Here is a 144,179-nt window from a genome sequence, read left to right as displayed (position 1 = left end):
ACTCCAGCCCGGGCAACAAGATAAATTCTATACAAGTAGATGAGGCAGTTCCGCCTCTTTCCCTAAAGATTGTGGGAAGTGTGCAACTGCGATGATAAAAAGGACACTCTATGTGACAGCGAGATAAAATTGGCTCTCAGTCAACTGTGAAAGGCAGTGCATGGGTGACAGACGAGTGTTATTAACAGAACAGATTATTTGCTTCTTTCTATTTCTGCAAATTATTCTTGTTAACTACAACCTAAACTCGTCTGTTTCCATGTTGTTGAGGAAGTTCTCTGTGTAGCCAAAATAGACACAAAACACGTTGAAAATTGCACAATTGCTCAAATTCCTTGAGTAAAACATTTGGTACTCTTGAAATCTTCAAACTAGAGTCAAACCCTATATTGCCTTGCCCAAGGTAACTGGTGTATGCGTGCGTGTGTGTGTGTGTGTGCGTGTGTGCGTGTGTGTGTGTGTGCGCGTGTGTGTGCGTGTGTGGGCGTGTGTGTGCGTGTGTGGCGTGTGTGTGCGTGTGTGTGCGTGTGCGTGTGTGCGTGGTGTGTGTGCGTGTGTGCGTGTGTGTGCGTGTGTGTGTGTGCGTGTGTGTGCGTGTGTGTGCGTGGCGTGGTGCGTGTGTGTGTGCGTGTGTGTGTGCGTGTGCGGTGGCGTGTGCGTGTGTGCGTGTGTGTGTGTGTGCGTGGTGTGTGTGCGTGTGTGCGTGTGTGTGTGTGTGTGTGCGTGTGTGTGTGCGTGTGTGTGTGTGTGCGCGCACACACGCGCAAGTGCCTGCATACAGCAAACAAGTTACATTTATTTCTGTAAAAAAAGTAAATAATACTGAAGTGTAGAGTTGATATGACAGCTTTGCTACCCCAGCCTTACCCAAGTCCCTTCTTTCATCAGAAATAAACGCTGTTATTAATGAGACATGTTTTCTACTGGGCCATTTTCTATGTGTTTATAGGCATATGCACATATATTACCTTTAGTATTAAGGCTTTAATATCATGTTTGCTGTTCTACAACTTGCTTTTCTCTAATATGCAAAAGTTTGTATTTATTGATAAATTACTGTGAGGCACACACAGTTCAAAATGTTGTGTATGGCCGGGCAGAGTGGCTCACACCTGTAATCTCAGCACTTTGGGATGCTGAGGCTGGTGGATCACTTGAGCCCAGGAGTTCAAGACCACCCTGCGCCACATAGCAAGTTCCCATCTGTACAAAAAAAGAAAAATTAGCCAAGCACAGTGGTGCACTCCTGTAGTCCCAGCTACAGTCCCAGGAGGCTGAGGTAGGAGGATCGCTTGAGCCCGGGAGGTCAAGGCTGCAATGAGCCATGATAATGCCACTGCACTCTACTCTAGATGATAGAGCAAGTCCCTGTCTCAAAAAAAAAAAAAAAAAAATGCTGTGCATGTATTGGCCCATTTAATTCTCATTAACAGCCCTAGGAGGCACATAATACTATCTTTCCCATTTTACAAATGGGGAAGTGGAAACCTAGAGCACTTTAGGCAGCTTCTCCAAGTTCTGACAGACAGGAAATTTCAGAAACATGATTTGAATCCAGACGGGCCCTCAGTGGTTATCCCTGAGCTATGGTGCTCTATCTTGTCATGTCACCACATATAACTCTTTCTAATTGTTTTAGGTGCTGTGTGGTTTTTCAATAGAACAGATGAATCATAGTTTACATAACCATTCTTCCATGTTAGACATTTGTGTTGTTTCCAGTGCTCTATGACTCATGCCTCTTCTTGTACACACCTCTTCATGCACATGGGCAAATATTTCTCTGAACTAGATACCTGAAATTGGAACCACTGTGTCACAGGGCATGCATACCTAAAGTATTGACATATACCATTAAGTTCTTTTCAGAAAGGGCTCTGCCAATTTTCAGTTCCACCAACAGTAGGTATACACATAGATGCTTGGTATTATTAGCGAGAATAACCATCCTCACAAACTCTGATTGCTACTGATTTTTAAGGTATTTTGTAAAGTGATAAGCAAAAAGAAATTTTGGCAAAAAATATTTTATTAATGGTTGCGACCTCTATTTAATGAGATTAAAATCTGTTCATGTATTTACCGGACTTTTTTCTTCAACTTCTGTAAATTGCTGTTATCTTTTGTTCAATTTTCTATTGATTGTTTTTATTTTTCTTATTGACTTGTTTTATATATATATGTACACACACACACACACACACACGTATATGTATATAATGATTAAAATTCTTTTCCTGGCCAAGCATGGTGGCTCATGCCTGTAATCCCAGCACCTCGGGAGGTCAAGGTGGGCAGATTGCTATAGCCCAGAAATTTGAGCCTGGGCAACATAGCGAAAATCCGTCTCTACAAAAAATACAAATAATTAGTTGGTTGTGGTGGTGCATGCACCTATAGTCACTCATACTCGGGGGGCTGAGGTTATAGGATCACTTGAGCCCAGGAGGTCGAGGCTGCAGTGAGCTGAGGTCGTACCACTGCACTGCAGCCTGGGTGACAAAGTGAGACCCTGTATCAAAATAAATAAATAAGTAAACTTTTTTCAGAAAAATAAAACTCTTTTTCCGCTCTGCACATTGTAAATACTTTTTCTCAGTTCATCTCCTGCTGTTAAGTTCATTTTTGGTGTCTTTGACTCAAGAAATGTTTAATTCTCATGAAAACAAATTCAATGGTCTTTCTGGGGGGAGTTCTGGGGTTGAGTCTCACTCCCCATGTTTAGAAAAACCTTTGTTTCTTACAAAAAAAGTAAATATATAATACATGTTTATTGTAGACAATATAGGCACTACAGATAAATAAAAAGTAAAAGTAAAAATCAAGTATAAACCTATCCCTCAGTTACAAAGATTATTAATATTTTGGGTATTTCCTACTAGTACTTTAAACATAAGAACAGATATAATTCAATATTATATATATTTAAAAACAGATCTGGCCGGGTGCGGTGGCTCACGCCTATAATTCCAGCACTTTGGAAGGCCAAGGCAGGCGGATCACGAGGTCAGGAGATCGAGACCATCCTGGCTAACACGGTGAAATCCCGTCACTACTAAAAATATAAAAAATTAGCCGGGTGTAGTGGCGGGCGCCTGTAGTCCCCACTACTCGGGAGGCTGAGGCAGGAGAATGGCGTGAACCCGGGAGGTGGAGCTTACAGTGAGTGGAGGTGGCGGCACTGCACTCCAGCCTGGGTGACAGAGTGAGACTCTGTCTCAAAAAATAAATAAATAAATAAATAAAATAAAATAAAAACAGATCTGATATGATTAGGCTCTGTGTTCTCACCCAAATCTCATCTTGAATTGTAATCCCCAGGTGTTAACAGAGAGACATGGTAGGAGGTGATTGGATTATGGGGGGCAGTTCCCCCATGCTGTTTTCGTGATAGTGAGTTCTCACGGGATCTGAGGGTTTTAGAGTAGTTTTTCCTGTGCTTACATGTGCTCTCTCCCTCTCCCCACACCCCCGGCCTCACCTGCTGCCATGTAAGATGGCTTGCTTCCCCAGTCATGCGGAACTGTGGGTCAGTTAAACCTCTTTCCCTTATAAATTACCCAGTCTAGGGAAGTTCTTTATAGCAGCATGAGAACAGACTAATACAAGATCACTTTTTTATTTTTATTTATTTGTTTATTTATTTGAGACAGAGTTTTGCTCTTGTTGCCCAGGCTGGAGTGCAATGGTGCAATCTTGGCTCACTGCAACCTCCACTTCCTGGGTTCAAGCGATTCTTCTGCCTCAGCCTCCCGAGTAGCTGGGATTACAGGTGTCCACCACCATGTCCGGCTAATTTTGTGTTTTTAGTAGAGACAGAGTTTCACCATGTTGGTCAGGCTGGTCTCAAACTCCTGACCTCAGATAATCCACCTGCCTCGGCCTCCCAAAGTACTGGGATTACAGGAGTAAGCCACCACGCCTGGTCCAAGGTCACTTTTTTTTAAAAGAAGGATTCTGATGCAGGCCAGGCACGGTGGCTCGTGCCTATAATTCCAGCACTTTGGGAGGCCAAGGCGGGCAGGTCACGAGGTCAGGAGATCAAGACCATCCTGGCTAACATGGTGAAACCCCATCTCTACTAAAAATACAAAAAATTAGCCGGGCGTGGTGGCAGGCGCCTGTAGTCCCAGCTACTTGGGAGGCCGAGGCAGGAGAATAGTGTGAATCCGGGAGGCAGAGCTTCCAGTGAGCTGAGATCATGCCACTGAACTCCAGCCTGGGCGACATAGCAAGACTCCGTCTCAAAAAAAAAAAAAAGGATTCTGATGCAACTTTTAACATCTGCTGACTATTTTAAGACACTCAAGAGTGTGGGGTAATTGTTATACACCAAGGAAAGCACTGGGTTACCAATCTGGAGCAGGGCATGGTGGCTCACGCCTGTAATCCCAGCACTTTGAGAGGCCAAGGCAGGCAGATCACCTGAGGTCAGGAGTTTGAGACCAGCCTGGCCCACATGGCGAAACCCATCTCTACTAAAAATACAAAAATCATCCAGGCATGGTGGTATACACTTGTAATCCCAGCCACTCAGGAGGCTGATGGGGGAGAATCTCTTGGACCCAGGAGGTGGAGGTTGCAGTGAGCTGAGATCACACCACTGCACTCCAGCCTGGGTGACAGAGCAAGACTTTTGCTCAAAACACCACCACCACCACCACCATCTGGGCTGGAGAAATGTAAAGGGGACATATCCAAGCAGTTGGTGGAATCTCCCTCTTCTGTTTCATGGTGAGGCAGGGATTCCCAGAAGAGCATGAGCCCTGTTTGTCTGGGATGCCTCTGCTCCCATCAGGGCCCTCTGCAGACAGACAGCTCTGGTCACCCTTGTGTTGTAAACAGATCGCCAAGGCCCCTGGTCTCCAGCCCTCCCTCCCTCCTTCACAGGCCCCACCTCAGCATTTAAATGTCATCTGGAACTTTTGCCTGAGCCCCAGATTCTCATGGGTCTCATTTGCTGTCTTGCTGCAGACACTGAAGGAGCTGAGCACAAACTTTCCATTATTTTCTTTTTTACTTTTTTTTTTTTTTTTTTTTTGAGACTGAGTCTCACTCAGTCGCCCAGGCTGGAGTGCAGTGGCGGGATCTCGGCTCACTGCAAGCTCCGCCTCCCGGGTTCATGCCATTCTCCTGCCTCAGCCTTCCGAGTAGCTGGGACTACAGGCGCCCGCCACCACGCCCAGCTAATTTTTTTGTATTTTTAGTAGAGACAGGGTTTCACCGTGTTAGCCAGGATGGTCTCGATCTCCTGACCTCGTGATCCACCTGCCTTGGCCTCCCAAAATGCTGGGATTACAGGCAGGAGCCACCGCGCCCGGCAACTTTCCATTATTTTCAAAGGGGACATCATACTGAGTTTCTGAGGTTATTAGAAAAATACATGATTTGTGCCACTAAAGTTAAAGATGGGGGCATTTTTTTTTAGTGGACAAAAAAGTAATACATTTTAGGAGCACTGTTTCACTCTCAAACATCATTATAGTCATGCAGAAGGAAAGAAAACGAATCACTTATGGTTCCTTTACCACCTGTTTTCACATTTTTAATGACAGTCAGCAAAAGTGGTAGGTTTAAAAGAACAATTATCAATTTCTTCTCACCTCGATTTTCTGCTAGTGAATTTCACTGTTGCGTCTTGAGCGCTTCTGTTGCAACACATGTGTGTTCATTTCTGTCTATACATGTGGCCTCTCTCCAGCTATTAAGCCACCCACAGTTTAATTCATGTATATCATCAGGTCATTAGGGAGTACAAGGCAGAGGGGTTTTGAAAATTATTTTCATTCAATCTAGTGCATGTGGGAAAAAAGAAAATTCTATCTTCTCGAATTGCATTTTCTACCGTGCTCTTTGAATCCCCCTTCCCATCCCTCAGTGATATCTACAGTAGATGCTACTGGTGCCGTAACAAAACAGCTCTCAAAGTCACACCAACTTCTTCTTGGTTTTTTGTTTTTTGAGACCGTGTCTCACTCTATCACTCAGGCTAGAGTGCAGTGGTGCGATCTTGGCTAACTGCAACCCCTGCACTCCAGCCTGGGTGACAGGGCGAGACCCTGTCTCAAAAAAAAAAAGTTAGACTCTTCCTCTCCGACAGCTGGAAATCTATGTTCCGGGATTCTCCCTGCTCCCCACCTCGCCCAGGTGCCCCTTCCAGCCTAGTTCTCCACTGTTGGCATTCATGAGGAGAAGAGGCTGTGACCTCCTCCTTGACTGCCCTCCTGGGAGGATTCTCTCAGGCTGGGCTCTGCAGCTGGAGGCCCCCATAGAGGCGGTGGGCTCCACTGAGATGGTGAGTGCCATTCTTTCGGAATGCCACATGACTTCATGTGGGCCCTTTCTACTCCTGAGGTCACCCTCAGGCAAAGGCAGTCAGGTCTCCCCTCAGCCTCTTCCAGCCTCTGTACTCTAGCCTTTCTCCGGGGGAAGCTTCTCTTTGCTGGACACCACCTGGGCAGCCCTAGGTATCCACCCGCCACTCCACTTTGTGCTCCTTCATAAGGAGGCGTGGGACCCTTGATGCACTCTTCCTGCCCTCAGGCCAAGGGAAAGCCCTCATCCGCTCCTTGTGGGGCGTGCTTATCCACAACAGGCTGCTTCATCAGGCCTCCCCTTTTCACAGTTGTTTATTCAAGAAGCGCTGCCAGCCTCTGGCTTTATGAGCACTCCCAAAGTCCAGGGATATGTGTTAACTCTCCCCAAATCCCTGAATGTGTGAATATCCAAAACTGAGTCCCTAATAGCCTCCCCAAACCTGCTCCTCCGGCCACAGCTAGCGGCAATTCCATCCTTCCAGATGCTCAAAACCCATGAAGTGATCCTCAACTGGTCTCTCTTCCCCATACCCTATTTCCAATGTGAGAGCAAATCCATCAGCACCACCTTCAAGATACATCCAGAATCCAACCACTTGTCATCACCTTCACAGCTATCGTCTCTCACCTGAATTATTGTACTATATCCTCCTAACACATCTCTCTGCTTCCAGTCTGCTCGCTGTATCTGTTATCCAATGCCATATTATTCTTACTGAATATCCTTATTGGATATTATGGAGTACATTTCATAAGAAACAGCCACAAAACCTCAGTGGCCTGCAATACTAATGCCTCTGGGGTTAACTGGGGACCAGCTGATGGCTCACGCCCATGTCTGGGGATCAGCTGGTTGAGTTGACTGAGGCTATTCAGCTCTGCTCTGTGTGTTTCCCATCCTCCAGCGGGCTCGCCTGGGCAGGTTCTTGGGATGATGGCAGAGGCACAAGACAGCAAGTGGAAACCTGCAAGGCTCCTTGAAGCCTTGGCTTGGAACTTCTGTGCCATCACTTCTGTCTCATTTTATGGGCCAAAGCAAGTCATATGGTGAAGCCCAGAGTCAGAGTAGAAGGTCTTTACCAAGTATATGGCTGAAATAAAATCAAGTGGTAGGAAACTGCATGTTGCCTCTTGTTGGGTGGAGCTGCAATGTGACAGCAAAGCGTGTAGATGAGGGGAGGCATGAAGACTGGGGCTTTCAACACAATCAGCCTCCCACATCCCTGCCCTGTCCAGCCTCCTATATAGCATTTCACTGCTTAAAACTCTCCCAACTATAAAACTCTTGGAAGAAAATTGAGGGAGAAAGCTTTATGACATCGGATTTGGCAATAATTTCTTAGATATCATGCCAAAAGCACAGGCAACAAAAGTAAAAATAGATAAATTGGGTTACACCAAAATTTGAAACTTCTGTGCATCAGAAGACACTATCAAAAGACTGAAGAGGTAGCCTACAGAATGGGAGAAAATATTTGAAATTATATATATAATAAAGGGTTGATATGCGAGCCATATGAGGGATTCCTACAACAACAAAACAAACAACCCAAATAAACATGGGCAAATAAACATTTCTGCAAAGAAGACATACGAATGGCCAACAAGCACATGAAAAGATGCTCGACATCACTAATCACCAGGGAAATGCAAATTGAAAACACAGTGAGATACCAGCGCTCCTTTCTGGAGGCTCTATGAGGAGAAGCTGTTTCTTTACTCATTCAGGCTATCGGCAGAATTCAGTCCCTTTTGGCTGTAGAACTGAGGTCCCCTTGCTGGCTGTGAGTGAGGGCTGTTCCCTGCTTCTAGAGGCTGTCCCTTGGCTTATGGCCCCCTTCCTCTAATTGAAAGCCAACAATGGTAGGCAAGTCCCTTTCATGCTTTGAATCTCCCCTAGAGCCAGGATTTTGCCATGGTGCCCAGGCTGGTCTTGAACTCCTGGGCTCAAGCGATCTGCCCATCTCAGCCTCCCAGAGTTTCTTTTCTACTTTTAAGGGCCCAGGTGACTACGTTAGACCTATCCAGACAGTCCAGGATAATTTCCTTACCCAAAGGTCCATAAATTTAATGCATTTGCAAAGTCTCCTTTACTATGTAATGTAGCTTGCACAGGTCTGAAACCAAGGATTAGGGAATCGACATCTTCAGGAGGATTGTTACTCTCCCTACCACTATGACCCCAGGTGAGAGCATCAGAAGAACTGCCCAGCTGAGTCCAACCCAAAGACTGACCCACAGAGACACCAGCAAATCAGAAGAGTGGTTTGCTATTGCAGCAGTAATGTACAGGTACCTCATGACCACAATAATCTCTGATCACAAACAGCCAAAGGAAAATGCCCTTGGAATATGTACTCAAAATGCAAAGGAGTCACTCAAACCTCGAAAGCTCTCAAAGTTCTTGGAGTTCACTCAGAACCCTGATCCAATCTTCTTGCTGTTAAATGTTCCTCAAAATGAGAAACGGGTAATAAATCTTGGGAGGACAATGGATTATCCAAATTAATTATCAGTAAAATGTAGAGGTTGGACTCAAAAGACCATTAAATGTCTACCTATGCTCCATGCTTTTCTGATTATCTCACACCCAGCAGCATGTTGAAAATTGGTTGTGGTGGGCGGGCGCGGTGGCTCAAGCCTGTAATCCCAGCACTTTGGGAGGCCGAGAAGGGCGGATCACAAGGTCAGGAGATCAAGACCATCTCAGCTAATACAGTGAAACCCTGTCTCTACTAAAAATACAAAAAAAAAAATTAGCTGGGCGTGGTGGCAGGCACCTGTAGTCCCAGCTACTCAGGAGGCTGAGGCAGGAGAATGGCGTGAACCCGGGAGGCGGAGCTTGCAGTGAGCTGAGATCGCGCCACTGCACTCCAGCCTGGGTGACAGAGCGAGACTCCGTCTCAAAAAAAATAAGAATATTGGCTGTGGTGCCAGATGGGTCTCTTCAGGTCTGCTATTTGTCCTGCAAGAGGGTGGACACATTTCACATTATACAACATCGGTTGAGAAAAAGTCTTCATTGTGGAAAGATGAGTTCTACAAGACCAGGATAGCAAGACAAAGTCACACGTGGTCTTCAGCCTCTCATCAAATCAAGGACCAATCTGCCATAGCCAAGACAGCTGCTGGACACACAGTAGGCCCATTCCAGTGAAAGGACAGCCCCCAAGCTCCAGTGCCTATTGGCCTGGGATACTTGGCCAGTGGGGAAATGCAACAGCCCAGGGACTAGAAGGTCCCCAACTGCCCCAGCCGTAAGGCCCCTGATATTCCTAGACAACTCCATTTTACAGCTGACTTCCCAGATCCAAACCACTTGGTACCAGTCCGTGCAATCCTTCATTGACGAGGCCACTTTCTCATTCTTGCTTTTTATTGGGGAGGGGGTGGGGGGAATGGAGTCTCGCTCTGTTGCCAGGCTAGAATGCAGTGGCGTGATCTCGGCTCACTGCAACCTCCACCTCCCGGGTTCAAGCGATTCTCCTGCCTCAGCTTCCTGAGTAGCTGGGACTATAGGTGCCCACCACCATGCCCAGCTAATTTTTGTATTTTTAGTAGAGATGGGGTTTCACCATGTTGGCCAGGATGGTCTTGATCGTCTTGACCTTGTGATCCGCCCACCTCGGCCTCCCAAAGTGCTGGGATTACAGGCCTGAGTCACTAAACCCAGCCCTCATTCTTGCTGTATAAGAAGAAAGACCACAGTAAGGAAGGGAGTTACTGCACTGGAATAGCACTCACACCATATCCATAGATGCCCTGGCCCTGACATATCTTCTTTGGGATTATGAGAGAAGGTGGGCCTGCGTGGGATTACGAGAGGACGTGGTGACAGTCAAACTCTTTGTTGAAGGGCAGAGCTACACTGCACAAGGATGAGGGGTGGAGTGAGGATGGAGGGTGTTAGCTGCCCTGCACACTGGTAGGAAGGGTTTACAGCTCTGTAGAGATAGAGCCTCTGAATGGGATGGCTGCATGTATACAAATGGTTTGGGGCCCTAGGTATTATGCAGAGGCCTTGACAAACAGGCTCCACCTAAACTTGAGGGGAGAAGACACTGGAGCTGGGTAGTAAAACTCTACCTCTTCCAGTGGATCAGATGGCAAGACATCTGGACTGAGTAAGCCCTGGGTGCTGGCATATCTAAAGAACTGCGGAGGAACCTCTTCACCAGAAAAATGGGATTGAATTTATCTACCACTGAAGTCAATAGAGGTTGAACCAGATTTAATTTTATTTAGGAATATACAGAAAAGTGACAGGGGCGAGCATGGCAGCTCACACCTATAATCTCAGCTCTTTGAGAGGCAGAGACAGGAGGATTGCTTGAGCCCAGCAGTTCAAGACCAGCCTAGGCAACATAGTGAGACCTTGTCTCTACAAAAAAACGAAAAAGTTAGTCCAGTGTGGTGGTGCACACCTGTAATCTCAGCTACGCAGGAGGCTGAGATGGGAGGATCACATGACCCTGGGAAATCGAGGCTGTAGTGAGCTGTGGTCACATCACACCGCTGCACTCCAGCCTGGGTAACAGAGCAAGACCCCATCTCAAAACAAAAAGAAAGGAAAAGGGCCCGGGCACGGTGGCTCAAGCTTGTAATCCCAGCACTTTGGGAGGGCGAGGCAGGCAAATTACCTGAGGTCAAGAGTTCAAGACCAGCCTGGTCAACATGGTGAAACCCCATCTCTACTAAAAATATATTTTTAAAAATCAGCCAGGTGTGGTGGCCGGTGCCTGAAATCCCAGCTACCTGGGAGGCTGAGGCAGAAGAATCGCTTGAACCCGGTAGGCGGAGGTTGTAGTTAGCTGAGATCCCACCACTGCACTCCAGCTTGGGTGATATAGTGAGATTTTGTCTCCAAAAAAAAGAAAACAAAGAAAAAAGTGACAGTTCTTGAGTATGATTCTCACAGAAAAAATTCATACAGATTCATATATATGAGCATAAAATCATATTAATAAAGGGCTATTATATACAAGATGTAATATCCAAAAGAAAGGACAAGTAAAGGTGGTTTAGGTACTGAAATAGTGAGAGAAATCATGGACAATGGTAGGGTTCCTATATCCCCTCAGATCTTACCAGAAAGGCTGATGCTTCTTACTCTGCTTTGTTTTTGGTTTTTGTGGGTTTGTTTTTGAGACAGGGTCTTGCTCTGTCACCCAGGCTAGAGTAATCATGATTAGACAGCATAATCATAACTCACTGCGGCCTCAACTTCCTGGACTCAAGTAATCCTCCCACCTCAGCCTCCCAAAATCCTGGAATTACAGGTGTGGGCCACTATACCCAGCCAGCTTTATTTTTTTATTTTTTATTCTTGAGATGAATTTTGTTCTTTTTGCCCAGGCTGGAATGCAGCGGCGTGATCTCGGCTTACTGCAACCTCTGCCTCCTGGGTTCAAGCAATTCTCCTCCTGCTTCATTTTTATTATATTTTTTATTTAAAAAATTATTAACTTGCAAAAGAAAGAGAGAGAGAGAGAGACGAGGTCTCATTATATTGCCCAGGCTGATCTCAAACTCCTGGCCTCAAGCCATCCTCCTGCCCTGGCCTCCGGAAGTGCTGGGATTATAGGTGTGAGCCACTGTGCCCAGCCTAGGCTGCTTTCTCAAAAGCCTCACTTAGTAGATCGAGAGACTTTGCAAAGAAACATGCTTCAGCATGTCGGAAACTGAAAGTCAACTTACGCATCATGTCCAAAATTGCAAAAACCATCATTTGTCAAGCAATTTGTTTTTGTTTTTGTTTTTCTGAGACAGAGCTTCAGTCTTGTTGCTCAGGCTGGAGTGCAGTGGCACAATCTCGGCTCACTACAACCTCCACCTCCCAGGTGCAAGTGATTCTCGTGCCTCAGCCTCTGGAGTAGCTGGGATTACAGGATGCCAAGCAATTTGTTTTGAGCCCTTGCCTTGCCTATGAGAGGCAGCCAGTAGAAGGTAACATTGTATTGTAGCAATGCAAACACAGACTATCTTCTTATAAACACATGCCCTAAAGACCATGAGCCGCTCATTCAACCTTGGGAGTCAGCAATTGCACGTGGATGTAATGATTGGAAGTTTTCAGATAGGAAAAAAACACAAGGTGTGTCTTTTCAGGGTGAACTAGGGAGATTAATGGTTACATTAATATCCAACTAAGACATATTTACTGCTACAGGAGAACCATCTCCTTACACCATAGCTTGGCCTCATGATAGTGGAGAAAATCACCTGCATCTATAAATATGAAGTGTGACTGACTATAACGGGGCTATAATGTTGAAGATTTTTAATGATCAGTCAAGGTCAATGGATTACAAGCTTTTGAAGTGTCTAAAGTCTGTCCCAGCCGACGATTATCTGGATAGAGAGGGACTTAGAGGAGTGCCTTAGTCTGCTTTGGCTGTCATAGTAAAATATCACAGACTGGGTGGCTGAAGCAACAGAAATGTATTTTCTCACAGTTCTGGAGGCTGAAAACCTAAGATCAGGATAACAGCAAGGTCAGGGGGTGGTGGGGGCTCTCTTCCTGGCTGGCAGATGGCTGCCTTCTAGCTGTGTGCCCACATGGCCTTTCCTCAGTGCACGCATGTGGAGAGACAGCAATCTCTCTCTCTTTTCTTCTTTCTATAAGGCCACCAGTCCTACGCCTCCACCCTTTTGGCCTCACTTAACCTTAGCATGAAACAATAGCAACCTACAGTAAGAGAGATGTGGAATCTGCAGCTCAGAGCAAGGAGGGCTGGAATATTCAAAGCAGGCTTGATTATTTATTTATTTATTTACTTACTTTAGAGGCAGAATCTCATTCTGTCACCCAGACTGGAGTCCAGTGGCATGATCATAGCTCACTGCAGCCTCAAACTCCTGGGCTCAAGCCATTCTCCCGCCTTAGCCTCCTGAGTGGCTGGGACCACAGGCACACGTGACCATGCCAGGCTAATTTTTTTTTTTTTTAGACACAGTCTCGCTCTGTCCCCCAGGCTGGAGTGCAGTGGCGTGACTTCAGCTCACTGCAACCTCTGCCTCCAGGGTTCAAACAATTCTCCTGCCTCAGCCTCCCGAGTACCTGGGATTACACGTGCCTGCCACCACGCCCAGCTAATTTTTGTATTTTTAGTAGAGACAGGGTTTCACCATGTTGGCCAGGCTGGTCTCGAACTCCTGACCTTGTGATCCAACCTCCTCAGCCTCCCAAAGTGCTGGGATTACAGGCATGAGCCACTGTACACAGCCATTTTTTTTTATTTGTATGGATTTAGGAGGCACAAGTGCAGATTTCTTGCATGCACATACTGCGTTGTGGTAAACCTGAGCTTTTAGTGTACCCATCACCCAAATAGTGAACATTGTACCTACTAGAAATTTTTTTTTTGTTGCAGGTGTGAGCCACCACGCCTGGCCAGTAATCTTTTTTTTTTTTTTTTTTTTTTTTTTATGAGACAGAGCTGGGCACGGTTGCTCACACCTGTAATCCCAGCACTTTGGGAGGCCGAGGTAGGCAGATCCCGAGGTCAGGAGATCGAGACCATCCTGACTAACATGGTGAAACCCCGTCTCTACTAAAAAAATTTGCCAGGCGTGGTGGCAGGCGCCTGTAGTCCCAGCTACTTGGGAGGCTGAGGCAGGAGAATGGCGTGAACCCAGGAGGCGGAGCTTGCAGTGAGCTGAGATCGTGCACTGCACTCTAGCCTGGGTGACAGAGCAAGACTCCACCTCAAAAAAAAAAAAAAAAAAAAAGAGACAGAGTCTTGCTCTGTCTCCCAGGCTGAAGTGCAGTGGTGCAATCATAGCTCACTGCAGCCTGGAACTCTGCCTTAGCCTCTCGTGGAATACCTGGTGCAATTCTAGTAGTAATTCATTTTGGGCTCTTGGCTCATATCCCCAGGCCTCTCAAGTGCTGGAATACAGGTGTGAGCCACTGCACTCAGCCTACAATAAGAATTTTCAAACCTCATTCCCCTCCCACCTTTTAGTCTCCAATGTCTATTATTTCATTCTGAATGTCCATGTGTACTCATTGTTTAGTTCCCACTTATAAGTGAGAACAGGCAGTATTTGACTTTCTGAGTTATTTTCCATGGGTAGTAGTCCCATTCTGTCCATTTTGCTGCAGATGATATGATTTTATTCTTTTTTATGGCTGAGTCATATTTCATGGTGTGTGTGTGTGTATGTGTATACACTACATTTACTTTATTCAATCATCCATTGATGGACACTTAGGTTGATTCTGTATCTTTGCTATTGTGAATAAATAGTGCTGCAATAAACATATGGGTGCAAGTATCTTTAGTATATAATGATGTCTTTCCCTTTGGGTATATATGCAGTAGTGGGATTGCCAAGTCGAATGGTAGTTCTTTCAGAAATCTTCAAATCTTCAAAGAAGACTTTTTTTTGAGATGGAGTCTTGCTTGTTGCCCAGGCTGGAGTGCAGTGGCACAATCTCGGCTCACTGCAACCTCTGCCTCTGGACTTAAGCAATTCTCATGTGTCAGCCTCCTGAGTTGCTGGATTACAGGCATGCACCACCACGCTGGGCTAATTTTTGTATTTTTAGTAGAGATGGGGTTTCACCATGTTGGCCAGGCTGGTCTTGAACTCCTGGCCTCAAGTGATCCGCCCACCTCCACCTCCCAAAGTGCTGGGATTACAGGTGTGAGCCACCACGCCCGGCCACGGGTACTTTTTATGCTCACTATCCACCATGGTAGTGAGAATAGTATTATAACCGCCCGCACACCCATCCCCTGGCTTCATTTGGTGATGGAAATCATCAAATATTCCATCAGTGAGCTGAGATGGCGCCACTGCACTCCAGCGTGGGGTCCACACTCATCTACAAGTGAATCTCTAACCACAAACTCACTACGGCTGACATCGTTTCCCTCGAAGCGACCTCACCCAAATGCATTGACAGACAGCCCAGATGTACCACTGATCTGGTCTGACCTCATTGTAGGGCTCTTCAAGAGCTGGAGAACTGACAGTGTGCTGTTCTTAAAGGGAAAGAAGGGCAAGGATCTATGGCACCTCCAGGGGGAAGCTCTGGGCCCCACCCCAGAGCAGGCTTTGAGGGCATCTCAGGAAGTTTATAACAGGCTGCAAGAGATGTCTCTGCACGTGCAGTCTGTCCCTGTGAGGCACACTGCACCAAAAGCTGGATCTAAGTTTAGGTCGCTTCTGAGATCTTCCCCCCTTTCAAGATCCTCTAAAAATAGCTTCTCTCTTACTTAGGAAATCTGTCTTGCTGTGGAACACAAATATGCTGATTTGAGTCCAACAGAAAGAAGCGTTACTGCCTGAGAGAAAAACCAGGGCTCTTAGTGAGGGACATAGGTGGGTAAGGAACGCTCTGAGATTATTTTCCTTGTCCTTTAGAATGTATGCAATGGCCCCCACCTCCCCCACCCCCAACCCTGGCAGGGTTCTACACTAAAAATGCAGTGGAGGGGGGCTTCACCGTTGAAATTTGGTGAATCTAGGAGGGAGATACGGGCAGCGTTCCAAGGCCTGCTTTGCAACACAGAATGTGTCAGTGAGAGAAATGCTGAAAAACAGAGAAGAGGAAGAGTTGATGTTTCCATGTTGGCAGTTGATCACATTCAGTCTTGTTCAGCGAAGCCGCTTCAGGGCTGTTGCCATGGGAACCAGACGTGATTCAGTAGTTTGTTGAATGCAGCTTCCATGGGCTGAAGTTCTGAAGCTGTATCAAGGTTTCCCCCTCTTGTCAGGTGTTTTGAAGCTGCCAGAGTATTTTCTTCCAATACATGTGTTTTTTTTTTTTTAATTTTAATTTTTTTTTTCTTTAACAATACAGATGGAGTTTCTCTATGTAGCCTAGGCTGGTCTTGAACTCCTGGGTCCAAACAATCCTCCCGCCTCAGCCTCCTGATTTTTAATGTTCATTTTGTGTAGAGATGGGATCTCACTATGGTGCCCAGGCTGGCCCCAAACTCCTCTGCTCAAGGGATGCTCTCACTTTGTATGCCCAAATTGCTGAGATTACAGGCATGAGTCCCTGTGCTTGACCCCAGTACATGTGTTTTTATTTGTATTTTGTAATGTTGTCCTGTTTTAAAATATTTATTTGTACATTTTTGAGACAGGATCTTGCTTTGTCTCCCAGGCTGGAGTGCAGTAGCATGAACATAGCTCACTGCAGCCTCCACCTCCTGGGCTCAAGTGATCCTCCCGCCTCAGCCTCTCAAGTAACTGGGACCACAGGTGTGCACCACTACCCCTGGATAATTTTTTAATAATTTTTTTTGAGACAGAATCTTGCTTTGTTGCCCAGGCTGGAGTGCAGTGGCGCATCTCTGCTCACTGCAACCTCCACCTCCCAGGTTCAAATTATTCTTGTGCCTCAGCCTCCCGAGTAGCTGGGACTACAGGTGTGCACCTGTATTTTTTTTGTATCTTTAGTAGAGATGGGATTTCGCCACGCTGGCCAGGCTGGTCTCCTGGCCTCAAGTGATCCACCCACCTTGGCTTCCCAAAGTGCTGGGATTATAGTTGTGAGCTTAAATAATATTTGCAGAGACAAGGTCTCACTATGTTGCCTAGGCTGGTCTCAAACTCCTGGGCTCAAGCAGACCTCCTGCCTCAGCCTCCCTAAGTGCTGGCTTTATAGGTGTGACCCATCATGCCAGGCCACAAGTGTTTTTAATTTCACTATCTATGAACACACAAAACAGCTGACATAACATGGCTAAATGCATGAGCCTAATATTTGTAGGATGTTAATTATTTTGTCAGGAATGAAATAATTTGGCACATTTCCCAGAAGGAGCCTGTGCTTATAAATTGCAGGTGGGTGCACGCTGAATTCTGCATCCCAGCGTAAAAGACGGAGATCACCAAGGTCAGCCCTGACTTGCAGGCTTTGCTCTTTCCTGTCCGTGCTGGTTCAGGAAAACATTCATCATCGCGGTGACTTCCTTGTAACCTTTCCAAGTTCTTCACGTTCCTCATTTGTTCAGACTGGACAGTTCTCTGGTGAGAGTCTGGCCAGACATCTTGTCTCTTTAACCACCCAGTGAGGTGTATCACCACCGGTTTCCTCCTTGCCTTCAGCCCTCTTAGTTGCCCGCAAGGCACATGTGGATAGGCAGCTGATACTTAGAAACTCTGATCTGGGATTCTTTCCAGAAATGCCTACAGCGATCAGTGTGTAGAAATCAACACCCATTGAACAGGAAGCGATGAGGTGCGGGCTGTAGCAGTGGCCTCTGAAAGGACTGAGTTGAGATCCAGGATTGGCCTCTCAGTGACTTGTTTCCTTTTCCATGACTGCTTCCAGATTCCTGGGATGTGCTGCCCAGATTCCTCCTTGGGCTGGAAGGATTTCTTCTCTCAGCTGCTGGAAGTGTTGTCAGCTGATGGCTGATAGCCTCTCCAGGAACTGCCCTCTTCTAAAAAAAAGAGCCACCCACCCCGCTCCAGGCTTTGCTTCCTCCCCGGGCATCCCACAGACCATACCTGGTTTGTGGAGGGGAGGGGAGAAAGGCCTGGCCCCCTCACTCCCGCCCACCTTGCTCCAATGCAGGCGCGTCTGAAGGGTCACCTGGCTGGCTGCAGCCCTTACTCTGCCTCACAGCCCAGCTTCTCCCTGCGCCCCCTCTTGCTATCGGGCCTTCCCTTCCACAGGTGCAGGTCTTAAGGACACCCCCTAATAAACCTGCACATGAATGCTCTTCTCACAATCAGCTCCCAGGACACAAATCTGCAACAACTCGGAACTTTCCCAAGAAAGTTCCCCCCTATTTATGCAGTGCAATTTTGGGGTGAGTTAGTCCATTCTCAGCCTCAGGTTTAAGGCATTAGGAAAAGCCAGCCGCTCCTCCTTCCCTGGGCCACAATTATTTCTGAGTCAGGGCAGTGAGACAATGAGAAGCTGGCTGAAGCCTTTCAAAAAAGTAGCTTTCCGGCCGGGCGCGGTGGCTCACGCCTGTAATCCCAGCACTTTGGGAGGCAGAGGCGGGCGGATCACGAGGTCAGGAGATCGAGACCATCCTGGCTAACACGGTGAAACCCCGTCTCTACTAAAAATACAAAAAATCAGCCGGGCGTGGTGGCGGGCGCCTGTAGTCCCAGCTACTGGGAGAGGCTGAGGCAGGAGAATGGCGTGAACCCGGGAGGCAGAGCTTGCAGTGAGCCGAGATTGCGCCACTGCACTCCAGCCCGGGTGAAAGAGCCAGACTCCATCTCAAAAAACAAACAAACAAAAAAGTAGCTTTCCTAATTTTCCAAAAGATCCACCAGAAGAGAAGTTTCTACATCATTGGATGTGAGTGAGGAACGTGCATGGAGCCTTTGAGTTCCTGACAGGCGTCTCGAGATGATGAGGAAAGACGCTTGCTGAGATCACAGCTGACCTGGGAAAGAGAAGGCGAGAAATAATCACAAGATTTGACCTACTGGCTCACACTACACCTGCCCAGCCGCATCGGAAGACAGGCTTCCCCTGGATTTCCCAATCGGTGAGCCAATATGTTTACTCCTAGGCTAGTTGACTTCAAGTTCCCCATCTGTAAAATGGCATTAATGATACTGCAGCCTACCTTATGGGGATATTTTTGAGAATAAACCATCAATGCGTTCAGCACATAGAAAGTGCTCCACAAATGTTACTGATTTTTTTTTTAAGACAGGGTCTTGCTGTGTTGTCCAGAATGAAGTGCAGAGTGTTGTCCAGGCCGGAGTGCAGTGGCGAGATCACAGCTCACTGCAGCCTCAACCTCCCAGGCTCAAGTGATCCTCCTGGATGAGTAGCTAGGACTGTAGGTGTGTGCCACTAAGCCTGGCTAATTTTTTGTAGAAATGAGGTTTCACTATTTTGCCCAGGCTGGTCTTGAACTCCTAGGCTCAAGCAAACCTCTGGCCTCAGCCTCCCAAAGTGTTAGGATTACAGGCATGAGCCACTGCACCTGGCCTGTTATTGATTCTTATGGTTTTCAAAACCCATGGCTGATTTACATGATGAGAGACAGTTTGTTTTCTTTAAGCATGGGTTCCTTGAAGGTACAAAGGTCTTTCTTTGACAATTGATACTTTCCTTCAGCCTGTACTTTGAAGTTTGATCAGGAGCTGAGATTTTCCAACAATTTTAAAGCAATGACATTTTATTATTTATTACTATTGTTATTATTATTTTGAGATAGGTCTTGCTCTGTCACCCAGGCTGGAGTTCAGTGGTGCAATTACGTCTCACTGCAGCCTCAGACTCCTGGCCTCAAGTAATTCTCCCCCCTCGCCTCCTGAGTAGCTGGGACTCCCGGCACGTGCCCCCATGCCCATGCCTGGCTAATTTTTAAAATTTTTGTAGAGACAGCATCTTGCTATGTTGCCCAGTCTGATCTCAAACTCCTAACCTTAAGCAATCCTCCTGCCTCGGCCTCCCAAAGTGAGCAGTGCCATTTTTAAAAATTGAAATCCTGGCTGGGCACAGTGGCTCATGCCTCTAATCCCAGCACTTTGGGAGGCCGAGGTGGGTGGATCACAAGGTCAAGAGATCAAGACCATCCTGGCCAACATGGTGAAACCCCATCTCTACTAAAAATACAAAAATTAGCCAGGTGTGGTGGTGGGTGCCTGTAATCCCAGCTACTTGGGAGGCTGAGGCAGGAGAATTGCTTGAACCTGGGAGGCGGAGGTTGCCATGAGCCAAGATTGCACCACCGCATTCCAGCCGGGCAACAGAGTGAGATTCTGTCTCAAAAAAAAAAAAAAAAAAAAAAAAATTGAAATCCCGTGTAGAAACCATAGCTATGATATACATAATAATAATTTTTAAAAACGTATAAAGCACTTACCAGGTACCATGCTTAGCATTGTACTTAGAGATTCTGTGTGTACACTTGCGTTATCTATGAGTCACTGAAACCTCCCAACAACCCCGTGAGGTAAGCACTATTATGATCTCCATTGTAGTTCTTAGGGAGCCTCTCCCTCTGTGCTCACAAGAGTGCAGAGGAGCTCATGTGGAATTTGATGAGTGTGACTCCCTATTTACTCTGAATAATGGATATTTTGAATCAGCTTTGGGTCACAAGACTTCTGTTAAAAAGCAGGAAATAGAATATATGTAGGACAAATAGCCCAAAGTAATAACTACACACACACACACACACACACACACACACACACACACACTATTCATTTCAGAGCTTTAGCTGGGTCTTTGTGTAGCTGAGAGCAGTTGTTGAGAGGCGCAGCAGCTCAGTCACAGCCCTCTTTCATATTCCAAACAGGCTTGAGAAGACACAACTGGAAAGGGGAAAGGGGAAGGCAAATTAAGAAAAGGAATTAATATTGCCTTATATAGAAATGTGAAATTGTAGCGGCCGGGCGCGGTGGCTCACACGTGTAATCCCAGCACTTTGGGAGGCCGAGGCGGGCAGATCACGAGGTCAGGAGATCGAGACCATCCTGGCTAACACGGTGAAACCCCATCTCTACTAAAACTACAAAAAATTAGCCGGGCGTGGTGGCGGATGCCTGTAATCCCAGCTACTTGGGAGGTTGAGGCAGGAGAATCGCTTGATCCTGAGAGGTTGCAGTAAGCCAAGATGGTGCCACTGCACTCCAGCCTGGTGACGGAGCGAGACTCCGTCTCAAAAAAAAAAAAAAAAATAGTTGTATCTGCAACTACACTGGTAGGAAGATTTGGAGTTAGGGCATCCATGTCCACACTGGACTCTTTGGTGAGATTTGGAATGCCAAGACTTCGAGAACTGTCCTGACCCCCTTGCCCCAAGGCGTTGCTCCAGACCTAACAAATCAGTTTCAGGACCATGTACTGCTCAGGGAGGGACATAGACAAGGACCCAGAACTAAGTCCTGTGGGCAGGGGCTGGGATTTTGAATGGGCTATAGAGCCATGCGTGGCAGTCAAAGAGGATGCTCGACAGGAAGTAGGAAGTGAGTGGGTGGGGCAAGGTTTAGAAACTGAAGTGTGCCAACAAGAAAACCCAGTGAAGATTTGAACTTTTCAGATTTTCCTTTTTTTTTTTTTTGAGACAAAGTCTCCATCTGTCACTCAAGCTGGAGTGCAGTGGTGCCATCTCGGCTCACTGCAACCTCCGCTCCCAGGGTCAAGCGATTCTCCAGGCTCAGCCTCCCAAGTAGCTGGAATTACAGGCATTCACCACCATGCCCGGCTAAGTTTTATATTTTTAGTAGAGATGGGGTTTCACCATGTTGGCCAGGCTGGTCTCGAACTCCTGAACTCAAGTGATCTGCCCACCTTGGCCTCTCAAAGTGTTGGGATTATGGGTGTGAGCCAACATGCCCAGCCAGATATTCCCTTTAACAAGAAGGAACTTCTTACATAGCCCAATTTTTCTATGCTTTACTCATATATTTCATACATAGTTTGAGATTACCGCAGCCATTTAATGAAATCTGATACACTCACATACCTTGTGAATCATGGAGATTTGGGGGCATGGGACATGGGGGACAGGCTGGAAAATGGTGTGGTGGTCCAAGGCAAAGAAGTGAGAGACAGGCCTCTCAGGCCTAGGGAACTGGTGCGATCCAGGATACGGATGTCAAACAATCCTTGAGTGCCCTACATATAACTCAGAGTGCTGTGCTTCAGGAATCCAGAAAACTGACTATTGAGTTATAAGCATAATTGTGCCAGACATGGTGGCTCTCACCTGTAATCCCAGCACTTTGGGAGGCCAAGGCAGGGGGATCACCCGAGGTCAGGGGTTTGAGACCAAACTGGCCAACATGGTGAAACCCCGTCTCTACTAAAAATACAAAAGTTAGCTGGGCGTGGTGGTGCGTGCCTGTAGTCCCAAGTTCTTGGGAGGCTGAGGCAGGAGAATTGCTTGAACCTGGGAGGCAGAGGTTATAGTGAACTGGGATTGTGCCACTGCACTCCAGCCTGGGTGACAAAGTGAGTCTCTGTCTCAAAAAAAAAAAAAAAAAATTGGAAAGTTTATTTTGCTAAGGTTAAGGACCTGCCAGTAACACAGCCTCAGGAGGTCCTGATGACATATGTCCAAGGGGGTCAGGGTACAGCTTGGTTTTATATATTTTAGGGATACATGAGACAACAATCAATACATGTAAGATGTACATTTGTTTGGTCTGGAAAGGTAGAACCACTCAAAGCAGGGGCTTCCAGGTCTTAGATAAGATGCAAGCGGTTGCATTATTTTGAGTCCCTGATCAGCCTTTCGCTGAATACACAATTTACATATGAGAGCGGGATAGAGGAGTAGTCACTTATGGCTTAGTCTGGCTCAGTGAATCTGCATTTTTCCATAAACAGTAGGGCAGAAGAAGCAATTAGATACACATTTGTCTCAGGTGAGCAGAGGGATGACTGATTTCTGGCCTTTGTCCCACACCTGTGAAGATAGCTTTCAATTTACATTGCCAGGGTGAAATCCAACAGAACTATTTTAGAGTAAAGATCTTGAGGCTCAGAGGGAATTTCTTTGTGGGTAAACTGCAAGGGAGGTATGTAGCTTTTTTTTTTTTTTTTTTTTAATCTTTGTAGCTATCTTATTTAGGAATAAAATGGGAGGCAGGTTTGCCTGACGCAGTTCCCAGGTTGACTTTTCCCTTTGGCTTAGTTACTTTGGCGTCACGAGATTTAGTTTCCTTTCACATACCCAGGTCCACGACGTCCAAGTGTATTTTTTGGTAGGTGTTGCTGCATGGCAGGATGCCAAGGTGGCAAGAGAGAAGCATGGTGGGGGACAGGAAAGAAGAGGCTCCAGCTCAAGATGCCAGCAGCCAGTGGTGTCACTTCAGCCTCTTGGTGCCTCAGATTTATCTTTTTTACCATGAGAGGGTTGCAAATGTCACCATTAGAGATTCATTTTTGTATCCTAATGTCTTTCCTCTGGCTAAAATACACATGCTGGCCAGGTGTGGTGACTCATGCCTGTAATCCCAACACTTTGGGAGGCCAAAGCGGGTGGATCACTTGAAGTCAGGAGTTTGAGACCAGCCTGGCCAACGTGGTGAAGCCCCTCTCTACTAAATATACAAAAATTAGCTGGGCATGGTGGGCGCCTGTAATCCCAGCTACTTGGGAGGCTGAGGCAGGAGAGTTGCTTGAACCTGGGAGGCAGAGGTTGCAGTGAGCCGAGCTTGTGCCATTGCACTCCAGCCTGGGTGACAGAGCGAGATTCCATCTCAAAGAAAAAAAAAAAAATTGAATCCACCTATGACTTTTAAGCCTTTCCTCCCCTGGTTCAAGATATTTTGCCTCTTTAGGCTGAGCCAATGTACATCTTCCATATATTGATTTATGATTTTACCTACAATTCCTATCTCCCTAAAATGTTCAAAACTAAACTGTAACCTGACTGCCTGGGGCACACTTTCTCAGGCCCCCTTGAGACTGTTCCCCAGGCCATGGTTACTTATACTGGCTCAGAATAAAGCTTTTTAAAATATTTTATAGAGTTTTGTTTTTCCATTAACAACATATATCAAAACATCACACTGTATGCCATAAATATTTGCCATTAGTATGTGTCAATTAAAAATAATATTAGGCCGGGTGCAGTGGCTCACGCCTGTAATCCCAGCACTTTGGGAGACTGAAGCAGGCAGATCACGAGGTCAGGAGATCAAGACCATCCACACTAACACGGTGAAACCCTGTCTGTACTAAAAATACAAAAATTAGCTGGGCATGGTGGCATGCACCAGAAATCCTAGCTACTCGGGAGGCTGAGGCAGGAGGGTTGCTTGAACCTGGGAGGCAGAGGTTGCAGTGAACCGAGATTGTGCCACTGCACTCCCTCCTGGGCAACAGAGTGAGACTCCGTCTCAAAAATAATAATAACAATAATAATAATAATAATATTAAAGCAAAGCCAGGTGTGATGGCTCAGGCCTGTAATCCCAGCACTTTGGGAGGCCGAGACGGGGTTCAAAACCAGCCTGGCCAACATGGGGAAACCCCATCTCCACTAAAAATACAAAAATTAGCCGGGCGTGGTGGTGTGCACCTGTAATCCCAGCTACTTGGAGGCTGAAGCACGAGAATCGCTTAAACCCAGGAGGCAGAGGTTGCAGTGAGCTGAGATTGCACCGCTGAACTCCAGTCTAGGTGACAGAGGGAGACTCCATCTCAATAATAATAATAATAATCGTAAGGCAAAAAGAAAGGTCTAATCATTAGGTATTTATGCTAAAGTGAACTTATTCAAGAACAGGCTTGGATGGAGGAGAAAAGATATTTGGAAGGGATGTGGTGTAGACCTCTAAGGCAGAGGATGAGCACAGAAAGGGGAGGTCGCACAGACCAACATAAATGTTTGATGAGAACTAATCAGTTGAGTGAAGGAAAAATAAAGAGATTTGACAGTGTCACCTTTTCAAGAGAATAAGGAAGTAGAATCTATATACATGTCACAGCAGTAAGAGTTGAGATTTACTAAATGTTTGTTCTATTGATAAACAGTTGCTACGAAAGCACCCTTGGGTTTCTTCCTGGGTTGTGGTGTGAGTCAAATATACTTCAGGGTGGAAAAACTAATTTCTTTATTCCTTTTTTCCTTTTCTTTCTATTTCTTTTTCTTTTGTTTTTTTTTTTTTTTGAGACAGGGTCTCACTCTATTGCCCAGGCTGGAGTGCAGTGGCGTGCTCTCAGTTTACTGCAACCTCAACCTCCCAGGCTCAAGCAATCCTCCCACCTCTGCCTCCTAAGTAGCCACCATGCCAGGCTAATTTTATCTTATATTTTTCTTGCAGAGACAAGGTCTCACTATGTTGCACAGGCTGGTCTCCAACCCCTGGACTTAAGCAATCTTCCTGCCTTAGCCTCCCAAAGTGCCAGGATTACAGACGTGAGCCTCCATGCCTGGCCTAATTTCTTTCTTTCAGTTTTTCTCCCTAAAATATATAGTTGATGTTCCTTTTCTTTTCTTTTCTTTCCTTTTCTTTTTGAGACAGAGTCTCGCTCTGTTGCTCAGGCTGGAATCCAGTGGCATGATCTCAGCTCACAGCAACCTCTGCCTCCCGGGTTCAAGCGATTCTCCTGCCTTAGCCTCCTGAGTAGCTGGAATTACAGGCACATGCCACCATGCCAGGCTCATTTTTGTATTTTTAGTAGAGATGGGGGTTTCACCATGTTGGTCAGGCTGGTCTTGAACTCCTGACCTTGTGATCCACCTGCCTTGGCCTCCCAAAGTGCTGGGATTACAGGCGTGAGCCACCACACCTGGCCTCATTTTCTAATATAGTCATTCATTAAGAATGTAGGAGCCAGGTGCGGTGGCTCACGCCTGTAATCCCAGCACACTGGGAGACCGAGGAGGGTGGATCACCTGAGGTCAGAAGTTCAAGACCAGCCTAGTCAACATGGTAAAACCCCGTCTCTACTAAATATACAAAAATTAGCCAGATGTGGTGGCGGGCACCTGAAATCCCAGCTACTTGGGAGGCTGAGGCAGGAGATTCGCTTGAACCCAGGAGGCAGAGGTTGCAGTGAGCCAAGATTGCACCATTGCACTCCAGCCTGAGCAACAACAGTGAAACTTCGTCTAAAAAAAAAAGAATGTAGGAAAGTTCTACTGTGTTTTATCGAAACTCCAAAACAAAAAATTGGTCAATGATTTTTTAAAACAAAATTTTCAGGCCAGGTACAGCGGCCCAGACCAGCCTGAGAAACATGGTGAAACCCCGTCTCTGCAAAAAATGAAAAAAAAAAAATAGCCAGACATGGTGTTGCAGGCCTATAATCCCAGCTACTTGGGAGCTTGAGGCAGGAGAATTACTTGGACCCGGGCTGTCGCGCCTTCAGTGAACCTAGATGGCAGCACTGCATTCCAGCCTGGGCAACAGAGCAAGACCCTGTCTCAGAAACAACAACAACAAAAAATTGAATTAGAAGTCATAGGGTTTTGGCTGGGTGCAGTGGCTCATGCCTGTAATCCCAGCATTTTGGGAGGCTGAGGTGGGTGGATCACAAGGTCAGGAGTTCCAGACCAGCCTGGCCAATATGGTGAAACCCTATCTCTACTAAAAATACAAAAATTAGCTGGGCATGATGGTGCGTGCCTGTAGTCCCAGCTGCTTGGGAGGCTGAGGTAGGAAAATTGCTCGAACCCGGGAGGCGGAGGTTACAGTGAGCCGAAATAGCACCACTGCACTCCAGCTTGGGCGACAGAACAAGACTCCATCTCAAAGAAAATAATAATAATAATAATAATAGTAATAATAGAAGTCATAGGTTTTTGTTTGTTTGTTTTTGTTTTTAGACAAGAACTTACTTTGTCGCCCAGGTTGAAGTGCAGAGGTGCCATCTCAGCTCGTTGCAACTTCTGCCTCCTGGGTTCAAGCAATTCTCGTGCCTCAGCCTCCCAAGTACCTGGCATTACAGGCGCACGCCACTACACCCGGCTACTTTTTATATTTTTGGTTGAGATGGGGTTTCACCATGTTGGCCAGGCTGGCCTCAAACTCCTGGCCTCAAGTCATCTGCCCACCTTGGCCTCCCAAAGTGCTAGGATTACAGACATGAGCCACTGCATCCAGGCTAGATTTTTTTCTTTTTTAAGTGAGAATGTTGGAGGAGGTGATCCCTCAGGTCTCTTCCAGCTCTGAGATATTTTGTTTTGTTTTGTGTCTTGCTTTACTTTCTGAAAGTGACAGTGTTTGAAGGAGGCCCATGCCTGTGGGACCGAATTAAACAGAGCTCAGAGCTGGCCAGTCTGTCTGACTCATTGAGAACAGAAGCACACACCCTGTTAGCATTTGTTGAGCAATGAAGACAGTTGCGTCTTGTGTCTCCTGTTCCATAGCATTTCTTAAGTTCTTTCAGAATTTCACCAGACACTGAATTCGAGATAGAGCTGATGTTGTTTTCTTTTCTTTTTTTTTTTTTGAGATGGAGTTTCGCTCTTGTTGCCCAGGCTGGAGTGCAGTGGCGCCATGTCGGCTCACTGCAACCTCCTCCTCCCAGCCGGGTTCAAGCAATTCTCCTGTCTCAGCCTCCCAAGTAGCTGGGATTACAGGCACCCGCCACCATGTCCGGCTAATTTTTTGTATTTTTAGTAGAGACGGGGTTTCACGATATTGGCCAGGATGGTCTCAAACTCTTGACCTCAGGTGATCCACCCGCCTTGGTCTTCCAAAGTGCTGGGATTACAGCATGAGCCACTGCACCTGGCCAGAGCTGGTGTAATTTTCTACATAGAAGTTAAACTGAGTAATTCAGTTCAGAGCCCAGTACAAACAACCCCTTTAGAAGCAGCCAATCTGGAGGCAATATAGGTCATAAAAAAAAGAAAAATAGAAGCAGCCAAGAAAATGGCCTTAGCACCTACAGCATGCTTGGACAATTTAGGGAAATCTCTTAGCCCAATCATATGATTCTTATGGTTAAAACAACAACAGCAACAAAAATGTTTCTCTTGATATTCTTTTAAAAGTTTTCATTGAGTCCTGAATACAGACTGTATTAAAGTGGCATGAGAAAATGCAAAAAGCATTTCAGCTCTACCTCAAGCTTTCTTCCTTATAGAAACAAATATAAACAAACAACTAACTACATTTCCTCCTCAACATTTCCTTAGGAAGAGATGAGCTGGGAATTTTGCCCTTTGTGGTATCTAGTGACTCACTTTTCCTTTTTTTTGAGATGGAGTCTCACTCTGTCGCCCAGGCTGGAGTGCAGTGGCGTGATCTCTGCTCACTACAAGCTCTACCTCCCAGGTTCACGCCATTCTCCTGCCTCAGCCTCCCGAGTGGCTGGGACTACAGGTGCCCGCCACCACGCCCAGTTAATTTTTGTATTTTTAGTAGACATGGGGTTTCACCATCTTGGCCAGGCTGCTCTTGAACTCCTGACCTTGTGATCTACCCACCTCAGCCTCTGAACATGCTGGGATTACAGGTGTGAGCCATCGCACCCGGCTGCATTTAATTTTTAATTTAACTTTATTATTTTTTTGAGACAGGGTCTCAGTCTGTCACCCAGTCTGGAGTGCAGTTGCATAATCACAGTTCACTCGACTTCCTGGGCTTAGGTGATTCTCCAACCTCTGCCTCTTGAGTAGCTGGGACTACAGGTGCATGCCACCACACCTGGCTAATTTTTCTACTTTTGTAGAGATGGGGTTTCATCATGTTGCCCAGGCTGGTCTCAAGCTTCTGGGCTCAAGCAATCTGCCCACCTTGCCTTCCCAAAGTGCTAGGATTACGAGAGTCAGGCACTGTGCCCAGCCTCCAACATTTATAAAAGTCATAAATCACTTTGGCGAGTTATAGATCCAGAAATTTTAGCTCACAAAGGAGCCTATATTCTTTGTGGTATCTAGTGACTCACTTTCTTTTTTTTTGAGATGGAGTTTTGCTCTTGTTGCCCAGGCTGGAGTGCAGTGGCGCCGTGTCGGCTCACTGCAACCTCCTCATCCCAGGTTCAAGCGATTCTCCTGCCTCAGCCTCCCAGGTACTCGGGTACCTGGAGAGGGTAAGGAGATGGGGTGGTAATGGAGGGGGCAAGGAGATGGAGTGGTAATGGAGGTGGACAAGTATGAAATGGCTTTGGATACAGAATGAACAAGACTTGAGATGAATTGGATGTAGAGGGTGAGGAGAAAAAATGAATCCAGATATAATGAAATTTCCTACTAGTGTGGTTAAATAGGAGGTGGTGCTACCTACAAGACAAGTAAGGCCTACTGTGGGAAAACAGGTTTGGGAAGGGAAGAACCAAGAGCACCACGCGATATATTGTGCTGTCTATGAATTTCCTGGTTGGAATATTAAGAAGGCAGGTGAGTGATAACAGTCTGAAGTTCCAGGAAGAGATCAGGGCTGGAGATAAAAATGTTGATGATGCTGGTATCGAGATGGCATTAGAGCCATGGGATTGGATAAAATCATTCAGAAAGAGAACAGAGGAGCTCCAGTAGTGCAATCGCTTAATGTGCAGTGCTTATATGACAGAAAACACAGAAAGAGCAGAGATGTGGCTGGGTGCATTGGCTCATGCCTGTAATCCCAGTATTTTGGGAGACCAAGGCCGGTGGATCGCCTGAAGTCAGGATTCCGAGACCAGCCTGGCCAATGTGGTGAAACCCCATCTCTACTAAAAATACAAAAACTAGCTGGGAGTGGTGGCGCACGCCTGTAATGCCAGCTAGCTGGGAGGCAGGATAGTGCGGAGGTTGCAGTGAGCCAAGACCCTGCCGTTGCACTCCAGCCTGACTCTACCTCAAAAAAAAAAAAAAAAAAAAAGGAAAGAAAAAGGGAAGAGATGCAATGATTAAGATTCTCAGCTTTGTTATTATTATTCTCTTTTTATTAAAAAGTAGAGATGGGGGCCAGGCGCGGTGGCTTACACCTGTAATCCCAGCACTTTGGGAGGCTAAGGCAGATGGATCACTTGAGGTCAGGGGTTTGAGACCAGCCTAGTCAACATGGTGAAACCTCATCTTTATTAAAATACAAAAGTTAGCCAGCCATGATGGCAGGCACCTGTAATCCCAGCTGCTCGGGAGGCTGAGGCAGGAGAATCTCTTGAACCCGAGAGGCGGAGGTTGCAGTGAGCTGAGATCATGCCACTGCACTCTAGCCTGGGTGACAGAGCGAAACTCCCTCTCAAAAAAAAAAAAAAAGTTGAGATGGGGGGGGTCTCACTATACTGCCCAGTCTGGTCTTGAACTCCTGGCTTCAAGTGATTTTCCCACCTCGACCTCCCAAAGTTCTGAAGTTACATGCATGAGCCACTGTGCCTGACCAGGATCCTTAACATTTAGAGGTTGGATAATGGAGGAGGACCTTATATAGATGGCCAGGGAGATGACAAACAAGGAGAAAATGGCATCCCTGAAACCAGAAGGAAAGTATTTTCAGAAACAGTGAGTGGTCAATTGAGTCAATGTTGCTTAGAGATCAGAAAACACAAAACAGAAAAATGTCCAGTGGATTGGGCAACATGGAGTCCTTGTTGGCCACAATGAAAGCAGGTTCAGTGAAGTGGTGGTGGGGGCAAAAGCCAAGCCAGAGGGAAGTGGATAGCACACAGAGGGCGTTCTTCCAAGAAATTTGGCCCAGATGAAAGTAGTTTAAAAAACCCTTTGCTTCTTCTCTGTGTGTTGTGAAAGAACAAAGCTCTAAGGTTATTGTCTTATTGCAGTCTGGTTTTCCCTTCCTGTTTTGATTGCAAAGTTCACTTTGCTTCAATTTTCAATTAATAGTAACTGGAAAATCATCTCCTTTCATCACAGCGTGAAACCTGCACAGCATTGTCCTGTAAAGCAACTACTAATTACATTGGCACAAGTAAACTTCCTGAAAGACTGTGTCCTTGCTGAATAAAGATATCATTCAAGTGACCCTGATTTCTTCTTAGAAGCTAAAAATATCTTTCCATCTTCTTAAAACCAATTAATTATTCAGGAGAAATATTCTCCTTCTAGTTTAGCCAAGAGATTGAAAATGACCTTTTAAGGGCAAGGGCAGCTTGCTCCTTCTGTCAGTGCAAAAATAACATTGAAAGAGGAAAAATGGGTCTGTCATTCTCACTTCTGTTTTCCCTCCTCTTATCTTTTGCAAGACGTGTCAAGGACAGCCAGGTCTCAAGACCCTCAGCTCCATTCCCAGCTCTGGGACTCAAATTAGTGCTTGAATTTTCCTTAAAGTGATCCTGGCTCCAATATTACATACCTCCTTTGTCTCCTCTTTTTTGTTTTTTTTTTTTTTCCTTTTTTGAGATGGAGTCTTGCTCAGTTGCCCAGGCTGGAGTGCAGTCAGCTCACTGCAACCTCTGCCTCCCAGGTTCAAGCAATTCTTCTGCCTCAGCCTCCTGAGTAGCTGGGATTACGGGCGCACACTACCACTCCTGGCTAATTTTTATATTTTTAGTAGAGACTGGGTTTCACCATGTTGGCCAGGCTGGTCTTGAATTCCTGAGCTCAGGTGATCTGCCTGCCTTGGCCTCCCAAAGTGCTGGGATTACAGGCATGAGCCACCACACCCTGCCTCTTCACCTTTTTAAAATTTATTTTTAAAATTTTTTGCAGAGATGGGTTGTTACCATGTTGCCCAGGCTGGTCTCGAACTCCTAGACTGAAGTGATTCTTTTGCCTCAGCCTCCCAAAGTGCTGGGATTACAGGCATGAGCCACCACGCTTAGCCTGTCTCTTCTTTTCTCCCTTCAATATTAGCTTTTCCTTGGCCCAGTCTCCCACCACCTCCTGGTGTTCATACCCTTTCTTATTGAATAGAACTGACCTATGTGACCAATAGGATATTACAGAAATGACAGAGGATGGCTTCTGAGGCTAGCTCACACAAAAGCATTGCAGCCTGTTCCTTGTTCTCTCTTGGATTGCTTACTCTGAGGAAGGCTGCCATCATATCATGAGAACAGTAAAGCAGTCCCTCATAGGGAGGCTCTGAAGCTTCCGGCTAATAATCAGCACTATGTGAGCAAGCCCTCTTGGAAGTAAATCTGCCAGCCCCAGGCAAGCCTTCAGATAACTACAGCCCCCGCTGACATCTTGTCTGTAGCCTCCCAAGAAACCCCAAGCCAGAACCACTCAGCTAAACTGCTTCTAGTCTTCTGGCCCACAGAAACTGCAATATATAAAATGTTTATTGTTTCAAGCCACTAAGTTTGGGGTGAATTGTTATATGGCAATAGATAACTAATACATCGCTGGGATTAAATGACTGGAAACAGCTTCATGACCTCCGGGAAGGAAAGGTTCACATATATTAAAGAGGATTGTTTTAAATTCAGGTATGTAATTGAGGAATTTTAGAAAACAGAAAACATGATGTGAAGGATCCAAGAAAGGGGGTAAGGAGAGGAGACAGTTTTTCTGTGCATATGCATGTTTTGAGATGTAGGAAAGAGCAGAAGGGGCTGGGTGCAGTGGTTCATGCCTGTAATACCAGCACTTTGGGAGGCTGAGGCAGGTGGATCACCTGATGTCAGGAGTTCAAGACCAGCCTGGCCAACATGGCAAAACCCCGTCTCTACTAAAAATATGAAAATTAGCAGGGTGTGGTGGCGGGCACCTGTAGTCCCAGCTACTCAGGAGGCCGAGGCAGGAGAATTGCTTGAACCTGGAGGTGGAGGTTGCAGTGAGCCAAATTGCACCACTGCACTCCAGCCTGGGCAACAGAGTGAGACTCTGTCTGAAGAAAAAAAAAAAAACAAAAAACGGCCGGCCACAGTGGCTCATGCCTATAATCTCAGCACTTTGGGAGTCTGAGGCAGATGGATCACTTGAGGTCAGGGGTTCAAGACCAGCCTGGCCAACAAGGTGAAACCCCGTGTCTACTAAAAATACAAAAATTAGCCAGGCTTGGTTGGTGGGCACGTGTAACCCTAGCTACTCGGGAGGCTGAGGCAGGAGAATCACTTGAACCCAGCAGGCAGAGGTTGCAGTGAGTCGAAATCGCACTACTGCTCTCCAGCCTGGATGACAGATCAAGACTAAGTCTCAAAAAGAAGCAAAAGGAGCTAACATGTAGTTGAGTAGGTCCTGAGAACTTGCCTTCAGATCAAACACCGCCCAGCCTGGATTTGTCAGGGCTTCTGGTAAAAAAATCTTTTATTGATTACATTATCATGGCAGATTAAAAATAACCCCCTAGGGAAGCCAGTCACCATGTGAGATGTCTGATTCTCTTTAACCCACCATGCTGTAAGGAAGCCCAATTTAGCCATGTGGAAAAGTACTTGAAAAGAGAAAACCAGCCTCGGCTGTTTCAGCCACTCCAATTAGCTACCAGGCGTGTAAGTAAAGAGGCCATCTTTGGATGGACATGGTGGCTCACACCTGTAAACCCAGCACTTTGGGAGGCCAAGGCAGGATTGAGTGAGGCCAGGAGTTCAAGACCAGCCTGCAACATAGTGAGAATCCGCCCCTCCCCCCCAACACACACACACACAACACACACCACACACACACACACATCTCTATGAAAAATTTAAAAATTAGCTGGCTATGGTAGCACATGACTATAGTCCCAACTACTCAGGAGGCTGAGGTGGGAGGAACATTTGAGCCCAGGAGTTTGATGCGACAATGAGCTACGATTGAGCCACTGCACTCCAGCCTTGGTGACAGTGAGACCCTGTCTCAATAATAATAGTAATAGAGGAGGAAGAAGGAGGAGGAGGAGGAGGAGGAGAAGCCATTCTGGAAATCTGGTTCAGCTTTTAGGCCCACTCCAGCCCCAGCTGCCATCTTACTCCAACTGCATAGAAATCCTGAACAAGAACCTTCCTGCTGAGCCCAGTCAGCCTATAGAACCGAAAAAGATAATAAAATGGTGGTTTTAAGCTGCTAAGTTTTGGAGTGATTTGTTCTGTAGCAAAAATAATCAGAACAATGAAAGAAGGAATTAATCAGGGAAACACTAGGAATCCTTGTTTTGTAACGGAACCATTTGTCTGGCTGTGTGACCTCCTCCAGCTCAGCTTCTCAGGTTCAGGAGGAGAGGTAATAAACAGTAGTGCTTATGCAAGATTTTCATTTACCGTGGCACATGAAGAGACATCAAACACCCTATGCATGATAAATGGGCATTTAATAAAACTGGGGCCAAGTGTGGTGGCTCAAGCCTGTAATCCCACTTTGGGAGGCTGAGGTGGGAGGATTGCTTGAAGCCAGGAGTTTGAGACCAAATTGGGCAACATAGTGAAACACCATCTCTGCAAAAAAATTTTTAAAGTTGGCCAGGCACAGTGGCTCAAGCCTGTAATCCGAGCACTTTTGGAGGCCAAGGCAAGCAGATCACTTGAGGTCAGGAGTTCAAGACTAGCCTGGCCAACATGGTGAAACTCTGTCTTCCTAAAAATATAAAAATTAGCCAGGCATGGTGATGCGCACCTGTAGTCCTAGCTACTCAGGAGGCTGAAGCAAGAAAATTGCTTGAACCCAGAAGATGGAAGTTGCAGTGAACAATTTAAAAAGTTACCAGACATGCTGGCTGGGCACGGTGGCTCACGCCCGTAATCCCAGCAATTTGGAAGGCCGAGGCGGGCGGATCACGAGGTCAGGAGATCAAGACCATCCTGGCCAACAAGATGAAACCCCATCTCTACTAAAAATACAAAAATTAGCTGGGCGTGGTGATGGGCACCTGTAATCCTAGCTACTCGGGAGGCTGAGGCAAGAGAATGGCTTGAACCTGGGAGGCGGAGGTTGCAGTGAGCCAAGATCGTGCCACTGCACTCCAGCCTGGTGACAGAGCAAGACTCTGTCTCAAAAGAAAAAAAAAAAAAAAAAGCTACCAGACACGGCAGAGAGATAGAGCTCTTATCTCAAAAAAAAAAAAAAAAAAAAAAAAGAAAAAAGAAAAAAAGAAAAGAAAAAGAAAAAGAAAAGAAAAAATTCTAATTATCTGGCCTACCTTGTTTGACTGTAGGCCATAAAACCCCTATTCCAGAGAGGGTCTTGCCCCACACCCAGAAGGAAGTAGTGCTACTCAGAGAGGCCAGGAATCTAGACAGACAGGCCTTGCTGGGCCCCTCATTCAGTCTATTAACATTAGATCTTGCCCTTTTTGTCCAGTTACCTGGCTGTTCATACTTTGTTGAACCCAAGCATAAAAATCGACATTTTTTCCTGTATCTTTGAGTTTTCGTTCTGAAGCCTCCCGTGTATACATGTTAAATAAATTTGTATGCCTTTCTCCAATTAATCTGCCTGTCAGTGGTTTTCAAACCTCCAGGGGGCCAAGGGCCTTGGCCCCTACAGGAGCATCCACATCTTTTTCGTTTGTTTGTTTGTTTGAGACAGAGTCTTGCTCTGTTACCCAGGCTGGAGCACAGTGGCACCATCACGGCTCAGTGCAGTCTCGATCTCCCAGGCTCCAGCAATTCTCCTGCTTCAACCCCCCGTGTAGCTGGGACCACAGGCATGTGCCATCAGGCCTGGCTAATTTTTTGATTTTTTATTGTTGTTGTTGACATAGGGTTTCATTTTGTTTCCCAGCTGGTCTGGAATTCCTGATTTCAAGCAATCCTCTCAACTCAGCCTCCCAAAGTAAAGCCCCACATTATCTTTATTGTTAACATTTTTCTTAAGCATGAAGCAGAGTGCTGGAGGTTTGCTTTTTTCTTGAGACAAGTCTTGCTCTGTGGCCCAGGCTGGAATGCAGAGTGGCGTGCTCTCCACTCACTGCAACCTCCGCCTCCTGGGTTCAGCCATTCTCGTGCCTCCGCCTCTGGAGTAGCTGAGACTGCCGGTGCTCGCCACTGTGCCCAGCCTAGAGTGCTGGAAGCTTTTAAGACCCATGGAGGCCGGGTGCAGTGGGCCTTAGGACCCTTCCCGGGGACAGTCCTGCCCTATACACTCGAGTGTTACTGGTAAAGGGTCCGGATCCAGACCCCAAGAGGGAGTTGAACTCGGGCAAGAAAGAATTTGAAGCAAGTCCGTAAAGTGAAAGCAGGAACAAAAGAATGGCTACTCCATAGGCAGAGCAGCCCCAGCTCTGCTGGTCTGCTGGTTGCCTTTTTTGAGACAGAGTTTTGTTCTTGTTGCCCAGGCTGGAATGCAATGGCACAATCTCGGCTCACCGCAACCTCCACCTCGCGGTTTCAAGCAATTCTCCTGCCTCGGCCTCCCTAGTAGCTGGGATTACAGGCATGCGCCACCACGCCCAGCTAATTTTGTATTTTTAGTAGAGACGGGGTTTCTCCATGTTGATCAGGCTGGTCTCAAACTCCCGACCTCAGGTGGTCCACTAGCCTCGGCCTCCCAAAGTGCTGGGATTACAGGCGTGAGCCACTATGCCTGGCTGGTTGCCTTTTTTTTTTTCTTTTTTTTTTAGAGACAGAGTCTTGCTCTGTTGCCCAGGCTGGAGTGCAGTGCTGCCATCTCGGCTCACTGCAAGCTCCACCTCCCGGGTTCATGCCATTCTTCTGCCTCAGCCTCCCGAGTAGCTGGGACTCTAGGCGCCCACCACCACGACCGGCTAATTTTTTGTATTTTTAGCAGAGACGAAGTTTCACCCTTAGCCAGGATGGTCTCGATCTGCTGACCTCGTGATCCGCCCGCCTCGGCCTCCCAAAGTGCTGGGATCACAGACGTGAGCCACCGCGCCCAGCCCTGGTTGCCCATTTTTATGGTTATTCCTTGAAAATATGCTAAACAAAAGCATATATGCTAAACATGTATATGAATATATGCTAAACAAAAACATGATTGTGGTTATTCATTCCTCCCCTTCTTAGACCATATAGGGTTACTTCCTGATGTTGCCATGGGATTTGTAAACTGTCATGGCACTGATGGGAGTGTAGCAGTGAGGACGACCAGAGGTCACTCTCATTGCCATCTTGGTTTTGGTGAGTTTAAGCTGGCTTCTTTACTACAAACAGTTTTATCAGAAAGGTCTTTGTGACCTGTATCTTGTGCTGATCTCCCATCTCATCCTGTGACTTAGAATGCCTAACGATCTGGGAATGCAGCCCAGTAGGTGTCAGCCTTTTTTACCCAGCTCATATTCAAGATGGAGTTGCTGTGGTTCAAATGCCTCTGACAGAAGGAAGGCTGAGGCCATGAAGCTTTCATAAAAACACAGAGGATTGGTTTGGAGAGCTTCTGGATGGCTGAACGTGTGGAGATTTCTAGAGGGTGGTGAACACAGGGAGGGCATGGAAGCTCCGCACCCCTTTCTTCATATCTATGCATCCCTTCATCTGTATCCTTTATAATAATAAACTGGTAAACATCACTGTTTCCCTGGGTCCTGTGAGCCTCTCTAGCAAATTAAAGGAACCCAAATTGGGGGTCGTGGAGACTTCAACTTGTCGTTGGTAGGTCCGAAGTTCCAGTGGCACAGACTTGCAACTGATGTCTTCTGCAAGGGAGGCGGTGCTGGGGACTGAGACCTCAACCCGTGGGATCTGATGCTATCTCCAAGTAGATAAAGTCAGAATGAAATTGTAGGGCCCTCACCTGGCGTCAGCTGCTTGGTGTATGGGGAAAAACTCCCACATATTTGGTCACAGAAGCCTTCTTCTGTGTTGACGATCATTGTGGTGGTGTGAGAACAGTGGAAAAGCACAGTTTGGGAGAGTTTTTCCTGAAACACACCCTTACAGAGTAGTCATTTCCAAGCAACAAAAAAATTGCTGTGAGCTCCATAGTCGATGCAAGGGAAGCCTTTAGGAACACTCAGCCTGGTAAAAAACATACATGAAAGGAGACATCTGGGGGAAAAGAAGCAGAAGTGGGATCCAGGAGAGATCTCCTACTCAGCAAAGCTTGCGGGTCTTCTGCAGGCAGAACACTGGTTTCAGCCTGCTTTTTAGATCATTTTTGATCCAAGAAAGTAAATTTTTAAAAATTCTAGGTCTAGACATAGGATTTCCAGTTTTAATTTTGCCACAGGGAACACTGTAAAACGAAACACACTCCTGTCACTTCCAGGTTTTTTTGTTTTTGTTTTTGAGATGGAGTTTCACTCTTGTTGCCCAGGCTGGAGTGCGATGGCACGATCTTGGCTCACGGCAACCTCTGCCTCCCGGGTTCAAGCAATTCTCCTACCTCAGCCTCCCGAGTAGCTGGGATTACATGCATGCGCCACCATGCCTGGCTAATTTTTGTATTATTGCAACTGATGTAGAGATGGGGTTTCTCCATATTGGTCAGGCTGGTCTCAAACTCCCGACCTCAGGCAATCCGCCCACCTCGGCCTCCCAAAGTGCTAAGATTACATGTGTGAGCCACCGCACCCTGCCGTCACTTCCATTTTAATGGATATTTTGATCCATAAAAAGTAGAAACTGTCTGGGCGCAGTGGCTCACACCTGTAATCCCTGCATTTTAGGAGGCCAAGTTGGGAGGATTGCTTGAGTCTAGGAGTTTGAGACCAGCCTGGGCAACATGGCGAAACCCCATCTCTACTAAAAATACAACAACAACAAAACCTAGCTGGGTATGGTAGCTTTCACTTGTAGTCCCAACTACTCAGGAGGCTGAAGTGGGAGGATCACACCATTGCACTCCAGCCTGGGCAATGAGAGTGAGACCCTGTCTCAAAAAAAAAAAAAAAAAGTAGAAACAAAAGACATTTATGGAAGGATATCTTTTTATGGGATAAAGTTTGCTTTTTTTTTTTTTTTTTTTTTTGAGATGGAATCTTGCTCTGTCGCCCAGGTTGGAGGGCGGTGGCGTGATCTTGGTTCACTGCAACCTCCGCCTTCCGGGTTTAAGGAATTCTCTGCTTCAGCCTTCCTAATAGCTGGGATTACAGGTGCATGCCATCAAGCCCAGCTAATTTTTTTTGTATTTTTAGTAGAGACGAAGTTTCACCATCTTGGCCAGGCTGGTCTTGAACTCCTGACCTTGTGATCCATCCACCTCATCCTCCCAAAGTTTGGGAGGCGTGAGCCACCACACCCAGCCAAATTTTGCTTTAGGAAAGAACCTATCACATTTCCTTTGTATTTATCAGTTTTCTTCTGGCTAGTGAGCTTGTTTTCAGAAATCATGACCCATTCCACACTGACTTTGGGAAAATTACTCTTCTGCTCAGGGTTCTAATGATTTTAGAGTATAGAAAGAGAAAGCCAGGCTGGGCTCATGCCTGTAATCCCAGCACACTGGGAGGCAGAGGTGGGAGGATTGCTTGAGCTCAGGAATTCCAGACCAGCCTGAGTAACGTGGCAAAACTCCATCTCTGACAAAAGCCTGTAGTTTCTGCTACTTGAGGGGCTGAGACCAGAAGATTGCTTGAGCCCAGAAGGTCAAGGCTGCAGTGAGCCATGATCACACCACTGCACTCCAGCCTGGGTGATAAAACAAGACCCTCTGTCAAAAAAAAAAAAAAAAAAAAAAGAAGAAGAAAGAGAAAGTTACTTAGGTGAATAAAAATAAAGAATGGAATGGTGAGTTGACACAAGGGATGTCGTGGAGACCACAGTCTTCAACTTTCCGGGATGTTCTCTCTCTGCTTCCCTCTATACATCTGTTCCGCCCGTCTGTTCCTTGATTGATCCTCTTGAACTTGGCCTGATTAGTTACAACCTCCTGTGCCAAATATCTAGCATTTTCTGAGAACAACCTTCTCAGTATCTATTATGGGTTGACTCATGTTCCTCAAAAACACATGTTCAAGTCCCAACCCCCATACCTGTGAATGTAACCTTTTGGGAAAGAGGGTCTTTGCAGATGTAATCAAATTAAGGTAATGTCATTAGGCCAGGTGTGGTGGCTCATGCCTGTAATTCCAGCACTTTGGGAGGCTGAGGCAGGTAGATCACTTGAGGTCAGGAGTTCGAGACCAGCCTGGCCTAAATGGTGAAACTCTGTCTCTACTGAAAATACAAAAATTAGGCCAGGCGCGGTGGCTCACACCTGTAATCCCAGCACTTTGGGAGGCCGAGGCAGGCAGATCACCTGAGGTGGAGAGTTTGAGACCAGCCTGACCAATATGGAGAAATACAATCTCTACTGAAAATACAAAACTAGCCGGGCATGGTGGTGCATGCCTGTAATCCCAGCTACTCAGGAGGCTAAGGCAGGAGAATTGCTTGAATCTGGGATGCAGAGGTTGTGGTGGGCTGAGATTGCGCCATTGCACTCCAGCCTGGTCAACAAGAGCAAACCTCTGTCCCCCCCACCCCCCAAAAAAATACAAAAATTAGCTGGGCATGGTGGCAGGCACCTGTAACCCCAGCTACTCAGGAGGCTGAGGTGGGAGACTTGCTTGAACCCAGGAGGCAGAGGTTGCAGCGAGCTGAGATGGTGCCACTGCACTCCAGCATGGGTGTCAGAGCAAGACTCTGTCTCAAAAATAAATGAATAAATAAAAAGATAAAGTCATTAGGGTGAGCCCTAATTGGTCTCCTTTTCTAAGAAAAGGAGAAGAAACACAGAGACAGACACACAGGGAAGACAACAGGAAGCGAGATACACAGGAGAAGACTGTGCGACAACACAGGCAGAGATTCAAGTGATGCGTCTACAAGCCAATAAGTGCCAAGCATTGCTGGGAGCACCAGGAGCTCAGAGAAAGGCATGGAATAGGTTCTCCCCTACAGCCTTCTGAGAGATCTTGGTTCTGCTGTCACCTTGATTTTGGACCTCCGACCTTCAGAACTGTGATAGTATAAATTTATTTCACTCTAAATCAGTGGGTTGGCCAGGTGCAGTGGCTAGCTGGGACTACAGGTGTACTCCACCATGCCCAGCTAATTTTTTGTATTTTATAGAGATGGGGTTTCACCATGTTGTTGAAATGTAGAGATGGGGTTTCACCATCTTGTTCATGCTGGTCTCGAACTCCTGACCTCAAGGAATCTGCCCACCTCAGCCTCCCAAAGTGCTGGAATTACAGGTATATGCCACCACACCTGGGCCAAATTATGTTTAAAAACTGATCCCCGAATGCTTGGAGAGACAGATTTGAATAATACAACTGTGGCCAGCTCTGTGTGAATTACTCTTTCTCTGTTGCAATTCTCCTGTCTTGATAAATTGGCTCTGTCTAGGCAGCTGGCAAGGTGAACCTGTTGGGTGGTTATATCCTGGGCTCCAGTGATCCTCCCACCTCAGCCTCCCGAGTAGCTAGGATTACAGCCACGCACCAGCACAGCTGGTTAATTTTTTTGTTTTTAAATTGTTGGTAGAGACAGGGTTTCACCATGTTCCACAGGCTGGTCTCACACTCCTGGGCTCCAATGATCTGCCCTCCTTGGCTACCCAAAGTGCTGGGATTACAGGCATAAGCCACCTCGGCCGAGTGCGGTGGCTCACGCCTGTAATCCCAGCACTTTGGGAGGCCGAGGCGGGCGGATCACGAGGTCAGGAGATCGAGACCATCCTGGCCAACACAGTGAAACCCCGTCTCTACTAAAAATACAAAAAATTAGCCGGGCGTGGTGGCGGGCGCCTGTAGTCCCAGCTACTCGGAGAGGCTGAGGCAGGAGAATGGGGTGAACCCGGGAGGCGGAGCTTGCAGTGAGCCGAGATTGCGCCACTGCACTCCAGCCTGGGCGACAGAGCGAGACTCCGTCTCAAAAAAAAAAAAAAAAAATAATAAGCCACCTCACCTGGCCTTAATAAAATATCATAATTTCTCTATGCCAAGCATTTGTACAAGATATGGTCCCTTAGGAGAAGAAACACTGTCTGGTTAGTAAAGATGCAAGTATGCCAAACAAATTGGGCTATTCATGGCTGAGAGCAGTGGCTTACACCTGTAATCTCAGCACTTTGGGAGGCCAAGGAGGGCAGATCATTTGAGGTCAGGAGTTTGAGACCAGCCTGTCCAACATGGTGAATCCCCATCTCTATTAAAATTAGCCAGGCGTGGCAATCGCCTGTAATCCCAGCTACATGAGAGGCTGAGGCAGGAGAATTGCTTGAACCTGGGAGGCAGAGGTTGCAGTGAGCTCAGATCGTGCCACTGCACTCCAGCCTGGGTGACAGAGTGAGACTCTGCCTCAAAAAAACCCAAATTGGACTATTCATATATCATTAATCGGGGCCTTTTGTGGAAGCAACAGGCAGCATAGAGATCCAAAAAAAGAAAAAAGAAAAAAAAAAGCTCACATCAACACTCAAAGATGTTATGTATAATAGATTGTGTTTCCCTAATCAGATTGAAACAGCTGAAATGGGAAAAATCTTTGGGAGACTTTTTTTTTTTTTTTTTGCCATTCTTGGAATTCCTTCATGTTACAGTTGGGAAGATAGCACTCATGACAGGCAGAGCCCAGTTCTGAAGCATTCTACCTAAATAAATAAATGAAGCCTGAATTTGAGCCAGATTAGTAAGTTCATCAATCATCTTTCAATCTAGGAATTGTACATGCAGGTAAATATCGAACAACTGGCTCTCCAAGGAGAATAGCCCTGATTTATGGTGTTTTCTGCTGGCTTCTGATTCGCATGATGGCCAATTTCAAGTCCCCAGGCTGAGGACAGTGAACTTGAAGTTGAGAGGAGATAGGGTACCAAGCATTTGAGCTATCTTCCGAACTGTATTGCTAAGGAGTCTGTTTTAATAGTAGTACTCAACATCTGCAGAGAACATAAAGGAAGAGTATTGTTTTCTGTAGACCAGGTATCTCACATAAGAACTCCTTCACAGTTGGCATTCTTTTTTAATCCTTACATTTAATGAAGGAGATACTATCTCAGTTTTATAGGCCATAAAACTAAGGGCCTAAGAGAATTAGCGGTTTGTATGAAGCCGAGCAGCCAAGCTGAACTAGGTACGTTATTTAACCTTAATGGCTTTTGTTTCCTTTGCTCTAAAATGTACTAACAATAGTATTTCAAAGATGGGCCAGGCGTGGTGGCTCCCGCCTGTAATCCCAGCACTTTGGGAGGCTGAGGCGAGTGGATCACTTGAGGTCAGGAGTTTGAGACCAGCCTGGCCAACATGGTGAAACCCCATCTCTACTAAAAATACAAACATTAGCCGGGTGTGGTGGCACATACCTGTAATCCCAGCTACTTGGGAGGCTGAGGCAGGAGAATCACTTGAACCCTGGAGGCAGAGGTTGCAGTGAGCTGAGATTGTGACACTGCACTCCAGCCTGGGTGACAGAACAAGACTCCCGTCTCAAAACAACAACAACAACAACAAAAAACAAAGATGGTTGAGAGCAGTTAGTAAGATAATGCATGTAAAATTCTTAGCACATTGCCTGGTATGCAGTTATTCTCTACTTGAAATGGCAACAAGTGTTCATGATAGAAAATTAGAAAATACCAATATACCAAAAGAAGAAAATTTAAAATGCTATTAACTGCTAACAGTCTTGGTAGATAATTCAGTTCTGGCTTAATATGACTTATGAAAGGCAGTCCCAACATATGAAATGCTTTTTTCAATGATGAAGCATTTGAGCAATTGTTTTGTTTTGTTTTTTTAATTTTTTTTTCTTTCTTTTTTAGAGTCGGGGTCTTGCTCTCTCACCCAGGCCGAGGTGCAGTGGCATTATCACAGCTCACTGCAGCTTCAGACTCCTCAGCTCACGCCATCCTTTTGCCTAAGCCTCCTGAGTAGCTAGGACTACAAGCATGTACCATCATGCCTGGCTTTTTTTTTGTTTTTTTTTTTTTGAGACGGAGGGAGCCTTGCTCTGTCACCCAGGCTGGAGTGCAGTGGCGTGATCTTGGCTCCCTGAAACCTCCCCCTCCCGGATTCAAGTGATTCTCCTGCCTCAGCCTCCCCAATAGCTGGGACTACAGGCATGCACCACCATACCCGGCTAATTTTGTAATTTTAGTAGTGACGGGATTTCGCCACGTTGGCCAGGCTGGTCTTGAACTCCTGACCTCAGGTGATCCACCCACCTTGGCCTCCCAAAGTGCTGGGATTATAGGCCTATTGTTTTTTTTTGGGGGGGGACACATGGAGTCTCTCTATTTTGCCCAGGCTAGTCTTGAACTCCTGGCCTCAGGCAATCCTTCCACCTCAGGCTCCCAGAGTGTTGGAACTAAAGCGTGAGCCACCACACCCAGCCTTGAGTAACTGTTGAATGCAATTCTGTTTGGATTATAATGAAAGTTTAGGGGCAGGGCAGGGTAGCTCAGGCCTGTAATCCCAGCATTTTGGGAGGCCAAGCCGGGTAGATCACTTCAGGTCAGGAGTTCGAGACCAGCCTGACCAACATGGCGAAACCACATCTCTACTAGAAAAAATACAAAAATTAGGCAGAAGTTGTGGTGCATATGTGTAGTCCCAGCTACTTGGGTGGCCAAGGCACGAGAATTGCTTGAACCCGGGCAGAGGAGGCTGCAGTGAGCCAGATGGCACCACTGTACTCTAGCCTGGGCGACAGAGCAAGACTGACTCAAAAAAAGAAAAAAGAAAAAGAAAAGAAAAGCAAGCAAGTAAGCAAGATTGGGTTGTATACTGATGCGTGCAAATTATTTTAAAAAATAAATTAGAGCAGGGATAATAATGTCATTGCCACTCATGGATGTTATGATGTTCTGTCTGGGGTGGAAGTACCAAGAAAGGAGATGCAGCCAAGGCCCCAGGGCATTTAATAACTGTTGGACGAGATACCCATGGGTACACAGCAGTGTCTGTAAATGATATTTCTCATGAGTGTTGTAAGAGAGACAGGAAGACAGAACTGAGTTGAACACATTCACAGCTAGACAGGGAGAGCAAATGTGTTTCTTTCCGACCTACTGTGCTGGTGGGTTCTCCTTGGAGCCTTGTGTTGAAAATGACTGCGGGGCCTCTTCTGTGGAGGTGCAACAGAGCTTCGTGTTCATCACATCTGCCTCCTCCTCTTCCTCATATTGCATTGAGGCCAAAAGGTAGAGAATTACTTGAAGCAAGCAAAGGGAAGCCTTCTGAAACTATAGATTCATAATATAGTTTATGATATGACTTTGTATATAGAACAGAGAGAACATGCACCAATAGTATTTAAAAAGAGAGATGAAAAGAGACATTATAAAAAAAACAGAGATGAAAAGAAAACTTCATACTATATAAAGAGATGTGGGCATCTTGGTTTGGCTGAACCTGGTGAAACAGGAAATTTTCCTTGATCCCATCATGGGCTTCATGGCAGGGATGCCTCGCTTACTCAGCCCACAGCTCTCAACCCCTCACAGAAGGGGGAGCACGCAGGTGAGCAGGTTCCAGAGTGAGTGCTTTTGGGTGCCAACAGGAGCAAAATTCCATGTGGGCCCCTGGCAGTGACTAGCGGGGAGTACCCACGACCCCCAAGGTCCCAGAGGGTGTGTGTTCTAGTGCTCTTTTAGCTGTGCCATCTACAGATGGCTTAAATGTTAAACAGCTCAGTGGACCCTCTCTTTTTTCGTGAGGTGGTTGCTCTCTGCCAGCGAGGGCAGAAGGTCAGTGTGACAGCCTTTAGCGTCTGCACCTGTGGCACCTGAGCTCTTGATCAGCATCCAGGAAAAATCAGGTCACACAAATGAACTGAAGAGTGGTGAATACAGAGGATTTTATTGCTGATGAAAGTGGCTCTCAGCAGGAAGGGGAGCCAGAAGGGGGATGGAGTGGGACGGTGATCTTCCCCTGAGTCCAGCTGGGGATGGAAGCAAGGTTGTCAAGCCATTCCTCTGAAGTCAAGCTGCTTCTCTGTGACATCAAACTGCAGTCTCTGATGTCCAGCTGCTTCTCGTCTTCTCCCCTTCTCTGTCCTCTGCCAGTCGGGTCAGGGGTTTTTATGGGTACAGGATGAGTGGCAGGGTGGGTCATGGGTGGTTTTGGAAAAGGCAACTTTCAAGTGGGAAAACAGGAATGCATGTTCTCATTTTGGGCCAAGGTTCCAGGCTTGAGGGTAGGGCTTTACCAGGGACCCTGCCCTTTTCTGCCTACAATTTCTCTGACTCCTGTCCCTATCACTGGCATACTACAGATCAGCATTATTTTGAAGACAAAAAGAGATTTCTGGGTAACACAGGAATCTTAGGGCTCTGAGTTCTTTAAAATTTTCAAAATGAGTTTTGATCTTCTAGGGAAAGAATTTGGGCTGTTTGCCTTATATTATGGGTCCTCACTTTGGTTATAATTTTATAATTTGAATCATGAGTTGGTGATTTGAAAATGGCTTCTCTGGAGTTTGATCTGGGACCTAAGGACATAATCACTGATTTTAATGATGTTTTGATACTTTATTAGACAGTGATACCATTTTCTTTTATTTTCCTTTTTTTTTTTTTTTTTTGAGACAGGGTCATACTGTCTCACAGTGTCTTGGAGTATGGTGATGGGATTGTGGCTCACTGTGGCCTTGACTTTTCAGGCCCAAGCAGTCCTCCCACCTCAACCTCCCAAGAAGCTGAGACCACAGGCACAGGCCACTACGCTTGGCTAAATTTTTTAGTTTTTGTAGAGACAGAGTCTCGCCATGTTCCCCGGGCTGGTCTCGAACTGGTTGGGATTACAGGCATCACCACACCCAACCTGAGGCCATTTTTCTTTTCTTTTCTTTTCTTTTTTTTGAGATGAAGTCTCACTCTTGTCCCCCAGGCTGGAGTGCAATGGCACAATCTCGGCTCACTGCAACCTCGGCCTCTCGGGTTCAAGTGATTCTCCTGCCTCAGCCTCCTGAGTAGCTGGGATTACAGGTGCGTGCCACCACGCCCGGCTACTTTTTGTATTTTTAGTAGAGACAGGGTTTCACCATGTTGGCCAGGCTGGTCTCGAACTGCTGACCTTAGGCGACCCACCCGCCTTGGCCTCCTAAAGGGTTGGGATTAGAGGCGTGAGCCACCGTGCCCTGCCACCTGAGGCCATTTTTCTATAGAACCTTTCTGTAGTCAATTCCCTGCCTGGAACTTCTCTCCCCAAACCCAGAAAAATGTTGAAGCCACCGCTGCAAAATTATAACTGAGCTGACCTAACCAACTCCATCTTGCTTCTAACCTCCAAGCTGTCCTTGTTCATTCTTGGGCATAGGCCGAACTAACTTTGGGAGGGACTTAGTTTATAGTTTAAAACAAAGACAATAATAGTCCTTTCCCAAAAAAAACCCTCCTTCTTGCCTGGGGACTAGGCTGCCTTTGTAGGATTAACAAATTAGCCACAAGATTAGAAATTATGGTTTAGGAGTCATGCAGCTGGAGGCTATAAGATGCTGACCCTCCCTAGACTGCTTCTAAGCTTAGTGCTTGAGATATTTTGCAAACTCTGCCCTTGATGGATCAGCTGGCAACACCCAGAAAGATAAACTGGTTCATCTGACCTTGTGGCCCCACTCAGGAACTGACTCAGTGCAAGAAGACAGCTTCAACTCCCTGTAATTCATCTCTGACATGGCCAATCCACATTCCCGGCTCACCAGCTTCCTCCCACCCACTAAGTTGTCCTTAAAAACTCTGATACCCTGGCCAGGCGTAGTGGCTCACACCTGTAATCCCAGCACTTTGGGAAGCCGAGGTGGGCAAATCATCTGAAGTCAGGAGTTCAAGACCAGCCTGGCCAACATGGTGAAATCCCATCTCTACTAAAAATACAAAAAATAGCCAGGTGTGGTGGTGTGTGCCTGTAATCCCTGCTAGTTGGGAGGCTGAGGCAGGAGAATTGCTTGTACCTGGGAGGCGGAGTTTGCAGTGAGCTGAGATTGAGCACTGAGCCACTGGATTCCAGCCTGGGCAACAGAGCAAGAGTCTCTCACAAAAAAAACAAAAAACAACAACAACAAAAAACAAAGAAAAACCTCTGATCCCCATATGCTCGGGAAGACTGATTTGAGTAATAATAAAACTCCAGTCTCCTGTACCAGCTCTGTGTTAATTACTGTCTCTATTGCAATTCCCCTGTCTTGAGAAATCAGCTCTATCTAGATAGCAGGCAAGGTGAACCCACAGGGTGGTTACAAATTATCTAAAATCAACAATACTATTGATTGATTGATTGAGACGGAGTCTCTGTCGCCCAGGCTACAGTGCAATGGCACGATCTTGGCTCACTGCAATTTTAACCTCCCAGGTTCAAGCGATTCTCCTGTCTCAGCCTCTTGAGTAGCTGGGATTACAGGCACTCACAACCACGCCTGGCTAGTTTTTTGTATTTTTAGTAGAGACGGGGTTTCGCCATCTCTACTAAAAGATGAGTATGTTTTACTCATGCCATGAGGTAAAACATACAACTCAATCATATTGGCCAGGCTGGTCTCGAACTCCCGACCTCAAGTGATCCATCTGCCTCGGCCTCCCAAAGTGCTGGGATTACATGTGTAAGCCACCAGCGCTCAGCCTCAACTAATATTAGAATTTATTAATCTTTATTAATTTTTTTTTTCAGAGATGGTATCTCACTATGTTGCCCAGGCTGATCTCAAACTCTTGGCCTCAAGGGATCCTCCCACCTCAGCCTTGCAAACTGCTGAGATTACAGATATGAGCCACCACGCCCACGCAAATGCTATTTTCCATACTTGGCTGAGTAATAAAATAACTTGGGAGATAGTTTTCATTTCTGATGGGCATAGGTTGACTGCACACACTATAATTTAGTCTTTTTTTTTTTTTGAGACAGTGTCTTGCTCTGTCACCCAGGCTGGAGTGCAGTGGTGCAGTCTCTGCTGACTTCAGCCTCTGCCTCCTCGGTTCAAACGATTCTTCTGCCTCAGCCTCCCAAGTGGCTGGGATTACAGGTGTGTGCCACTGTGCCTGGCTAATTTTTGTATTTTTAGTGGGAACTGGGTTTCATCATGTTGCCCAGGCTGATCTTGAACTCCTGACCTCAAGTGATCTGCCCACCTCAGCCTCCCAAAGTCCTGGGATTACAGACATGGACCACTGCACCCGGCCCTAATTCAGTTTTCCAATCATGAGTTATAGGTATAATGTTTGTATTAAATAAGTAAAGAACACTTATTCTGATTTTAAAAAGTACCAGCTAGGGTGGTGGCCCACACCTGTAATCTCAGGACTTTGGGAGGCCAAGGTAGGTGCACTCATTGAGCTCGGGAGTTCAAGATCAGCCTGGGTAATATAGCGAAACCCCATCTCTACAAAAAAATACAAAAATTAGCCAGGCGTGGTGGCATGCACCTGGAGTCCCTGCTACTGGGTGACACAGCAATACCCTGTCTCAAAAAAAAAAAAAAAAAAAAAAAAGCCTTAGAATGCTAATCATTACTTTTATATTCCCTTGGTATTTTTTTCGTTTCTTTTTTATTTATTTTTATTTTATTTACACTTTTTTTTTTTTTTTGAGAAAGAGTCTCCCTCCTGCCACACAGGCTGGAGTGCAGTGGTGCCATCTCGGTTCAATGCAACCTTACCCTCCTGTGCTCAAGTGATCCTTCCACCTCAGCTTCCTGAGTAGCTGGGACTACAGGTGCATGCCACCACACACTGCTAATTTTTGTATTTTTAGTAGAGGTGGGGTTTCGCCATGTTGCCCAGGCTGGTCTCAAGCTCCTGGGCTCAAGTGATTGGCCTGCCTCAGCCTTCCAAAGTGCTGGGATTACAGGCGTGAGCCACCCCACCTAGTCTGTCTTCCTTTTTATTTAGGAAAATATTTTTATTATTTCCTTTTTGATCTCTTAGCCTGTTTATATCTAATCATATTAATTGATTGTATGATAGCATTGGTGAATTCCAAGTGGTTTGGATGATTTCCACCCTCTTTCCACGCACCTTGGGTTTGGATTTAATTTGCTATTTTAGCAGGAAAATACAGCAAGGGACATAGTCAGGATGCCCAACTATTTTCATGAAAGAGGATAAAGTTCCCTTTACCGAACAGGATTGAGATAATCAGGAGTTTGTTCTTTACCCTGAAATCCAAAGCCTGGAATCCTGGGCCAGGCTGGAAATATGAAATGCACGATTAGGAGAGTGAGTGAGCAACAGGGCATGGTGGGGGCCTGTGCTGGGTGGGGGTATGCACTCCAAAGTCAATACATTTTTAAAAAAACCTCTCCAGTGGCTAAGCCCGCACTGTTATATGATTAATAAATAAAATATTGACATCTAGGGTTGACAAACCTAATACTTTTTCCTGAAATTTTCAGTGCTCTCTGTGAGTATATTTGTACTGTTATGTGCCAGCAACTGTGCACATAGCAACTGGTATGATCAATAAGACATAGTCTTCGCCAGGGCCCGGCACAGTAACTCATGCCTGTAATCCCAGCACTTTGGGAGGCCGACGCAGGCAGATCACTTGAGGTCGGGAGTTCGAGACCAGCCTGGCCAACATGGAGAAACCTAGTCTCTACTAAAAATACAAAATTAGCCAGGTGTGGTGGTGCATGCCTGTAATCCCAGCTACTCGGGAGGCTGAGGCAGGAGAATTGCTTGAACCCGGAGGTGGAGGTTGCGGTGAGCTGAGATTGTGCCACTGCACTCCAGCATGGGCAACAAGAGTGAAACTCTATCTCAAAAAATAAATGAATAAATACATAAAATAAAAAAGACCTCCTTGCCTTGAAAGCCTGCTTATAGGAAAGCAAAATAGAGATATAACAGATAAAGGCAAGGAAGTGTTAATCGTCACTCTCGTTTTCATGTTATAAGTAAATAACAAAGTTAGGGTATGAGCCAGCAAGTCAGGAGTAGAACAGAGAGCAAAAGCATGGCCTCTAATCTTCCCCCATCTAAATCATGCACATAATTAATTGGGTGTCATTGCCAAGAACCCCTGTCTTCCTGACTCCAGTTCTAGCTCACTTTGGCTGGCTTCCAGCCTGGAGTTGGCAGCTGGGTTTTTGAGCCTGGTGTGTGGTAACCGTGCTCTTAGAGCTCTTTTGTTCACAGTAAAGATATACCCTGCAAACAGCAGCTCATTCTGTAGACAGTCATCAATATTTTCACTAAAATGATAAAATGATAGCCAGTGAATTGTTGAAACATTTAAGCAGTAGAAAGAATTCTCTTGGGGAATCGATTTTAATGCAGAATGCACAAGACTGAGAGGCATTTGGAAAGATACAAAAAATTAATCATAATAACATTATTATTCATCATCATAATAAATGGACCAGGGAGGAAACAAAATGGCTCAGTTCAATGTTTTCTGAAGTAACTTTGGCTTCTTAGTTTTATAACTTTTTTTTTTTGAGACGGAGTTTCACTCTGTCACCCAGGCTGGAGTGCAGTGGCGCAATATTGGCTCACCACAACCTCCGTCTCCCAAGTTCACGCCATTCTCCTCCCTCAGCCTCCCAAGTAGCAGGGACCACAGGCGCCCGCCACCACGCCCGGCTAATTTTTTGTATTTTTAGTAGAGACGGGGTTTTGCCATGTTGGCCAGGCTGCTCTCGAACTCTCGAGCTCAGGCAATCCACCCGCCTCGGCCTCCCAAAGTGCTGGGATTACACGTGTGAGTCACCACGCCCGGTAGTTTTATAAGGTTTTGATTTCTAAAGAGTCTATATCACACATGCCTTAAAGAGCTGCAATTGAGAGGCTGAGGCAGAAGAATGGCGTGAACCCTGGAGGCAGAGCTTGCAGTGAGCCGAGATCGCACCACTGCACTCCAGCCTGGGCGACAGAGCGAGACTCTGTCTCAAAAAAAAAAAAAAAAAAAAAAAAAGAGCTGCAATTATGTTACATTGTGTTAAAGGTGGTAATTTTTCTTTAGAGCTTCATTGGGCCGGGGGCGGTGGCTCACGCCTGTAATCCCAGCACTCTGGGGGGCCAAGGCAGGTGGATCACCTGAGGTCACAGGTTCGAAATCAGCCTGGCCAACATGGCGAAATCCCGTCTCTACTAAAAATACAAAATTAGCTGGGCATGGTGGCGCATGCCTGTGATCCCAGCTACTTCGGGGGCTAAGGCAGAAGAATCCCTTAGACCTAGGAGGCAGAGGTTGCAGTGAGCCGAGATCACGCCACTTCACTCCAGCCTGGGTGACAGAGTGAAACTCCATCTCAAAAAAGGGGGGTTGGGGGGAAAAAGCATTAATATGTTTCTTAATGAAAAAGAAAAGCCAGCCAGGAGTGGTGGCTCACGCCTGTAACCCCAGCACTTTGGGAGGCAGAGGTAGGCGGATCACCTAAGGTCAGGAGTTTGAGACCAGCCTGACCAACATGGTGAAACCCCACCTCTATTAAAAATAAAAAATTTGCTGGGCATTGTGGCACATGCCTGTAATCCCAGCTACTCGGGAAGCTGAGGCACGAGAATCACTTGAACCTGGGAGGCAAAGGTTGCAGTGAGCCAAGATTGCGCCATTGCACTCTAGCCTGGGCGACAGAGTGAGGCTCCTTCTCAAAAAGAAAAAAAGGAAAAATGAAAAGCCGGGCATGGTGGCTCACGCCTGTAATTCCAACACTTTGGGAGGAAGAGGCGGGCGGATCACCTGAGTTCGAGACCAGCCTGGCCAACATGGTGAAACCCTGTCTCTACTAAAAATGCAGAAATAGCCAGGCATGGTGGCGGGTGCCTGTAATCCAAGCTACTCGGGAGGCTGTGGTAGCAGAATCACTTAAACCTAGGAGGTGGAGGTTGCAGTGAGCTGAGATCGTGCCACTGCACTCCAGCCTGGGCGACAGAGTGAGACTCCATCTCAAAAAAAAAAAAAAAAAAAAAAAAAAAGACAGGGTCTGGCTCCCTCACCCACCCTGAAAAAGAAAAAGATTTAAAAAATTAAAAAATGATAACAGCCTTTCCCAAAACTAAACTGTCTTTGTAAAACTAATGAAAGGCCACAGGTAAGGAGGATGGAAGGGGTTAAAATTTGACTAAGATGCAGATGTATTATAAATCTGTATTCTGGAAATCACAAGGCTTGCGACTTCTCCAGTTACTCCTGTAGTTAACATCACTGTTGTAGAACCTAAGACTAGACTTTTGAGATGGCTTTTGAATTTTTTTTTTCTTTCTTTTGGAGACAAGGTCCCCCCTCTGTTGGCTGGGCTGTAGTGCAGTGGTGTGATCAGAGCTCGCTGTAGCCGCAACCTGATCTCAGGCTCAAGCAATCCTGCCACCTCAGCCTCCCAGGTAGCTTAAACCACTGGGACATGCCATCATGTCTGGCTGATTTTTGTATTTTTGTAGGGACAGAGTTTTGCCACATTGCCCAGGCTGGCCTCAAACTTCTGGGCACAAGCAATCCACCTGCTAAGGCCTCCCAAAGTGCTAGGATTACAGGTGTGAGCCACCATGCCTGGCCCTTATTTATTTATTTATTATTTATATTTGAGACAGAGTCTTGCTCTATCACCCAGGCTGGAGTGCAGCAGTGAAATCTTGGCTCACTGCAACCTCTGCCTCCCAGGTTCATGCAATTTTCCTACCTCAGCCTTCCAAGTAACTAGGATTACAGGCGTCAGCCACCACGGCTGGCTAATTTTTTATTTTTATTTTTTAGAGATGAGGTCTTGCTATGTTGCCCAATTGGTCTCACATTCCTGGTCTCCAGCAATCCTCCCCCGTCAGCCTCCCAAAGCATTAGGATTACAGGCATGAGCTACCACACCAGGACGTCCTGTAGTGTTAAATTCCCATTTCATAAAGGAAGAAATGGGTCAAGGAAGACCTTTTGACCTTATCATGTGAACCTTTCTTGTTCCAGACATTTGGATCTTATGATGGATTCAAGAAGTTGGAAGGCAATATACCCAAAAAACTGCAGCCAATTTAAAATTGGTTTAAAGGCTCACATTTGAGGCACTTAAATTGCTTTGGAAATCAGCAATTCCTTGGTCTTCTCCGTATAGAATTAGTCTTTATCTTTGTTTTTGTTTCTTTCTTTCTTTTTTTTTTTTTTTGATACGGAGTTTCGCTCTTGTTGCCCAGGCTGGAATGCAATGGCGCGATCTCGGCTCACTGCAACCTCCGCCTCCTGGATTCAAGCGATTCTCCTGCCTCAGCCTCCCGAGTATCTGGGATTACAGGCATGTGCCACCACACCCTGCTAATTTTGTATTTTTAGTAGAGGCAGGGTTTCTCCATGTTGGCCAGGCTGGTCTCAAACTGCTGACCTCAGGTGATCTGCCTGCCTCGGCCTCCCAAAGTGCTGGGATTACAGGTGTGAGCCACCACACCCAGCCTTTAGGATTGATCTTTATCTAAAGGAACAATCAATAGCAAACACCCAATTTTATCACCTACATGAAGCCTAGGTAGTGCATACTATAATTTGGGAAATTGCCGCATGGACTCAAGCCAAGGGAGTAAAAGGCATGGAAAGTTCCTTCGAGTAGCAGGGCCACCAATGAGGTGCATAAAACACATAAAATTGACAGTGTTTGAGTCTGGTAAAAGATTCTCACAATAGATCAATTGTGGAATATCTGAGGAGAATAGTCAAAATATTTTCATGAATTGGCCAAGAGATAAGTATATGTGATTACTCTTTTATCCAACTCATAATGAATATTTCTGGGAGAAGAATCAGTGCAAAATGAAGCTGATAATAGCTAAAACTGCCAAGGTAAGCTGTGCTATTACCCAAACATTGCTGGAAGAATCAATACTTTGTAACAAAATATAGACTTGCAAAATTGGACTCATGAAATAATGTGGCCACAAAAGGAAACTCACAATGGTAGAAGCTATAGTTTGTTGTTGGTTTAAAAAAATCACTGTATTGGCTGGGTGCGGTGGCTCACACCTGTAATCCCAGCACTTTGGGAGGCCAAGGCAGGTGGATCACAAGGTCAGGAGTTCGAGACCAGCCTGCCAACATGGTGAAACCCTGTCTCTACTAAAAATACAATAATTAGCTGGGTGTGGTGGCAGGCACCTGTAATCCCAGCTACTTGGGAGGCTGAGGCAGGAGAATCATTTGAACCTGGAAGGCGGAGGTTGCAGTGAGCTGAGATTATGCCATTGCACTCCAGCCTGGCTGACAGGGTGAGACTCCATCTCAAAAAAAAAAAAAAAAAAAAGATTCTCACAGTAGAGCAATTGTGGAATATCTGAGAATAATCAAAATATTTTCATGAATTGGCCAAGAGATAAATATAAGTGATTATTCTTTTATCCAACTCATAATTAGTATTTCTGGGAGAAGAATCAGTGCAAAACGAAGCTGATAATAGCAAAACTGCCAAGGTAAGCTGTGCTATTACCTAAACATTGTTGGAAGAATCAATACTTCGTAACAAAATATAGACTTGCAAAATTGGACTCATGAAATAATGGCCACAAAAGCCAACTCATAATGGTAGAAGCTATAGTTGGTGGTTGGTTTAAAATATCCGTGTATTGGCTGGGCACAGTGGCTCGCGCCTGTAATCCCAGCACTTTGGGAGGTGGATGTGGGTGGATCGCTTGAGCTCAGGAGTTTGAGACCAGCCTGGGCAACAGGGAGAAGCTGCCCTCCACCAAAAATGGTGGCATGCACCTGTGGTCTCAGCTACTTGGGAGGCTGAGGTGGGAGGATTGCTTGAGCCTGGGAGGCGGAGGCTGCAGTGAGCTGAGATTGCACCACTTGCACTTCAGCCTGGGTGACAGAGTGAGATCTTGTCTCAAAAAAAAAAAAATCACTGTATGATCCAGGGCAACATAGTGAGACTACATCTCTACACACACACACACACACACACACACACACACACACACACACCCCAAATTAGCCAGGCATGGTGATGTGCACCCATAGTCTCAGCAACACAACAAGATCTTGTCTTGGCCAGGCCCAGTGGCTCACTCCTGTAATCCCAACACTTTGGGAGGCTGAAGCAGCAGATCACCTCGAGGTCAGGAGCTTGAGACCAGCTGGGCCAACATGACAAAACCCCGTTTCTACTAAAAATACAAAAATTAGCTGGGCATAATAGTGCACACCTGTAATCCTAGCTACTTGGGACGCTGAGGAAGGAGAATCACTTGAACCCAGGAGATGAAGCCTGCAGTGACCCAAGATCACAGCACTGCACTTCAGCATGGGGGACACAGCAAGACTCTATGTCAAAATAAATAAATAAATAAATAAATAAATAAATAAACAAACAAACCAGTAGCAGCAAAATTTTTACCAAAGGTTAATGTTCACAATGTCACAGGCTGGGTGCGGTGGGTCATGCCTGTGATCCCAACACTTTAGGAGGCCTAGGCTGGAGGATAACTTAAGGTCAGGAGTTCAAGACCAGCCTGGCCAACATGGCGAAACCCTGTCTCTACTAAAAATACAAAAATTAGCTGGGCATAGTAGCACACACCTGTAATCCCAGCAATTTGGGTGGCTGAGGCAGGAGAATCGCTTGAACCCGGGAGGTGGAGGCTGCAGTGGGCCAAGATTACACCACTGCACTCCAGCCTGGGTCACAGAGTGAGTCTCTGTGTCCACAAAAAAAAAAAAAAAAAAGCCACTTGTCACTTGTGAAGGGTAGGATTCAAGCCCATGTCTGGCTTCTATGTCTAGAGTTTTTTGCATCGATACTGCTGATTTTTTTTTTTTTTTTTAAAGAGACATAGCCTCCCTTTGTCACCCAGGCTGGAGTGCAGAGGTGCAATCATGGTTCGTTGCAGCCTGGACCTCCCAGACTCGAGAGATCCTCCCCTCTAAGCCTCTGGAGTAGCTAGTGCTACTGGCTGGTGCCACCATATTCTGCCATATATCTGACATGGATATATATATATATATATACTTTTTTTTTGAGCTAGAATCACTTTTTTGTTGCCCAGGCTGGACTGCTACCATTTTTCTTTCTTTCTTTTTTTAAATCAGGCAGCCTCCTGAGCCAGAGTAGGCTCAGACAGACTACTAATATTTTTCAAACAATGATTGCATAAGGTGAGATCCTGTGGTCCCGATTTCAGACAAATGAGGTAACGTATTTCATTATTTAATCAAGTACAATAATGAATTTTAAATATTTTATACAATTCAAAACATATGGAGCCCTTCTGGAACTAATCAGGTAGGACCTAAATTGGTCTCATTAACCATATGTTTGAAAAGTTATGGCCGGGAGCCATGGCTCATGCCTGCAACCCCAACACTCTGGGAGGCTGAGGTGGGAAGGTCTCCTGAGCCTAAGCGTTCAAGTTCAGCCTGGGCAACATGATGAGACCCCATCTATACAAAAAATAAAAAACAATTAGTTAGACATAATGGCATGGTGGCACACACCTGTGATCCTAGCTACCAGGGAGGTGGAGGTGGGAGGAGCCTTTGAGCTCAGGAGGTCAGGGTTGCAGTGAGCTGTGATCCTGCACTCCAGCCTTGGCGACAGAGCAAGACCCTGCCTCAAAAAAAAAAAAAAAAAAAAAAGAAAAGTTAACATTTCACAGAGTGTTGGGAGAAAGGAATGTGAGAATGCATTACCTATATTCTAATTATCTATTTTCTACTTCAGTATCCCAATCAGAACAGTGCAATTATGGAGTAATCTAAAATACATTGCATTATCAAAGGGTTTCTAAGCAAGGCTGTGTAAAATGGCATCTGTAGGAGGAATTCCTTCTTCTCTTGGATGGGTATAGGTTTCTCTGCCAGTCTTCTTATTTATTTATTTTGAGATGGAGTCTGGCTTTGTCACCCAGGCTGGAGTGCAGTGGCATGATCTCGGCTCACTGCAACCTCTGTCTTCTGGGTTCAAGTGATTCTCCTGACTCAGCCTCCCAAGTAGCTGGGACTACAGGCGTGTGCCACCACGCCCGGTTAATGTTTTGTATTTTTAGTAGAGACAGGATTTCACCATGCTAGCCAGGATGGTCTCAATCTCCTGACCTTATGATCCGGCCTCCTCGACCTCCCAAAGTTTTGGGATTACAGGTGTGAGCCACCATGCCCAGCCTCTCTGCCAGTTTTCTAATGCTACTGGCTTGTTCCATATCTTTTAGAGCAAGCTTGTCCAACCCATGGCCCAGGGGCTACATGTGGCCCAGTATGGCTTTGAATGCAGCCCAACACAAATTCGTAAACTTTCTTAAAACTTTATAAAAATTTTTTGCAATTTTTAAAAAGGTCATCAGCTATCTAGTGTTAGTGTATTTTATGTGTGGCCCAAGACAATTCTTCTTCTTCCAATGTGACCCAGGGGAGCCAAAAGAACCCCTGTTCTAGACATTCCTCAGTCTCTGGCCATCGATGGCATCCTTTGAATATGTATAATTCTTCTGTCATTTCGAAAGGATTTACGGAAGGAGCATGGATTAGGTCTATTAACTGGAACTATAAACACTAGGCAAATAGCTTGACTAAATAGTGGTTATAGAAAAATAAAGATCTGGCTGGGTGTGGTGGCTCATGCCTGTACTCCCAGCACTTTGGGAAGCCGAGGTGGGTGGATCACCTGATATCAGGAGTTCGAGACCAGCCTGGCCAACATGCTGAAACCCCATCTCTACCAAAAATAAAAAATTAGCCAGGCATGGTGGCAGGCGCCTGTAATCCCAGCTACTCGGGAGGCTGAGGCAGGAGAGTTGCTTGAACCTGGGAGGTGGAGGTTGTGGTGAGCCAAGATAACGCCACTGCACTCCAGCCTGGGCAACAAGAGCTAAACTCTGTCTCAAAAACAACAACAAAAACTCCATTTCAAAAAAAAAAAAAAGGAAAAAAAAGAAAAATAAAGATCTATAAACATTTTAAGGAAGCAAACTCTTATGAAAAAATTCATCACTGAAGTATGACTAACAGAGGAAATTCACTCCAAACTACGTAGGAAATGTAAGACAGCAGAGTTTAATGGGTAATGGCACATAACCAGAAGGAATTTTAATTCTTTAAGAAATCTGGGATTAAAATGAGTACTATCAAAAAACTATTGCATCCTGAGCCTACCATAAAGCAGGCACTTAATTATTTAACTGAATGGATGACATTTTCAGAAAATTTCTGGGATTGAATCCAAGCTAAATATCAAATGTGGTAGAGTACAATCCGATTTATAAAAACAGAAATTCTGCCTAAAGCTAGAGCTCATCTAATCCCAACACATTTTAGTGCAACTCGAGCTATTTCTCTATGTCTTGTTGTAAGAGAACTTCAACATCTCCCGAAAGGTGGTTCTTTCTAGTCGGTTTTTTGTTTTGTTTTGTTGTTTTTGCGAGAGTCTAGCTGTCACCGAAGTGGGAGAGCAGTGGTGCAATCTCGGCTCACAGCAACCTCCACCTCCCAGGCTTAAGTTATTCTAGTTCCTCCGTCTCCTGAGTAGCTGGAGTTACAGGCGCGTGACCACACCCGGCTAATTTTTGTATTTTTAGTAGAAACGGGGTTTCGCCATGATGCCCAGGCTGGTCTCAAACTCCTGACCTCAGGTGATCTGCCTGCCTCGGGGTCCCAAAGTGCTGGGATTACTGGCGTGAGCCACCGCACCAGGCCTCTTTTTACTTTTCAATATCTCACTTGATTTAAGTAAAAGCTGCTAATATAATTTTATATTGGACACTAACCAGAGGGTAACTTTGTTTTTTTTTTTTTTTTTTTTTTTTTTGAGACGGAGTCTTGCTCTGTCCCCCAGGCTGGAGTGCAGTGGCGCGATCTCGGCTCACTGCAAGCTCCGCCTCCCGGGTTCACGCCATTCTCCTGCCTCAGCCTCCCGAGGAGCTGGGACTACAGGCGCCCGCCACCACGCCCGGCTAATTTTTTGTATTTTTAGTAGAGACGGGGTTTCACCCTGTTAGCCAGGATGGTCTCGATCTCCTGACCTCGTGATCCGCCCGCCTCGGCCTCCCAAAGTGCTGGGATTACAGGCTTGAGCCACCGCGCCCGGCCTAACCAGAGGGTAACTTTGATACTGGTAAAGTAACAGTGTAAGTTAGGTGAGTTGCAAAGTTTTTGTTTGTTTGTTTTTTGTTTTCTTTTGAGATGGAGTCTCGCTCTGTTGCCATGCTGGAGTGCAGTGGCGCTATCTCAGCTCACTGTAACCTCCACCTCCCAGGTTCAAGCAATTCTCCTGCCTCGGCCTCCCAAGTAGCTGGGACTACAGGCGTGCGCCACCATGCCTGGCTAAATGTTGTATTTTTAGTAGAGACGGGGTTTCACCATGTTGGCCAGGATGGTCTTCATCTCTTGACCTCCTGATCCGCCCGCCTCGGCCTCCCAAAGTGTTGGGATTATAGGCGTGAGCCACCGCGCCCGGCAAGTTGCAAAGTTTCCTAAGAGAACTTCAAGTGGCAAATGCTGATTAACTTTCTGGAGACCACCAAAGGAGAGGAAAAAAAAAAAGTTTTTTTGATACGGCTCATTTTTTAGAAAATAAACTACAACTCTGGCAGGGAGAGTCAGCTTTCAAAACAGTTCCTTCAAACTTAATTTGCATACTTGTTAACCTGGGGATGTTGCTAGAGGCAGATTTGATAGGGTAGGTCTGGGATGGTCCTGGGAGTGTGCAATTCCGAGTTCTGGCAGGTGCTACTGGCTTGTCGACCATACTTTGCGTAGCAAGGGTATAAACTCTCATCCAGCTTTGGTGACTTAATAGTTTTCAACTAATGACTTGATCCAAGTGTGATTGTTGTTTTACAACGAAGGAAAGTTTCTAGAAAACATCAGTACTGGTAATTTCCCCCGTTTTCAAATGGGGGAAAAAATACAACTCTGAATTGTAGCTCCAGCCTCCATAGTCGGTTTTGTTTGTTTGTTTGGTTTTTTTTTTTTTTTTTTTTTTTGAGACGGAGTCTTGCTCTGTGCCCCAGGCTGGAGTGCAGTGGCGCGATCTCGGCTCACTGCAAGCTCCGCCTCCCGGGTTCACACCATTCTCCTGCCTCAGCCTCCCAAGTAGCTGGGACTACAGGCGCCCGCCAACACACCCGGCTAATTTTTTGTATTTTTAGTAGAGACGGGGTTTCACTGTGTTAGCCAGGATGGTCTCGATCTCCTGACCTCGTGATCCGCCCGCCTCGGCCTCCCAAAGTGCTGGGATTACAGGCTTGAGCCACCGCGCCCGGCCTGTTTGTTTGTTTTTGAGACGGAGTTTTGCTCTCGTCCGGGCTGGAGTGCAATGGTGCGATCTTGGCTCACTGCAACCTTGCCTCCCGGGTTCAAGCGATTCTCCTTGTCTCAGCCTCCCGAATAGCTGGGATTACAGGCATGCGCCACCACGCCCGGCTAATTTTATATTTTTAGTAGAGACAGGGTGGTCTCGAACTCTGATCTTAGGTGATCCGCCCGCCTCGGCCTCCCAAAGTGCTGGGATTACAGGCGTGAGCCACCGCGCCCGGCCCACGTGGGTTATTTCTAAGGCGGCTTTGATGGACCACAGTACACACCTATGACCCCAGGGCAGTTCTCCAAGGTGCGGGCGCCGGGGTCGGCTGAGAAGGGCAGCGGGGACACGGGGGATGCCCGGCAGCCCTCGGCCGCGGACGTCAGCCCTTTCCAAGAACGCGCGGGCCCGCACCCCCCGCGCGCGGCTGCCGATTGGCTGGGACGGCGCCGGGCGTGACGTCAGGGCCCGCCCCTCCGCCCTCCGGCCCCGCCCCACGGGGTGGCCTGGCAGTTTGGTCTGGAGCAGCTGAAACCGGTTTGAGCGTAGCTGCTTCCTGCCGCTCGACGCCGCGGCAGGCCGCCTGGGGGAGCACTGGCGAGGCACGGACGGCGGGTGCCCCTCTGCCCGCGGTCCTCGCTCTCGGGCGGGGCGGCGGCGACGTGGACCTGCGGACTAGCGAAGCCGGCAGGTGAGGCGGCGAGCCGGGTGCGGGGTCCGGGCGGCCGCTCACGTGGCGGGCTGAGCTGTCAGGGCTCCCCGGGACGCGGCGGGGCGGGGGGCGCTGGGGCCGAGGCGCGGGCGGGGTCCTCGGGCCGGGCCTCGGCCACTGCCCGCAGGGGAACGGCGGCCGGGCGTTCGCCGCGCTAAGTCGGTGGCTGGGACGCGCTCTTCGACTTTCATTGTTCACTGCCGCGCTTCCGCTGGGCTGCCTGGGGCTTAGTACCCTTCTCAAAAATACGTGCAGCGTTTGAGGCGTAGCGGGGTGCTTGGGGCATGGGACCGCCGCAGATATGCAGAGTACTGAGTCGGGGAACAAAGACACCGAAAATGCAGGTGCGGTCCTCTGGGGACATCCCCTGCCCCACGGCGGCCCCCTGGCTCACCGCCGCTCTCTGTCCCTAAGTTACTCATCGTGTTTTGACAACTGCTTATTTTCTGAAATAATTCAGTTATTCCAAGAAACTAAAGTGCCTTTCCTAGGAAAAGATTCCAGGAATAGTCACGAGTGCCGTCGATACAGTTTTTTAGGTCTGCTGCCCCTTCTCTCCAAAGCTCTACTTTTCCCAGAGCTCTTCAGACCGCCTTGCTGAGGTAGGAGAGACGGCCTCAACCACTTAGGTGTCCTCATCAGCCCTCTCCCCAGACCCCACTGGCCGGCTGGAAAAGAAATCGGGCATGAATTGTAGAGGATTCTTCCACCTTAAGGCAGCTGTTAGTGTGATGTAGACCTGCAGAGAGGAACTGATGGAACCGAGCAGGATGTTTGGACCCGATGTTTTTTCTTCATACTCTTCTGTCGCCTCCTCCCATTTCTGCACAGCTCTCACCCACTACTCTACCCCGTCATGCTTCCCCTTGCTACGTTTCTGACGAGTTGTGACTTAACTAAGAAATAAATACAAGGTATCAGTCTTTTTTTTTTTCAAAATTCCTAATGTCGTGGATACAAATAACACCAAGCAAACAAGCAAAACTGCACATGGTGCAATCCATTCCTGATTTACGAACTAGGAAGAACCAAGAGCTAGAGAAAACCATTATTCTAGACAAAATTTAAATCTGCAAAATAACGACGTGGGAAAGCTGGACTCTGAGAAATAATGACCACAAAAAAAAACTCATCGTAGCAAAGTGAGTAATATTTGATACGTACATAAAGTACGTTGATGAATCGAATCTTTATGTACGAGTTAAAACAGGAAAAAAGGTATGAAACATACACAAGTGAATAATATCACGGTAAAGTGAATGGAAAACATTTGGGAAAATGTTACTGCATTGTTTAGAAAGTTGATCAAGGAATTAACTTGGCGTAGTGAAACCTATTCCAGAAACACTTTTTAAATAAAGATCCATTAATGTCTTAACATGTTTGATTAAGATATTGGCTTCAAGTATATGGGAATCAGAATGACAGTCACAACTTGTCAGAAATGTAGCAAGGGTCGTAATGATCCTTCACCAAGATGAGCAAAAATTAACTCAGGGAAAGTTAGGCACTTTATGTATTACTTTATTTAGCTGGTTAGGAGGATCAACGCTGCCAAGGCCTGGGAAAGGGCAAGAAGAACTGGAAACAGCTTTTTTCCTTGAAAAAATTCGAAAGAAAACAGATATGTTCCTTGTAGCCAGAAAAACACTTTAGCTAAAAATATCTGACTTCAATTTAGCTCTAAAGTAAATGTCCCTGTACCTTGGTTTACTTCATATCCCTTTTGTTTCCCAGCCTGGTAAATCAGTAGTGTCACGTGTCGGGAAAGTTTATTTGAGGAAAAGAATAGAGTAAAATTTATTTTGGCAGGTAGCGTGAACTCTGAAATTTTTAAAAATGTGGATTAATTACCATGTTGTATTTTGCCAATTGCTTGAGTCTTTTAAAAATGGTTGTTTAAATACTACCCAGAATCTCAGATGAGAATGCTGTTGAGTGTTTCTCTTCAAAAAGTACAAAATAGATGTTATGTTTTCAAAAACCAAAAAGCAAAAGCCTATCTCAGGAAGTGTAGTCTGTATGTGAGGTAACAGGCGAGTTGGTTAAATTATCTGGTCAGCTCATGTGCATACAATGACTAACATTTTTCATCTTACTCTTGTTTTTATGTATATCCAGAACGGACCTTCCCTTTCCAAGTTGTGATTTTTTTTTTTCTTCCTTGTTTAGAAGAAGGTGTATGGGTGGGTGCATACCTTTTTTGTTTCACAACACAGTCGTTTTTTTACTTGGTCACTGCTGTTTTGGTGGTAACTGGATGCCAAAATTGTATACTTCAACACTGCACCAGACTTTTGGCCTCTGTCCATAATCAAGTAAATTGCATTTAGAACAGCTTCCGAGGCTTCTATTTGGTATGGTATCAAGTTTGGGGAGAGGGGGCGCTCAGGGTGGAAATCAAACCAGATTGCTTGACTTTGGTAAATCAAGTGGAAGATGATGCTTTGTTGACTTCTGGAGAGGCTTTCTGGGAGGTGTTTTTGTGCTTGTGTATATAGCTTTGTATAGTGCATTTACTGCAGCTGTTTACCGCTAAGTTACTGTCGTCACTCTTCTAAACATCTTTGAGAATAAAAGACTCAATTTCTTTCTTTTTTTTTTTTTTTTTTTTTTTGAGACGGAGTCTCGCTCTGTCGCCCAGGCTGGAGTGCAGTGGCGCGATCTCGGCTCACTGCAAGCTCCGCCTCCCGGGTTCACGCCATTCTCCTGCCTCAGCCTCTCCGAGTAGCTGGGACTACAGGCGCCTGCCACCACGCCCGGCTAATTTTTTTGTATTTTTAGTAGAGACGGGGTTTCACCGTGGTCTCGATCTCCTGACCTCGTGATCCACCCGCCTCAGCCTCCCAAAGTGCTGGGATTACAAGCGTGAGCCACCGCGCCCGGCTTATAAAAGACTCAATTTCTATAATCAGTTCATTTCCCTTTTATTATATTTACTGAAGTTTTCCGTTTGCCTTAATGCAGTAGAAATCTAGAGATAATTTTATACTAGCTGTTGATTTTAGTACATAGGAATAATATCTGATTTCCCTTAAGTTGATTAAAATAGTTATTTAAAGTTAGTCAACAAATAGCAAAATACAAACTACTTAATCATGTATATGAGGTTGTCCTTAGTTGAGAACCGCAGCAGTAAACACCAAATGAAAGGGCACCTTATAGGTTAAGACTGAAGTGGTCATTCAGCCCTTTTGATGGGTGATGGAGTATTTGCTCTCTTAAAATTAATTTAGTAACTTAAATGTCAGGCTTTTTTTTTTTTTTATTTGAGACAGAGTCTCACTCTGTCACCCAGGCGGGAGTGCAGTGGCACAATCTCAGCTCACTGCAACCTCTGCCTTCTGGGTTCAAGTGATTCTCATGCCTCCCAAAGTGCTCGGATTATAGGCATGAGCCACCACACCTGGCCGCCATGTTTACTCTTAGATGCAGAAAGTAGAATAATACATTATTTATTTTAGAAATTATTTTGATGAAGGGAAGGCTTTTTTTTTTCTTTTTCTTTTTTGAGATGGAATCTCCCTGTGTTGCTCAGGTTGGAGTGCAGTGGCGTGATCTCGGCTCACCACAACCTCCGCCTCCTGGGTTCAAGTGATTCTCCTGCCTCAGCTTCCCAAGTAGCTGGGACTATAGGCACGTGCCACCATGTCCAGATAATTTTTGTAGTTTTAGTAGAGATGGGGTTTCCCTATGTTGACCAGGGTGGTCTCGAATTCCTGACCTCATGATCTGCCCGCCTCGGCCTCCCAAAGTGCTGGGATTACAGGCATGAGTCACCACATCCGGCCTTTTTTCTGTCTTTTTTTTTTTTTTTTGAGATAGAGTCTCGCTGTGTTGCCCAGGTTGGAGTGCAGTGGCACTGTCTTTGCTCACTGCAACCTCTGCCTCCCAGGTTCAAGCAATTCTCCCGCCTCAGCCTCCTTGGTAGCTGGGATTATGGGTGCCCATCACCATGCCCAGCCAATTTTTGTATTTTCAGTAGAGACAAAGTTTCACCATGTTGGCCAGACTGGTCTTGAACTCCTGACCTCAGGTGATCCACCCGCCTCAGCTTCCTAAAGTGCTGGGATTACAGGCATGAGCCACCGTGCCTGGCCAAAGGGAAGGTTTTCACTAGTGTAGTATTGGATATTCTAACCAAAATGGTAGAGTTGCCAAATAGGGAATTTCATATCTGAATATGACATGACTCCACATTGGTGGTCTTGCGCTCTGTGAGATGAATATTTGACAATGTACATTTATAAATATATGTGTATATATGTATATATATACGTATATACATATATATACATATATATATACATATGTATTCAGTGTTACATTTTATAATTGATGTAAATGTGATGATACATAGTTTATAGCTAACATGGAGCCTGGACTCTTGACCCTCATCTCAACCTGAGCCCTGTTGATGTTTGGAGCTGGACAATTAATTATTTGTGGAGGGCTGTTCTGTGTATTGTATGGTGTTCAGCAGCACTCCTTGGCCTTTACCCGCTAGATGCTAGGAGTGCCACTCCCAGTTGTGACAACCAAAAATGCCTCCTGACATTACCAAATAATCCCCTGGAGGGTAGAATTGCCTTTGGTGAGAACTGGTGGTATAGATCTATCTACCTTGACTGGGAAGTGTGGTTAATTGTGTGTAGCAGTGTTCATTAAATGACTCAGGGGGAGGGGAAGGGTGCAAAGCAGAACTCGAAAAATGACTATGTAAGGTAGCTATGAAAGGTACTTTAGAATTGTTTCATAAGGTAACATATAAATGCAAATGAAATTTAAGCTGGTAGAGTAATGTACATTATGCAGAATAAAGATGTGATTGGAATTCTTATAGGAACATTGGTGGGGTCGGGGGGCAAAGGTTTTTTTGGGGCGTGTTGGAGAAGTTATGTAGAATATGGTGTGTCTTTGGATGGAGTATGTTCTTCATTTAAATTATGTAAGTATCTCAAAGTATATTATATATACATGTGTGTATTAATCTATTTTTTATATTCCTTTAGGTACTTAAGTTAGTGGATGGGAAACAGATTCCTTTGACTGACAGGGAAGAAATGAAAAAATTAGCTAGACAAAATGTGGATAAGTGGAAAAGAACTTCAAAGGCTTGGAGTTTAGACTTCTTTCTTATTCTTTTTTTAATCTCCTTAAATTCCTTTTACTGTGGAGTTCAGATTTCTATAATAAAGTGATTCCAAGCCAGGGATGTGAGGAAGAATCCTAATTGACAAAATGGATATAAGGTCAATTAGATAGAATCATCGGGATTCGGTAATAGGTTGTAGGTAGAGTTGAGGCTGTAAATTTGAGCCTGTAGAACCTGAGTAATGATGGTCCTAGGGTTAATAAAGAGAAAATCTGAAAAGTTATTTGTGAGAAAATTTTTTCTTTTCTTTTTTTTGGGGGGAGGCAGGTGGGGGGGCTCACCTCAACCTCCACCTCCCAGATTCAAGCAATTCTCCTGCCTTGGCCTCCTGAGTAGCTGAGATTACAGGCATGCACCACCACGCCCGGCTAATTTTGTGTTTTCAGTAGAGACGGGGTTTCTCCATGTTGGTCAGGCTGGTCTTGAACTCCTGACCTCAAGTGATCTGCCCACCTGGGCCGCCCAAAGTGCTGGGATTACAGGTGTGAGCCACTTGCCTGGACTCTTTCTTTTCTTTTTCTTTTAATGGTAAGTTACGTTGTGTCTTAGAAGCAGATTCTCAAACTTGTTCCAGAACATAACAAGTAGTTTGTTTTAGTGGGTGATACTTTGGTTGTTTCCTTTTTGTTAAAGTAGAAATTCATTAAGTCAAGCTTTTTTCTCTCTAGTTGTTTTTCTTCTCTACCACAGTATTACCCTGGTCAGGAAAGATAGGTTGAATTCAGAACAGCTGCTTATCAAAAGAGAAAGTATGTAGCAAAATAATCTTGACGAGTTAAAAAATAACAAGTTTGGATACTTTGTTTTACAATGTGTATTTCGGGCATGCATTCTGTCCTGTTTTGTTTTCTTTTTGAACATACATTCTTAAAGAATAGCTTTGTAGCACTAGGCTTCAAACTTGCTAGATACTTCCCAAGTAATTGAGTCACTGTATATATAAGGACTCTGAAATTAATCTTTTTTTGCTCATAATTGAGATTCATTTTCATGTTTTGCTTTTTTAAAAAAAACTTTATTGAGACTTTGTGTTTTGTTTTTTTGAGACAGGGTCTTGATCTATCGCTCAGGCTAGAGTCCAGTGGCACAGTCACAGCTCACTACAGCCTCAACATCCTATGCTAAAGTGATCCAGCTCAATCTCAATCTGTAGCTGGAACTACAGGCATGCTCCCCATGCCCGGCGTGTGTGTGTGTGTAGACATGAAGCCTCACTATATTGCGCAGATTGGTCTCAAATTCCTGGGCTCAAGTCATCCTCCTGCCTCAGCCTCCTTAAGTGTTTGTATTACAGGCATGAGGCACTGTGCCTGGTTTATTTTTTGCTTTTTCACTTGTTTCTCCCCCCACCACCCGCACTAAAGTTACTTTAAAAAACAAAAACAAAACCAATCCCACCATAAAACTGCAAAGACATTAAATATTGCTTTTAAAAATATAAATAGCTCTTGGGTGAAGTTGTTTCTTGATGATGGCTATCTAAGGCATACATTTTTATACTATAAGTTACTTTTCTTTTTTTTTCTAGCACGACATCATAAAATAAATCCATCAGAATGACACCTTCTCAGGTTGCCTTTGAAATAAGAGGAACTCTTTTACCAGGTATTGTAAAAGTTTTACTTTAAAACAATTAAAATTAAATTAGCATGTTTCTTATCTGGATTACCTTAAATATGGAGTTGCTATTAGAGTGGGCCTGGTTTTTTAGATGAAAATATCTATAGGTCTTGCCTGATAGCAGAAATGTGCTTGGAGCATAGTAAACACACCAAAAACCTCCTCAAACACTGTCTTGTTCTCATGTTTTCCCAAGAAAGCTATGAATTTATACCTAATTTTGCACAGGGCAGAGATGGTTGGGCTGTGGTTTCTAGGCAGTATGAAAATGAAGGAAACTTTGCTAGTGCAAGAAGTTGGTAGGCCGGGCACAGTGGCTCATGCCTGTAATCTCAGCACTTTGGGAGGCTGAGGCGGGTAGATCACTTGAGGTCAGGAGTTCAAGACCAGCCTGGCCAACATGGTAAAACCCCATCTCTACTAAAAATACAAAAATTATCCGGATGTGGTGGCATGTGCCTGTAATCCCAGCTACTTGGGAGGCTGAAGCAGGAGAATTGCTTGAACCCAGGAGGCAGAGGTTGCAGTGACCTGAGATCGTGCCATTGCACTCCACCCTGGGTGACAGAGCCAGACTCTGTCTCAAAAAAGAAAAAAAAAGAAAAAAAAGAAAGAATAAGTTGGTGAAACAATTGGCTGGGATAACCTTATTCCTATGTGTGAATATGTTTTTAGCTTCATTGTATTTTTTGCTGTCCGTTAAAGTGCTGTGAGATAATTTTAGTGTAAGATAGCATGTCAAAGCCGTATCACACCTGGGCTCTCATAAAACTGAGGTACCTCTCGGTTTTATGCACTCTGGCTATACTGGCCTTTCAGTTCCTTAAATGTGCTGCATTCCTTCCCTTTCTTCCTCTTTTAGGACTTTCTCAATGCTGTTTCCTCTGCCTAGATCTTTGCCCACTCTCATACTCCCCCTGTTCCTTCTGTTCTCTCCCCTGTCTCCACTGCCAGCTTCCAGATTCCACTAGGTTCTGGCTCTATTTTATAGCACCTCTTGGAGATTTTATAGAATTATTTGAGTGACAGACTGTAAACTCTGTTGAAAACGTTACTTTTTTTTTTTTTTTTTTTGAGACGGAGTCTTGCTCTGTCGCCCAGGCTAGAGTGCAGTGGCGCGATCCTGACTCACTGCAACTTCCGCCTCCTGGGTTTAAGCAATTCTCCTGCCTCAGCCTCCCCAGTAGCTGGGATTACAGGTGTCCGTCACTGTGCCTGGCTAATTTTTGTATTTTTAGGAGAGACAGGGTTTCACTATCTTGTCCAGTTTGGTCTCGAACTTCTGACCTCATGATCCACCTGCCTCTTGGCCTCCCAAAGTGCTGGATTACAGGTAGGAGCCACCGTGCCCAGCCCTTTTTTTTTTTTTTTTTTTTTGAGATGGAGTCTCACTCTGTTGCCCAGGCTGGAGTGCAATGACGTGATCTTGGCTCACTGCAACCTCCGCTCCTCGAGTTCAAGCGATTCTCCTGTTTTGGGCTCCTGAGTAGCTGGGATTACAAACGCCTGACACCACACCTGGCTAATTTTTGTATTTTTTGTAGAGATGGGGTTTTACCGTGTTGGCCAGGCCAGTCTCAAACTCCTGACCTCAGGTCATCAGCCTACCTTGGTCCCCCAAAGTGCTGAGATTACAGGTGTGAGATTACAGACCGTGCCTGGTCAAAATGTGACCTTGTCTTGTTTATGCTGAATTCCTGCACCTAGCAGAGTGCCCGGATCGGAGCAGGGGCATAGTATATCTATATTCAAAGAATGAGTGAATGACTCACACTACATCTAGCTTCTTTATTCTAGCATTCATCACAGCAATTGGCAGAGTGTGTGTGAGTCTAAGTTCAAATTCTTAGCCAAGATGATCTGGTATAGTTCTACCCCTGGGCAGAATTCAGCAGATTGAAGATTGCTAGTCAGCTGATGGGTTAGCTCCCTTGAGCCAAGTGCTCACCTCTGGTTTAGTGTGTGGCCACTTCCGTGGAGAGAAGACGGAATTTTCTCCTTCTGGGGAGTTGTAGGCAGGCAGTTAAAGCTAGAAGGAGCTGGCCATGTCAGGCAAATGGACTGACCGCAGAACTGGCCACAGAAGTGTCAGTCAGCTTGATTGGGGTCAGGGGGATGCTTATTGTCAGGGATTAGAGGGAAGGAGATAATGGTGGATGTGGATATAGATGACTCTGTATGTGCCAAAGAGGAGGCTGAGGGACAGCAAGGGGATATTGGGGAAGACCCCACCTCAATTCCCCCATCACCTTGATTTCCGCACTGCACAGGAGGGAGGATCCTCTGCTAAATGTAGCGAGAATGGTAGTGCAGAGACGGCTGACCTTGGGGGAAGCAATTACAACCAGGAGAGGAAACAGTATGCGGAGGTGCTGTTTGCAGATTCCTTTAGTGAGCATTCAAGTCTTCATAATCTTTTTTGTTTTTTTTATTGAGACGGAGTCTCGCTCTGTTGCCCAGGCTGGAGTGCAGTGGCACGATCTTGGCTTGCTGCAAGCTCCGCCTCCTGGGTTCATGCCCTTTTCCTGCCTCAGCCTCCCAAGTAGCTGGGACTACAGGTGCCCGCCACCACGCCTGGCTAATTTTTTGTATTTTTAGTAGAGACGGGGTTTCACTGTGTTAGCTAGGATGGTCTCGATCTCCTGACCTTGTGATCCACCTGCCTCGGCCTCCCAAAGTGCTGGGATTATAGTTGTGAGCCACCGCGCCCAGCCAAGTCTTCATAATCTTTTATAAATGAGAGGCAATTAAAGAAAGGTCTGTTTGTTTTAGTGAAAAATTTCATCATTTTCAGCAGCCATATTCCCCTGGTATCAGCAGAAAGAGAAAGTAACATTGCAGGGGGAATTGGTAAAATGCAGGAGCACCTATAAGAGGAAAGTGAACCATTGATTCCCCATTTTACTTTTTCCAATTGGAGTTTGTTCTTTTCATAGCAAAAAGTAGCCTGCTGTTTTATGTGGGGGATGAGAAATAACGAGTCCATGAAGAAGTTTTTTTTGTTTTTCTTTTTTTTTGTTAAGAGACAGGGTTGGCCGGGCGTGGTGGCTCATGCCTATAATCCCAGCACTTTGGGAGGCCCAGGTGGGTGGATCATCTGAGGTCAGGAGTTTGAGACCAACCGGACCAACAAGGTGAAACTCCATCTCTACTAAAAATACAAAAATTAGCCAGGCATGATGGCGCATGCCTGTAGTCCCAGCTACTCGGGAGGCTGAGACAGGAGAATTGCTTGAACCCTGGAGGTGGAAGTTGTAGTGAGCTGAGATTGCGTCACTGTACTCCAGCCTGGGCGATGGAGTGAGACTCCATCTCAAAAAAAAAAAAAAAAAGATAACAGGGTCTCCCTCTATTGCCCAGGTTGGAGTGCAGTGGTGGAGTCATAGCTCCTCAAACTCCTGGACTCTGGTGATCCTCCTGACTCAGCCTCATGAGGAGCTGGGACTGTAGGTGCACAACACAATGCCTGGCTAATTTTAAAATTATTCTTAAAAAAATTTGTTTTTGTACAGACAGGGTGAGGGTCTCACTATGTTGCCCAGGCTGGAGCGCAGTGGTGCTATCTTGGCTCACTGCAACCTCTACCTCCCCCAGGTTCAAGTGATTCTCATTCCTCAGCCTCCCGAGTAGCTGGAATTACAGGCTTGCGCCTCCATGCTCAGCTAACTTTGTGTTTTTATCTATTTATTTACAAAAATATTTTTTCGAGACAGAGTCTTGCCCTGTCACCCAGGCTGAAGTGCAGTGGCATGATCTTGGCTCACTGCACCCTCCGCCTGCCAGGTTCAAGCGATTCTCCTGCCTCATCCTCCTGAGTAGCTGCGATTACAGGTGCTTGCCACTGTACCCGGCTAATTTTTTTTTGTTTTCAAGAGTCTCGCTCTGTCGCCCAGGCTGGAGTGCACTGGCGTGATCTCGGCTCACTGCAGCCTCAGCCTCCCGGGTTCAATTGATTCTCCTGCCTCAGCCTCCCGAGTAGCTAGGATTACAGGTGCCTGCTACCATGCCCAGCTAATTTTTGTATTTTTAGTAGAGATGGGGTTTCACTATGTTGGCCAGGCTGGTCTTGCACTCCTGACCTAGTGATCTGCCCGCCTTGGCCTCCCAAAGTGCTGGGATTATAGGCATGAGCCACCGCACCCGGCCTGCACCCAGCTAATTTTTTATTTTCAGTAGAGACGAGGTTTCACCATGTTGGCCAGGCTGGTCTTGAACTCCTGACCTCAAGTGATCCGCCCACCTCAGTCCCCCAAAGTGCTGGGATTACAGGCATGAGCCAATCACACCTGGCCTTTTTGTATTTTTAGTAGAGACAGGGTTTTGCTATGTTGGCCAATCTGTTCTGGAACTCCTGGCCTCAAGTGATCTCCCTGCCTTGGCCTCCCACAGTGCTGGGATTACAGGCATGGGCCGCTGTGCCTGGCTCACATGTATTTAGAGCCCTGAAATCTGAATGACTGTCACACTTGGAATTTTAGTTAATTTTTAGACAGTCCAAGCTAATAAAATGCTCATGCAGGTGGCTAAAGCTGAGTACAATTCTAATCTTACTAGAGCAGTGCCTCAAGCTTGGAATCCCAGCTGTTCTCAGAATGTGGAGGAGTCTGTCTTGAGCCAAATTGGCAGTTGGACTCAGTTCATTATCTTTTCCTTTATGAATTTTAATTGTATTCAGAATGTGTTGATATTTAAGTCAGAGACTTCTATGTACTTTTGTCCAAGTGTGTTCTGCTAAATATATAAAATTTAGCAAGAAGAGGTGGTAGCAAGAAGAGGTGGTAGCTGTATGTTGGCTTTTAAAGTCTATTGATAAGTGTTCAAAAGAAATGATAGTCATTACCTTAGTTAAGAAGTACTCAATTTTGGCTGGGCACGGTGGCTCATGCCTGTAATCCCAGCACTTTGGGAGGCCAAGCAGGCAGATCACCTGAGGTCAGGCGTTCAGGACCAACCTAGCCAACATGGTGACCCCATCTTTATTAAAAATACAAAAATTAGCCGGTCGTGATGGTGCACACTTGTAATCCCAGCTACTAGGGAGGCTGAGGCAGGAGAATTGCTTGAACCCGGGAGGTGGAGTTTGCAGTGAGCCCAGATCATGCCACTGCATTCCAGCCTGGGCAACAGAGCAAAACTCCGTCTCCAAAAACCAAGAAGTACTAGATTTTCCAACTATAGAAGTCTTTGTTTTCATGGGTTTTTAATTACATTTCTGCTGTCTCATTGATAGTTTTGTTTTTGTTGTTTTTGAGATAGAGTCTTGCTCTGTTGCCCAGGCTGGAGTGTAGTGGTGTGATTTCAGCTCACTGCAACCTCTGCCTCCTGGGTTCAAGTGAATTCTCCTGCCTCAGCCTCCTGAGTAGCTGGGATTACAGGCACCTGCCCCCACACGCCCACCTCAGCTTCCCAGAGTGCTGGGATTACAGGTGTGAGCCACCATGCCTGGCCTTAATAATGTTCTTGATGCGAAACTTATTAATAGCTACTGTTTGACTTTCTAGAAAATATTGATTAATTACCCTTTAGAGTACTGATAGGCATTTAGTGTTTGCTTGTTAAAATTGGAAGCTGTCTTGAAAGCAGAGACTGTGGTTTTATCCCATTTGTATTCTTGGGTGCTTGTTACTGGCTCAATGAGTAGTTGAAGAGATGAAGAAAACTTCATCCGTATGCCTTCCCCCTTTTCTCTGGCTTTGGTTCTAGAAAGGTGAGTCGAGTTAATAGGCAGATGTGAGTGAGTGGTAGGTACCTGGGCCCAAACCTATATCTGGTGAGGCTCTTTCATCTCTGCTAAAGGAGGCAGCATATCTGGTTGAACTAATGCAAACTTCCCTACTTATCCCACTGTGACTGATTGTTCTGTTTCTTTAGGAGAAGTTTTTGCAATATGTGGAAGCTGTGATGCTTTGGGAAAATGGAATCCTCAAAATGCTGTGGCTCTTCGTCCAGAGAATGACACAGGTGAAAGGTGAGTATGGAAATGTGAGGTTACAGAATAACTGTGACGTTAACCTTATGATGTTAGGGGCTTTTAAGGTATCTTGGTATTTTTTCTTACAGTTATAATTTTTATCAACGTTATCACGTTGCATAGTTTTATGAGTGAAGTAATTTTAAAAAATTTGTGTGGGAAAAACAGGTTCCTCTGTTACCGTTAATCCCCGCCTCTTAACCACTTTCTTTTTTTTTTCAATGTATTTTTTATTTTTACAGCTCAGGATAATTGAATATACTATTGAATATACTTTTAATTATTGACTGGTTCTTTAGGTACTTACCACCATAATTAGTTAGCCAGGGTCTCACTCTGTTACCCAGGCTGGAGTACAGTGGTGTGATCCTCGCTCAAAGCAGCCTTGAACTCCTGGGCTGAAGCTGTCCGTGCGCCCCAGCCTCCTGAGTAGCTGTGACTATAGGCACTCATCACCATGCCTAGTTAATTGTGGTTGTTTTTTTGTTTTTTGTTTTTGGTGTGGAGATGACATTAATTTTTGTTTGTCTGTTTGTTCGTTTGGGTTTTTTTTTCGGCGCAAAGGTGGTGTCTGGCTATGTTGCCCAGGCTGATCTCAAATTCCTGGACTTGAGATCCTCCCACCTTGCTTTCTTATTTAAAGAAACATTTTAAGGCATTAACGTTTGTCTGGTCAGTATATATTCTTTTCTTCTTTTTCATTTTTTCTGATTCCTTTTTTTAATTGTCAGTACATATTCTTGATAAGAGATCTAATTTTTGTATTTGCCTATAAAAGTATTTCCTTGAAGTGTGTGGTGTTAAAAGGAGCAGAGAGTGGAACACATACTTAGGTATCTTAGCTAATATAAAGAAATGTATTCACTAGTGGCATTGAATCCATCAGTAAACTTAGTATGGGCCCAGTGGATAGAGAAAGGTAAATCTGGATGTCAGCCACTCTTCTGCAGTTAAGTATGAGCTCGGGCGGCTGATGTCTGTAGGCCTCAGTTAACTCATCTACACAATAAAGGGGTTAGCATAGATGAGTGGATGTCAGCAGAGGTGGCACCTACCCCACTGTGGATAGTTGGAAGTGTTACAGGTTTTCCTAAATAGCATACAAGTATATCCAGTGCCAGATTAGGTGATTGCTAAGGCTCTATTTTCCTGTAGAGCAGCATGACTTAAAATGTGGCCTCTGCACCAGTACCAGTCCAAAAGACTTTAAAAAAAATTCCATGATGTGAGAAATACAAAAATTGAGAGCAAGCATTTAGAAATGTGTATAGCAGTTTGACTCCATGCATGTCACTGTGGACACATCTCATTGAACTGGGTATGTAGATCAGAATATTGGTCACCAGACAGGTTGAGTAAAGCAAACAAAAACTGCTGGTCATTCCCAGCAAATAGTTTGAGGAGCACTGGTGGTAAAGCAAAGGAAAGTAAAACAGTAACAGTAATGTAAGCTAGGGGAAAGAAAATTTAAAAACACAGAACTGCCTTTTTGTCACTAGTTTGTCACTAGTATGATACATTTTCTCAGCCAATTCTCAGCTCTCCTTATAAGAGTTCTGTTGGTAAATAGTATTATTTTAATAGTATATATTCTTTACTAGTCTTTCACAGACTAGTATTTCCTTCAAGTGGCTATTTTTTCTTCGATTTTCAGATCAGCCACTCTGGTCTGAAGTAAAACCTCTTATCTTTCTGAACTTGTCTCTAAAACACACCCCTGCCTGTCCTAAGTCAGTTTCAGCCAACTTGCTCAAAAAGAAGTGAACAGGATAAGACACTTAACAATTTTAGGAGGACCAGTTGTTCATATGTTGCGCATGTACGATGAAATAGAACTGATTCACAGGTAGCAGATAAACAGTGTTTCACAGGGAGAAGGGAGTAGATGACACAGGAATCCATGTGCCTTTAGACAATATTCGTGAGTTTTAGAATTCTGTTTCTTTGGAATTCTAATGTGCTCTACCTCTAAGTCTGCTGTGCCCCTCTCTTTCAGGGAGCGTCTTAAGCTTTCTCTTACCAGCTCTCTCTACCCACAGGCTCATGGCAGCTAGAGCTCTCCTGGAATTTTTTTCTACTTAGAGATAACTTGAAGGTCATGGTATTGTTTTCCTAATACTGCTGAAGATGTGGGTCACTTGTGGTTTCATTTGCCCTCCTTGTAGATTTTATGGTATTTTGGGAAAGGATATATGGGCAATTCAGAATTAGGCAGCTGCACTAAACCGCCGTACGACTACCCGTCTTTCCTGGTTTTGATTTAATTTCATCAGATTATTTTGTCGTTAATTCACCAAATAGTTCTGATTCTTTTTTTAAATTTTTTTAGACAGGGTCTCATTCTGTCACACAGGCTGGAGTGCAATGACGCGATTTCAGTTCACTCTAACCTCAAACTCCTGGGCTCCAGTGATCTTCCTGCCTCAGCCTCTCGAGTAGCGAGGTGTACACCATCATGCCCCGCTAATTAAAATTTTTTTATAGAGATGAGGTTTCACTGTGTTGAGACCCAGGCTGTTGGTGAACTCCTGGGCTCAAGCTGCCCTCCCGCCTCGGCCTCCCAGCATGCTGGGTATAAGCCACTATGCCTGGGTTCTGGTTCATTCTTAAATTTGCCACATTTGCTTAGACAAGTGGAGTGAAAAGACTCACTGCTTTGCCTTCTTCATCTCTTGTTTTCATTTAGTGGTTCTTTACCAGGGATCGCATTAGACTCACTTGGGAGGACTTGAAAAAAATTACACATACCTAGATTCTGCTCCTGGAGATTGAGAAATAATGGCTGAGAGAGAGGCTGCAGCACATTTTTCAAAGCTTATTAGTAATTCTACTCTGCACATCTGGGGCTAGTTTCACATGCTCCAACTGGCTGTTTTGTAGATGAGGTAGTACTGGGAATTTGCCCCCCCCCCCTTTTTTTTCCTTTTTGGGTTAGCAGAAATGGCAACTTTCTATTCTTAATTGGAAGAGTCCACCTAGAAACCTCTGTTGAAAAGGATTCTGAGGCTTATTGGGGAAAATTGGGGAACATGTGTCAAGCATTTGCTATTCTTTTTTTTGTTTTTGTTTTTGTTTTGAGATGGAGTCTCACTCTGTCGCCCAGGCTGGAGTACAGTGGCGCGATCTGGGCTCACTGCAACCTCAGCCTCCCGGGTTCAAGCAAGTCTCCTGCCTCAGCCTCCTGAGTAGCTGGGATTACAGGCACGTGCCACCTCGCCTGGCTAATTTTTATATTTTTAGTAGAGATGTGGTTTCATAATGTTGGTCAGGCTGGTTTTGAACTCCTGACCTCGTGATCTGCCCACCTCAGCCTCCCAAAGTGTTGGGATTACAGGCATGAGCCACCACGCCTGCCAGCATTTGCTATTCTTGCTTTAAAGCAGTGATTTGTATTTATTTATTATTTATTTATTTTTTATTATTATACTTTAAGTTCTAGGGTACATGTGCAGAACGTGCAGGTTTGTTACATATATATACATGTTCCATGTTGGTTTGTTTAAAGCAGTGATTTTTAAAAATGTACATACCTTAATTAAAAAATACTTTATTGCTAAAAAATGATATGATCATTTGAGCCTTTAGTGAATTGCAATCTTTTTGCTGGTGGAGAGTTTTGTCTCAATGTTGATGGCTGCTAACTGATCAGAGTCGTGGTTGCTGAAGGTTGAAGGACAGTGTCAATTTCTTAAAATAAGACAGTGAAGTTTACTACATTGATTAACTGTTCCTTTCATGAAATATTTTTCTGTAGCATGCAATTACCATAACAGATACACTAATAACAAAAAAGTTTGAAACATTATGAGATTTGCCAAACTGTGACATAGACACGAAGTAAGCACATGTTGGGAAAATGGCACTGATAGACTTGTTCGACTCAGGTTTGCCACAGACCTTCAATTTGTAAAAAACACAGTATCTGTGAAGTATAATAAATGCAATACAATGAGCTACATCTGTATTTATTTTAGGAGGTAAACTTGTATCAGAGTGAGGACAATGCCCTAAAACCTGTCTTAGCAGAGCCAGGTAGGGCTAAACTGCTCATGCTGTATTAACGTTTGGTTAATGGTCTATGACAGGGGTTCTCAAGGTGTTGATAAAAGTTACCTGGAGGTGGCCAGGCCCGGTGGCTCATGCCTGTAATCCCAGCACTTTGGGAGGCTGAGGCAGGTGGATCATGAGGTCAGGAGATCGAAACCATCCTGGCTAATGCGGTGAAACCCGTCTCTACTAAAAATAAAAAAACAAAGTTAGCCAGGCGTGGTGGCGGGTGCCTGTAGTCCCAGCTACTTGGGAGGCTGAGGTGGGAGAATAGCATGAACCCAGGAGGCGGAGCTTGCAGTGAGCCAAGATTGCGCCACTGCACTCCAGCCTGGATGACAGAGCGAGACTCCGTCTCAAAAAAAAAAGTTACCTGGAGGCTTGTTAAAATACAGGTTAGTGGGCCCCCACCCCCAGAGTTCCTAATTCAATAAGTCTGAGTGGGGCCTGAGAATTTGCATTTCTAAGAAGCTCCCAGCTACTAATGATGGTCTGGGACCATGCTTTGGATAGCACTAGTTTATTATTTGAAGCTAAAACTCAGTTACAGTAATGAATTGTAGTGAATTCTTGACCTTAAGGAAGCTGAGTCAAATCTTTAGTTTCTGTTAGAATAACATAGTTCAGAGAAAGACATTGGCCTGAAGCAAGATACAGGTTCTGACTGCTTGTCTAAGGAATAGCCAGAGACTGGGTAGGACAGCTTAGAATAAGGGATAGTCAAGAACAGGAGTGTAACTCATGTTTATCTCTCATTTGTGACACAAAAGCTATGACCCAAAGTCTCTTATCAGCCATGTAACATCCCTCGCTAAGTGGGAAGTCAGAGAAGATTCTGACTCTGGCTTCCACTTTTGTACGACTTGAATTTTCTGTTTTGAAACTTATCCTGGCTCTATATGGCTGGTTCCTTCTCATCATTTAGACCTCAGCTCAGACAGTCCTTCCTCATTAAAACCTTCCTTCCTTTTAAAAGCCTCCTCCAGAACTTCCTTGTATCTATCTTCTTTGGTTATTTTTCTATCTACCCATACAGCAAAGGAAGCTCTTTGAAGACGAGGCTCTTTCTGCAATATATACCCGTGTTCCCATTGCCTGCTACAGAGTAGGCCTGTAAAATTTTGTGTAGGAATAAATAAGTAATATTGATCATACGTTTTATTTGAGGGGTTTTGTGAATTAAGTCTTTATGCACTGTAGTTTGATATTGATGCTGCTGCTTTTAATTTTCTTTCTTCACAGCATGTTATGGAAAGCAACCATTGTACTCAGTAGAGGAGTATCAGTTCAGTATCGCTACTTCAAAGGGTACTTTTTAGAACCAAAGGTATGTTTTCTTTATCTAGTTTCCAATTTCTTTAGCACTTCCTTCAAAAGCAACTCACTTAAGTTTGAACACGTTCAAAGTAAAATGCATTTGCTTTGGTCAAATAAGGAATAGAACTCTTGATTAATAAAATTTACCAAAACCAAGGAAGTAGCCACTTCAGAGGCAGATGATGTCTGCCATGGAATTTTAAAAAGACATAGTAAGTATGTTCTGCAATATTCTTATGAAATTGGTTTTAATGTGTTCTCTGTAAGTGTGCATTTTTGGTAACTTTTGTAAACTAGTTAGGAACCACTTGCAGAGGTGTTACTTTTGGTTTTGTTTTTTAATCCCTATGTGATGTAAATACGTTTAGAGAAGTATATAGCCTGTTTTAAGTGAGTAATTAAAAAATTATTTCACAGCAGCCATCTCTTAGTGGCTGTGTTAACTCTGATCAAAATTTAATTGATTCCTTTTAGATTTTTTCAAAGATGTTATTGATAGACCCCCCTATCTTTTCTGGAGGCCTTTGGCATAGCTATTCTAAATCTGCCTGTTCACAATTCATTATTTTGGGGTTGTTTTCATATTCAGAAAAGAAAAAAAAGCTAATCATTTTCCTTTTATTCTAAAGATACTCATTTACTGAAAGGATTCTTTTCCTTCAGATTTTTACATTTGACACCCTTGGGCTGCATATGAACAAGGGTTTAGGCAGGGGTCTAGGAAACAAATCATGGATTAGCTTGTTAAAAAATGTATTTCCTTTGGGAGTCATTAAGTGTTTTTGTTACATGTGAAAAATGCAAGCAGCCACTGTTACCTCGTGCTCTTAGCCACCATTATACAAAGAAAAGAGAAAAAAAAATGACAAACCCACTTTAGCTGTCTTTTGCACCTATTACGTTTCTTATTCCAAGAATATTTTGTGAATACCCAGTAATTGAACTTAAATTACATTGTGGTTGATCATTGTGTTGGCTTTTCTTGACAATAGTTTCACTTTAACTTAAGAAAAGGGCATCTCATTTATTTGGCATGGGATTATGCGTCATGGTAAAGTTCTTTAGTATAACTTAAGCAATTGTGTGTAGATACATAGGTCATAGATACGCCAAGCTTATCTGAGGATCCTGGTATGTGAAGTTTAGCTTTGTAATATGTGAAACCAACTAAATTTTACTTAGGGGAGTTTGGATGAGAAAGATGATAATGAGTTCTTTGGGCATAGTTTTCTAAAGTAAGACTATTGTCAACACAGGTCAAATTAAGCCAACCTAAGTATTTATCCTCTTCATTGAAAATGTTACCAAAAGCAGCAGATCAGTCCAAAATACCTTTTGAAAAAATTGGCAAGAAGTCTGCTTAACAGTAAAAACAAGTTTTTCCCCTTGTAATACTTGCAAAAGTTGACAGTATGTGTTGGTGAGTGTGTTTCTTTAAGTAGGTGCTCTGTATCGTGTACACATGTACCGTGTGATGCAGGGGCTGCCACGGTAAGTATGTTTTTCATGGAATCGAGTACATAGCTACATAAAATCCCATGCATATGGCTACAGTTTTTTTCTCCACATGCCAGCTTAATGTGACACTTTAAAAAAGTTGGTGGCGCTTTTTAAATAAAACATTTTTAATAGAAGTATTATGAGACTTTGTCTAGTTGTACATTGTCAAATAATAGAAGCAATGTGCAAGGCATCTTAAATTGTGAAATGATGTAAATTATTGGAATACATAATGTTACGAATATAAAGAATGATAGGAAAACAAATAATGAAAGCATTAAAAAGCTGAAATGGGAGAAAGGTTAATTTTACTGTGTTGAAAGTTTTAGGAGGTAATCTACCCAGGCAGTTTTGGAACCAAAGCTAAAAGTTCTGCGATTATGGACAAGCCAGTTGACCTTTAGGCTTTAGCCTCCTCATCTATAAAACAAAAGGTTTGAACTATAGATTTTTAGATCCTTTCATTGCAAAATTTTATTGAGTAAATGAAATTTTACCATTCATATTTTTCTCCCATGCATTGCTTTTTTTGGCATATTCCTTTTAGCTTAGAAGAGTCCTGAAATTGTTCTCAGTTTTTCACAACGACATGTTCTCTTTGTGAATTAGGATAAGGTGTTAATGTGTTACATTTTAAAATAATTTCACAGATGACAAAACAAAATATCTTATTTGAACATAGCACACAAAAGTAGTGAGTATTCCTGGAATGAAAACATTGGTATGAATCTGCAGGTAGTCCACTGATGTCACATCCTCACCAAAGATACTTTCTGAATTAACATGTAATTTCAACATTTTTTTTTTCTGTATCCACCCCTCTTTGCTTGTGGGTAGAATTAGGGATGTTTCCTCATAGTGAAATGTTAGCCAGTTTTTCATTGTATCCTTTGAAATTTTTCCTTCATTTTTTAGAAATACATCTTTATTTTTCAGCACATATCTATGTTTCTAACTTTCATAGCTGCTAAAATTCACTCATAATTAGATTCATTACAAACTGTCTTATTTTGACCTTGATCTCCCTTGAGTTTTGTTTAAGTCCTTTAACAAGACAGTCACCTGCGATAGATAATTGTTTATTTTCAGAATAGTCTAGTTTGTCATTTTGTACAATAGTTTATTAGTATCTAAAATCCTTCTGAATAGTAAATACTGTCAGGTGTTAACTTGAGATTTGAACACTCTCAGAGAGTCTGTTGGCCTGGCTTCCTTTGCTTTACTCATGCCCAGGTGACTGTTTCTTTTACTGGTTGTTCTAAAAATAGAGATTATTATTATTATTATTTTTTTTTGAGACAGAGTCTTGTTCTGTCGCCCAGGCTGGAGTGCAGTAGCGCGATCTCGGCTCACTGCAACCTCCGCCTCCCGGGTTCAAGTGATTCTTCTGCCTCAGCCTCCAAGTAGCTGAGATTACAGGCATGCAACCACCATGCCTGGCTAATTTTTGTATTGTTTTAGTAGAGACAGGGTTTCGCCGTGTTAGCCAGGCTGATCTCAAGCTCCTGACCTCAGGTGATCCACCCGCCTCAGCCTCCCAGAGTGCTGGGATTATAGGCAGGAGCCACCACACATGGCCTTGATTCCTCAGACCCCCTTTTACATTCAGTTTGTTTTCAAAATCGTGGAAGGAAAACAATCAGTAAAAGTTTTAAAAATTTGTGATATGCAAGCGGTGATGATATTACATGGCTAGCTAATAATTTTGCTTGGTGATTTGTTAAAAAACAAACTTCCAATCTACATATTGGAGAGTCTTATTTACTTCTCTCAGTGCTTGGTATAACTGAGTGATGTCAGTAACTGTTTAAGAAAACAATCATTAAGACTTATTCTTGTGGGAAGAAATTTTTAAAAATATTTTTGTTAATATGCATGTTCGGAAACATTTCTACAGTCGTGTGACATTATGTATGCTAAATTGTGAAATAACTCTACCAGTACTGTTAATGGAATATTGTCTTAGATTGACATCATTACTTTTTTCTCCAAAGATCTATCTCCCATGTTAACTCCAAAAAGCTTAAAATTTTGGCAGGCTTTTCCAGAATGTTTTCTTTCAGAACTGTTTCCTTTTCATAGATCTTAAAGAATAAGCTATTACAGATAATATATTAGAAAGTATTGCATGTACAATGAGACCAGGATTAAAAAATAAATAAATGAAAGGATTGCATGTTTTGGAGTTATCACTGAGATTTTGAATTTCCCAATGCTCAGTTGTTAGTTTTTATTTATTTTTTTTGAGATGGAGTTTCGCTCTTGTTGCCCAGGCTGGAGTGTAATGGCTCATTGCAACCTCCGCCTCCCGGGTTCAAGTGAGTCTCCTGCCTCAGCCTTCTGAGTAGCTGGGATTACAGGCATGCACCACTATGCCCTGCTAATTTTTGTATTTTTAGTAGAGACGAGGTTTCTCTATGTTGGTCAGGCTGTGTTCTCTAACTCCCGACCTCAGGTAGTCCACCCGCTTTGACCTCCCAAAGTGCTGGGATTACAGGTGTGAGCCGCTACGCCCGGCCTGTTAATTTTTTTTTTTTATAGAAGTAAAGCTGAAAATTTAAGATTGCCTTCTAAAGTTTAATAAAGTAGGCTTAACAATTTTGGAAATTCAGTGTATTTTAAAACTAGGTTCATTTTTTTCTATATTATAACAGTTTACCAACCAATGTACATTGGTAGTCTGAATGATGATAGACATAATTCTGTCATCTGTTTACCTGGCCTTTTGGACTGTTCCTCAAATATGCAATTCTATTCAAGTCTAGGTGGTTTTATGCAGTGGGATAGTGGGTAGATGAGACTGGAGTTGTTAAAATTGCTACTGAAATATGTTCCCTATCACATTTAATCCAAAGGACTATTCTTACCTGATAAAGATACTGCTATCAACAGTCTATAAAGTTCCCCTGACATCTGAATTAAAACAAAACAAACTCTCTGCTATGCCAACTTTATCTCTTTTTGACATTTAATATTATATTCATAGCACCCTTTTCTTTTTTTTTTTTTCTTTTTTGAGACATAGTCTTGCTCTGTCGCCCAGGCTGGAGTGCACTGGCGCGATCTCAGCTCACTGCAGCCTCCGCCTCCCAGATTCATGGGATTCTCCTGCCTTGGCCTCCCAAGTACCTAGGATTACAGGCACACACCACCATGCCTGGCTAATTTTTGTATTTTTGGTAGAGATGGGGTTTCACCATGTTGGCCAGGTTGGTCTCGAACTCCTGACCTCAAGTGATCTGCCTGCCTCGGCCTCCCAAAGTGCTGGGATTACAGGCATGAGCCACTGTGTCCAGGCTGTTTCTATTTTTATGTATGTATTTGCAACTTTTTTTGAGAAGGAGTCTCACTCTGTTGCCCATGCTGAAGTGCAGTGGTGTGATCTTGGCTCACTGCAACGTCTGCCTCCCAGGGTCAAGCAATTCTCGTACCTCACTCAGCCTCATACGTAGCTGGGACTACAGATGTGTGCCACCACACCTAGCTAATTTTTGTATTTTTAGTAGAGATGGAGTTTCACCATGTTGGCCAGGCTTGTCTCAAACTGCTGACCTCAAGTGATCCACCTGCCTTGGCCTCCCAAAGCGCTGGGATTACAGGCATGAGCCACCATGCCTGTCCTGTATTTGCAACTTTTGAGGTTTAGAAAGTTTGATATTTAAAAAACACATTTAAAAAATATTTCAGGAAAAACGTTATAGTAAACATCATCTAGAATTAATTTGATTTTCTTTTTAGTATAGTGGATTTGAAAGTCACTATATTTTTAAAAGAGCAATTTCACATTACATTTTTAAAAAATCTACCCAGTCTACCAATTAAGGTGAACTATTATAGCAGGGAAGTGTTTAGCTAGAGAAAAAGAGAATTTTATTTAGTATCCCAGGATTAATGATTTGAAGAAATATATAGTGCTATTTTAGTTTTTAAACTTCAGAAGTTTGAGGATTTCAGAAAAGAATTTAGCCTGGTTATTTTAAGTGACAGGATTATTTATTGCATTTAATACTTAATAATTGTGCCTAAGTTGTTACATATTTGTTATTGTTTGGCATATTATCAAATTTAATCAGTATTAAAATCCTATAGAAAGTATAGGAGAATATTTTAATCCATTATTAATGCCTTCTAAAGATAATAGAGAAGCTTTTATGTCTAGGCTTTTTAAGAGTACGTATAGGCTGGGCACAGTGGCTCACACCTGTAATCCCAGCACATTGGGAGGCTGAGGTGGGTGGATCACGAGGTTAGGAGTTCGAGACCAGCCTGGCCAACATGGTGAAGCCGCACCTCTACTAAAAATACAAAAATTATCTGGGCGTGGTGGCACGTGCCTTTAATCCCAGCTACTCAGGAGGCCGAGGCAGGAGAATCGCTTGAAACCAGGAGGCAAGGGTGCAGTGAGCCGAGATCGTGCCATTGCACTCCAGCCTGGGTGACAGAGTGAGACTCCTGTCTCAAAAAAAAAAAAAAAAAGAGTATGTGTAATATAATGCCTAGAAAAGGGCTCAAAGATTATATGTGAAAATCTTGATGGTGATTATCCCTAAATGGTATGATATGGGTGAGTTTTGTATTTTCTTTTTGCTTCTCTGTATTTAATTAAATTTATGTAACAAATAAAATACCTTGTAAGATTATAGTTTGAAAATGTGCTTCCAAAATGTGTATTTAAGGGTTTTATTTCAGCATATAATTATAACTAGTGAGTTTCTTTTTAAAAATTAAAGGAAAATTAGAACACTTAAATTTTAGTCTTTTAGGTATACTCAGGGAATCTTTCATGGTTATTCACTACCGCATATGTTATCAACACATAGCTTTATGTTCTTTTTTAGTAGGGGAACTTGATAATGGAAAACAGTGTGAGGAATTGTCACACTGTATGAGATTTTAAACTAAGGCATAAGAATGAAACTGGATATTAGTTCCGCTTTTATCATACTTGCTCTTCAAGTTTACCTGGCCTCATGTCCCTTCTAGAATTTCCTGTGTTCTTTAGAAACACTGGTTCCTATGATATGAGAAATCTTCCTGTTTTTCACTTAGTATTCTTAAATAAATGCAATAAATAACTTTATTATGCTTCTTAGTTCCTTGAGTAGCTTGTGATAATTGCTCTTGAGTACTTGTTCCTACTATTTTTACTATTGTAGACTTGTTTAGGCTTTTTCTAAATGCATAGAGCAGGAGGTACATACTTTATCTAGCAATACCTCATTGATGGCTGACATACCAAAGAAAGCATATTTGATATTTATCTTAAGAATTAATATCAGTTAAAAGTGAAAATTTCTTTGAAACAATTGAGTATTGTAGGCAGATTTAGGAATGGGTTTGAGACAGTTCTGTGTGCCAGTTCATCTCATTTTTCTTTGTTTACTGCCTCACTCTGATTTTCTTCCAGCATTTCATCTTGTTTTGTGATCTGGTACATTCCGGGCTTTTGGCATATAATATTGATAATAAGATGAATCTTTTGGTCTCATATTTAGTATAAGATTTAGGCCACAAACATCTAATGGAGTCATGGGTAGAAAATAAGATATAAGAAATTATTGCAGACGTTTAACTTTTAAATTGCAGACTATCGGTGGTCCATGTCAAGTGATAGTTCACAAGTGGGAGACTCATCTACAACCACGATCAATAACCCCTTTAGGTATGGGCATTACCTGCATCTGTTTGAGGCATATGCATAAAGTTACTAATATGCTGCACAATGGCTTAGTGGGATTTAATAAATTTTTATTCTAAAGTTAAGGTCAATGCATTGTCAGTGCTACAAATTTCACGGAGCATTTCATGGATCTTTCAAAACTGAACAGTTTTTAATTGCCTTTTAAAATAAACTTTATTAGAAATATTTACCTATATATTTTTGATTTCTTGGGTTAGATTAGTTTATTATGAAATATTTACTTTTGTTTGGAATGGTTAGGAAGTTTATAAGATACCATTCTTCTTGACTGAGCATCCATGGCTCTATTTGTTTACTTGCTCAGGCTTAGCAAACATTTGAAGAAAAAATTAATCCAAAACAAAGATTCTTAAATTTTTAACTTTGAATATTAACAGAGTAAGTTATTCTATTTTTTTCTTCTTAATTTTTTTTTTTTTAAAGAAACTGGTAAATACTTGAATAAACTTGTATGAATGAATTCAAATTTCTTAAATTCCCTGCTGGCTATGCTAGAATTGCTACTCAGAAAGTTGTTTTCTGTTTTTTTTCTTTCTTTCTTTTTTTTTTAAAGTCGTTTTCTTTTAAACACATTCACTTTTCTTATGCTTAAATATGGCATTTCTCTTCATACAAGTATTTTTGAACTTCTTTGTCCATATTGAAAATCGAATTTGAAGTTCATTTCACATACATTAAATTACCCACATGTATTCATCTATAAATTGACTCAGTGCTGAGAAATGTATCTTTTAGTTTCTAGGTAAAGTTGAAATTGAAAGATAACTGGATGCCAGTTTTCTGGTTTAAATTAGAAAGCAGTGGGAGTTTCTGCTTTATCCTGGAGTAAGGACACATCTTGTTTAAACAGTATCTCATTCCATCCTCTTTATTGGATTTTCTTTTTGTATGTTTTAATATATTTTTGATAGTGTATTTAGGATTTTTATGAGAGTATACTTAAAATTATATTCCCATACTGAGGTTGGAACTTACTAGGTATGAATGTTTTAAAAAATTGTATTTTAAAGCATCTTGCAGTTAAATATATTTTATTATGAGAAGTGGGATGATTTTGTTTCTGTCTTTTAGAAAGGAATGTATACTTTTGAGAAATATAACTTTTGAACTTAAAAGCTGTGTGAAACTTACCAGAGATTCTTTATTAGGAACTGTCACATCCATTTTGCAAGTATTTCAGACTAATGTTTAAACTGGGAAGGGAAGTAGGCAAGGAAGATAAATTGTATTTTACTCAAAGGGTGGGGTTTTACAGCTTTTCTCATTGAGTTGAAATTTCTGTTAGGAGAAGGGGATGTGCTAGCATTTATTCTTTTGGTAGTTCCTCACAGCTCTGTACATACAGGTAAGTTCATGCTGTTTGTAAAGCTTTTAACTGGCAGTAGTGAATAGTTGGGATATGAGGAGAATTACATTTGAGACAAGTTCAGAATATGCACTACATAAGAATAAGCATTTTAATTGTGCCAAGACCTTTGGTTTGAAAATCAAGAAGGAGTTATCATTGTCCAGCAACCTGTGAGTCTTATACATTGGTTAGTGTAGAAGTTAATCCCAGTGCTTCTAGAGCACCTTTCTGAAGAGTTTTCTTTTTGTTCCTTTTAACATAATGGACAATCAACGAAGTATGTAAGAACTATTACTGTTTGCTAGCCTCCTTTAAAGGGAATTCTTTATTGAGGGCTACAATAAATATGCTTATTCACCTTGGGCTGCTTTTAAGCTGTAGATTTAATATTATAAACGATCTTTAAGGTGGGTAATTTCTCAGTTGTTCATTGGGTATGCATCAAGAGTTTTAACTAAATTTTCTATTTTCCTTAAATTCTAGAAAGCGAAATTATTATTGACGATGGACAATTTGGAATCCACAGTAAGTGAGGCTGACTTACTTAAATGTTTACTGAAATGATTGAGATGTTACTTTACATTTCATTGGAATTATATAGCACGGGAAAATAGAACATACAGTCATGTGCTGCATAACGATATTTTGGTCAAAGACAGACCACACATGCAGCAGCGGTCTCATACGATTATAATGAAGCTGAAAAATTCCTGTCGCCAAGTGACATCACGGCTGTCGTAACGTAGCGCACATTATAATACAGCACATTATGTTTTCTATGTGTAGCTGTGTTTAGATACACAAATGCTTACCACTGTGTTATATAGTTGCCTATAGTATTCAGTATGCTATACAGTGCTGGAATCTAGGAGCAATAGGCTACACCATCTAGGTTTGTGTAAGTACATTCCCTGTACTTACAGAAACAACAATGAAATCGTCTAATGATGCATTTCTCAGAACTTATCTTCATTGTTAAGCAATGCATGACTGTAGTATGATTTTGAAAATAGAGGCTGGATCCAAAAAACAAATCCCTACTGTTAAATAATTAGTTTCTAATATAATTTTTTTTTTTTTTTTTTTTTTTTTTTGAGACAGAGTCTCGCTCTGTCACCCAGGCTGGAGTGCAGTGGCGCGATCTCGGCTCACTGCAAGCTCCGCCTCCCGGGTTCACGCCATTCTCCTGTCTCAGCCTCTCCAAGTAGCTGGGACTACAGGCGCCCGCCACCATGCCCGGCTAATTTTTTTGTATTTTTAGTAGAGACGGGGTTTCACCGTGGTCCCGATCTCCTGACCTCGTGATCGTCCGCCTCGGCCTTCCAAAGTGCTGGGATTACAAGCGTGAGCCACCGCGCCCGGCTCTAATATAATTCTTGCACTTTAAAATGTTATCCTTTTGGTTTTTATTTGACTAGCAATTTCAGGTATATGATATTAATATAATTAAAAGTGCGTAGTATACTGAACTGCTAATATAGCCTTTTACCTCTTTTATGTTTGAAATTACATTAATGTTTCCAGATATCTAAAGTGTGAAATGTTACACTTAGGCTAAGTTTGTGTATTTTGTGTGTTTGTAGATCTGCATATACAGTAAAATTGAGACTAACCAAAGTGTTCTAGTAATTCTGGCCGAATGTTTAAAAGTTAATTTGAGATAGAGTAGAAAATGCTTTAACTTCTGAATATGTTGAAAATGTTATTTGTGTACTTTCTGTTTTAGTAAATACTATATCCTGAGAATTCTAATTTTCTTCAGTGACTGGAATTCTTACCCCCACCCGCCCAGACTGGAGTGCAGTGGTGCAATCTCATCTCACTGCAACCTCCGACCCCGAGGTTCAAGTGATACTCCTGCCTCAGGCTCCTGAGTAGCTGGGATTATAGGCGCCTGCCACCATGCCCAGCTAATTTTTGCATTTTTTTTTAGTATAGATGAGGTTTTGCCATGTTGGCCAGACTGGTCTCAAACTCCTGACCTCAAGTGATCCACCCACCTCAGCCTCCCAAAGTGCTAGGATTACAGGCATGAGCCACCAGGCCCAGCTGGGTGACTGGAATTCTTTTTTTTTTTTTTTTTTTTTTGAGATGGAGTTTTCGCACCTGTTGCCCAGGCTGGAGTGCAATGGCACAATCTTGGCTCACCACACTCTCCGCCTCCCATGTTGAAGTGATTCTTCTGCCTCAGCCTCCTGAATGGCTTGGATTACAGGCATGCGCCACCACGCCCAGCTAATTTTGTATTTTTAGTAGAGACGGGGTTTCTCCATGTTGGTCAGGCTGGTCTTGAACTCCTGACCTCAGGTGATCCTCCTGCCTCGTCCTCCCAAAGTGCTGGGATTACAGGCGTGAGCCACCGCACCTGGCTGGAATTCTTAGTGTATCAGAGCTATTATACTAAACTGCATTCTCTCTCTCTCTTTTTTTTTTTTTTTTTTGAGATGGAGTCTTGCTCTGTCACCCAGGCTGGAATGCAGTGGCGCAATCTCCGCTCGCTGCAGCCTCCACCTGCTGGGTTCAAGCAATTCTCCTGCCTCAGCCTGCTGAGTAGCTGGGACTATAGGTGAGTGCCATCACACCTGGCTAATTTTTGTATTTTTAGTAGAGATGGAGTCTTGCTATGTTGGTCAGGCTGGTCTCAAACTCCTGACCTCAAGTGATCTGCCTGCCTTGGCCTCCCAAAGTGTTGGGATTACAGGCGTAAGCCACCGTGCCCGGCCTGCATCCTCATTTTGGATGCTGTACTGTAGGAGTCAAAAAGTGGAAAGAGGGTGGGCGGAATTGTGTTTGTACTGATTCTGAATCAGAGATAAATTGCTGATAGCCAGTTTGCTTTCCTGCTAAGCATAGGAAAGAACAGGCCCGAATGTTTTGGTTGTGGCTTTTATTAGGTATGTATGTTTATGTATGGTAGAAATGAACATGCTCTGGCAGTATTTAGATAGGAATTTGACATCTTTTCCTTGATTTTGTTTGGGATTGTTTATATTACATCAGAAAACAGTGTACAGTACTTGAATAGCTTTAGTGTTGTTTTAGAGTCTTTAGTACTTCATAAGTAATATTTACACTACATGTTTTGGAGTGCTTTGTGGAGTAGTTTTGCTTTAGCTGTAATGCATGGTCTCACTTCGTCTTTTCTGTAAAAAAAAAAAAAAAAGGTTAAAGTCCCACAATTACTAAGCATTCTTAAGTTAGGAGAGAATTTCTAAGGAGAGAAGTTTCTTGGTATTTATTTATTTTAACCCTGTTGATGAAAAAGCTTAGATCCAAAACAGTTGACAGCTTCTCTGGTATTTATGAGCATTTTATTACCTATGTTAAGTAGGTGAGTAGCTTCCAGTTAATGCCAACAGTGTTGTCACGATCATGCAGTTTATTTATGGCAGAATATATAAATTTGAGAATACGGAATTGACTCGCAGTTCTGTTCTTACCTTCTGATATCTCAGACCCCCAGCACTAGTGGCATAACTAGTTGCAGCTGAATATCTAAAGTGACGCTTTGGAAGTGTAACAGTGATCCCTAGTAGAACAATTGCTAGGTTAGATGCTATCTTGGACCGTGTGCTGTTTCTGAAATAGATTTGCATTATTTTAGTCATGGATTCAATATGAATATGAATATTTTAATTTATTTGTGTTGTGACAGCATAGCTAATTATTAATATTCATTTAATTTTTCCCCCTACTTCATATAAAAGTTATATTTTAATGAAGAATTTAAGATTACCTGTATATTTGCTTTGGGGAGAAGAGTACCAGTGTTATATAACCTCAATGCATTATTACAGTGTGAATGTGGGCAGGGTGAGGTGGCTCATGCCTGTAATACCAGCACTTTGGGAGGCCTGAGGAAGGCAGATCACTTGACATCAGGAGTTCAGGAGTTTGAGACCAGCTTGGCCAGCATGGTGACACCCTGTCTCTACTAAAAATACAAGTCAGCTGGGCATCGTGGGCGCCTATAATCCCAGCTACTTGGGAGGCTGAGGCATGAGAATCACTTGAACCTGGGAGGTGGAGTCTGCAGTGAGTTGAGATCGTGCCACTGCACTCTAGCCTGGGCAACAGAGCAAGACTCTGTCTCAAAAAAAAAAAAAAAAAATGGAATTGATTCCTTTTAGATTTTTTTCAAAGATGGTATTGATAGAACCAGGATCTTTTCTGAAGGCCTTTGGAATATGTATTCTGAATCTGCCTGTTCACAATGATTCATTATTTTGGGATTATTTTCTTTTTCTTTTCTTTTCTTTTTTCTGAGATGGAGTCTTGTTCTGCCGCCCAGGCTGGAGTGCAGTGGCTCGATCTTGGCTTACTGCAAGCTCTGCCTCCTGGGTTCGTGCCATTCTCCTGGCTCAGCCTCCTGAGCAGCTGGGACTACAGGCACCTGCCACCACGCCTGGCTAATTTTTTTGTACTTTTAGTAGAAACGGGGTTTCACTGTGTTAGCCAGGATGGTCTCAATCTTCTGATTTTGTAATCCGCCTGCCTTGGCCTCCCAAAGTGCTGGGATTACAGGTGTGAGCCACCATGCCTGGCCTATTTTCATATTTAGAAAGGAAAAAAGTTAATTCTATTTTTATTGTTATTCTAAAAATACTTACTTGCGGAAAGGATTCTTTTCCTTCAGATTTTTACCTTTGGCATCCTTGGGTTGCATATGAACAACGGTTTAGGCAGGGGTCTAGGAAACAAATCATGGATTAGATCTCATTAAAAAATGTATTTCCCTTGGAGGTAAAAAAAAAAAAAAAAGAAAGTGAATGTGAACTAGAATTATCAATCCATATAGGTACTTATGATGTTGTTTAAAAAAACATGTATAATAATTACTGTTCTTCATATTTATTCTGTCAGATGGTGTTGAAACTCTGGATTCTGGATGGCTGACATGTCAGACTGAAATAAGATTACGTTTGCATTATTCTGAAAAACCTCCTGTCTCAATAACCAAGAAAAAATTAAAAAAATCTAGATTTAGGTATGACCATGTTTATGTGTTACTTAGGCCATTTGTTTTCACTAGTGCTGTAGATTTCAGACTCAATTGGTTTTAGCCTTTAAGTGTACAGTTTGGGATAATGTTACATATTCTAGTAACTACAGGGCTTTGTAATAGTGAACTTCTTATCCCTGCTCAGATTGCTACAGTTGCAGTTAGTCTTAATCTCTACATGTAGAACCAGAAAACATTTGTTTATATAGATAAGTGGTTTTCTAAGCTTATGTATTTTTATAGTTTCTATTTAAATTTTCATAGTGTAGCAATAGTTTGTTTTAAAATTGATATAATGTGTCAGGTGTGGTGGCTCACGCCTGTAATCCCAGCACTTTGGGAGGCCAATGGACGGTGGCTCACAACTGTAACCCCAGCACTTTGGGAGGCCGAGGTGGGCAGATCACCTGAGGTCAGGAGTTCAAGACCAGACTGGCCAACATGGTGAAACCACGTCTCTACTAAAAATACAAAAATTAGCTGGGCATGCTGTTCGGCACCTGTAATCCCAGCTGCTTGGGAGGCTGAGGCAGGACAATCGCTTGAACCCGGGAGGCGGAAGTTGCAGTGAGCCGAGATCGCACCACTGCATTCCAGGCAGAGCGAGACTCTGTCTCCAAAAATAAAGAAAAAATTGATATAATGGAAATGATTGTCTGCTACATAAGAATGCCATAAAGAGAAAATATTTTTTGGAAATACTCTTCAGTGTTGTAAATTTTATTGTGTCTTGAAAATGAAAAATTTTCCACACAGAAAATTTTTGAATATTATATGTGTTTAATAATATATATATTCTTTCTTTTGAGAGAGGGTCTGGCCGTGTCACCCAGGTAGCTGGGTAGCTGAGTAGCTGGGACTACAGGCACATGACACATGCCTGGATAATTTTTATATTTTTTGCAGATGGGGTTTCACCATGTTGCCTAGACTGGTCTCAGACTTCTGAGCTCAAGCAATCCTCCCGCCTCAGCTTCCCAAAGTTCTGGGATTACAGGTGGGAGCCACCGGCCCAGCTCTAGATTTATTTATTTATTTATTTTTAATGAAAGAATCAACAACCTTAGTAGGCATAATGGTCATTTATCCCATTTTAATACTTTGCAAAAATATTTGTAGATAATAACATCAGTATTTTATAAAACACACCTAATTCCTTAACCTGTAGTATGTGTAATCTTTGCATAATACATTATTTTTGTTATTTGAAGATTTAGCATATTTGGGGGCACTTTAAAATGTAGAATTTAGGCAACATTTGTATGAGTTTTTCTTTTCTGCCACTTCTTGCATCTCATTATTTTTTTTTTTATTACGTAGGGTGAAGCTGACACTAGAAGGCCTGGAGGAAGATGATGATGATAGGGTATCTCCCACTGTACTCCACAAAATGTCCAATAGCTTGGAGATATCCTTAATAAGTGACAATGAGTTCAAGTGCAGGCATTCACAGCCGGAGTGTGGTTATGGCTTACAGCCTGATCGTTGGACAGAGTACAGCATACAGACGATGGAACCAGATAACCTGGAACTAATCTTTGATTTTTTTGAAGTGAGTAGTTACTGCAGTGAGGGGATTGAGAAAGAATGCAGGGACAAGCTTATTTTAACGTTGGTTTTGATTTTTATTTTAATCTAATTTGTGTAAAGCTAACTTTTTGGAGGTGTGCTCCTCTGTATAGTTAAGCTTAAAAAACTTAGAGTTGTCATCTTCAAGTACTATTAAGAATATAATTAAGAGAACAGCAGTATTGATGTTTCAAATCAAGACCAGATGTCTTTGATGCCTGTCTGCTAAATAATCTAAATGTAAATGAATTGTATCCAAAGGAACCATCAGTGGTCAATAGAGACCAGGGCAGGCTTTGTACCTCTTGGCGGGCATCCCGATGTAACAAGTGTGATTGAGTTCTCACTATGATGGAAGCCTGTCATTTATTGAGGTACTTTATTAGGATTTGTTGATGGGACTGACTTGCAACTTGTAAATATGTAATGAAATTGTAAAGCTTGTGCCACATTATTGACAATCTGTGCTGCTAACTTTCTGGAGCTACGTATGATACTTACACTAGTGCTTGTAGATCACTGGCTGTTCATATTTCCCCAACACATAATACCTGGTACATCCCCTAAGGTCCTTACTGCTGTGGGCCTGGCTCGGTAGTGATATGTAGTGGTTTCCTTAACCTCCAGCTCCACCTCCACACCCATTTATACTAGATTAGAGTTTAAATCTTGGAGGGTAGGGAATATGTCTTCAACACCAGTAGCCCCCAGCCAGTTTCTTGAGAACAGAATTCAGGATGGATTTTAAAAAATCTAATCTTAAGCAGTAAGATCTGTGGGACTGTATTATAAAAGTATGAATTTTTGATGACTTCTTTCTTTCTTTTACTTTTTGAGACGGAGTCTCGGGGTTGCACAGGCTGGAGTGCAGTGGCGTGATCTCAGCTCACTGCAGGCTCTGCCCCCTGGGGTTCACGCCATTCTCTTGCCTCAGCCTCCAAAGTAGCTGGGACTACAGGCGCCTGCCACCTCGCTCGGCTAATTTTTTGTACTTTTAGTAGAGATGGGGTTTCACCGTATTAGCCAGGATGGTCTCGATCTCCTGACCTCGTGATCCGCCTGCCTCGGCCTCCCAGAGTGCTGGGATTACAGGCGTGAGCCACCGTGCCCGGCGTCTTTCTTTTTCTTTCCTTTTTTCTTTTCCTTTTTCTTTTCTTTTTTTTTTTTTTTTTCTGGAGAGAGGGTCTTGCTCTGTTGCGCAGGCTGGAGTATAGTGACATGATCATGGCTCACTGCAGCCTCAATCTCCTGGGCGCAAGTGATCCTTCTGCCTCAGCCTGTCAAGTAGCTGGGACTACAGGTGTGTACCACCACACCCAGCTAATTTAAAAAAAACTTTTTTGGCCAGGCGTGGTGGCTCATGCTTGTAATCCCAGCACTTTGGGAGGCTAAGGCAGGCAGATCACGAGGTCAAGAGTAAGAATAGAAAAATTAGCCAGGCGTGTTGGCACGTGACTATAATCCCAGCTACTTGAGAGGCTGAGGCAGGAGAATTGCTTGAACCCAGGAGGCCGGAGGTTGCAATGAGCCAAGATCACACCACTGCACTCCAGCCTGAGCAACAGAGCAAGACTCGTCTCAGAAAAAAAAAAACAAAAACTTTTTTTTTTTTTTTTTTTTGGTTGAGATGGGGTCTTTGTTGCCCAGGCTGGTCTTGAACTCCTGGGCTCAAGCCATCCTCCTGCCTCGGCCCCTCAAAGTGCTGGGATTGCAGGTGTGAGCCTCTGCTCCTGGCCTGAACATTTTCTTGTTGCTTCCTTTTAGTAAACCTACGTTTTAATAAATTATATCTTGAATGTCCTACCTTCCCTTTACTTTGTTTAGCATTTTTTTAATAGTGTTTTATTCATAGACTAGGCTGATAAAATATCCAGTGTAATCTCAAAGTGAGTATAGTATTTGGTTTCCTAGAGAGTTGCTATCCCTTGTGACACTTGTGTAGACACATTTTTAGAGAATATGTTAAAAATTCACTACAAATAGGGCCAGGCGCGGTGGCTCACGCCTGTAATCCCAGCACTTTGGGAGGCTGAGGCGGGTGGATCACCTAAGGTCAGGAGTTCGAGACCAGACTGACCAATATGGAGAAACCCCGTCTCTATTAGAAATACAAAATTAGCCGGGCGTGGTGGTGCATGCCTGTAATCTCAGCTACTTGAAAGGCTGAGGCACGAGAATCGCTTGAACTCGAGAGGCGGAGGTTGCGGTGAGCAGAGATCGTGCCATTGCATTCCAGTCGGGGCAACAAGAGTGAAACGCTATCTCAAAAAAAAAAAAATAATAATAATTCACTACAAATATATCTTAGTCTTACAACAACATAAAAGTGATTAGAAATTTTCGAGCAGTGCTTTAAATTTAAACTGAATGAGACTCTGTCTCAAAAAATATATATATTTTAAAATGTACAAAGAAAATGTATTTAATCATAGAGAAGCCATCAAGTCACTTGAATATAAATTTGATTGTATCTCTTTCTTATCAGTTCTACCCCAGAGATTCTCAGTTGACTTTAAGTGAGGTTTTTGATCTTTAAATTGAAAATATTGAATTTTTTTTTTTTTTGAGATGGAGTCTTGCTCTGTTGTCCAGGCTGGAGTGCAGTGGTATGATCTCGGCTCACCACAGCCTCCACCTCCCGGGTTCAAGCATTTCTCCTGCATCAGCCTCCCGAGTAGCTGGGACTACTGGCATGCACCACCATCCCCGGCTAATTTTTTGTATTTTTAGTAGAAACGGGGTTTCATTAGGTTAGCCAGGCTAGTCTCAAACTCCTGACCTCGTGATACGCCTGCGTCGGCCTCCCAAAGTGCTGGGATTACAGACGTGAGCCACTGACCCCGGCCGAAAATACTGAAGTTTTTATGAAAAAAAAAAATATATATATATACACATTTCATATATAGGGGATACATATGTGTGTGTGTGTGTGTATATATATGTATGTATGTAATATAGAAGTTTAAAAATTAAGATTATTTTAAATCTCATTTTTTCAGGAAGATCTCAGTGAGCACATAGTTCAGGGTGATGCCCTTCCTGGACATGTGGGTACAGCTTGTCTCTTATCATCCACCATTGCTGAGAGTGGAAAGAGTGCTGGAATTCTTACTCTTCCCATCATGAGCAGAAATTCCAGGAAAACAATAGGCAAAGTGAGAGGTAAGGTTGAAGGCGCTGCCAAATAACCCAAGGTTAAGTTAGAATTTTAATTAGTTTCAAATTAAGTATTTGATAATGATAAAGATGAAATTAATAACTTGCTCTAGTATCAATTTAAGGAGCATGTCTGTTACGTTTTGAATCTTGATTTTTTTTTTTTTCTGTTCGATAGAAACTGATAAAGCTGACTTGAGTGGTATTTAAATATAATTCAGCTCATAATGGACCTTTTAATCATTTTTATTTTTGTTCCTCCCTCTTTTTTCCTATGAAAGTTGACTATATAATTATTAAGCCATTACCAGGATACAGTTGTGACATGAAATCTTCATTTTCCAAGTATTGGAAGCCAAGAATACCATTGGATGTTGGCCATCGAGGTGCAGGAAACTCTACAACAACTGCCCAGTAAGTTGAATATTTGAGTAGGATTAGCATTTGGTGTAGCTCATGTTTGGTAGAGTTACACTGGTTTTCTCAGCAAAGGTCAGATGATGTTTTTATTGCTTACCAAGGGAATTTAATGTAATTTGGTAATTGGGGTTAGAGACCAACCTGAAGATTCTGGTCAGTTTTTGAATATATCTACTGAATTGATAAGGAGGAAGACATTGAAAGTAGAAAGGCAGGAACGAAAGCCTTGGTAGCATCAGTGTGTGTTTCTGTGGCGTGGTCCTTACTGTTGACGTGTTGCCCTCTCTGAGTCTGAGTTTGCGCATCTATAAAATGGAAGGGTTTGGAAAACATTATCCCAAGTCTAGAAAAGTGTGACTAAACTCAAGGAATATTAGTTAACTTAGACCTCAACCGAAAGATGCTCTCTCTTCTCAACAGACATTAGATTATAGCCTGGAATAGTTGTCTTCCCCTTCTTTTAATTTTAAGGTCTATAAAAAAAAAAAACTATTTAAGGAAGAAGCACCCTCACCCGCCTCTGCCTTTTTTATTTGTTTGTTTTTGAGACAGAGTCTCTGTCGTTCAGGCTGGAGTGCAGTGGCACATTCTTGGCTCGCTGCAGCCTCAATTTCCGGAGCTCAAGCCATTGTCCCACCTCAGTCTCCCCACTGTCTGGAACCACAGGCACGTGGTACCACGCCCAGCTATGTTTTTGGCATTTTTCTGTAGAGACGAGATCTCACCTTGTTGCCCAGGCCAGTCTTGAACTCCTGAGCTCAAGTGATCTGCCTGCCTCAGCCTCCCAAAGTGCTGGGGTTACAGGTGTGAGCCACCGCACCCAACCTCTCAGGCCCCATCTTAAACAGTACATTTTCCACCTTTCTGTTCTTATTAATAGAGTTTCCATACTTCTATCCTATACGTGTGTCAGTTGTTTCTCATTCCCCCACTGTCTGCCAGTATTAAGTCCTTTGGAGGCTGTATTGCAAGGAGCAGGTTTCTACGTGTCTGTTTCTTCTGCCATTGAAAAGGATTGTTTTTATTGATCACTTTGCATGTCTCCAAGAAAAGAGTCCATAGTACAGGGCAAGTGTATGTTGTGTTGGCTATGTCAGTATTCAGCTTGTAAATATCTATCATTGTTAGAGCTTGCATTTAAGGAATAAATTCCTAGTGACAGCCATAGTCATATTTTGGGGATGTCAAAATTGGCCTCAAAATACAGAATAAGTACTATTTCCCATTGTTGAAAGTACACTTTGCTTGTTTATTACATTTGTTTCTTTATCTTCTGTATAGTCTATGATAACTGTATTTCTTCTTTTCAGGCTGGCTAAAGTTCAAGAAAATACTATTGCTTCTTTAAGAAATGCTGCTAGTCATGTAAGTAACCTTTAAACAACTTTAGACTGCTGAGGTAGAGAAATGTGGATCAGGGAGTGTCCTCCAGTTTTTATTAATAGTTAGGGGAATATCTCTTGGCATTTATATTCAGATCCATGGTGAAGATTGGGATGAAGACAATAGAACTATAAGCATCTTTTCTTTTTTTTGAGACAGGGTCTTGTTCTGTTACCTGGGCCTGGAATGCAGTGGTGCGAACATGGCTTACTGCAGCCTCAACCTCCTGGGCTCAGGCAGTCCTCCAACCTCAGCCCCCATAGTAGTGGGACTAGAGGCATGTGCCACCATGCCTGGCTAATTTTTAAATTTTTTTTTTCTTTTGTAGATTCAGGGTCTCACTATGTTGCCTAGGCTGGTTTCAAACTCCTGGGCTCAAGCGATCCTCCCGCCTCAGCCTTCCCAAGTACTGGGATTATAGGCATCAGCCACTGTGCCGAACCAGCATCCTTTTTTGAGATAATAAATTTTGAGTAATCGAGACAAAAAAAAGTTCCCACTAAGCATTGGTTTTCACTACCTGAATAATGTGCTTATTCAGATACTCACTTTGGAAAAAATGCCTTTAGAAAGATTTGATGGGATGGGTGTGGTGGCTCACGCCTGTAATCCCAGTACTTTGGAAGGCCGAGATGGGCAGATCACCTGAGGTTGGAAGTTCAAGACCAGCCTGGCCAACATGGTGAAACCCAGCCTGTACTAAAAATACAAAAATTAACCTGGCGTGGTGGCCCGCGCCTGTAATCCCAGCTACTTGGGATACTGAGGCCGGAGAATTGCTTGAATCTGGGAGGTGGAGGTTGCTGTGAGCTGAGATCATGCCACTGTTTTCCAGCCTGGATGACAGAGTGAGACTCAGTCTCAAAAAAGAAAAAAAAGAAGGAAAGATTTGATGGTGATTTTATGTAACACTTGAAAGAAGTGTATCAGCTGAGTGTGGTGGCTCATACCTGTAGTCCCACCTGCTTGGGAGTCTGAGGCAGGAGCTTTGCTGGAGCCCAGGAGTTTGAGGCTACAGTGAGCTATGATCTGTCCAGTGCACTCCAGCCTGGGTGACAGAATGAGACTCTATCTCTTTAAAAAAAAAAAAAAAAAAAAAAAATCAGTTTCCACCCTTGCATACCAACTTGATTGTCTTCCTTAATTCCTTTTTTTTTTTTTAATCCAGTTATAAAGGATTAGAGTCTGTTTTTTAGCTGTTAGTATTTTCAGCAACTGCAATTTGGACATTTTTAATCAATAACCTGAGATTTTTCTCCCCTATTCCTCTGTACTTGTCTGGACCGCCTCACATTCCAAAGTGAAACTAGGGGAAAAATGGAGGAACGTCTCATTTTTAAATTTCCACTTTTTCCACAATGTACTCCATTATGCCCTCAACTTTGCCTTGTAAAAAATAGTTCGGGAAGTAAACTTGGTTAGTCAGTGTTTAGCTTTATGACTTATATGAACTAACATCTATTCTAAGGTGTACTTTTAAAATATTTTAACCTCTCGGAAATTGGAGTGGGTTTACAACTTAGCTTTGAGTCATAATTTAATCGGCAGCATATTTCCCCCTCTTAGTGGTATATAAAATAATGCATTTTAAAATTCATGACATCTTGAATTGATTATAATTTTAATGTTTAAAATATTAGTAGATTGTTTTATCTTTCTTTTGAAAATATGATATTACTGGGCTATAGTTTATAATTAATTTGGAGCCAGTTTTACTGTCATAGCTAGTCTAAACATCATTTCATTAGCTATAAACGTGATGGCTTGGTCACCCAGGCTGGAGTGCAGTGGCAGGATCATAGCTCACTGTAGCCTCAACCTCGTGGGCTCAAGTGATCCTCCTGCTTTGGCCTCTCAAGTAGCTGGGACCACAGGCATGTGTCATCACACCTGGCTAATTGTTGTATTTTTTGTAGAGACAGGATCTCACTATGTTGCTCAGACTGGTTTCGAACTTGTGGGCTCAAGCAATGTCCTCACTTGGCCTCCCTAAGTGTTAGGATTACAGGCACGAGCCATCATGCCGGTGTGATGACCCTGTTAATTTTTTTTTTTTTTTTTTTTTTGAGATGGAGTTTTGTTCTGTCACTCAGGCTGGAGTGCAGTGGCGTGATTTCGGCTCACTGCAACCTCCACCTCCTAGGTTCAAGCAATTCTTCTGTTTCAGCCTCCCGAGTAGCTGAGATTACAGGCGTGTGCCACCATGCCCAGCTAATTTTTGTAATTTTAGTAGAGATGGGGTTTCACCATGTTGGCCAGGCTGAACTTCTGACCTCAGGTGATCTGACTGCCTTAGCCTCCCAAAGTGCTGGCATTATAGGCGTGAGCCACTGCACCCCTCCAATAATTTTTAGATATGTGCTTTTTGAGAGAGGATTTAATTAAGCCTTTTTCTTCCATATTCTAATGAAATCCTTTATAACTGACAGGGATCACATTTTCAGATGTGTTATTTTAATTATTATTGGCTTATTATAATGTTAAATACATATCTATGAAGATGTTTCGGTCTGTTATTGGCTTATTACTTAAACCTCACAATGAATTTTGGGATTAAGTTTTGCCTTCTACTAAAATTATTTTCTATAAGGATTATGGTTGTCTAAAACCAAACAAATTAGAAAGCTACAACTTAAAATGTTTAATAGTTAGAACTACTTGGGAATGGTAGGGTTTGTCCTCGTTGGTAGAAAGGGTTTTGGTATTGTCTTGTTTAAAATAAGAGGTGCTAAGTTTCCCGCTTCAGAAGTCTGCAACGAAGTAGGCTTCCTCGCCAGACTCTTGAACTCCTTTGACTCTAGTCTGTGATCCATGTGTATTCCCAAGTTGAATTCTACCCCTTGACAACTTATAGCCAGTGTAAGGGATAGAAATGCACCCATCTTTTCAGTAAAGTAGTGTTACAGAATTTTCAAACCTTGCTTCCGTCGCAGCTGGCCTTCTTTCAGAAAAGGTACATATTTGCATGTCAGTTTATGACATACAGACTTTAACTGAATTAATTCATGGGGTGAGTGGATCTGCCTTTTTCTTTTTTTTTTTTTTCTTTAAATTAATTTCAGTCCTGCTCCTTCTATATGGATCTGCTTTTTAGAAATTTGGCTTTAACTATAATTCATGTCTTCCTCATTTGTTTGGCGTTCGTTAGGAAACCGGACATGAGCATCATCTTTTTCCTGTTTCTGTTTTCTCTGTCTGTTCATCAGCAGTTATGGCTTCCTCTTTCATTCAGTACTGACATTTTGCTGAGAAAGGCTGTACAGTGGACTGCTCAGGTGCCCTAAGGAGCCGAGCTAAGGCGCTTTGCAGCTTATTCCTTCCCTCACCAAATCTTTCATGTTAGCTGTGCAGCTAAGGTTTGCAGGGGCAGTGGGCAGCAATGTGAGGGATCCCTGAGCTCGGGGCTCTTGTTAGGTTCCTTTTCTGCCAATAGCAGTTGCAGAAGTGACAGCCCCAAAGGCTGTCTTACTGCCACTGTGGTGCCTCTGGGTGTTTTGAAGTGATTCTGTCTTTTTTTTTTTTTTTTTTTTTGCCAGGAAAAAGCAGCTGTGCTTTTGCAAAAGAGAAAAGCCATTGTTTAAGAGAATACATTTTAGAAAAAGTTTGTACAGGTCCATAATTTTATAGTGAACAAAAATTTCTTATGTTCTTGCAGTTTGAGATGTACTGTGTACCAGGCAATGTTTTTCAAATACTTGCTTCCTTCTGTCAGGGTGCAGCCTTTGTAGAATTTGATGTACACCTTTCAAAGGACTTTGTGCCCGTGGTATATCATGATCTTACCTGCTGTTTGACTATGAAGAAGGTACGTGGAAATTTCTTCATTTCAAACTCTTAATGTTAAGTAAAAGGTTTAAAAACTAGGAAGTTTTTTTATATTTTTAATTGCTTATTAAATAGAATTGGTTAATTCATTTTCTTGGTGAATTACTGCCAGTCCTTCCCTCTCAGGCTCTTGCAATATTGAGGCAGTGATGAGATGGGAATACTGACTACTAGGGCTCTATTGCTGAATGTACTTTATTATGTTACAGAAAAGGGACATTCCAGGTGGTTTCTGTAGCGGTCTGTCTGTGCTACTATATTGAGGCAAGAGAGGAAGATATCACAGTGTTTGTTTTCTAGGATTCCAGCTGTTTCTGCTTCAAGCTTCTTCAATTAATAAGGCTAGTGAGCCACAGTGAAAAATTCAAAAAGAGGTTTGGAGTTAGATGGTGGAGGGACTCAGTGAAGAGGTTTAGACTCAAGAGCTAGGGGGGTAGGAAATACTTTTTAGCTGAAAAGGGAAATGTTCAAGACTAATGTTTTGGTAGCTGATGAATAGGCAGCGCGAGCAGCAATGTGGGCTACAGGAAAGGTAAGCCTGAATTGGAGCAGGGACCAGAAGAATGGAGAAGAGGGCATAATGGGCGGGATCCAGAATGAGATTGAAAAATATATAGCTTTAAAAAAACTGTAATTGTTTTTGTACGAACATAATCATGATAATGATATAGTCCCTAAACATCAGTATACTATGTAACCAAGTGATTTCTCGGGGACTTAGACTCTAAAACTGCGTTGGGTATTAATTTCCAACCGAGTTGATTTAAAGTTAGTCTAGTTGGCTAACATCACTGTACCAGATACTGTCTGTTGTATTAAAGAGTGTGACAAGGACCCTGGCACCACCTGCTGGTGAATTTTAATCAGAGTTCCTAGGGGTTGGATTATTATGATGTATATATGATGTATAGGAAAGGACTCTTGTTTCTGTGAAATGGTATTAGGAGAAGGAAGGAAGAAAGGAAGGAAGGGGAGGGGAGGGGAGGAAGGGACGAAAGGAAGGAGGTGCATCTATTCAGATTACATGAGTAGAGTGACCAAACACATGGAACAGGTCGTTTTAGCCATGGAAGAACATAATGAAAAGATAAATGAGAAAGAGTGAAGTGATAAATGCCCTTATTAGCCAAGATTGCGATTCATTGATCTAGCTACAATTTATTTATTTATTTATTTGAGACTGAGTGTCGCTCTGCCGCCTAGGCTGGAGTGCAGTGGCGTGATCTTGGCTCAACCTCCACCTCCTGGGTTCAAGCAATTCTCCTGCCTCAGCCTCCTAAGTATCTAGGACTGCAGACTCCTAAGTAGCTGGACCACGCCCAGCTAATTTTTGTATTTTTTAGTAGAGATGGGGCTTCACCATGTTGGCCAGGCTGGTCTCAAACTCTTGACCTCAGGTGATCCGCCCACCCCAGCCTCCCAAAGTGCCGGGATTACAGACGTGAGCCACTGCACCCAGCCGAGCTACAATTTACTTAGGAAAATCAGTGAGAGTTCAAATATTACTAATGCCCCATTTTCACTAGGCTATATCTTGATCTGAAGTTGAACTTGAATGAGTTAATTGAGAAATGAAAGCAATGAACTTTTATATTGAATTTTGATGTTTAAGCTGGTGTTTTTCTTATAAAAACAATTCATGTTCATTAGAAAAAATATAAGTATTTCAGATTATGAAATGAGAAATAAATCTTTCCTGTTTTTCCTTGTTCTGTCTTACTCTTAATAGTTTCTTGTATATTCCAGAAAAACTTTATGCATGTACAGGTTCATACCAATGTACATGAATGAATATATATGTGATGGTTTTCAGTATATTTGTTGGACAGATGATTTATTGGTGACTCATTTACTGTAGAAGTGCCTTCAACAGAGTGACACTGATCATTTGATAGACATTAAAACCTAATACAGCAGATTTTCTTGTGGGGGAAACATGATAGCTCAGAGTGCTTAAGTGTTATGGTTTATAGCTAATCAGACAATTTTTTCATGACATTTGGTGTGTCTGCTGTTTTTAATCGAATGTTTAGAAGTCTTTGAAAACATTAGAAACTTACAGAAATAAATTTTATATAGTACTTTCATATTGATTTCTAGTCATGTACTATGGGTAAGTATCAAAGAAAATGTATAGACAGCATAACAGGAAGTAGGGGAGATGACTGACTTCTGGTTCTATCCTCAGTTGTCTTCAGCACTATACCTTTCTCCCAGCTGCATTTTCCTTCCAGGTATTCTACACTGCAATAAAAACGAAAGCGAGAATGTAAGGGCTGGGAGGTGGTGTTAGGTTAGAAGGGCTGTCCTGCGTGGGCTCAGTATGGCTACTAACAGTTATTCTCATTGTTGAGTAAATAGAGTTGCTAGGCCTGTCTAGTGTAAGCATTCAGTAATCATTTAGGGCTCACTTTTAATTTTCTTTATTTCTTTTTTTTTTTTTTTTTTTTTTAGAAATTTGATGCTGATCCAGTTGAATTATTTGAAATTCCAGTAAAAGAATTAACATTTGACCAACTCCAGTTGTTAAAGGTACTAATAATAACACGGAATGTAAATTATCCCTTAGCTTTAGGACTGTTGTACTTGCTTGTTACATGGTTATGTTCTCTTTGCACATGGGGATGACTGTTAACATTTAATGTGTAGAGTGTGTGTTTTGGTATTCTGTTCTGTTTGGGAGAAGGGTTCTGTATTGATCCAGCTGTCTTCTCCAACCATTTCCATGGACCCCACTGGTTTTTGTATTTATGAAGGAACGAACTAGACCATGAGTTTTTGTAGGCCATAGTGGCTAGCCCTTCTCATTCTTAATCTTTAGGTTGCTTCTGCTCTGCAGTAGCCCTTCTTCATATAATGGTCATTATTTTACAATAGGCCTTTTATGCAATAGTTGGTAAATATATGTTAATTTCCAATACCTTTGAATATTTTGTATCATGTAATTTTACATGGTACCTCTTCCTATCTCTATTAGGAACCTAAATAAATGCATGATTCCCTATTAACAGTTATCTAGTGAAGAATTTCTATATTCTTCCCTAATTGAGTATTTGATCATTATCTTAAATATGTGTATGCACATATAAAATATATATAGTGGCTAGTGCTTATTCTTATTAAACTGATAGTTCTACATTTTATAGGCTTTTTTATCTTGCTAGTTTTTCAAGATATAGTTCTGTTAACCATCTCTTCATAAGCTAAGGCCTCCTTTCTGATTTCATTTTGTTTGTTTGCTTTCTAGCTCACTCATGTGACTGCACTGAAATCTAAGGATCGGAAAGGTATGTACCAATATGGAAACACTGTTTTCCTTTTGTAGTTAGCATTAGTAGGATTTTAAAAATCATTTTAGCACATACTTGGTCATTTTTATGAGTATAATACTGGGCCTTCTAAATGTAATTTTCTAGTTCAGAAATTAATTTGCATTTGTTTTCTACTAAATATATATCATGTGTATAGTAACCATTGCATTGCTTTTCTTAGCTTGATGATCAAAGTATTAATACCTATCAATCTTTCCAAGATTCTTAACCATTACAAAGTAGAAAGTAAATCAACTATAGGATCTGGCTACAGGGTCAATCTGAACCAGCTCTTCATTTACCTGTTATGACCGTGGGCAAGCTTTGTCCTGCCTACCACATCCCTTTATAATTTCACTTCACTTTTCTACTCCCGTAGAAATTAATGGCTGTGCCATTCATATGAGGCTTATTGTATTCATTTTAAATCCTTTATTTTCAACTATGTCCTGCCTTTTCAACTAGAATGTTGGCCCCTCAGGGGTAGGAAAATGTTTTTATATTCCCAGAGACTGATGGTGCTGTATATATAGTAGGTGTACTACAGATACAGGTGTTTATCTGTAATTATGATAACCATACAGTTTTAATATCTGTATAAAGATTGTGAAGTGCTTAAGACCAAAGATTATCCCCACCCAGAGCATAAACATAACTATATATAGGCTTATAGATATTTTATGAGTCTTAGTAATAAAATGAATTTTACCTTTAGTTTATTCCACTGGAAAATTTTACATGATTTTATCTTTGAATTTGTAATACAGGTTTTGTGTGTGTGTTTTTAAGAAAAACTTGATATTTTAATTTTTTCCACTTTTGGAAAATAATTCTTTTTTTAGTCTATATTGATTAATTGATAATGATAACAAAAGCACAATAGTAGCTATATATTCTCTTAATTTGTAATTTCTGAGCTGTTCTGAGTATTTCAAATAGTAGTCTTAGCAAAATCACACAACTCTTAATTCTCTGGAGAAATAGCAAAATCACAGCTTGTGACTACTTTTTAAAGAGTAGTACTTTAGTACAAATTTTATAAGAAAGTAATCACTCTTGGGTCTACAGACTGGTGTCTATTAATCGTTGCAAACTGGTTTTCATGAAGGTTGCTTATTTAGAAAATGGGTTTTTGATGTTTAATACATACAAGAGCCTTTAAAAATACTGCATATAGGGGCTGGGCATGGTGGCCCACTCCTGTAATCCCAGCAGTTTTAGAGGCCTAGTTGGGAGAATTGCTTGAGGCCAGGAGTTCAAGATCAGCCTGAGCAACGTAGACCTCATTTCTACAAAAAAATTTTAAAAACGAGCTGGATGTGGTAGTGCATGTCTGTGGGCATAGCTACTCGGGAGTCTGAGGCTGCAGGATCAATGCTTGAGCCTGCTTGAGTTTGAGGCTACATTGAGCGATGATAATGCCACTGTGTTCCAGCCTAGATGACAGAGTGAGACCCTACCTCTATAAAAAAAAAAAAAAAAGGGATCTCAGAGTTACTTATGCTCTCGCGTTTGCTCCCACACGCACTCTCTTTCTTTCCCTGTTTTTTTTTGGCACTAAGGATTTAAGAAAGCCCTTAGTGGTATTTTATTTACTGAGATTTTGTATTTTAAAATTTCAGAATCTGTGGTCCAGGAGGAAAATTCCTTTTCAGAAAATCAGCCATTTCCTTCTCTTAAGATGGTAAGTTATTGAGGAAAACCAAGGCAAGGCTATCATTAACTTTATTATGTATGAATAATTTACTTTTGTTTCTTAAAATGATCCTAAAAAGGCTATGTTAAAGATAATGTTAATATGAATTTGTCATCATTGGTGCCTTTTAGAGAAGATACTGTCTGTGTGTGTGTGTGTGTGTGTGTGTGTGTGTGTGTGTGTGACAATCTCACTTTGTCACCCAGGCTGAGTGCAGTGGCGTGATCAGGGCTCACTGCAGGCTCAACTTCCTTGGCTCAGGCGATCCTCCCACCTCACTCAGTCTCTCAAGTAGCTGGGACTGCAGGTGTGCACCACCATGCCTAGCTAATTTTTTAATTTTTTTTGTAGAGATGGTCTCTCCTTGTTGCCCAGGCTGGTCTGAAGGGAATTCAAGCCCCTGGACTTACGCTGTCCCCCAGCCTCAGCCTCCCCAAGGGTTGAGAATACAGGCATGAGCCAACACACCCAGCCAACAAGATACATTCTTGTGTGGTATGCTTGTGCAACTTTTTTTCTTTCCCCAAGAGTAACTTCTGCTCAAATAAATAAAAATTCCCATCTCAGTATGTTAATTTGGTAAGAGTGGCAAATCCATGTATTTCTGTTTATAAATGGGAAGGAGAGGGCACAGGTATAGGAGTGAGAGAAAAGTGATGATGGGAGAGGCAGTTGTTTTTTTTTTAAACAATATTTTAAACTGTTCCTTAGTTTTGAGAGGAAAGTGAGTTCAACCAAAGAAAATAAGTGCCCCTCTTACTTAAGATGATATTGAAATTTCAGAAATTCACTCTGAAAAAATAGATCTTCACACAAAAACTAGCATGAAGACTTAAAAACTGGATACAATTTAATACAGGAACACCCTTGACAGCATCAGGAAAGCCCAGACAGATGCCGAGGAGATGCTGGCTCTGCTTTTGTTCCGCCGACTCCAGTTTCTAAATTCTGGTCTTTCTCATTGTCTTTTTCTGTTCATGTCAGGTATAGTAGATTTCTTAGGCAAAAATAGGTAATTTTAGTTTACTATTATGTGGAAATTCTTATTTGGAGAGTGGAGCTTATTAGCTTAATGGGTTTTATCTAGTATATTAGCTACTTGCTAAAACGTGTATGTAAATATATATATGATTTAGAAAGGAAAGAAGTGACTATAATGAAGATTTTGTTAAAATATTTAGGTATGTATTTCTTTAGGGGTTCATAAAACAATCTAAATCATTAAAATTTCAGTGGTTAAAGGTAAATTAAGTATTGATTATTCTGTAATTAAGTAGTATTAGCATCTGCAAAAAGGGTGCTAAAAGAGAGCCCCTACAATGAACATTATCCTAGTGCATTTAAAACATCATTTTTGGCCAGTCATGGTGGCTCATTCCTGTAATCCCAGCACTTTGGGAGGCCGGGGCAGGCAGACGATTTAAGCCCAGGAGGTTGAGGCTGCAGTGAGCTGTGATTGTGCCACTGCACTCCAGCCTGGGCAACAGAGAGAGATCCTGTCTCAAAAATAAATAAATAAATAAAATATAATTTGTATAACTTTTAAGGTACTTATGAAGCCCATCTAAATAAGATAATTTCTTCTAATTCAATTTTCTAAAATCATTTGTTGTTTAGAAATCTCATGATTCCCAGGAAAAAAAATTTAAATTTTAATACAGGTTTGACAACCTTTTAGTCAAATAAGTTAAAACACGCACACAAACGCATTTACTCACTTTGCCATTATAATTCAATCACAAAGAAATTTTGGCCAGGCGTGGTGACTTACGCTTGTAATCCTAGCACTTTGGGAGGCCAAGGCAGGTGGATCATGAGGTCAGGGGATCAAGATCATCCTGGCTAACATGTGAAACCCCGTCTCTACTAAAAATACAAAACATTAGCCAGGCGTGGTGGTGGGTGCCTGTAGTCCCAGCTACTTGGGAGGCTGAGGCAGGAGAATGGCGTGAACTCGGGAGGCAGAGCTTGCAGTGATCCGAGATCACGCCACTGCACTCCAGCCTGGATGACAGAGCGAGATTCCGTCTCAAAAAAAAAAAAAAAAAAAAAAAGAAATTTTAATGCCAAAATAATACCAAATATAAATCTCATTATATAGACACTTTTCTGGCAAATTCGCCTTTTAGCAATCTCAACACTAATATATTGTCCTAGTCTTTCTCATTTTGCATTAGTCCAGCAAAAATGTGACAGATGTGTTAAATAAGTCTTTAGATATAGGAGAAAATAAAAAAAGTCCCACACAAAATTGAATACAAACTGTTTTAGATGCTATACTTTACATGCAGCTGGTTAAGAGTAGACCCAGAGCTAGATGCCAGGTCACCAGACTCCTGGGCTGTGTTCTTACCACTGTATTATTCTGTTTGTATGCATTTATTTGCTGTTAAAAAATTCAATACCATATATGCTACACATGTTCTTTGATACCTAAAATTTTGAAGTATCTAAAATAATCTGCCGGGCACAGTGGCTCACGCCTGTAATCCCAGCACTTCAGGAGGCCAAGGCAGGTGGATCTCCTGAGGTCAGGAGTTTCAGACCGGCCTAGTCAACATGGTGAAACCCATCTCTACTAAAATACAAAAAGTTAGCCAGGTGTGGTGGCAGGCACCTGTAATCCCAGCTACTCGGGCCCTGAGGCAGGAGAATTGCTTGAACCCCGGAAGAGGAGGTTGCAGTGAACCGAGATTGTGCCACTGTGCTCCAGCCTGGGTTACAGAGTGAGACTATGCCTCAAAAATAATAACAATAAAACATAATCTCTGTTAAATTCATTTTGCCCTGAGCATATTTATGTATATGTCTGGGCTTCATGTTTAAGACTGAACAAGTCCGTTCTTTGGAGGTTACTAACCAAGTTTCATATTTTCAATGCCATTTTCTAGTTACAACTGCCAAAATAATCTGATGGCAAAGTGTCTAGATAATTTAGTTTAGATACACTGATAGCATTTGTCATTTATATAAATTATAACTTTTGTGATTTATGAGCTGCAGCATAATCTTTTCATTTGGGGATACATCTTTCAGGAAGTTATGGTATTTGTTTGGCATCATCACCTTCAAAACAGTCTAAAAATCATGGTTTTCATCGGTTTGAGGCAAGTGGATTGACACCCCCAAACGCAATGTAGAATACGTGACAAATGTCTTGAATTCATGATGCCGCCTATTGTGTGAGAGTTCACTTGGGATGTTTACTAGTAATGGCGAAAAGGATTTGAGGTTAAGGACCATCTTTGTGTTGGTCAGTTATCACAGACGGTGCCTGAGACTCCTGCTTTTGCTGCTTAATTTCTTTGGACCTTATTTAACATAATCATCTACCAGGTTGTCACTTTGAGTATGACAAAATATGTTTGTGCATTATGCACAAAACATTTTATTGCTACTAATGATAAATTCTTATTATTTTTAGTAATAATTCTATTTTTTGTTTTCTTATTCTGCTATCCATCTCATCAAAAACAAAATTTACCACCAACAAACAAAACCATAGGTTTTGGAGTCTTTGCCAGAAGATGTAGGGTTTAACATTGAAATAAAATGGATCTGCCAACAAAGGGTAAGTAATTCTCTATGCAGCACATTCTGTACTCTCTATGCCCTTTCTAAAAAATTCTTTCATTCTTATCTTTGTATTTTAATGGAATAAGCTAAATTGAAATCTCATTGTGGCTTCCTCCATCAAGCACAATGCTTATTGGACCCTTTAAATAAAACATAACTTGCATTCATGCTAGTACGTAAGTATTTCAAATTAATGATGAATATTGTAGAAATTTCAATTTACATGTGTCTTGTGTGAACAATATGATGGTTTTGGGGAGCTACTTATAAAGTGGACAGTCACTTCTCTTGGATTTAGTTTTTACTTACTTATGTCCCATATAAGAATATGTTTTAAATAATTTTCTAAGCAGTTTTCTGCTAGTAATAATTACTCAGGAAAAAAAATATCTGCAGTTGTTTTAAATCACTTACAAATTTAGTCATTTTTTTGTTCAACAAATATTTTTTGAAAAGCTGCTATGGACCAGGCGTTTTCCAAGTGCTCGGGACAAGTAGTCCACAAAAGAGAATAAGGCCTTGTCTTCCTGGGACTTATATTTCAGTTGCGGAAAACAATTAGCTAACTATTGAATATATCAGAGAGAATATGTGCAGATTGATGGGATGTATTGCAAGGGGCTTGGGGTAGTAGAGTGTGGGGTGTTGAAAGTAGTTAATTCAGATGTCATGACTGGGCGTTGAGCAATACCCTTGAATTTGTTTTGGTCAGAATAATCTGTAATTGCCCTCAAATTATGCTGTTTGTGACAAGCTGGTCCTTGTTAATGTAGTGAATTCTCAACTAAGGTTTCCCTAATAATGTGATTTTTAGTTTTCTGAGCTTCTAGAATTATTTCAGTGACTAATACTTAAAACGTTTAACATTTGAATGTCAATAGAGCTGGCTTGGTGTCTTGGCTATATTTATTGAATTATTTTAATTAATTTTTGGTTACTTGATATGCCCAAGACCCAAAGAATGAGACTTTTAAACTGTTAATTAATAATTAATAGGGACATTTTATTAATTTGTTAGCAGATGATGTGTCTTATAATTTATGCAAATAAAGTCATAGCAGACTGCAAAATTCTAGAGTTTTAGCTTTTATTTTAACTTTATTAATGCAAAAGTGTATTGATGATATAGTTAATAGTTACTTCTTTTTTGTCTGAGAGTCTCTATATCTGAATTATGACCTGTGTCATCACTAAATAGCTTTGTGATCTTGGGCAGATCACTTAATCTTTTCAGGTTACATCATCTATAAAATAATAGTTGGACTAGATGCTGTCAGGGGTTTTTTTATCGCAGCTTGCCAGAATAAAGACAGTTTCCAGCACTGATTTTAGGATGTGCAGTGACTTTTATTTTGCTTTCTCTTTCACATAGGATGGAATGTGGGATGGTAACTTATCAACATATTTTGACATGAATCTGTTTTTGGATATAATTTTAAAAACTGTTTTAGAAAATTCTGGGAAGAGGAGAATAGTGTTTTCTTCATTTGATGCAGATATTTGCACAATGTGAGTAATACTCCGTGTTTTTTCCTATACTCTTAGAATGTGTCCAGGACTTAAGGCACCGGTCTGGAGGTGGGGTAGTTGTCCAGCTTTCCCCCGTGATCTGTCCTCTGAAATCATGTCAGGTTGTGTGTGTCCTCATGCCCTTTCTTCACTGCTTGCTAGGGTGCCTACTACTCCTGTGAAGTCCACACCTACTAGGTCCTAGAGCCTTACACCCTTTATTTTACAGGCAGGTCATATACTCCTTTCCATACTGTAAGCTCCCTAGGGATGTATCACTGCTGATATCTGAGAATATTTTAGCTCTTGTATAGAAAAATTTTAAATTTGTATTTATCTTTTATTTAAAAAAAATTGTTTTTGAGACAGGATCTCACTCTGTCACCCAGGCTGCAGTGGTGCGATGATGACACTGCAGCCCTGACCTCTTGGGCACAGGCAGTTTTCCTGCCTTGGCCTCTTGAGTAGCTGGGACTGCATGTGCATGCCATTAAGACTGGCTAATTTTGTATTTTTTTGTAGAAATGAGGTCTCTTCCTGTTTCACAGGCTGGTGTCAAATTCTTAGGCTCAAGTGACCTTCCTGCCTTGGCTTTCCAAAGTGTTTGGATTACAGGCATGAGCCACTGCACTGTACCTGGCCTGAAAGGCAACACATGTTAATGGTGGTTTTCTCTGAGAAATGGGAATATTTTTCTTTGTTTCCTTTCTTTTTTTTTTTTTAAATCTATTTATTTATTTGAGACAGAGTCTTGTTCTGTTGCCCAGGCTGGAGTGCAGTGGTGTGATCTCGGCTCACTGCAACCTCTGCCTTCAGGGTTCAAGTGATGTTGTGCCCTGGCCTCCTCAGTAGCTGGGATTACAGGCCTGTGCATGATACTTGGCTAATTTTTGTATTTTTAGTAGAGACGGGGTTTCGCCATGTTGTGCAGGCTGGTCTTGAACTCATGACTGCAAGTGCTCTGCCCGCCTTGGCCTCCCAAAGTGTTGGGATTACAAGTGTGAGCCACCATGCCCGGCCTCGTTTGTTTTCTTTATACTTTCAGTGTTTCCTAAAATTTCAAAAAGGAATATTACAGTTAGCCCCCATTGAAAGGTATTTTTTAAATTGTTTCTTTTCAGGGTTCGGCAAAAGCAGAACAAATATCCCATACTATTTTTAACTCAAGGAAAATCTGAGATTTATCCCGAACTCATGGACCTCAGATCTCGGACAACCCCCATCGCAATGAGCTTTGCACAGTTTGAAAATCTACTGGTAAGTTATGTTTGAATTTTTACCTTTTAATTTTCTATTTTCTATTTTAGAGTAGTAGTAAAGATTTCATGTTACTTTACACATCTAATGCTAACGTTTTGACTAAACTGTAGCAAACAAGTGGCTCTGCTTAAAAGCGAGGATATTAGATCTCAGGATGAAAAACAATTAAATTAAGTACAAAATTTGTTATAGGCATAACGTTAAATTTTTTAATTTAACTTTCTGAATAGATTTTATGAATAATCTAAAAATGTTTAGACTGTATGCCTTTTAAAAATATTATTCCCATTTTACACATGAATGTAAGCTTGTTTTGATAGAGCATATTCTATTAGTACATTTTTTACTGCACATTCAATATGTATGTTTATAAATTATGTATATAGTAATATATTATGAATATATTTATGTATGAAGTGTCCGTTAAAAAGAATACCATAAAGTAATTGGAAGAAAAAAATCTAACATTTTCTTTTCCTGCCTACTGTACTTTGGAGAGCACTGATTTAGAGTGTGAGCATTTAGCTTTGCAGTTAATGTTTCTTTTTCATGCACAACTAATTTTTCTTCTTCTAGGGGATAAATGTACATACTGAAGACTTGCTCAGAAACCCATCCTATATTCAAGAGGCAAAAGCTAAGGGACTAGTCATATTCTGCTGGGGTGATGATACCAATGATCCTGAAAACAGAAGGAAATTGAAGGAACTTGGAGTTAATGGTCTAATTTATGATAGGTATTTGTTTTTCTTGAAAAATTTTCGTGGAATTTAGAAGTATGGATTTCATCTTATGAAACTATAAATAAAATTAAACTTAGTTAAGTTAAAATTCTGTAGTTCAGCCTGAAGTTATCTTAACATTTGCCTATGGGTCTTTTCAAAGTTGGAAGGATAGCAGAATCACTTGGGAAGCTTGTTAAGGATTCAAATGACTGGGCCCTAACTCAGATATATATACTAAATCATCCTGGGGGTGAGGGTGACTGCCAGCCCTTAGACCTCTTCTCTGTCTATACTGACTGTTTCATTGCTCTTGTCCAATTCTGTGGCTTTTCATAACTTTCTGTGTTCTCACACTTACGTATCTCCAACTCAGACCCTTCCCTAGACCTCTGTAGACTTTTATTTCCAGGTACTGACACCTGTTCCTCTTATAGTCTTCCTGATTTCAGTGATTTAGGTGACAATTCAGACCATATTCTTAGTCTTCCATGACTCTGTTCTTTATCTCATACCCCAAATCCAGTCAGATAGAAAATCTTTTTGTTCTGTCTTCAAAATATATCCTGAATCAGTCTACTCACCAAGTTAACTGTTGTCACTCAACTAAAGCAGCTCATCTTTGATGTGGATTGTTGAGGTAGCCTGTCCCCTGGTGACTGCCTCTACCCTTAACGGTCAGGCTGTTTATTCTTAGTACGGCAGCCAGAGGGAAGCTTTTAAGGCGTATGTCTGATCATGTTGCTACTTAAAACTCTCCCACGGTTTTCTGTGTCACCTAAAGGAAAAGCTGAAGTCTGAGGGCCCTATATATGAGCCAGTCTGCCACCCCACCACCTCCCAACCCTCTTTCCCTCTCTGACCTTCCACAGAACTCCCCCATCTGCTGTTTCCCATTCTTTGGAGAAAGACTTCTGTAACAATTTAAATGTCACCTCAGTGAGGACTTTCTTGAACAGCCAATTTCAAATAACCACCTCTATTCACAGTGCACTTCCCGACTTGTCTCCATATCATGTATCATCATCTGACACATCACATATTCTGTGTTATATTTTACTTGTTTTTCTCCCTAGCCCCTTTCCTCCATCCTCCTTGGCACTAATGCACACATGCAAATGAGAATATAGGCTCCATGAGGAGGGCAAGGCTGTTTGCCTGATTTGTTCATTGCTATTGAGGTTAGAACAATGTGGGGCACCCAGTAGGGATTCAAATAATTTATTGAACAAATCTTTTTTTTTCCATCAGCTTCTTTGGCAGCCACTAATCTGAGAGACAAAAAGATTTCTTTAGTATAAAGACATTTGGGGTTAGAAGGGATGTCATTTACTCTGCTGAGGGATTAGCAGACTTGCTCATACAGGTGCAACAGTGAGGGCTGGGAGCCAGACCACCACAGCAAAGCAAGTCCCAAATCTTTTGGTTTCTGAGTGCATTTAAATGTTATGTTTAGGCCGGGCGCAGTGGCTCACACCTGTAATCCCAGCACCTTGGGAGGCTGAGGCGGGCAGATCTTGAGGTCAGGAGTTCGAGACCAGCCTGACCAACATGGTGAAACCCTGTCTCTACTAAAAATACAAAAATTAGCCGGGTGTGGTGGTGCGCGCCTGTAGTCCCAGCTGCTCGGGGCTGAGGCAGGAGAATCGCTTGAACCCGGGAGGCAGAGGTTGCAGTGAGCCGAGATCACGCCACTGCACTCCAGCCTGGGTGACAGAGTGAGACTCTGTCTAAAAAAAAGTTATGTTTATACTACACTGTAGCTTACCAAGCGTACAGTAGTGTTGTGTCTGAGAAAACACAGTATGTATCTTAATTGTAAAATACGCTATTACTAAGAAATGCTGACAATCTGCCTTCAGCAAATCATAGTCATTTTGCTGCTGGAGGGTCTGTCTTGCCTTGATGTTGGCGGCTGCTGACTGATTAGGGTGGTGGTTGCTGAAGACACAGATGAAGTCTGCTGCACCAGTGGACTCTTCCTCTTACACAATATTTCTCTGTTGCACGTGATGGTGTTTAAGAGCAGTTTTCACCCACGGTAAAACATTTTTATTTGTTTTTGCTTTTTTGAGACAGAGTCTCACTCTTATCACCCCGGCTGGAGTGCAGTGGCATGATTTTGGCTCACTGCAACCTCCATCTCCTGGGTTCAAGCGATTCTTCTGCCTCAGCCTCCCGAGTAGCTGGGATTACAGGCGCGCACCTGCCACCATGCCCGGCTAATTTTTGTATTTTTACTAGAGAAGAGGTTTCGCCATGTTGGCCAGGTTCTTGAACTCCCGACCCCAAGTGATCCACCCACCTTGGCCTCCCAAAGTGCTGCGATTACAGGTGTGAGCCACTGCGCCCTGCCAAAATATCTTTATTTTTATTTTATTATTATTTTTTTGAGATTGAGTCTTGCTCTGTCGCCCAGGCTGCAGTGCAATGGCACAATCTCGGCTCACTGCAACCTCTGCCTCCCAGGTTCAAGTGTTCTCCTGCCTCAGCCTCCCGAGTAGCTGGGACTACAGGCACGCACAACCACATCCAGCTAATTTCTGTATTTTTGGTAAAGACAGGGTTTCACCATATTGGCCAGGCTGTTCTCGAATTGCTGACCTCAGGTGATCTGCCTGTCTTTACCTCCCAAAGTGCTGAGATTACAGGTAGCCACCACTTCCTGCCCCACAGTAGTACATCTTTAAGTTGCAGTCCATCTTCTGAAACCCTGCTGCTGCTTTATTAATTAAGTTTATGTAATATTCTGAATCTCTTGTTGTCATTTAAACAATGTTCAGAGCATCTTTGTTGGGTGGATTTATCTCAAAAAACCATTTTCTTTCCTCATCCGTAAGAAGCAACTCCTCATCTGTTAAAGTTTTATCATGAGATTGCAGCAATTCAGTCACATCTTTAGGTTCCACTTCTATTTCTAGGTCTCTTTCTATTTCCACCACATCTGCAGTGACGTCTTCCACCGAAGTCTTGAAACCCCTCTGGCATCTATGAGGATTGATGTCAGCTTCTTCCAAATGCCTGTTAATGTTATTTTGATCTTGTCCCATGAATCAGAAATGTTCTTAATGGTATCTGGAATGATAAAAAGTTTTCAGTTTACCTTGCCAAGATCCTTCAGAGGAATCACTGTCTGTGGTAGCTACAGTCTTTGAAACGTATTTCTAAGGTAATAAGATTTGAAAGTCAAAGTGACTCCTTGATCCATGGGCTGCAGAATGGATTTTGTGTTAACAGGTATGAAAGCAGCAATCTCTGTTAGAGCTCTTGGGTGACCGAGTGCATTGTCAACGATCAGTAATATTTTGAAAAGTGTCTGTTTTCTTCCTGAGCTGCAGGTCTCAATTGTGGCCTTAAAATATTCAGTAAACGATGCTGTGTACAGATGTGTTGTCATCCAGACTTTGTTGCATTTCTGGAGCACAGAGTAGATTTAGCATAATTCTGAAGGGCCCTACAATTTTCAGAGTGTTAAATGAGTATTGGCTTCAACTTAAACTCATCATCAGTTGTATTAACTCCTAACAAGAGAAGCAGCCTGTTTTTTGAAGCCTTGAAGCCAGGCATTGACATCTCTCAAGTTATGAAAGGTCTAGATGGCATCTTCCAATAGAAGGCTGTTTTGTCTACGAAAATCTGTTTTTCGGCCGGGCGTGGTGGCTTACGCCTGTAATCCCAGCACTTTGGGAGGCTGAGGTGGGTGGATCACGAGGTCAGGAGATCGAGACCATCCTGGCTAATACAGTGAAACCCCGTCTCTACTAAAAATACAAAAAAAAAAAAAAAAATTAGCTGGGCGTGGTGGCAGGCGCCTGTAGTCCCAGCTACTCGGGAGGCTGAGACAGGAGAATGGCCTGAACCCAGGAGGTGGAGCTTGCAGTGAGCCGAGATCACACCACTGCACTGCAGTCTGGGCAACAGAGTGAGACTCTGTCTTAAAAAAAAAAAAAAAAGAAAAGAAAATCTGTTGTTCAATGGAGCCACTTTGTTAAGTGATCTTAGCAAGACCTTCTGGATACCTTACTGCAGCTTCTCCATCAGCACTTGATACTTCACTTTGCACTTTTACGTTGTGGAACAGCTTCTTTTTCCTTAAACTTCATGAACCAACCTCTGTTGGGTTCCAACTTTTCTTCTGCAGCTTCTTTACCTCTTTCAGCCTTGATAGAACTGAAGAGAGTTAAGCCCTTTGAATTAGGTTTTGGCTTAAGGAAATGTTTTGGCTGGTTTGATCTTCTATCCAGGCCATTAAAAGTTTCTCTTTATCAGCAATAAAGCTGCTTTGCTTTCTTTTCATTGTTGTGTTCACCGTAGTAGCACTTTCAATTTCCTTCAAAGACTCTTCCTTTGCATTCGTAACTTGGTTAACAGTTTGGTGCAAGAAGCCCAGCTTTCAGCCTATCTTAGTTTTTAACATACCTTCCTCACTAATTTTAATTATTTCTAGTTTTTGATTTAAATTGAGAGATTTAAGATTCTTCCTTTCACCTGAACTCTTAGGGGCCATTGTAAGATTAATTGGTCTGATTTCAATATGGATGTGCCTCTGGGAATAGGGAGGCCAGAAGAGAGGCAGAAAGATAGGGGAGAGGCTGGTCAGTGGAGCAGTCAGAACACACTGATTTATGGGTATGATTCGTGGCACCTCAAAACAATTACAATAGTGACATCAAAGATTACTAATCACAGATCACCATATCAGAATCATAATGAAGAACTTTGAAATATTGTGGGAATTATCAAAATGTGACACAGACATGAAGTGAGCACATGCTGTTGGGAAAATGGCACCAACAGACTTGCTGGGTGCAGGGTGGTCACAAAGCTTCAATTTGTAAGAAACACAGTATCTGAAAAGCACAGGTGGGGCATGGTGGTTCATGCCTGTAATCCCAGCACTTTGGGAGGAGACCCATCTCATATGAAATAAAATTAAATTATAAGAATTTTAAAAAAACAAGATGAAGTGCAGTAAAACAAAGATTGCCTGTGCTTGAGAAGTGTTACACAAAGACTAAGTGATAAAATGTCACTAGGCCTGCTTTAAACAATACGTTCCTTGGATTTGGTTCATATTACTATTCTTCCCATAAAGTTATATTACTTTCTGAATAAAGCTTGTTTTCCTTCCAGTATTTTGTCTCAATTAGTTTGGTTTTAAAATTGTAGTCCAAGTAAATCCTACCTACCTGCCTTTGAAACTATTTGGTTAATTTTGCATGAAATAGCATATGCATGATGCATAGCGCTCTTCAGCGTTTCCAACTAATTTAATTAAAATTTTAAATTAATAATTTGAAACAAGTACTGGCTTTAGCAAATTTTTGAATGTATATGGTTATGTGTGTATTTTTGTTACAAGGAATGATTACAAATATTTTCCAACAAGGAAGTGTATTATGAGATTATATCATTTATGGTTTTGTAGAGTATACAAATTTCATGCAGATCCTTCATCTCAAGGGCTTTACTTGGTTGAAATCAAATGTTGACATTTAATGGAGAACAGGAAGATACATGATATAACAGGTGCTTAAGAAAGTTCTTCCTGGCTTGGAGCTTTAAAGAGGAAGAATTGAGTTGGAATTTGGGGAGAGGTTATGTTTACTTTGGCAAGATTTGTGTTCTAGGCAGAGGCAAGAGCGTAAATCAGGGCATGACTCTGTTGAGGGTTGCAGAGAGGTGGACAGGCACTGGATTCCTAACAGGGTCTGAGGAGGGGAAAGGTGGGTTGCGTTGAGTTGGTTTTTACCCTCAAAAAGTTTTTTTTTTAAATTTTATTCAAAAAAGTATGTGTATATAGTTTTAAAATTCAAATAGTTTGAAAAATCTTATAATAAAAAACGAATAACTTCTTGTACCTTTTTCTTCCATTTGTCTCTGGCCGAGACCCTGTCCCCTCAAATCTTTATTATCTGGCTCTTCTGGCAGTTACCTCTATTTCTAAATAATCTGCTTATGCTATTTTTTCCATTATCAAATTTAGACATCATATAGAAGGTTTTGAATGATTAGTGACTTGGAGCCTTTGAGGCATTTTGGATTGGAGAGAGGTATGGTGAGAGTGTGTGAGTGTGTGTTTTCAATTATCAAACACTCAGCTGCTACATATCATTTTCTGGTATTTTGTTTGGGAAATTTGCACTTAGGATGATAAGTAAGAGGCTGTTCTTTTTATTTTTTTGAGATGGAGTCTTTGTCACCCAGGCTGGAGTGCAGTGGCACTATCTCGGCTCACTGCAGCCTGGGTTCAAGTGATTCTCCTGCCTTAGCCTCCAGCTCCTGGGTTCAAGTGATTCTCCTGTCCCAGCTGTAGTTTTGTATAGTTTCAAGCTTTAATTATACTTTGTAAAACTTGTAATTATGTTCTTAAAATTAACCTATATTGTTGCATGTAGCTATACCTTACTCCTTTTCGTGGTCGTATTAATATTCCATTGTTGTCTTTACCACAGCTTAGACTGCTATTTAGGAACATTTAGGTTGCTGCCAAGTAATTGCTATTTTATAGTGTTGCTGTGAACATTATTGATAGTACAGTGACTTTCAAACCTTTTTGCACCCAACCTATTTTATGTGGCAACCCAGTACACAGATAAGGTATATTTACAAATATGCACCTGAAACAATTCAAAGTGTCCTTTAGATACTTCCTGTTCATACGTGTAGTTCTTTGCATGTGTGCGCTTAAATGCTAGTCTTAACTTTGTGAACTGATTGTGTGACCCGCTGGGTCTCTAGCTCAGGACATCTGCCTGTGGGTCAGGCATTGGAAGTACAGCAGGAGTGGGCTATCCTGTATTTCCTGGTTCTACACTCATTGTAGCCTGTTACCAGTTCTCAGGAGTAGGCCAAAACATCATAATCCTGCAGGTAATGTGGAAACTTAATCAGCACATGGTTAGACCATATTTAAGTAATATGCCACTTCAGGCTCATGAGGGCACTCTGTTCTTAGGTTAACATAGCTGCTAGAGTGACAGTGTCTCTCTCGGAGTAATAGCCCTCAACACATCTGCCTCTCCACTGGGCTGCTCCAGTACTGATTGGTTGATTGTGCACCGCTGTCATCCTGTGTCCTGCCATTCTCTGTGTTAGATCTCCTGTTTCCTGTAGCTCATATCTTTTTCTCTCTTGGTTCAATGAGTTTTACGGGACACATCATTCAGCATCCTCTTAAGAAAGGTGAACACAGGAGGAAATGTTTTTGAGGTCTTATATGTCCAGAAATGTCATGGCTGTGTATAGAACTCTGTTAGAAATACGTTAGAATTTTAGAAACATTCTCCATCATCTTTACCATTCCAGTGTTGCCGTTGAGTGTGAAGCCATCTTGATTATGTTCTCACATGTAATCTGTGTTTCCTGTTTAGAAACTTTGAGGGTCTTCCCTTTATTACCAGTGTTTGGAAATTCTATAGAGATGTGTTTTCTTGTGAGTCTGGCTTTGCCCACTTTCCTGGACACTTGGTAACCCCTTTAGTCTGTCAATACATGTTCTTAAACACGGGAAAAGTTTTTCAAAAATATTTCTTTTGATTCTTGTCCCTTTCAATTTTCTGGATTTTTTTTTCTTTATAGAAGTCTTTTTGTTTGAATCAAATAGCTCTTGGACCAGATTTTTCTTTTTTTTTCCTCCTATTTTGTATTTTTTTTTTTTTTTGCTTCATTTGAAAGATTTTCTCAATCTTACTTTCTACTCATTCTGTTGAGCTTTTATGTTTTTTGTTTGTTTGTTTTTTTGAGACAGTCTCACTCTTATCATCCAGGCTGTGGTGCAGTGGTGCGATCTGGGCTCACTGCAACCTCTGTCTCCTGGGTTCAAGCAAATTCTCATGCCTCAGTCTCCCGAGTAGCTGGGCCTACAGGCGCACGCCACCATGCCCGGCTAATTTTTTGTGTTTTAGTAGAGGCAGGGTTTCGCCGTGTTGCCCAGGCTGGTCTTGAACTCCTGAGCTCAGGCAGTTTGCCTGCCTCGTCCTCCCAAAGTGCTGGGATTACTGGTGTGAGCCACCCTGCCTGGCCTCTGTTGAGCTTTTCATGTCTGCTATTGTGTCTTTAATTTCCAAGAACTATCTTTTTTTCTCTGAATGTACTTTTTCCCATATATTTAGCATTCTATTCTCATTTAATGAACATGCTATTTCCCTGAAGTCATTAAGGATTTTTTTTTTTTTTTTTTTTGAGACAGGGTCTCATTCGCTCTGCTGCCCAGGTTGGAGTGCGGTGGCACAATCTCAGCTCACTGCTCCCTTGACCTCCTGAGTTCCAGTCCTCCCACCTCAGTGAATGAGACTTCTCTTACATCTTAGCAACATTTGGATGAAAATCAAATTTAAATCCAGTCCACTGTAGTCGTTTCTGAAGAGGCTTTGATTCAGCTCCAAAATCTCGATTGCTTGACTTGGTCTCTTATGAGAATACTCAGAAGAATACTCAGAAGTGTACTCAGAAGGTGTCTTCTTAAACAACAAACCTATTTTTAGTGGTGGAGCTGTTTTTAGTAGCTGTGTCTGCATGGGACTGATAACCAATCGCTATGTTTGGAGGAAGTCCTAACCTTTCCTCGTATACCCTCCCTATATGTGTAACAGCGTCTCTGCTTTCACATTCAGTAGTTCATACTGCTATCTTAACACCTTTAGCTCTAACATTAACAACAGCTCCACATACATCATCACTGTAGTCATCAAAAGATTCTCCAATAAGGCACACGGTAGAGTCTCTAGCCAAAGTGATTGAGGTCCCTTCATGTCTGCTGTTTGTTCAGTGTAAATTAGCCATCATCCTCCCCATTTGTTTTTCTCATCTTCCCACATGGGCTCAATACCATCCTTAAAAAGTGAGTAGTCACAGCCAGGCATTAAATTACTAGACAACTGGATATGGTTGTACAGAGCCCAGAAGTCAACAGGATCAAACTTACAGATCAGCGGCAGGTTTGCTTGCCAAGTTGTGCTTTTATCTTTTTTAAAAAAACCAGAGTGCCCATCTGTTCTGTAGAGGATGTTTAATGTAGTGTTCTGGGTTAGCAACCTCCTGATTAGATTCTGTTTTCTCCCCTTCCATAGGGGGATTAGGTGGTTTCTGGTTTGACAGTCGCCGTCTCAGATCGATCCGCTCCTGCTTTTAACTCTGCTCTTCGTGTTTCCTACCACTGGCCTGTGAGCCAGCCTTTTCAGTTCTCTCACTGACAAACTTTTAGTTCTTATTTATCCATCTGTTTTCCAGCTTTCAAAATGTTGTAGCTTTGTCTCTTGGGTTTTTCTCATACTTATGGATTTTATTAAAAAGAATCTCTGTTTTATTTTTAATGGAATATAGGGAGAGAATGAAGTTAAAGTTAAGTTAAAGTTCTGTCTTGATACCTTGACCCAGAGGTCATTTTTCATTCTCTTAGATATGTCTTTAATTAGTAGAAATTCTTTGTTTTAATACAGTCAGATATTTATTAGTCACCATATTTTTTATTGTGTTGAAAAAGATTCTCTGATACTGCCTTACATAGTTGCCTGGCTGTCACATTGAGGCACAGGAGGCCATCCTTTCCCTGCTCATGGGCAGTGCCAGTGTCAAGTCACCGGAGGCTCTTTCAGAGTTCTCCACTCTGGATGCGTCTGATGTTATTGAGCAGCTTTAGAGTAGTTCCCACGCTGGTGAGCAGTCTTCTTATCTTGATCTTTAGTGACTTTGAAGTCAGAGCAGTCAGTTTTTTATAGATTTCCATTTGTTAAAAAAAAAAAAAAAGGCGAGTTGGAGGGCAAATACTTTAAGCTAGGTCACAAGTAAACTTAGACACTTCATTTTCTGATTCAGTTGCTTTATGTTGAGCTCCATTGTATCAGAGATACAAAAGGGCAGTGCTGCTCTTCTGGATTATTGGAAAGACTGGGAAGAAGAGAAATTTTAAGAAATAGAATGGATACTTTCATCTTTAAAACAAAACAAAAACTCTGATGTGGATGTTCCAGGCATTCTGTAAATGAATTCTTATGAAAAGGTTGAATCAGGCAGGTCTTAGGTAAACCATAAAATTACAGTATTTTATGTATTTTGTATTTGTTTCATCATAGGATATATGATTGGATGCCTGAACAACCAAATATATTCCAAGTGGAGCAATTGGAACGCCTGAAGCAAGAACTGCCAGAACTTAAGAGCTGTTTGTGTCCCACTGTTAGCCGCTTTGTTCCCTCATCTTTGTGCGGGGAGCCTGATATCCATGTGGATGCCAATGGCATTGATAACGTAGAGAATGCTTAGTTTTTATTGCGCAGAGGTCATTTTGGGGGCATGCGCCGCTGTTCTGGGTATTCATTTTTCATCACTGAGCATCGTTGATCTATGCCTTTTGGGCTTCTCAGTTCAATGAAGCAATAATGAAGTATTTAACTCTTTCACTACAGTTCTTGCAAGTATGCTATTTAAATTACTTGGCCAGGTATAATTGCCAGTCAGTCTCTTTATAGTGAGAAAATTTATTGGTTGGTAATATAAATATTTTAAACTGAATATATAAATCTATAATGTTAAACAAATATTCATTAAAAGCATAGCACTTTGAAATTAACTATATAAATAGCTCATATTTACACTTACAGCTTTTCATTTGATCAGGTCTGAAATCTTTAGCACTTAAGGAAAATGACTATGCATAATTATACCTGACCATGGAAAAAAGAAGTACCTCAAATGCATGCATTTGCACTGGTGATTCCAACTGCACAAATATTTGTGCCATCTTATATATAGGTATTTTTTACATGGGTTGACATGCACACAACACCATTTTCATTCAGTATGAACCTTGAGGCTGCTGCCATTTTTCCACTTAACCAAACCAGCCTGAAGGTGAACCTTGAATCTTGTTTCATAAATCTTTCAAAAGTTGTTTTACATCAATGTTAAAATTTCAAAATGCTGCAGGGTAATTTAATGTATAAAATATTAGTAAGAAAAAGTATGTATTGCATACGTAGTAGAATAGATCACAACGTATAAATTCAATTCAGTGCATGCTGTAGGTGTGAAGCATGAGATATCGTACGTGTTTACCATTAGGTCCTTGCGTCTGTGGTGCTAGGTGAGTATGAGAAGATGTCAAGGACTGGACGCATTTTGTTGCCTAAAAAAAAAGGCTGTTTGTAGGCGTTTTAAATATGCTTATTTTGTGTGTCTCTCACTACTTATTACACACTGTTGCTTTGTGAGTTTGTTTTGTATGAGTGTTGTACAGTAGTTAAATTTCCATGCAGAAAAATAAATGTCCTGAATTCTCATATTAGTTTTCTTTATCATATATCATGCATGTAATTTATTTAGAAATGTAGGTCTTACTAAATGTATATGCATGTGTTTCAGATTATACTAGGATTTCTTGGATTAGAAGCAGATTGTGTTAACTGTAACTTAAAGAATGTTAAATAAAATGATACAGATTTATTTTCTTCATTACAAAATGAAATTTCAAGAAGGTGTTACTTTTGTAGAATGGTTTTATAATGTGACAAGAAATTTTAATATAGTGTCTACCCTAAAGGGATGGCTTATTTGCATCTACCTTTTACTGCATGTTTTTCACGAGGCAGTTTATTCATATATTGACATATTTTGGTAGTAGCTGAGAACCTAAGACTTGAAATTATACATTGTGTATTATTTTTTAAGCTGAACAATGCAATTTTGGTCAGATCTTATTTGTGTGAAGATAGGCTCTGAAATCCTATGGTATTGCATTTGTAACTTTCATATTAATGGAAAATAGTTTAGGAAATGGAGTCTTCTGCAAGGGTTCTGTATACTTTTCCCACATTGTGTGAGATTTTCCAACATTTTGGTGTGAATTGGGCACTTTTGGAGAACTCCTGAAAAAGAATTAGTTTCCTTCATCTGCAGACCTTTGTCCAATATGGTTACCATTTCTTTATAGTAACTCAATTAGTCATATGTGTTTGTTTCTAGTCCTGCTCCTTTGCTCCTCTCCTATGCCTTCCCAATGCTGGCTCCATTTTGAAGACTTGAGGACAGAGGGGAAGCAGATCATAAAGAGAAAAAGGAGACAGAAGAAAGGATGAAGGAAGAAGGTCATGGGGAGTGTGGCTTCTGAGCAGTTTAGTTGCTGGGGAGAGCAGACAGTCACTGCCTACAGTACAGACAGAACCTTCCTGCTCACTTTCTGTCCTATCTCTTCCTGACCTTATGAACCGGTGTTAGTAGATGATTAAAACATGACAAGCAGTGGCTCCTTATTTTCACAGGACTAAGTCTGGGCCTTCATATCAGTAGCTGTTGCCTTTTACACCCTGCTTCAGCCACACTGTCCCTGTCATTGGCCCTGGACTTCCTCTCTGTGCCCATGTGTCCCCTGCCTGGGAGCCCTCTCCCATAGTCACTTTCTCTCTGCCAAACTCATTTCTTCTTGTACCCAAGACCTCTCTCCTGAGCCCTTGTGGAAACTCCAGAAAGGATGAATCCATCTTTGTGCTCCATGGGTTGTACCTTGATCAGGCTGTGCATCACAGTAATTCTAGGTAGGCAGAGTTGATCTTTGTCTCATCTGCCAGGCCGCGGGCTCTTCAAGGGCAGGGACCTTGTCATAGTCATTTTTATTTTCACAGCGCTTGGAACATGGTGGAAAATGAATGTTGGAATTATTGGAGTAATATAATTTGTATCAAATGTCCTTTTGAATTAAGAGATTTAGTTACGTTTACTAAGAATGTAAACTTTGGTTTACGTTTTGACAATTAGGATGGTTTATTGATGTGAATTTTGAAATGTAGAGGTATAATGTTAAATTATTTTATACTTTATGGAAATCAAGTGAAATGTTTGATAAAATGCCGCCATTATCCTCTGGTATTTTCTACTCTCTGGAATTATGTACTGTAAATGATCAGATGTAAATGTGAGGCACACCGCTCACCCCTGTGTGGGAAGTGTGGTGGTACTTCCTGCCACCCACCCACCTCTCTGCCGTTGCTCCTTGTGACACTTGTCTATCGTCTTCCCTCCAAACTCCAAGCTTACAGCTACCTCAGTACTGCTTTCCTTGTCTGAAAGACCTCCTTTGCCTTCCTTCAGTGTCCCGCTCAGGTGCCACCTCCTCCATAAAGCTCATCTCAGCTTTTGATCTGAATCATGATGGAAACATGCAGACAGCCTCTCAGTCTTACTATTTAATGTTGTAGCTGGGAAAAAACCCAGAGAGGTTAACTGATATACTGGGTTGGGACTAGGATGTGGGTTTTGTGACTCTGAATCCCATGTTCTCAAACTACGCTGCCTTCCGAAGTCTGGCATTTGTTAGCTCTTGCTTCCTTGTAGTCCAGCTTCTTATGTGCCTGTTATATTCTCCAGTAAGATTGTAAGCCCCTTAAGGGCAGGGACGTCTTTGCATCTCTAGCACTGCTATAGTGTTCTATCCTTAGTTATGAACTAGATAAATAAATGGTGGTGGCAACAATCCCAGTTTCCTAACTCAGATTGTTTCACGATAAACATACAGTTTTGTATGGCATGCTTGGCCATAATGTCTGGAGTATGTGTGCGCTCACATGTGCATGTGTGTTTGCATGCGTTTGTATGTTTACCCATGGAGTTCTCTGTCTGGTTGCTTGGAGTCATGTATTTGATGGATTATGCTAAAACCAATTTTTTGCTCCATGCAGACTGAGGAGAAATAACAGGGATAGTTATTCCATTTAAGTGGAAGAAGAAGGTACAGTTTTTCCCCCAGGCCTGGTTGCCTCTTCCTGGGACAGCATACCTAAATCCCGCAGTTGGGGGACTGGTAGTGAAAAGGGCGCTGCCTTGGATAGGAATTGTGTGGCCTGGGGCAAGTCACCTCATTAGTCCTGGCAGACACTCATTGCCCTTTCTGCTTCGGCTCGCTCTCTATGCCTCTGACTAAATTCTGCCTTTCACATTATTACTGGCTTGGTACTCTAGGTTGATAATGGAGTCCCGTTAATTGAGATTTGGATACAATTGATTTATTCCTTTGCATTTTAGTTTTGGATCATGTATTTTTGGGGTAGAAAGCAAAGTATCTGTATTAGAAATACTGCATGATTTTGGCATTCATGATTGGAAACTCATTCCAATATGACCTCTTAGTGGGCTTGTACAATTTGAGAAGTAGGTTTGAGGTTTTTAAAATGCAAGAGACCATATGAGGAAGACTACCATGCAAATGTGTGTGGAGATGAGGAGGGGAGATGGTGGGCTGGAACAGTTGGAGACTTCATAGAGCTCTCAAGCTCTCACAGATACAGGTACAGGTCAAGGGAGTTGTGAAACCAGTTTGGGTCGCAGTCTGCATAAAGTCAGAGGCCAGGGTCATATTCATGGTGTGTTCAGGGGGAATGAAGGAGCCATTTTGACAATGGAGAATATATTATGAATGCCAAAGAGAAGCTTAGCATCGTATAGGAGGTAAAAGTTAATGATTTTTAAGAAGGGAAATGACATGAAAGGCAAGTGTTTTAAAGTAATGAGGAAAGTAATATTAGTGTAGGAATAAGAGGAATACTATAATTTCTCTAGTCCTCTACTAAATTTACCTAAATATGAAAATAGAAATGTGGATAGGATGGGTGAACTTCTGAAGCTTACTTGCAAAGCCAAACTACTTAATTTAACAGGAAGAAAGCAATAAAAGCTCAGCAAAAGTTCGGTGGCGTCCCACAGTTTCAAATATGTCTCTCTGCAGACCCGATCTCTCAAATAAGTTGTGGATTCATACATCCGGCTGTGTCCCCATCTCCACTTTAAGGTCTAATAAGCATCTCACACTTAACATACCTGAACAAAGCTCTTGCTTCCTCCTTCCTTCTACCAAACCTGCTCCCATCCCACCTCCTCCCAAGTTCTGTCTCAGTGTGTGGTGCCTGGGAGCCATCCATGCGATTAGTATAGCTTTATGTTATGTGTGTTAGGGTAGTTGCTCAATATTTTTAAGTAACTTTTAAATATTTTTAAATAACTTGATACTTTATCGAATGCCAGAAGAATACGCTTGAGAGTCTGATCAGTGTTGGACTAATTTGCTATATTAAGAACATAGCAGGGGCCGAGTGCAGTGGCTCATGCCTGTAATCCTAGCACTTTGGGAAGCTGAGGCAGGCAGATCACCGGAAGTCAGGAGTTCGAGACCAGCCTGGCCAACACGGTGAAACCCCATCTCTACTAAAAATACAAAATTAGCCGGGCATGGCGGGCGCCTGTAATCCCAGCTACTCGAGAGGTGGAGGCAGGAGAATCACTTGAACCTGGAAGTTGGAGGTTGCAGTGAGCCGAGATCATGTCACTGCACTCCAGCCTGGGTGAAAAAAACTAAAATTTATTTGGAGAGGCAAAGGAACTAGAATAGCTAAAAACAATTTTGAACAAGAAGCAAGTGGGAGGAATCACTCTACCTGATTTTAAAACTTATATAACTACAGGAATCAAAACTTTGGTACTGGCGGAAGGATAGATACATAGATCAGTGGCCCAAAATAGAAAAATCCACACAAGCACAGCCAAATGCTTTTTGACAAACATGCAAAGGCAATTCAGTGAAGGATTGAAAGAAGGATGGTCTTTTCAAGAAATGATGGCTGGAGCGGCCAGGCGTGGTGGCTCACGCCTGTAATCCCAGCATTTTGGGAGGCCGAGGTGAGTGGATCACTTGACGTCAGGGGTTCAAGACCAGCCTGGCCAACATGGCAAAATCCTATCTATACTAAAAATACAAAAGTTAGTGGTGGCATGCTTCTGTAATTCCAGCTACTCAGTAGCTGAATTGGTGGGCAGGGGACTAGGGAATGCTACTGATTGGCTGGAGATGCCATCACAGGGGCAGGGAAAATGGTTGCCTCTGGGTCGGGGTCCCAGAGGACTGGTTAGTCATGAGTCGTGAGTCTGGGTGGAGTTAGCCAATTGTCAGTAGTGTGGAAGTCTGAAAAGACACCTCAAAAGACCAACCTTAGGTTCTACAATAGTGATGTTATCTACAAGAGAAATTGGGGAAGTTGCAAATCTTGTGACCTCCGGAACAATGGCTGTTTATCCTTTATGCCTACATCTTAGCAGAATTCAGGCCCTTCTCATTCTCCTAATCTTGCGGCCTTTCATTAGTTTTACAAAGGTGATTTAGTTTTGGGAAGGGCTATGGTAGGCTAAGGTTAAACTATAAACTAAACGTCTCCCAAAGTTAGTTTGGCTTATGTCCAGAAATGACCAAGAACAGCTTGGAGGTTAGAGGAAAGATGAAGTGAGCTATGTCAGATTTATCTGACTGTGTAATTTTGCAAAGGCAGTTTCACGTGGAGGGCTCTGCCAGAGATACAGAATTTGTGCACCTTGCCTCAGCCTCTGTTGTCTTAGGAAATATCCCAGAGATGCATAAATTCCCAGCTGGTCCCTTCTGGGAATTGGTGGGTGTGTCCTGGAAGATTCCCCAATGTCCATGTGTTGGGCAGTCCTCCCACCTCAGCCCCGCAAGTAGCTGGGACTACAGGTGCGTGCCACCCACCTTCCCCTCTGAAAGCATTTCATGGTTGTCACCAAAGTGTGTGGAGTCTGGACCAACAACTCCACTAGCAAGTCTTAGTGAGATGACTGGCTCAAAGAGGAGTCCCCAAAATGTTTATACCTCTTGTAACTAATTATTTTTAAGTTTGGGAAACATTAGGAAATAAGGAAGCCAATGACTACTGATGCCAAAAATGCAGAAGCTATGACTCCTTTGCTGTGACTCTGGCAGTGAATCCTGTACTGGACTAGGTCAAGTATGGGCAGGGAAGTGCTACAGCTTGTATTGTTGAGTTCCCATTTCCCTGTGGGGCACTATTTGGGGTACAGGAATTGCTCATGATTTTATATAACGCAGAGATACCTACTAGACAGAATTTCACCAAGTCATGGCTAGGCACTGGAGGCTCAGTGGTGAGCACGTGGTTACCCCCTCATGAAGCTCAACAGCTGCAACATGCAATACATTGGAATCCTGCCTCCATCTGTGTCAATCTATCTGTTTGAGCGTCAGTCTCTCAATCTCTCTCTCTGTCTCTCTCTGAGACAGGATCTCACTCTGTCACCCAGGCTGGACTGCAGTGGCATGATCATGGTTCACTGCAGCCTTGATGCCGGGGGCTCAAGCCATCCTCCTGCCTCAGCCTCCCAAAGTGCTGGGATTACAGGCGTGAGCCGCCATGCTTGGCCAATGAAACCAAGTTGTTTTTTTTTTTTTTTTCAAATGGAGTCTTGCTCTTGCTCTTGTTGCCCAGGTTGGAGTGCAATGGCGTGATCTCGGCTCACTGCAACCTCCGCCTCTGGGGTTCAAGCAGTTCTCCTGCCTCAGCCTCCCGAGTAGCTGGAATTATAGACGCATGCCACCATGCCCGGCTACTTTTTGTATTTTTTGGTAGAGACAGGGTTTCATCATGTTGGCCAGGCTGATCTCGAACTCCTGACCTCGTGATCCACCTGCCTCAGCCTCCCAAAGTGCTGGGATTACAGGTGTGAGCCACTGTGCACAGCCTAATAAAATCAACTTCTAATGACCACAGCTCTTTGCCAGCGACGGTGACCCAAATAAGTCCAAGGAACAGGGAGGCTGTGGAATGGCACATGAGTCACTCTGGACCAGCAGGAAAGTAGATTTTCACAGGTCTAGGGCAGGGCACGAATGAGGTGAGCACTGGACCGCTTATCATGTCGAAAGCAAGGAAGGTATCAAACACTAATAGGATGAAGTCAAAGGAACCCCGAACCGACTCACCTATGATGGGGACAAGTTTAGCACCAAAACAGATGTTTACAATAGACTGAAACATATCATAATGACAAAATTACAAAATGAAACAACAGCAAGACCCCATGCATTTGTCACCACTAGAATTTTCCAGGGAATAGGTCAGTTGTTTGACAATTGAGAAATAAAGGGACAGAATCAAGCATTTATCCTGCCTTTCTGTATTAGCTCCCTTGCTTCTTTCCTGTCTCTCTCTCCCTTCCTTCCCTTCTTTCCTTCCTTCCTTCCTTCTCCCTTCCCTTCCTTTCTTTCATCTTTCTTCCCTTTCTTTCCTTTCTTCAGGGGCTCATTCTGTTGACCAACCTGGAGTGCAGTGCTGCAATCATGGCTCACTGCAGCCTCGACTTCACAGGCTCAGATGATCCTCCCACCACAGCCTCCTGACTAACTGGGATTACAGGCATGCACCACCAGGCCTGGCTACCTTTTGTAGAGATGGGGTTTTGACATGTTGCCGAGGCTGATCTCGAACTCCTGGACTCAAAGCGATCCACCCACCTTGACCTCCCAAAGTACTGGGATTACAGGCATGAGCCACTGTGCCCCGCATCAGCTGTATTTCAAAAACACCAAGTCGGTGATAAGGAAAAGTTTTCCCTTATAGAAGAATTCTATAATAGAAGCAAAAGGAATGATAGAATTTTTAACAAAATCATCTTGCAGGCATGAACGAAACAATGAATGTAAATAATGATCATCAGGAGATGCTAGAACCACAATGTGAAAAGTTTACAGGGAACTTTATGATGAAGAGATCAGGCTCACAACACCTGAACCTGCTGAGCATTTGGCCCTAGCATCACCAAACATAGCAATGAGCCATCCAGATGGGTAGCCATAGCAAAAGCACAATATCTTTTATCAGTTCTTCTTCCCTAAAAAGCTGAATCTGAACAAGTCTTTAGACCTGACTTTCCAATGTACAGGAAATACAGGGGACAGAGTACTATAGGATGCAGATGACACCATAGGGAGCAAAAAGCCAAACTCAGAACATGGAACATTCTAGAAGGTAATTGATTCATCCTCTCCAAAAAACCAATGGCATTAAAACAAAAAGAGATGTAAGATTGCTATGGAAAAAAAGAGACTTAAGAGATATAATAACCAAATGCAATGTATGGACCTTTCTAATCCTGATTCAAACAAACCAATTGTAAAAAGATACTCCTGAGATAATCAAATTAATAAATATGCATCCTGGCTAACACGGTGAAACCCCATCTCTACTAAAAATACAAAAAATTAGCCGGGCATGGTGGTGTGCGCCTGTAGTCCCAGCTACTTGGGAGGCTGAGGCAGGAGAATTGCTTGAACCCAGGAGGCTGAGGCAGGAGAATCACTTGAACCCGGGAGGCAGAGGTTGCAGTGAGCCAAGATCGCACCGTGGCACTGCAGCCACAGCGACAGAGCGAGACTCCGTCTCAAAACAAAAAAAATATGGACAGATAGTAGGTGATATTAAAGGGACTGTTGTTAGCTTTATTGGGTGTTAGCTTTATCGAGTGTTTGATGGCTTGTGTTTTTCTTTTTAAAATATTCTTATCAGTTAGAGAAGCATGCTAAAGTATTTACAAGAGAAATGATATACTATCTTGGATTTTAAAAAGTGTTTTGTCTTTTATTTGTTTCCATCCCATTTAATAGAAGTTCAAGTATCTTGGATTTGCTCTAAAACAATCCGGTACAAAAAAGAGAGGATAGATAAAAGGATTCTGGCAACTTGTTGGTAATTGTTATAATTGTAGCTGAGTGATGAGTATATATTCTGCCTACCTTTGCATGTGTTTGAAATTTTCCATAACAAAAAGTTAAAAGAGAAAGCAAAAAAAAAAAAAAAAAAAAGTAGGGAAGCGCCAGGACACTGGTTCTGAATCTGCTCCTAACCAGTTTTGAGCTTGAGCAAGTTAGTTCAATTCTCTGGGTTTCAATTTCCTTATCAGTAAAATCAGTAATTCAGTGATGACCATCTAACACCTAACTTCTGTGGTTCTTTATTCTCTTTGACTTGGGAACCATTTTTATTTAATTAAACTAATTTTTTGTAACATTAAAAAAATAGGGACAGGGTCTCCATATGTTGCCTAGGTTTGTCTTGAACTACTGACCTCAAGCAATCTTCCCGTCTCGGCCTCCTAATGTGCTAAGCATGAGCCACCATGCCGGCTGGGAGCCATTTTTAAATGCCTCCTCTGTGACGTCCAGGAGGGGAAGGCAACCGTGGTACGGGTTGTATCAGGAGGTGTGGGCTTCCTGAGGGAAGTGGAAAGCAGAGCAAGTCCGGGGTTAAACGGTGATAATGAAGAGTTTATTTGTGTTTTCTTAGCTAACCAAGGAACTACAAAGGGGAAGAAGGATTCATTTGACGCAATTTCCCCCCACCACCTTTTTTATTTTTTCAGTGTGCGTTGTTGGGTAATTTCTGTACAGAGTTCTCTATGCTGTGGGTCTAGGTGGGAGAATTGCTTGCTCACCCTTTGGCCTAATGCAGAAGGAACAGCTTACCCCAGCTGCGGGGGTGTAACTGTTTCAGCTCAAGAGACTCTTACCCAACATTCTGTTCATGGTAAACAAAATTCTAGGTATGTAGGGAAATGTCTGCAATGAGGCAAGAGCAACTTGTGAGCAGAGGGTAGAAAGCTCTTGATGAGCAGCTGCTGTAGGGTTTCTACGTTATGAAATGTAGAAACCCCAGTCTGGCTTCTGAATTCTTATACTCTGTCAGCTGGTATTTATCTAGGGCATACACATTGACTGTAATACTAGATTGAGCCAAATATCTATAGGAATACACGTCTGCAAAAAAATGCACCCTTAAGAATGAATTGGGTGTTAGTTATACCTTTGTTGTTCAGCAAGCGACAGGGAGATGACTGTGGATTGATCTATGATTCTTTTAATTTCAGAAGTCAAGTTGCATAGCTTTAAATACCATCTATGTGGTATAGACCCTCAGATTTATACCTGCAGCCTCATCTCTCCTGTGAGCTGCAGACCCCTATTAGACAACTGCCTACTCAGAATCTAGCAGGTCTCTCAAACTTAACATATCCCAGTATGAACTCATGTGCAACCCCCTCTTCTCAAACATTCTACTTGCAGTCTTCTGCATAACAGGTGCTCCATCCTTCCAGTTGCTGAGGTCAAATCTTTAGTCATTTTTGCTTTTTTTTTTTTTTTTTTTTTTTTTTGAGACAGAGTCTCTCTCTGTCACCCAGTCTGGAGTGCAGTGGCACGATCTTGGCTCACTGCAACCTCCGCCTCCTGGATTCCAGCGATTCTCCTGCCTCAGCCTCCCGAGTAGCTGGGATTACAGGTGAGTGCCACCATGCCTGGCTAATTTGTGTATATTTAGTAAAGACAGGGTTTCGTCATGTTGGCCAGGCTGGCCTCGAACTCCTGACCTCAAGTGATCTGCCTGCCTCGGCATCCCAAAGTGCTGGGATTACAGGCATGAGCCACTGCTCCCGGCCCACCCTTGATTCTTTTACTTTAATTCCCAACCTCCGATTCATTAGCAAATCCTGTAGGGTGCTTCCTTCAAAATATTTCTTTTCTCCAGCATAAATTGGAATCTCTGGCTAGAACTGGACCTCCTCCCTGCTTCTGGTCACAACTTGGTCACCGCTGAGAAAATCAGGACTTAACCTCTTTATGACTCTGATCTCTGCTTATTCCAGGCACCACGAAAATCCCAGGCTGAGATCCCTCAGCCCTGAGACACTTGTCCCATACATTTGTGCTTCTTCCTCTCTGAGCCCTTCTTCCAGCTCTCACCATCCCGTGCAGGCTATCCTCTGTGCTGCTCGGTGAATTATCAGCTAAATGTCCTCATCCACCTCTTCTCTCTACACATTCCCTTCATCTTCTTTCTCTAGGCCAGCACTGCCCAGTAGAAGTATACTGTAACCCTAGATGTATTCTAAATTTTCTTTTTGTTTGTTTGTTTTGTGGCAGTGACACGATCACAGCTCACTGTAGCCTCAACTTCCCAGGCTCAGGTGATTCTCCCACTTCAGCCTCCTGAGTAGCTGGGACTACAGGTACTTGCCACCACGCCCAGCTAATTTTGTATTTTTTGTAGAAATAAGGTCTCGCCATGTTGCCCATGGTACTCTTGAATTCCTGAGCTCAAACGATCCACTCACCTTGGCCTCCCAAAGTGCTGGGATTACAGGTGTGAACCACCTCACCCAGCTAAATTTTCTAGTAGCCCTATTAAAATAAGTAAAAAGAACCAGGTGAAATTAATTTCAACTATATATTTTATGTAGCCCAATAAATCCAACACAAAAAACATATTTTATATAACCCAAAACACTGCAACATGCAAAAAATATAGAAATGTTAAAAGATATTTTACATCTTTTTTCTTCCATACTGTCTTTAAAATCTGGTGTGTATTTTATGTGTAGAGCACATGATCGTTTGACTTTTTTTTACTATTTTAATTTTTATTTTATTTTGTTTAGGTATATAAACGATTAACAAACAAGGCCTACAAACTTGTTTTTTTTCTTTTTTGAGATGGAGTCTTGCTCTGTTGTCCAGGCTGGAGTGCAGTGTTGCAATCTCGGCTCACTGCAAGCTCCGCCTCCCGGGTTCACGCCATTCTCCTACCTCAGCCTCCCGAGTAGCTGGGACTACAGGCACCCGCCACCACGCCCGGCTGATTTTTTGTATTTTTAGTAGAGATGGGGTTTCACTGTGTTAGCCAGGATGGTCTCGATCTCCTGACCTTGTGATCCACCTGCCTCGACCTCCCAAAGTGCTGGGATTACAGGCGTGAGCCACTGCACCTGGCCAGTTTGGCTTCATGGTTAAAGTGAAATGAAGTCCTACCAAACCAATAAAGCTGTGATTAACAGAAAAATATTTTCTACTGTCTCACTTTTTAGTTAATTGGAATTAAATTCAATTAAAAATGCAGTCCCTCATCACAGGAGCCACATTTCAAGTGCTCGGTAGCCACATGTGGTTGGTGGCTGCCACACTGGACTTTGCAGCTCTGTGTGAAACCACACTTTCCCCTACGGCTCTCTCAAAATGGGAATGTTTTCTTCCCTGTGCTTTTTTAATATGTGTGAGCTTGAGGGTGGGGTGGGTGGGGTGAGTGTCTTTTCTGCCAGTCATTGCTGCTTTCCTGGAACATTCTCCCTCCTTCTCATGACAAACTGTTTCTCCCACACCCTGTGGTCACCTTCATCTACCAAAGCCTGGGTACAAACATTCTTCCTTGGAGATTTCACTTTCTGAATCATTGCCACTTTCTCTAACACTTTCTTGTCCTTGGTTATATCAGTAGCTTTGTAAATAATATTTCCAAAATATTGGCCTCTCAGTTTCCTGCCAGTGATCCTGTCATCTCCCCAGCCTTTCACTCCCGTGGTCATATCCCAGAGCTGTCCTGTCAAATAGCGACACCCTTTCCATAACGGAAATGGCATGCGTCCCATTCCCCTCCATTGTTCACTCCCTCTGGCACCTTTCCTGCGCTGAGGCCACCAGTGCATCCATCCCAGCTTCTCTGCCCATGATCCACCTCATCTCATGCTCTCACTGACTGCCCTGCCAGCTGTAAGGAGACTGTCAGCTGCTGGAATCTCTTCCTTGTGTGTGCTCAAGGCCCTTGCCCTGCCTTGCTCCATCACATCCCTCTTATTATTTTCATCTCACCTCCAAGTCTGAATCTGCACCCACACAGCTGAACCTGGCTGGGGAAAGCAAGTAGCACCTAAGGTCCCTCATGGTCATGCCTCAGTTGGCCCCAAATCTATGACAGTTCCCTTCAACCTCCCATTCTCCTAGATGCCATTTTACTATCTGTAAAAGGACACAAAAGACCTCCGCTTTGCTAAATTCATTTTCCCCCTAAATGTATCACTTAGGAAAGTTAATGATACCCTGTTTTCTTGATTTGTAAAAGAGAGAGAACGTTGAATATAACTTTACACAACTTAGGTAAATCGCGTACCAAAAGTCTGCTTGTCAAAAATTAGAGATGCTGGCTGGGCACAGTGGCTCGGCTCACATCTGTAACCCTAGCACTTTGGGAGGCCAAGGTGGATGGATCATTTGAGCCTAGGAGTTTGAGAACAGTCTGAGCAACATGGTGAAACTCGGTCTCATTATTTTAAAAACAATTAAAAAAAATTAGAGATATTAGTCCTGGCATGGTGGCTCATGCTTGTAAACCCAGTGCTTTGGGAGGCCCAGAGGGTCACCTGAGGCCAGAAGTTCAAGACCAGTCTGGGCAACAAAGTGAGACTCTGTCTCTACAAAAAAAATAAAAAAATAAAATAAAAAAATAAAAACGAGTGGGGTGTGGTGGTGCTTGCCTATAGTCTTAGGTACTCAGGAGGCTAAGGTGGAAGGATCGCTTGGTCCCAAGAGTTTGATGCTCCAGTGATCCATGATGGCGCCACTGCACTCCAGCCTGGGCGACAGAATGAGACCCTGTCTAAAAAAAAAAATCACATGCCAAATATGCTCTGATAGGATTTGGAATTTCCACATTAAAAAAAGAAAGAAAGAAAGAAAGAAAAAAAGGCCAGGAACAGTGGCTCACGCTTGTAATCCCAGCACTTTGGGAGGCTGAGGCCGGCGGACCACCTGAGGTCTGGAGTTCGAGACCAGCCTGACCATGCAGAAACCCCATCTCTACTAAAAATACAAAATTAGCCAGGCGTGGTGGTGCGTAACTGTAACCCCAGCTACTCGGGAGGCTGAGACAGGAGAATCGCTTGAACGCGGGAGGTAGAGGTTGTGGTGAGCCGAGATCGCACCGTTACACTCCAGCCTGGGCAATAAGAGAGAGACTCTGTCTCAAAAAAAAAAAAAAAAAAAAAAAAAGAGCGAGAGAGAGCGAGCTCTGCCTGTTTACCCGATCCCAAGCTGAATGTCACATCTGTGCCTGAGCTGGGTGGCTAAGCGTGAACTGCTGAGCCTGGGGTGGTGGGAGGACCGGGGTTCCCTGTGGCTGTCCTGTCGAGATGAGAAACATGTGCAGCAAAGAGACTGCGGCCGATCTTCTTATGAACTGTTTTCTGATAATAAATTGCTAATTACTGTTCTTACTAATTCCAAGCTAAGGGTCAGTCTCAGCTGGTGCAGGATTGAGGAGATACAGAATCATATAACCGAGGCTTCCGCAGTAAAAGCGGAGACACGCGCGCCACCTAGAGGGAGCCTTGCGTGCCGGGGGAGCGGGGGCCGCCAGGGAAGCAGGTTCTCTCTGCCTCTACTCGCCGTGCGTGCCATTGCCAAGGTTCCTGAAGGTCTAATCCTTGCGTTCCCCATCTGTAAAATGAGGATAATGATCACTATGACAGATGGCTGCAGTAAAGTTTAATGCGACCGTGCATGTAAGGCATCGAAAATGTGCCCAACATCGTCTAAATTTTCAGGAAATCAACGGCAGCAATTATAACACATGCAAGCCGTGAACCCAAGTCGGTCATCCGCGCTGAACAAACCCTTTCATCGAGTATCGTTGACTTCTGGCTTCAGGTGCAACATACACACTCTTTACCAAAAGGTGAAGAATTCTGGCCACACCCAGTGGCTCACGCCTGTAATCCCGGCCCTTTGGGAGGCCGAGGTGGGAGGATCGCTTAAGCCCAGGAATTCAAGACTAGCCTGGGCAACATGGTGAGACCCTGTCTCTATTAAAAATAAATAAATACATAATTTTTTTTAAAAAGGTGAAGAATTCTGAACTACATAATCTCCTGCTACCCTTTGAATCTCTTCATCTACCTCAGAAATGCTGCGTGTGTTTGCAACACGTTGTCATAGAGACAGGCATCATAAGCTTTTAAGTGTGGGCATTTCCAGGATGGCATTATCAGCAGATTAATCGCCGTCGTCTCAGTGTGCAGGAGCTGGAAATGCTGTGTGTATGTGCTGCCATCTTGTGGTACCTTGGGGGAACACGTGTCTGATTATTCTGGAGTCGCTAGCTGACTGGGTGAGTTCTAACCTTTTTGAGCAGGGTTACATGTCACGTGTTACATACATACACATGGTACATAGGCACCCATAAATCCACTCCAAAAATGGTGTTCCAGACAATGGGTTATTTCACCCATCAAATTATTCACAGGTTACTCTAAGTGTAGGAGAAGCGAGGACAAGGCACATCCATGCCTAAGGAGGAAACACATGCCCCTTCGCAGGCCCAGGGGGCGGCTGTCCTGTTGCAGGGGGCCCTGTCTCCTAAGTGCTTCCGACGGAAGCAGATCTGGAAGACTGAAGGCCTTAGAGATTCAGCTCAAGATGTACCCAACTCTAGACTGAACTCCTCAGTTCTGCTGGTGTGCCAGCACTGCTCGCTCCCAGCCCCTCAGCACACACCTTAACTCATTCTCTGGAAAGCTACACACATTCCAAGTAAGTGTGGCAGCGTCAGTCCCCAGGATGCTTTGGACATTCACCCACTGAAGGGCATTGGGGTTGTGTCCCAGTTTGGGACTATTATGCATGAATCGGCTATACACACTTGTGTACAGGCTTTCGTGTGAATTAAGTTCTCATTTCTGTTGGCTAATTCCGAGAACAGTAAGTACTAGGTCATATGGTAGTTGCATGTTTAGCTTTTTTTTTTTGTTTTTTGGAGATGGAGTCTCGCTCTGTCACCCAGGCTGGAGTGCAGTGGCGTGATCTTGGTTCACTGCAAGCTCTGCCTCCCGGGTTCACACCATTCTCTTGCCTCAGCCTCCCGAGTAGCTGGGACTACAGGCACCCACCACACCCAGCTAATTTTTTGTATTTTTAGTAGAGATGGGGTTTCACTGTCTTGGCCAGGATGGTCTCAATCTCCTGACTTCGTGATCTGCCCGCCTTGGCCTCCCAAAGTGCTGGGATTGTAGGTGTGAACCACCGTGCCCAGCCTTTTTTTTTTTTTTTCTGAGATGGGTTCTTGCTTTGTTGCCCAGGCTGGAGTGCAGTGGCATGATCATAGGGCACGGTTGTCTCTAATTCCTGGGTTCAAGTGATCCTCCCACCTCAGCCTCCAGAGTAGCTGGGAGGCCACCACACCTGGCTTATTTTTAACAGTTTTTGTAGAGATAGGGGGTCTCCCAATGTTACCCAGGCTGGTCTCACACTCCTGTGCTTAAACAATACTCCCACCTTGGCCTCCGAAAGTGCTGGGATTACAGGCATGAGCCACTGTGCTCGGCTGCATGGTTAGTTTAGTTTTTTTTTTTTTTTTTTTTTTTTTTGAGATGGAGTCTTGCTCTGTTGCTCTGTCACCCAGGCTGGAGAGTAGTGGCACGATCTCGGCTCAGCTCACTGCAACCTCCTCGTCCCAACTTCAAGCAATTCTTGTGCCTCAGCCTCTCAAGTAGGTGGGACTACAGGCACACACCACCATGCCTGGCAAATCTTTGTATTTTTAGTAGAGACAGGGTTTCACCATTTTGGCCGGGCTGATCTCAAATTCCTGACCTCAGGTGATCTGCCTACCTTGGCCTCCCAAAGTGCTAGGATTACAGGCATGAGCTGCTGTGCCCAGCCTTTTTCTGCACCTGGCCTTTTAATTTATTTCTTATTTTTTGAAATGGAGTCTCACTGTGTCACTCAGGCTGGAGTGCAGTGGCGGGATCTTGGCTTGTTGCAACCTCAGCCTCCAGGGTTCAAGTTATTCTTGGGCCTCAGCCTCTCGAGTAGCTGGGATTACAGGCGTGAACCACCACATCTGGCTAATTTTTGTGTTTTTAGTAGAGACAGGGTTTTACCACGTTAGTGAGGCTAGTCTCAAACTCCTGACCTCAAGTTATCCATCCACCTCCGTCTCTCAAAGTTCTGGGATTACAGGCATGAGCCACCATGCCCGGCAATGTTTAGCTTTTTAAAGAAACTGTTAAACTGTTTCCAGAGTGGCTGTACCATTGCACATTTCTACCAGCAATGTGTGAGTGATACAGTTGCTCCTTATTTTTGTCAGCACTTGGTATTGTCACTCTTTGTATTTTAGCTATGATGATGGCTATACGGCAATATCTCATTGTGGTCTTAATTTGCATTTTCCCAATAACTCATAATATTGAACATCTCATGTGTTAATTCCTCATCTGTATATCCTCTTTGGTGAAATGTTTAGTTACATCTTTTGCCCATTTCAATTTGGTTTTGTGGGTTTCTTTAAAATAACTTTAATAGTTTAAAGTATTCTTTATATATTCTAGATATTAGTCATTTGTCAGATATATAGTTTGCCAATATTTTCTTTTAGTCTGGAGACACATCCATTTAAAAGCTTTTTTTTTTTTTTTTTTTTTTTTGAGATGGAGTCTTACTCTGTTGCCCAGGCTGGAGTGTGATGGCGTGATCTTGGGCTTATTGCAACTTCTGCCTCCTGGGTTCAAGCAATTCTCCTGCTTCAGCCTCCCAAGTTGCTGGAATTACAGGCACCTGCCACTACACCTGGCTAATTTTTGTATTTTTAGTAGAGATGGGGTTTCACCATAATGGCCAGGCTTGTCCCGAACTCCTGACCTCAGGTGATCCACCTGCCTCAGCCTCCCAAACTGCTGGGATTACAAGCATGAGCCACCATGCCCAGCCAAAAGCATTTCTTACAAAGGAAAAGTTTTCAGTTCTGGTAAGATTCAATTTATCATTTTTTTTTTATGGATCAGAGTTTTGGTATAAAGTTTAATAACTCTTGCTTAACTCCACATCCCAAATATTTTTTTCTTGTGTATTTTTTCTAAACATTTTATAGTGTTGTGTTTTACACTAAAGTTCATGATTCATTTTGAGTTAATTGTACTAGGTGTGAGACTTCAGGTTCATTGTTTGCCTATGAATGTCCAATTGCTGCAGCATCATTTTGTGAAAAACCTCTCCTTCCTCCATTGAATTGCTTTCTCATCTTTGCTAAAAATCAGTTTACTGTGCTTATGTGTGGCTATCTCTGGGTTTTGTATTCTGTTCCTCTGATCTATCTATCCCTTAGCCAATACTGTTCAGTCATGACTATAGCTATATAATGTGTTTTGAAATCAGACTAACTCCTCCTG

At 43.0% G+C, this 144,179-nt stretch overlaps 1 protein-coding gene and 1 pseudogene across 3 annotated transcripts; one reads left to right on the top strand and one right to left on the bottom strand.

Annotated features, from left to right (window-relative positions):
• Positions 1 to 61,087: 61,087 nt before the first annotated feature.
• GPCPD1 (glycerophosphocholine phosphodiesterase 1) lies at positions 61,088 to 128,817 on the top strand. Of its 3 annotated transcripts, none has more exons than XM_030821948.1 (19): positions 61,088 to 61,243; positions 73,911 to 74,007; positions 79,300 to 79,384; positions 86,461 to 86,536; positions 88,407 to 88,448; positions 92,787 to 92,910; positions 94,246 to 94,477; positions 97,494 to 97,656; positions 97,932 to 98,064; positions 99,381 to 99,435; positions 103,166 to 103,258; positions 105,733 to 105,810; positions 106,526 to 106,565; positions 108,212 to 108,273; positions 111,791 to 111,856; positions 113,234 to 113,370; positions 114,492 to 114,627; positions 115,207 to 115,367; positions 125,426 to 128,817. In XM_030821948.1, exons 3-19 carry the CDS (start codon positions 79,301 to 79,303, stop codon positions 125,613 to 125,615), a joined length of 1,872 nt encoding a protein of 623 aa, XP_030677808.1. In that variant the 5' UTR covers positions 61,088 to 61,243; positions 73,911 to 74,007; position 79,300; the 3' UTR covers positions 125,616 to 128,817. The 3 variants fall into 3 exon arrangements, with proteins under 3 accessions (XP_030677808.1, XP_030677809.1, XP_030677807.1); XM_030821947.1 differs by lacking the exon at positions 61,088 to 61,243 and adding an exon at positions 67,945 to 68,024; XM_030821949.1 differs by lacking the exons at positions 79,300 to 79,384; positions 86,461 to 86,536.
• Positions 123,612 to 125,079, bottom strand: LOC105740413 (annotated as a pseudogene).
• Positions 128,818 to 144,179: the final 15,362 nt, after the last annotated feature.

Source organism: Nomascus leucogenys, chromosome 11, assembly GCF_006542625.1.
Source record: "Nomascus leucogenys isolate Asia chromosome 11, Asia_NLE_v1, whole genome shotgun sequence".
Lineage (NCBI taxonomy): Eukaryota > Metazoa > Chordata > Mammalia > Primates > Hylobatidae > Nomascus > Nomascus leucogenys.
This window is presented reverse-complemented; position numbering and strand designations above follow the sequence as displayed.

Bases quoted from the DNA above. Each gene is read 5' to 3' on its own strand.
- GPCPD1 (XM_030821947.1), top strand. From the start codon at position 67,976: ATGACACCTTCTCAGGTTGCCTTTGAAATAAGAGGAACTCTTTTACCA. The intron at 98,065-99,380 runs GTAAGTTGAATA...TCTTCTTTTCAG, and splicing joins AACTCTACAACAACTGCCCA to GCTGGCTAAAGTTCAAGAAA. The intron at 105,811-106,525 runs GTACTAATAATA...TTTGCTTTCTAG, and splicing joins ACCAACTCCAGTTGTTAAAG to CTCACTCATGTGACTGCACT.